Raw genomic sequence first — 101,936 nt, 5'->3', positions numbered from 1 at the left:
TATATTGTTAAAATTATTCTCATTCGGTGCTAGTCTGATACAGATGGAAAGAAAAACCTTTTATTTTGAAGTTAAGACACCATCAGGTCTGAGGTTCTTACAGGTAAATTGTCAAAGCAGCTGTTTTTGGTCGTTTCCGTTTTGGACAGAAACGACAATCCTGTCTTCCCACACAAGTCTCAACGTCAGCTCATCAGGAAAACCTTTCAATTACCACGCTTAAGATTTTTAATATCCTTTCCAAAAAATAAACAATTTTAATTTATAATTAAAGAGAAGATTAGAATAGAGTAGAAAGACAAATGATCATAGAGAAAATAAACACCAGAAAATAAATGAACGTCACGTCTTTTATTCCATCAATGTAGGAAAATAGATTCACATTAATGTTCTGGCTTCTCTCCTCCATCACTCTTTTCAATTTCACAACAGAAACAGGGCAAAATAAAGGTGCATTTCACTCAAAACTATCATCTCCAAGCCAAAACATATTTTCCTCCCTCTCAACCTCATTATGACATTAAAAGTAAAGTGCAAAAAAACCCAAAAAAACCCATAAAGCCAGCAGGTTAACAAAAGGAAAAAAATCAACATTTACAGGTGATAATAAAGAGAACCCAACAAACAGCAACAGGGAAACCATGCGAAGAGCTGGCCGTGTCTTTCACAAATAAAACAGAGCAGGGAAGATTTTTATAGCAACCGTAAGGAGGGAAACGACTGCACATCAACAATCTGTACAACTGTCTGAAACAGCAAAGACACACAGCAATACGCAGAACAAAAGACCGACAGCAAAATAAAACAATACAGGATTTTTCAAATTCATTTGGAGAGCGACAATTAAAAAAAAAAAAAAAAAAAGCTGCTCTGTGTCAAATCCCCACTCAAGGACTACATTACCCAGAATTCCAGAGGAAGAGCAGAGGCAGAATCTTTTTTAAAATGTTTTTTTTGCTAAAGTTTAGACTTCCTTGAGTGAGTTTTTAACAGCACATCAGAGTTCACCATCATTACATTAACTGCAGTTGATCATCTTCCAATTTATCATCAATTGTATTTATCCTCTCGACATTCTATGTTGTTTCCAACAGATATTAGGCAACGAAATCTTAATAAAGGCAGCTATTGTCAACTTTTAAAGTAAAAAAAGCTAATTTCATGTTTTTAATCACAGCCAATCCAGTCGTCTGAATATTATTTTGAGCAGGCTGGATGTTTATTTCATTTACTTTAAAAACTAAGTTTTTTAAATTAGCTAAATTAGTGACAATACTTTGGAGTTAAAAGTGACACCAGGCTGCACTGCAAAAAAAAGACAAACTTTTACCAAGTATTTTTGGTATAGTTTCTACTGCAAATATCTCAGTATACTTGAAGTAAGACAAAACAAACATAAACTTTTCTGCAACATATAGCAGCTTGTTTTAGGTCAATAATTCCTTAATATTGATGAAAAAGAACTAGTTCTATATATGGAAAAATATCTTGTTATAAGTGAAATAAGCTGCCAGTGGAACTAGAACTTTTTTATCAATATTGACTTAAAGAAGTTCCTATATCTTGTTGAAAAGTTGCATTTAAGTTAGTCTTATCTTATTTCATGTGTACAGATATTTGCAGTAGAAACCAGACCAAACATACTTGGTAAGGTTTTGTGTTTTTGCAGTGTGTAAACAGGAAGTGCCATCGGAGAGCGTTTGCGTGACTTGGTCTGATTCTCCAGCATCATCGCACCAATACCCGAATCCCGATTCATTATCTTTGCTAAACTGACCCGTTTCTGGATTTCCACAGTGAAAGTTTTCTTCTGCTTTGCACTTTCAAAGCTCGGTTCCCGATGCAAACTCCCAGCAAGGCCATGCCGGACCAGAGTTAGCCAAAACTAGGCATGCCCAACATTTGAGACCATTTCTACCAACACCTTCATCAATTCCACCTCCTGGTCTTTTTTAAATCTCAAACTGCAAATACTCGCTCTTCTTTTAAGCTTCAAACATTCAAAGTTCCTGTAATTCTACTTCCACTTGCTCAGAGAAAAGATCACGCTGGCGTCTGAACTGCCTGAATCCAAACTCGGTTTTCCTCTTTAAAATTCGAGGTATTTCTGATGACTTTCAAGCAAACCAGCTGACAAAACTCTGACCTTTCCATCAACGTGTTATCTGATAACTCATTGTTTCTCATTTCCCCTGAAGTAAAAACTCCAGATCAGAATGTAAACTAACATCAGAAACGTTTGTTTTACTGCATAGCTCTCCTTCCAAACATTCGCAAACAGCATTTGAAAATAAATCTTTTCAGATAAATCAGTGAGAGCGCTAAACAAAGCTAGATTAGAGTTATAACTATAAACAACCAGTTTGACCAGTTTGGCCCAGAATGGTCCTGCTGGGGGGAATCGGCTGCTGAATATCCTCAGGTCTGAACCTGAACTATTTAAAACATCTTATCCCCTAAAGCAACATTTCACTCAGAGATCAGCATCATCTCTAACTGGGCTTTGGTAACAATCTCACAACACCTTAAAAAACTTGTGTTGACAGAACAATAATCATTATTTAATCAAATTAAAACAAAGAAATACATTTGTTTAATCTAGTCCAAACTGTAGGTTACTGTTGCAGATCCAGACTTTTAAACATCTGGTAAGTCTTAATTTCCTCATCTACTTCATGGAAACTGCTAAAAAATAGCAAAATAAACCAGCACAAAGTCACTAAGATGTGCTACAGTTTGAGTTGCAATGTCCCATGTTTTATAAGAGGATCAGAACCATTATTAATGCAACTGAGAGGTACTTCAAAATATGATAATATGCAATTATATTTAGCATTATGCACATTTGGGGCATTTTATGGATATTTATCTCTGTATTTTAACAAAATTCTCAACTACAATGAAAAGAAATAGCAGAGAATCGCTAAGGACTACAGGATTATTAGTATTGGGACCATACTAATAATAAATTAAGAAAAAAAATATCCTTAAACCTACAAGTTGACTGGATGCTTTTGAACTAAATATCCTGAACTTTGCTGCATTAAACCTTTAAAATCTCAATTGTTGCACCCAAAGCCCACAAGTGAAATGTTGCTTTTACCCACTCAATACCCTTCAGTTATTTTAACCTTTATATAAAAACAGATTTTATTTTCCTTTTTTAATTATTATTACTATTAAACTCTAAACTGAGTAAAGTTTAAACCAGGGTTAATACGCTGGTGAAATAAAAATCTGAGCCGGCAGATGTCGGCCTCTAGCAGAGTGCAAGAATTAAGCAGAATACTACATCACTCATAAATACTTGACAGAGTATTTTCTCAGTACAATAAACTCATAATATACACACAGAGCCCGTCTTTAAACTCTCAGCAGTGCAACGTATGTTTCAGTTCAACAATGAATCATGTTGGCACTTCACCAAACTCAGGCGAAAGACTAACATTAATATTCGTGCTTCTTTTAAATGATAAGTTTAGGGCAGTGAGCGTATAATCAAGCAGTTTTCTTGTGCCGCAACACAACAAGGTTGATTTTTTTTTTCATATAACAGTCTTGATATTTTCAGTGTCCCTCCAACAGAAAAAAGCACTATGTGTGAGGACAGAGGGAAACACATTTTACACAAGTCCACAAACTGGCTTTTTTCTTTCTTTGTTTTTTTTTTTTACAAATTTGTGGTCACATCGTGGAAAAACAGGCAGGACAGACAAAGTAATGGAGCCCTATGGCATTGTAGCACCAACGAAGAAGAAAAAGACGCCTGCCAGTGGAGCGACAGAACGTTTGGTAGAGGTGAAGAGTGTCAGCAATGTGACGTTCCCATGGCAACTCCCTCCAAAAATGAGAAGGTGAAAGAAGAAATGTTCTGTTTTGCATATCAACTGTGAGAAAAATACCGAGATCTGGGAAAACGTCTGAGAGATCTGAGATGTTTTCGTTGAAAATGTTCATCTCAAGGTTAAAAGAACAGAAAAAATGTTTCAGAAGGAGTAAGTTTTAACCCGAGAAAACTTGTAAATTTTGAGATTAATTTCACATATTTACAAGAAAAAAACGTGGATATTCACTGATGTTAAAGAAACATAAGTAAATTTTCCACGATTAAAACCAGAACCATGTCGGTATCAGATAAAGAGATAAAATCTACAATTCACTCTGAAAAAAATCCTCATGTGCTTCTACGCTTACAAACTCAATTGTAATTATTTTGTCGCAAATATCCGACTTTTTAACCTCAGTAGACTTCTTTTTTACTTTTCCAAGTTTTAATATTGTACAATTTTGACTTTAGTGAAAACTGTACTTTTTTTTTTGCAAAAAAGAATATAAACGCAACTGACAAATTTCTGCGTTTTTTGATGGAAATTTACTCCTTCAGCAACATTTTTCCCTCTATTCTTTATCCAACAGTCCTGAGTTACTTGGTTTATATATTGAGATATTTGAACTTAAGCTTAGCAAAAGTCATGTCAAAATAAGGCAGTAAAACTATTTTCTTCGACAGCCATCAAAGAAAGTAAGAAAATGGTGTCACATTGCTGACTGCGATGTAGCTGCAACAGGTGGCTGGAATTGGAGCAAAGGTCACAATGGCAACATACAACAGCGAAGCAATCCGTAGGTTAAACGTGTAATCTAAAACTTCACCACAGAAACCAGCAACAGCGCAAATATCACCCAGTAATTAATACATTTTACTGCATCTCAATGTGTTGGTGCTATGTGGCAGATTACATTGTGCTTTGCTCTACTAGTGCCTGAGCTGAAGCTTTTATTTTTAGCATTTATAATTTTCTTTAGCTCACAGCCTGCATTGCGTGATTTATTCTCCCAATTTAATATTTTTTTGTTATTTTAATAAGTTCTGTTCAGTGTCAGTAGCCCCTTTCAGATCATACATTTCAACCTGTGATCGCAGTATTTTCTTTTGAATTTTTGCCTTCATTTGAATCATTCGGACCAAGAAACAGGAAGACAGAAAGAAAATTTCTACACCGTCAGTTTTTATTGGAGTTTAAAGTAGTGAAGCATCAGGCTGGGGGAAAATTCGAATTTATCGATTAATAAAATTTGTAATTGTTGAAGATTTAAATTTTTGGAAAAGTCTGGATTTTTATTGGAAATCTTTTTTAAAATGTGGAAAAATGGGTTTCCAATGTGTTTTGGCCATCTTGTTTGCCAAGTGCATTTCACAGCTTCTGTTTATTTGGATTTTCAATTTTTATTTTTAAATTTCTTTCTATAATTATGACAATAAAGTCATAACAATGAAAGAATACAGTTGTAATATTAGGACAAAAATAAACAAAAAAATTAAATGAGGAATGTTGAGCATCTTGTGAAGTTATACTTTGGTATCAGTTTTTAAAGATAAGGACATATGTGGTGCTTTAGCTAATCAGCAACAAATTATCATTGACTGCAAAAAATAAAATAGGACCTTGAAACTATTTTAAACAAAAAAAACACACAGACTGATCGGATCATCGACTATAAGCTATTTTCTCATAATTTAAAGACATTCTCCTGGTAAAAATGCATCTTTATTCTGCTAATATCATAATAAGATTCTTGTAATTTAACAAAATTTATGATGGCCTGGTCTTAACAAACTTAGTTTTAGTTAAAACTAAAACTAAGTTTGGCTTTTCAAACATAAAGCCAATGTTTGAAAACATTTTCTGTTAGCAATTTTTTTACTGTATGGTATGGAAAAATCTGAAATTTTATTTTTAAGCCATATCTTCCAGCCAAGCACCACAAAATTTTTGCAAATGTGTAAATTTGCTTAAGTCAAAATATCTAAATGTTATAATTCCATGTAATAATTACAACATATTATTCCAAGAGTTGGGAGTAATTGTTGCTTCTTCTAAAACAAATAAAAGTAGTTGGATGAGTTAAATGCGTCTGTTGTAAATTATTGTACAAATACAGTCATATCAGGGTGATGTAACTTACATGATGAACTCATGTGATATAAATGACCCTTAAAAAGCAAAAGCAGATTTAATTGGAACGTTTCTAACCACAGTATGGTCTGAAAGGGGCTAATGTTTAATTAAAGAAAACTGCAATATTTGGGTCAATTCTGAATGTTTTAATGAAACATCAACATTTATTCAGTTTTAAGTTAAGCAAACAGCTGAAGCCTTTTAGCTGACAGTCAAATAAAAGTGTAATTTTTTGGTTCTCGATTTACAGGAAACCTTTTCTGTTTCTGCAGCTTTCCTCACATTTTCAAACTCAACCTCTTATGTTCCAGATTTTTCTTTTTTACGAATAAATCTTTTGAAATCTACAAGAGCGATTCCAACTCTCCGGCTACGTTTTCTGGAATAATTCTGACTTTGTTAAGTTTATGTATAAAACTGTTGTTTTTCTATATAAAACGACTAAATTTACTTGATATATTATTCTGAGTAATGAGTAAATTTAAGCTTTTAGTTTTTCAAACACACAATCAGAGACATGTACAAAGCTCACTCAGATAAAAACACAAATCTGCTAAAACAAAGGAACTCTTTAGAAGAGCAGAGCAGAACCAAGCTTTCATTCACATTTACCAAATTGTTAAATATTATTAGAACTTCAACAACTTCCTCAGGAATAAATTGTATGAACTAACGGTGAATCAAAGCTTGGTTCTGGTTCATTTAGCACAGAGAACCTTTAGAAGGATCTAACCCGTATGTACCACCTGACGCCCGTTTCACAAACATGGCACCTTCCGTTCTTCCTCTTTTACACTGCAAAAAAATTTAATCTTACCAAGTGATACCATGCAAATATCTTAGTACACGTGAAATAAGACAAAAGTAACTTGTAAGTAACTGTTCAACAAGATAAGTCAATAATTCCTTAATATTGATGAAAAATACAAAGTAGATCAAATTATTTTACTTGTAACAAGGAACAAAATCCTTGATTTTAGTTTAAGTCTGCCAGGCAAACCAACATTTTTTCATTAAGATAAAGGAATTACTGACTCAATCAAGTTCCTGTATCTTGTTGAAAAGTTACCCGTTACTTGATTGTGTCTCATTTCAAATGTACCAAGAGATTTACACCAAAATTACGTGGTAAGATTTTGTTTTTTTGCAGTGTTATTTCTTTAGTACAATTATCGTTCAGTTTTTTTCTTTTTTTTAAAGTTAAGTACAGACAAACAAACTGCAACACAGAAATTTTTGGGAGGATTAAAAATACAGCAAATAAGGCAAGGAAGGAAGAAGGAACAAGAAGTGGTTCAGATGTACACTGTAAAAACACAGAATAAAAAGAAAAAAGTATCTTTGGTCTAGTAAATATCTTAGTGCACTTGACATAAGACAAAATTAATTTACAAGTAACTTTTCAGGAAAATATTGCTGCTTATTTTAAGTCAATAATTATTTAATATTGATGAAAAACAACTAGTAATAGTGGCAGTTATAACATTTCATTTCATTTATTAGTTTATTTAACAGGGACAAATGTCGAAGGGGAAAAAGGTCTTGCTATGCTAGTGGAACTAGAACTGGTTGCTAGGTGACAGGCTGGGCTTGGCTGGCGTTGCTAGGTAACGGTACATTGCCAGCTGCGAAACAAGTGAAGAAATCTGCCAGTGGAACAAGTACTTTTTTTCTAAAGGTTTTATTGACTCTAGTGGCCTTTATTTGATAGTTAATTGACAGGAAAGTGGGTAATGAGAGAAGGGGGAAGACATGTGGCAAAGGTTGCCAGGCCGGGAATTGAACCTGCGACAACGGTGTCAAGGATTAAGGCCTCTTTATGTGGGTTGTGCTTAACCCCTGCGCCACCACAGCACATCCCGAACAAGCACTTTTTAAAAAAAATGAAAATTAAGGAATTATTGACTTAAAACAAGCTCCTATATCTTGCTGAAAACTTACTTGTAAGTTAGTTTTGTCTTGTTTCAAGTTTAAGATATCTGCTTGAGAAACTAGACCAAAAATCCTTGGTAAGATTTTGTGGTTTTGCAGTGTAAACCACATGTCGCTCACAAACAAACATGCAGTAAAAGTGTAGACTTCCTGGCTTCATTTATCCTACTGGATTGGCTTTCGTGCTCCAGCCAATCTGGGATTTCCACCAATCAGGACAAGGATGGAAGGAGGAGGGGGCGGGAGCCTTGAGGTAAAATCTGAGTGAATACAGAAGTAGGTGGTTGATGAAAGCTAATGTCCTCCTTTCAGGGGGGAGGGGCTGTTGTCTACTTCCTCCTCCTCAATCTTTACCACCATGGTGGAGGAGATTGAGAGGGAGGAGGCAGGAGCAGCAGAGGAGGTGGAGGCAGGTGGCGGGTTAACGTGAACCTCCACCGGCGTCAGCGTGATCTCCACCTCGCCTTGCTCCTCATGCAGCGTGGGCGCGGGCAGCGGCGGGAACGGAGCCATGCCGAACCCGCCGCCGCCACCGCTGTTGTTGTTCGGCCTCGGCGCCTTCTGGATCACCTCCACCATGGGGGTCCGCTCCCAGCTGGGGTTCCCAGGACTGTGGAAGAGCAGCACAGGCCTCACCTGGCTGTCCGGGTCGGCGGCGCCGCCCGGCTGGCACTGCACCACCACGCCACGGGGGTCCACCAGCCGGTGGGCCGGGTCGGACATGGCGGGCAGCTGACCCAGAACCAGCCCCGGCGGCTCCTGGATCACCAGCTCCACCACCGTCTGCGCGGCGGACGACAAGGAGGATGTCGCCTTCTGGATGACGCCGCCGGTCAGTGGCGTGATGATCGGCGGCTGAGGCGGCGGCGGCTGAGGAGATGGGGATGGAACCGCGTCTTCCGGTCTGGGTTTCCTCGGCCGGCCACGTTTCCGTTTAACCGGAGAAGTGCTGAGAGAGGAAGCGGCTGAGACACCGATGGACGACACTTCCCCCTCCTGGGGTCGCTTGGCGGCGGCGCCCCGAGCTTTCTGGACCACCGAGGTCGGCGCCGCCACGGTGTGCTGCTGGGCAGACAGAGAAGGGGGTGGAGCTACCTTCTCTGCCTCAAAGGACAAACAGCTCTGAGGAAGAATCATCACCGGCAGCGTCCTGCCCTGCTGCTGGGGCAGCGTCGTCATGGTGATGACCTTCACCCCACCGCTGTTGGCAGGAGCTGTGATGGCGGCGGTGCCTCCATGTGCAGACGGCACGCCGACGGCGGCGTCCACCGGCACCGGTGGGGGCACAGCGGAGCGGACGGAGAAGCTCTTGTCGGGAACGGTGCTGCGAGGAAGGATTCTGGGTAACTGCTTCATGAACGCATCCACCTGCAGCGCCAACGGAGACGCGTCAAACCACGCCGCCATGTTGATTCATCAAACACTGAAAAACATTTAATCCTGCCTGTAGACTGACCTACGTTGCTTTGAGAAAGTAATCACACCCTTTTAACCTTTTCCACACCTTGTTAACTTCAACCACAAACTTCACAGTTTATGTAATTTTTATAAAGAAAATGTTTTTACTTATTTGCTAAAATCATGATGACAGTTTTATATCGTCTAGCATTTCTCCAAATGTTAACTGCAGAAATAAACCACTCAGTCAGAAACAAGCCATCAGAGACAGGAGGAGGGTCTTAGCGCTGTCAATCACTCTGATGTTCACACACTCTCCTTTACCATCTGCTGTGCTACAGCTGGTTCATAGCCTGCCTCGAATGCTAAGGCTAGTTAGCATGCCCACCGGATTTCCTGTAACATGTTCACGAGGTTGATTGGCAGCGCTAACACCTGCCTCCCGGACCTCATTAGCTGTTTTTTTGGGAGTGATGCATTTCTTCAGACAGTAAAAATTGCTCTAGGAGGAAGTGGAAAAGTTGATAATCTCATAGATTTTCTGTCTCATATTAAACAATTACAACATGGTGACAATTTTAACATATATGTAAAAATAACATATTTTTAAAACTTACATACTGCAGCTTTAATGTGGCGCTATCTGTTTCCACTAAAGCGAGGCAATATGACCGAAAAATGAAATTTTAAATTCTTTTCTTACTATTTCTGATTTTAATTTGTTTTTTTCCTCGCTTTTAAATTAAAAATAACAGGAAATATTTTTAAAAGTGGATTTTTTCCCCAATAATCCCTTCTGTATATTTTAGCACATATTAGGGCCAGACTGTAGGATCTTTACTTGTTTATGTGCCTCATTATCTACATCTCAGCTACATTTAGAAAATTAAATTGTCGGGTCGTTAACTCACTGCTGGTTGCAGAGAGGCAGAAGAGGTAGAGGAGGAGTGAGGAGGAGGAGGAGGAGGAAGAGGAGGCGGGGCGTCTGCTGAGGAAGGCTTGGGGACGGCTGATGTGGATTTGTCCCCAGAAGACATCTTGGGTGAGGACGAGCACATGTCTCCCTGTTCCTTCTGTAAACAGACAGGAAGCAGCGGTGAGCGGCAGCAGGCGCAGCTCAACGAGGAGAGTGATCGGTCGGAAACAAACCTTCTGGTCTGCGGCTCCGTCTCCGTCAGCTGGAGACATCACAGGAGTTTTCTTTATGACTTTATGGGTTTTAGCTGGACCGCCTGAGGAGCAGAAGAAAGACGACAAATAACCACAGAAGAAGAGTTTTTACGATCACTGCAGTGTTCACATTAAAATATGTTTAAATCCTTATAATTGGAAATAAAACACTTCTGCGGAATAAATCAAGGGTTAACCTCATTGCCTGTTGTGTCGAAACTTTTGGACAACATGAAAGAACTAATTTTTTAACAAATAAATTTGTTCTGCCTTTGTTATTGTAACTGATCAATAAACGAACAAAAGACAGCTGTCCACACCACAAACACTAATTCCAGCTTCTGGAGGGAATACGTAGTTCTGTGAACTTTGTAACCGACGGCCATCTTGGCAGGCGGTTGCTATGGAGTTGCTATGACAACTATAAGCAAGCCACAAGCTTAGAACTAGCAAAGAAGTTTGCAATGAGTTCGATTGATACATTATCTTTGATGGTCTGTTGATATTTATAGAAAATGCTGTAAAAAATATTTATTTCCACGAGAGTTTAACGATGGCACTGTACAAAATGTAATGTTTAATGATTTTATATTTTCAGTTTTTACGATTTAAAGCACTTTGAACTGCCTTGTTGCTCAAATGTGCTGTAAAAATAAACCTGATTAACAGATTAAAGTTTATAGAATAGAATATAATAGAATAGACTTTATTGATCACCAAGGGGAAATTGCTTATAAATTGACAAGCTACTCCATACAAGGGGATAAATATTAATAATACAAATAATTAATAAAAAAAATCTATTTAAAAATGTGAATATATAGACATACATATAACTATAAACATGCATTGTAATTTAAAAATGACGGAATAAAAAAAAAAATATCAAGCAAATAACATATGTTATATATTTATACCTAATGTCTGACACTGAATTTATTCTTATTTGGGCCACAATCTTGGCCAATTAAGCTGATTTTTGATTTTAGAAAAGCAAATAGTTTCCAAGCCAATGACTATAGAAAAAAGACCTAAAAAAATATCACGGCTTGTTTTGGAGTAATTCTTTGGTGGATTTTTTGTGGAATTATTTCATCAAAAAAAAAAAAAAAAAAGGTGCTAAAACATTTATTATCCGTTTATTAAAATATATTAGTTAGGTGTTTTTTTTAAAGTTACTTTCTGCCAAAGCTATTAAGAGAAACAGATTACAAACCACTGGCCTAAAAGAATTTTTGTCTGGTGTCAAAATTCGTTTGATGATCTGAAACATGGGAGAGAATGACTGGGGGAAAAAGTCTGACCTACACAAGTTTGTCCAGATTACCAAAAACAAAACCCAGTTTGTAATGGCGTAACTGGTCAGACCTGCGAGCGCAGCGGACGTGACGAGCTTGGCCTGGTTGCAGCGAGGGTTGACAATGTGCTCCTGGATCAGGTAGCGAGCGATCTCTACCACCGTGTCGAAGGATCGCTTCAGGATCTTCTGGGCCCAATCACAGATCAGCTCGCAGGCCGCCTCCGTCACTTCCTGTTTGTAGGTCTGGACCAGCTCGGTCAGCTCCGACTGGAGACCAGGAGCAACACAGAGAGCAGGAAATCAGTTAAACTGGGATTATTTATACATTGACCAGTTATTCATTACTTTAAAATAAAAACACTGATCGTTTTCCAAAATGGTGGACAAATTAAGTCCTAAAAAGGTAATTTGACAACAATAAACATCAACTGTAACAATTATCTATTTACTTTTGTCCGAAGTTCCTGAACCTAAAACCTCAAAACATGAGATTGAACTTTTTAAAATTTGTGTTTTAACATTTAAACAATTATTTTATAGATAGATACATACATTTAATGTGTCAATAGTCACAAAATCTTCACGACTCCAAGAAGAAACATTTTTAGAACTACAGCTAAAACTGTTTCTGCTCAAAAGTGACTTTTTGCCATTTAGCCAGCTAAATAAAAAACAAAGCTTAAAAAAAGTATATGTAACAACATTAAATAAACCCACTAAGTAACCATTCTTATTATCTTTCTACATAAAATTTACTTTAGGCTTAAAACAATTAATTGGTTTAATCAGCTTCATATATTATTATTTATACCAACCTTTTAATCGACAGAATAATCGATTACTAAAATAATCGTTAATTGTAGTTCTAGATCATTTTTGTATCATTTTTGACCAGTTATTGAGATCCAGCTCTAGTTTACATAATAACGTGGTGGAGTAGGATTGGTAGTACTGGTTTACAGATGTACTACTGGTTTATAGTTAGTGTGTGAGTACCGGGTCATTCTTCAAGTCCAGGTTGGGCAGCAGAGGCATGTTCAGAACCGTCTTCCTCCTGATGCCACTATAACAGTACGTATCAGCCACACAGGTTAAGGAATTCAACCAGCAACTGCAGCCATCTGATTCACTCTAACAATCTAATGTATGCTGCAGTGATACATATTAGATAACATTAAGCTCTAAGCAGCTGGTAATTGGTCAAATTCAGGAGTAACCCCTTAACTGGCGGTACCAAAATCACCCAAAATGGCCGAAAAGGCATATCCAAATTAAATCAGCTGTTGTTCTTGAACAATTTGAAGTAAATGCAAAAGCTTGGTCTCTTTATGAAGATGACAAGCTAAATTTTCTATTTTTGCAGTCAAAAATACTTTAACTGTAAGTAGTTTGTAGCTATTACGTTTGTAACACAAAAGAAATAGAAAAATTTTGATTCACCCAGATTTTTCATTTTAATTTCTTGTAAATGCACATTGAGTGTTGAATGTATGGACTGGAAAACACAATAAATCTGTAGAATAAAGTATTTCGCTTGTGGATTTCAAGACGGATCAAGATGGCACAAAACGAAACGTCATTTTGGACATGTTTATTTTTGAGGATGTACAGGTGTTGTCCATGTCCATGTCCATGTGTGCCATTTGGCGTCTCCAAATGGCACACATGGACAACACCTGATATACAAACTTCAAATGACTGTAACTCCTCAGTGCGTCAACAAACAGTCATCAATGAGGCTCTAATGAAAGAAAATGACCAGAGGAATCCTCAGATAGACACATTATTACTGATAGCGGAAATTACTTTCACATTCTACAGGCACTGCGCCATTACCTAGCAACCCCAGCCAAGCCCAGGTCGTTACCTAGCAACCCAAACTGAGTTCCAGCACATTTAGTCAGCTGGTTTTACGGCTGTACAATGGCTGCTGCAATAGACAAATGTTTTGAGGTTGACTCACCATCCAGAAGCCACTTGCTGCATTCTTGATGGTTATACAGGAGGCTCTACTTCTGCTTTTCTAAGGTGTACAGTTGTATAATTGAGCATCTGTTTGCAGCCATTTTCTCGTGACAGTGTAAATGTTGAGTTGGGCAGTGTGGCCAGCAGCAGCTTATTTGGATTTAAAGTGACAAGAGGCCCTAAAACAGCTCATTCTGAAAGGAACCAGACTACAATCTCATCATCTAAAAATGATTTTATGCAAAAAATGTAATGAACATATTTTGTATATTTTGTATTTGTCCAAGGAAGCATAATATGTCACGTTTAAAACTCCTGTGCTACATCTTACCATAATATAACCAGCATGGTGGGTTTAAACTGTAGCAGATGAAAATATCATCAATAATCTGGACGGTCTGGGCTCAAATTCAACCTTAAACATTACATCATTCAGACATTTTGCAGCTGCACTCGTAAACAGCTGCAGGGAAATTTTGACTTTTATAACAAGCATAAATTCATGAGATTTGGCAAAGCATCGTCCCATTATTCAGTTTATTCAGAAACTTTCCACAAATTAAATGTGTGCTAGACATAGAGAAAGAGGAGTGATACACTACCGCTGTATCAGAACCTGATACACTGATTTATTGCTAAACGTGAACTATTATCCTTCCTTGAACAGGATAGTACAGATCTATGGTCTGCACAAAACATGTTCATTGCATTGTTTGCACAAAATCATTCTTAGATAATGAGATTTTCGTCTGATTAGTTCTGCCTATTTTGAGCTCCTTTCAGAATGAGCTGTATTAGGGCCTCTGTCACTTTAAATCCAAATAAGCTGCTGCTTTTCATCCCCCAAACTCAATGTTTACACTGGCATGTGAAAATGGCTGCAGAATGCGTAATTATACAACCGTACATCTTTGAAAAGCAAAAGTACAGCCTCCTGTACAGCCATTGTACAGCGCATTTTTGTCCCTCCTTAAGTACCCCTGAATCAAATAATTTGGTTGTTACATTTTGAAATCTTTAATTAAATCAAAGTAAGTGGAAAATCTTCAAAAATACCAGATTAAAACCTAAAGAATGAGTCAGGCTACTTCACGCAGCGGTTTAAAGGATATTTGGACTGTCCTCTGCCGCCGAGTCGCCTCGCCTTGATGTTGGGGAAAATGTCTCTGATGATCTTCCCAAAGTTGGCAGCGCTCAGGGGTCGATGCTGCAAGTTCTCACAGTACCTCCTGCAGCACACAGATTACATCATCAGAACATCAAAGGTTGCGATTCCATTACAAAATATGCGCAAATTTTTGTCAATATTCTGCAAATGTCAAAAACACAATTTTTCTACTGTGGTTTTCATTAAACAATAAATAAAGTTAAAATCACATGTTAATAAGTCATTCAAAATCACAGCAGTGATGGACATAAACAGTAACATAAAATATTCATAACTCAGCCATCAGAGGAGGCTTCTTCGTCTTATACTTGGGAGCAGTGCAATATGCGGCATTATGGGTAACTTGTAAATGCCGATTTTACAGAAGTGCTAATAATTCAACACTTTTGAATGATACAAAAGTTTTTATGAACTGTTTAATGCTTTGAGGTGCACATTGTCCAAAAAAAACCCAAAAACATAATTGTCCTACTACTTCCTGTAATCTTCTTTGTCATCTCTGTCAGTAGTATTATCACATGAGTCTTGTGATTCGAAACGTGTTTCCATTGCAGTTGTATGAAATAAATATATTCAGATATGGAGCAGTTGGTACGAGTACTGTAATACTTGTTTTCGTGTTCGTTTCATATCTTTATTTTATCAGCGGACTGTTACTAGGTAGATTTCATAAGATAAATTCATCTCTTTTGTAACTGGGCAGACCAGGACACATTGTCCAATCAGAAAATTGTCTAACAAAAAATTTTTTCCACTCAGTCAATGAGATGGTGCCTAATTTGAGTATCCAAGGGGATTTTTGACAGCGGACCAATCGCAATAGACTTTGCCTTTGTAGTCAGGCAGACATAGTACATTCGTCCAATCATAAAAAGTCTGAAAGAGGATTTTTGCTGTAGTGATTGAGGTACTTTTTTTGTCTTTTTAAAGAAAATATCTGAATGCGAGTCACCGTTAATAGTTTATTTAATTACCTATTATTTTTAATTATTTTTAAATCATAAAATGACACACGTGTTTGGTAGGGCTTTCTTCGCTTGCTAGCCAATGCTAACCACACTATGCAGCTAATTGAATAGCTTACCGCGTTAGTCGCTTTAATATCCGTATCTTTTGGCACAAACGCATGTTTATATCCTCTGTAGATTCCGGATGTTTGCTAAAAGTGTTTTTGATCAACCCAGCTATTAAATGTCTTTGCTTTTTACCAGAAACTGCGATGGATGCGAGTGTTACCTGAATTTCTTTTTTAACTCTATGGTTAATGGAAACGCAGCTACTCTGTGTTTGTTGTTGTTGTAATGAGGGTGTGTCTGTCTGTGTGTGTTTCCCCACCTGTACGTCTCGTAGACATCCTGTTTGGGCAGACAGGTGTCTGAATGCTCCTCCAGGTGACTCCGGATCCAGTTACAGGTGTGCAGCTGGTCAGCTGTGTTGAATGAACTCGGGTCGCCACCACTGGGTGTCACACACACATCAGGTATACATCTACCACCCATTAATAATGATAAGAATCAGAAGAAAACTGGACTAACAACGGCTTGAACCATCGGTGATCAAAGTGTGGCGCCTGGGCCATTTGTGGCCATTGGAATGATGTTTTGCGGCCATAACTATAATTCAAAACTAGTACAAAGTTGGCCTGCAAGCAAAGGCAGAAAATGGAAATACCTATTTTATTTAATTAACAATGTGTTTTTTTTACTATTCATATTAGTTTCATAGTAAAAAAGAACCATAAATGTGCACTTTTATTTAAGCTTTACTTAGAAACAGACTCTGACACAACTGTTAATGAAACTTGGCGAAATACTTTCTAGCAACCAACCCAAAAATGGTTATAATAATAATAATACATCTAATTTTTATAGCACTTTTTAGATCACTCAAAAATGCTTCAATTATGTAAATTTTATGATTAGTTAAACCTGTAAAACTAATTTTCAGACTTTTTTCATTAATTATTGTTCATTTATTGTTGAGCAGAATTTTTAAAAATGCTGAACCTTTATTTTATTTTCATTTTATTCACTATGAAATATTTAAATTATTTTCATTTTTAGTGAATATTTTGTCATTTTTTTCTACTTTCGACTTTATCACTTTGGCCCAATTTGAAGCATTTTGTAGAAAGTTGCCACAATTCAAAATATCTTCAACTGTTACTGGGAAGACTGATATTTTTTTACCTAATTGGCTATACTTTACATATCAAACACTATTTTTGCTGCTTTTATAATCAATACTTGAGCACATTTTCCATCCCAACATCTCTGACATTTCAAATATGTAAACAAATAGAAATGTTTATTGAAAGCTTGTGTGTTTTAAACCCTATTTGGTTATTTGAGCATTTGTGAGCTGTAAGTAAAAAAAGCTTCAAAATCCACTTTATAAATTGCACAACAGCCACCCATAATAGACCAAAACTACATAGTTGTATCTTAAATTATTTATTCCAATTAGTTGGAATAACAAAAGCTGCATACGTTCTTTTTCCATCTTTTAATGCAGATCCTGTCACACTGGGCAAAAGCCATATTGCCCATATCAAGAATCACAATAACGTATTAGAGATAAAGAAGTGAAAATATAATTAAAATGTCTGACAGCAGGTACAGCCTGTCTCAGGTATCATGCATCTATTTTACTTAACACAACATTTAAGCAATCAGCCTAAATCTGCCATAAACTTAAACTTAAAATGTTCATAAACGATTCTCACGTTTTGTCTCCGGAGCTGGGCCCCGAGGGCAGCTGGAGGTACAGGAACAGCTTGTCATTGTCTGAGAAGCGCTGAACATCTTGCTGTTAAACAAAACAAACCTGCATTACGTTTTGCAGATGCAACATTTAAATTTAAGATTAAAAATGTTGGGGTTTTTTTTTACCAAGATTTGATCCACTTTGGTCTGAACGTTCTTTCTGCAAGAAAAAAAACAAATCCAGCCATTAAAATTTCTGTTACACAGAAAGAAGTTTATGTGAAAACATACTAAATATACATCAGTAATCATTTTCACCAACTAATATTAGTTTTTTCAGATATGTTTATATTTTTTGACTTGATTTAACCTAAAAGGAGCTGTTTGCTTCTTAATAATAATATATTAATTTCCAATCCACCCAGCTGCTAAAAAAAGAAAAGCTCAAATTATTATTAATATTTCTAATTATAAAACAAAACATTTGAGATTAAATATTCTAGTTCAAATTCTGAAATCAATTTGGCCATTTCTAAATATTTTCTGCAAAACAAGCCTAAAACTCACATTAAAAGTTACATTTCTCATACTTTCAGTTTAAACTACTCAATTTTTTTTAGTTCTCTTATTGACAAGAATAATAAAAGTAACATAAAAACACTTTAAAAAGTATCAGATCATTTCGAGGAAGGTCTAATATGACTTACGAGATGTTGCTGCTCAGCTTTTGCAGCAAAATGCTGGGCTCTGTGTCGCCCTCCCCCGGCTCCAGGCCGCACTTGTCCCTGTGGGAGGCGTCGGCCCGCTGGTGCTGCTGGTCCTCTGACATCTGGACCGACTAACCTGTGCTGAGAACCAACATCTGAAAGCACAAAAACCTGCCACATTAAAACAACAATATCTGGAAACTGACTGGAAACATACAACGCAGTAACAGAGCTGCGTTGTAGATACAAAAAAGACAATGAAAACCTCAGAAACTTTCTAGAAAAAACTAGTTGAAAATTTGCTACAAAACACTCAGAAATTTTTTTAAATTAATGTCAGAAAGTTTCTAGTAAAAACATTGAAATTCTGAGTGTGAAGAATCAAATTTTCGACTTTTGGAGTTTCAAAAGTCGAAGATTTTTTAAGTTTTTCTTGTTTTTTCTAGAAAATGTATATTTTTTGTATGAAATTTAAAAATAGATTTTTAGGTCAAAAAATATTTCAGACATTTTTATTTGCATTGTCTTTGTGTAAGTGTTTTTGTGCCAGTTACTTTTCATTTCATATTGTTTTGTTGACTGACAATTTGCAGTATCTGCTGTGAAATGTTCAAGATGTGTTGTTCAATATATAGTTCAGTTCACTAATTGATTTATCAATTGGTTGATAAATAAATGGAAGTGACAGCAGGAGTTTGCACAACCTAAAAAGTGTTTTAAAAAAATCACTATTGTGAATATTAAAATGTCTTTGAACTCCAACACTAAACCACCAAAAGGTGCAGCACAAAGAAACATTTATATAGTAAATTTTAAAAAATTCTTATAAATTAGAAAATGTTATTTCATTTTTTTATTATAAGAATATATTTTTAAAGAAAAAAAAAGTTTAGGTTTTCACGGACTTCCAGCTTAAAATACAAACATGTCTATTGCAAAATAGCAGATTGGAGGCCTAAAAAATAAACACAACTCAGGCTGTGACACCACAACACCTAAATATTTCTCTATATTGTGTGTACTACAGGTAAATCTGGGCCGAACTTTTTTTGTAATTGTTTTTGTCAAACAACGACTGCAGAATTGAGCTTCAGGATTCAGTGACAGAAGAAAATCGGTTTAAATAGCCACTTATTTCTGATCCAACACAGTTGTCATCCTTAACAATTAAGCCGCTCGCTTTGCTTTAGCATCGCTTCGTGCTGTCATTAAACCCAGAATCCAAACCGGTTCCGCTCTGACCGGCTGTAATAATAAAAAAAGGCCAGCTGGCTGCCGGGTAAAGAACATGCAGGCTGACAGGGTATTAGTGAACTAAACTATCACAACAGGAGCGGAAGGAACATAAACAGCAGAAGCAAACGCAGCCCGTCCTCGGCCGCGGCCCCTCCTTACAGCCCACCGGGTTTTAGTGGAAATGCCGGAGCTCCCATGTCAGCTCTGACTGCCGTGTTTACAGCGGGCGCAGCGCCGGTGGTCATGTGCCTGCCATTTACTACAAAACACACACAGACGCAAGTGTACATGCTACTGCGGAGCTAACTGGCTAGCGGGTAACACTCACATCCATCGCAGATGCTGGCAAAAGCAAAGACATTTAATAGCTGGGTTGATCGAGGACACGTTTAACGAACATCCGGAATCTACAGAGGATATAAACATACGTTTTATCCAAAAGACACGGATATTAAAGCGACTAACGCGGTTAACTGCTCAGTTAGCTACATAGTGTCGTTAGCATTAGCTAGCAAGCGAAGAAAGCCCTACCAAACACGTTTATGAGCGTCATTTAGAATTTTAAAATACTTCAAGGTAATAGGTAATTAAATATACTATTAATGTATGGCTTACTGGGTGACTCACATTGCAGTATTTATTTTAAAAAAGAAAAAGAAAGTACCTGAAGCAAGATACAGCAAAAATCCCCTTTCAGATTTTTTTGTGATTGGACGACTGTACTATGTCTGCCTGACTACAAAGGCAACGTCTATTGCGATTGGTCCGCTGTCAAAAATCCCCTTGGATACCCAAATTAGGCACCATCTCATTGGCTGAGCGGAAAAATTTTTTCGTTAGACAATTTTCTGATTGAACAACGTGTCCTGGTCTGCCCAGTTACAAAAGAGATGAATTTATCTTATGAAATCTACCTAGTAACAGTCCCCTGATAAGACAAAGATATGATTATCGTTCCTTTTCTACCTTAAGCGTTATTTATTAAACAATTAAATAGTTTACGGACAATATTCCAGTTTTGTCTTTAAACATAAAGTGATGTTACACAAATCAAACAGATGTACCAATATCGGTTTTCCAGAATAAAAAAAATTTAGCTTTCTTTGTCTGACGTTCCAATTTCAATCGCAATAAATTCAAATTTATTTAAATAAACAATAAGTAGGAAAAAACATGCTGCTGTTTATTTTGATCTTTTTCCACTTATGTATTAGCTTTTAATCAAACAAGAAGTAAAAGATCACCTCTATTTATGAGAAATAAAATATCTCACTTAAGTTTATCAAGTGAAAATGGTAGGAGTTTAGTTTTAGGAATTTTAAACATGTTTTGATATTTACTTGCATTTAAAATGCCAATCAAGGAAGCATTTCCTGACTCATTGCTGAATCTGATGTAAATCAATTTGAAAAAGTTTATCATGTATTCAACTCTTGCAATGGTTGATTTAATGAATGCTGAAATCTTTACATAAAGAAACCATTCATGTTTACATAAAGCAAATAACTAGATTAAAAGTAGAGTTAGATTCAATGTAAAATATATATATAGTCAACTGTTACAAAATGTGTTTATTTTACCTTTAAAAAAGTTGACTTCCTTATTTAATAAGTTTCACGTCTTTTTAGAGGAAGTGGTGGTAAATAAAATAAAATGAGATTTGCAATAGTTTTTTTATTTATTGTATTTATTCTTCCATTTTACAAAAGTGAACATAAACAGAAAGAAACTAAGCTGGGATAGATAGGTTGCATGGTGGGAGGTTATTTCTGATGTAGCAGGGAAACGGCTCCAACTCGTCTTCATTCAAACCCGCTGAAGAGAAAGCAGACAAAAACAAGTTACTGCAGGAGTAAAATTTCACCCTGCGAAGATCATGAAGTTATCCTGAAAAGGTCTAACAACAGGGATTTATGTCTACAAAGAGACCTGGACGTACCTGACCAAATGAGCGATGTCCCAGTTGGTTTCTGATGACAGAGGGCCGATGATTTCCACGCCCTCCTCGGTCACGATGGCAATCTCATGCTGGAATAAAAACATTAAAACATTAAATCCCCACATTCAGTACAAGCAAAATCCATTAAAGCAGTGTTTTTTTTTATAATGGAAGGCCGCCAGGGGGCGCTGTAGGAACCCCAGAAAGATGGAGAGAACATGAGAAAAAACATGTAATAGCAAAACGATAATAATAAATTCAATCACAATTTTTTTTCTGTTTTTCAATCTGTTTTTTTAAAAAAATAAGATATACCTTAAAATTATTTATTTAAACATTGTTTCTGGTGTTTAGTTTCTGACATCAAGCTGCTTATTTCCTCAAGCAAGAAAAAAACAAAAGGAACTGCTGCAAAAAACAAAATTTTAACCAATTAATATAAAATATTACATTAGAAAAATTTAATATCTGGTAACAAAGTCGTAATAGATTATCTGACAATACATTTTTTCCTCCACAGGATTCTTAGCCATCTAACATCAAATGGTATTTTTTAAAATAATCTTCTAATTTTATCTGGACTCATTTGTAGATTAATATATAACATATTTCCATCTGCATGCTTCTTATTTTATTTATTTATTTAACTTATTTATTTATATTCAGTTATATTTAAATTATTTACATCACAGTTATTTATATGCATTATAAACTTAGAAATCATTTATGGTTATATTTGTAATATTAATATAGTAGCTTGTCAACTAAAAAGTGATTTCCACTTTGGGGTCAATGAAGTATATTCTATGCTAAGTGAATGTAGTAATTATGGAGTAGTGAATAAGAACCTTCTAAAAGTTTATGTTTCTTTCCATATTCTGTGGCTTTGTACAGGAGGTGTGCGGGCGGAGCTTTTGGGAGATCCTGGTTAAAGTTTAGCTCAGTTGGTGTTTGTCTTCGGCTCTGGGTCCGATTGGAAACGTGAGCTGAACTCACCCTGTTGTAGGAGCGAGCGTCTCTGTAGTAAAGCACTTTGAGGCAGCGCTCCACCAGATCCCGGGCTTCCTGCTTGCTGATGTCCGCCTTGTTCTCCACCACCTCCCTCATCAGAGGCTGGAAGCACAACAAATAAAATTTTTATTTAAAAACAAACACTTTCAATCCACAGAGACCTGACTCACATCACATAGCCTGGGAATCCTGGATTCCTCATAAGATTACAACTTTGTTCTCGTCATTGAAGAAAGAAAAACGTAGCCTGGCCCTAATGCTCCATCATAGAGTCGACCTATCAAAATAAAAAGAAGCCTGGCCTTGCTGACATCACTTGTTACCATGGAAACAGAAGGAATGCACTGGTGAAAAAAGAAAGCTAAATTTGATTCATCGCCTTGTCCTACAGTTATGGTTGAATGAATTCATGATGATCCCATATGAACCCAAATCTTTTTTTTAACATTTAAATCATAAAAAGTTGTTTTCCCTTTTCACATGGGGACTCACCTGAGCCAGGTACGCTCCAAACCCGGTGGCGACTGTTGGAGCCTCGTAAGCAACGCCCAGCTTGTCCACATAACCCAGAAAACTGGAGAAGACGAAACATTTAGGAAGTTAATAAAGTTTTACAAAGCAGCGGGAGCAAGAAAGAGCAGCAGCTGGTTCATATTTAGTCACTATAATCAGTATTACAAGGCCTGTCACAATATCAATAAATCAATTAATCACATGATAAATTAAAACAAACAATAATTTTATTTTTCTATCAAAAACTGGATGATAAAACTCTTCAGTCTGTGTTTTAGTCTCCATTATCCCTTATATTCAAGGATAATCCATAATTAAATTCATTTATTGGTTCTGTTGTTTTGTTTATTTATTTTGGATATTTAAAATGTCTCCCAGTTGAAGTGTTAAATGTTCATTACAATTCAAAGTTTATTGATCTTTGAGAATCTGTTCTCAACCATTACATTACGTTAAAATGGTCTCAAAACAACGATATTATCGCTTATCAAAACAACTCTATTTAATTAAATTTTTATTTAATTTAGTAAAATTAAACACAATTATAATTTATTTATAAAATTAAAAAAATAAAATGTTATAAATGTAATAATTTTATTAAATAAAGATATTATTATTGTAATAAAATTATTATTACTAATTTTATTTCATTTCCCTTTGGGATTAATAAAGTATTTTTAAATTTTGAACTCCTTTGATAATTTAACATCCAGTGTTTAGTATTAGTAAACCTTCTGCATACATAGAAAACATGATCACAGAGTGAAAATAAAGAATATTTATTTCTATTAAAGTACAGTGAAAAATGACCTTGAGGACGTTTTGTGGCGCGCTCACCTTTCCCCGTTGTAGAAACCTCCGATGACCACGGTGTTCCACAGAGGATTCATTTTGCTCCGGCGGTTGTACATCACTCTGGTCAGCCAGGAGTGGATGGCCTTCGGACTGTAGCTGTGGCCGTCTCCGAGCAGCTCCTCATCGATGCTAACAGCAGAAACAACATTTACGTCCAGAACGATCCAGAGTCAGCGCGCAAGTTCAGTTATTACAGGTTCAGTTATTAGTGATCTCTAGTCAGCTGGAAACTAGCTCAGACCTGAACCTTCAGAGCCACATAAAGACGGTTACACAGTCGGCCTTCTATCATCTGAAGAACGTTTGCAGGATTAGATTAGAGGACTAATGTGTCAGTAAGATCCAGAGCGGTGTTTCTCAAGCTTTTTCAGACTTAAATAATTTAACAAAACATTCACAAACCACCTAGCTTGAAATTGCGCCGCTATAACACGACATCTTAATATATACACCCTGAAATTAAAATATTAGTCTCTTAACTCATTTATTGTTGTTTTCTTTGGCCATCCTAATGAGAAATGTGTTGCTGTTTAGTAAATGTGAATGACCATGACAAAAACATGAACATATTGGGATGTTTTGAGTTATTTACAGATTCTTAAAGTTTGGTTTCTAAGCGGGTTGTGTTTTTAATCGTTAATGAGGAACTTACACCATCTGTTCAATGACCTGCTTCAGGTACTGATAGTCAGCGTAGTCCCCTGATGCTCCCAGGATGGTGTTGTTGTTCACCTATTAAAAAAACAAACAATTAAAAAACATTATAGACAGCTTTAAGTTATATAAATGTCTGTTTTCTTGTTCTTGTTGACAGCGGTCGTCACCTTCATGAGGCGGGAAATGTTCCTGAACCGAGCCAGAGAGCCATAAGAACCCAACATGTCCGCCGCGATGATGACGCCGCCTGTGAACTTCACACCGAGCACCGATGTTCCAGTTACCATCGGGTTGCTGAGAAAAGAAAGAAGAAATATCCAATAATAGACATGACTGTAAAAGTCTATAGAATCTGCATATCATTGCCTGGTGAAAATATTCCTAATGAGTAACGTAGCTGGAGCACCCAAAGATCAGGTTCTGTGCAGTAAAACTAAAAATGTATAAAAATTTTCCAAAACTATTAAACGTCTACTTACTTTTTTGTTACCATATAAATTACAGCAACATATGTTTCTGTGTTTGCCTTCTCAAACCCCCAGTTGGGTGGTTTCATGCTAATAAAAACATAATTACTTATTTGAATTTTAATCACAGAATATGTCAGTAATAGGCAAGCCTGTCACAATAAGCAATTAAAACGAGATCATTTCATTTTTAAGCAAAATGTTGTTTACATGTACATCATAACCAATTTTATTTATGGTTTCCGTTCAAAGTGGTTTTTATTTCCGTTTCATTAATTGGTTTTGGTTGTCATGTTTTACTTTGGATATTTAAAATATCTTCCGGTTCCAGTGTTTAGTGCCCTTTACTAAATGTAATTTTATTAGTCTTTAAGAGGGTGAACTTGCATTATTATGCCATTATAAATATATCACTTGAAAATGGTCTCAAAATAACAATATTATCATTTATTGTAATAATTACTGGGATGATTTATCATTCAGCAAAATTTCTAATTGTGACAGGCATAGTAATAGCCACCTATAATTACTTTATTTCCATAATAGTAAAATAGTACTACTTCTCTTGGAAATCAGGATAAAAATAAAATAATAAACATAAGCTTTTTGCTTTTTATTATTCTAATAATTACTTTAAAGTAATTATCTTACTTTTTATATCTGGGAACAACAACAATCTGCTGTCTAAGCTAGCTTAGCTAACAGGTTACGATTTATCAAACGCCTAAAAACAGATTTAAATAGATTACCTAATGCTTGATCATCTTTATTATTTAATTAATATAATAACTCCAAGTGTCTGTTTGCTTTAATAAAGTCGTAAACCTTAATGTTGTGGTAAACTGTTAAATGTTTTAGCCTTGGTTAGCAGCAGCCGTTTCTCCATGATGATACAGCACAGCAGCGGAGATCAAACCGAAACCAGAACCGGTGTTCGGCTTCTACGAACATTACGAGACGAGGTTTTGGTTCCGAGCCAGACATCTACTCACAGTGTGTGTCTAACCGGGCCGCATGATGTTCCGGACCCGGTGCTGCTGGTGCCAGGGAAAGAATAAAACTGCCCGGGCTTTGGTCCGTTCTCCCAGAAGTTTAGCTTTAGACCGCTGGGCTCCATGTTGAATCTGACGGAAGTGACGAAACAGTCGTTCAACGTCACTTCCACCCCAACTTTATTTACAATAAAATAGCATTTTGTCATGATTTTGAAGGAGAAAATAAAGTTTTACATTTACACAGGGGTGGGTAGAGTAACCAAAAATTGTACACAAGTAAAACTGGCACAACTTCAACATATTTTTACTCAAGTAAATTTAAAAAGTAGAAAGAAATTACTCAATTCAAACTGAATTTAATTCAAAATGCCTGAATTTTTTTTCTATCGTTTTTTCTAGATTTCTGGGGTTAACCTCAAAATGTCTGAGTTTTTGCTAGGAAATTCCTGATTTTTGGAGCTCAGAAATTTCCTAGTTTTTCTAGAGAATTTCTGAGATTTATCCTAAAATTTCTGAGATTTTTCTAAGATTTTTATTTTTATTTTTGAAGCTCAGAAACTTTCAAGATAATCTCACAATTTTTGAGTATTTTCCTGTAAATACTAGACTCCTGGAGATCAAAAACTGTCCTTGCTTTTCTGATAAAATTTCTGAGACTAAGCTCAATATCTCAGTATATTTTTTTTGCACATTTTAGTCTTTATTAGACACATTTTAAAGCTAAAAATGTTCCGTTTCTCTTAGAAAATTTCTGAGATTATTCTCAAAGATGTTTTCAAGAAAACTTTCGAGTTTTTATACTCAGAAATTATTTTTATATTTTTTTTCTTTAGAAAATTTCTGCGATGAATGTAAAACTTTTGGTGTAATTTCTTGCAACATTTCGACTTTTGGAGCTCAGAAATATCCTTGTTTTTTCAAGGATTGAATGATTTTTCTTTTTGTTGTTATGCCACCTTTGTTTGTTTGTGGTAGGAAATTCGGACTCAGGTTCCAGATTAAGAAATCAAATCCAAAAATAAAAATAAATAAACAAATAATAAGGAAAATTATTAGACACTACAACATTTCTGAGATTGCTTAAATCTCAGAAATTTCTTCTAGAAATTTTTTTGTCTTAAAATTCAGAGATTTTGTTGTTTTTTCTAGAAAATCTTTCTGCATGTGAAGACAGAAAACCTTTCAGGATCTTTTAAGTCTGTTGGAAGTTTATTACAGCTTTACTGCTTTTACTTTTTGTTTCCTAAAAAGTAAATGCCCTTTAAACTTTTCAGTCCGTCGCAACGCTATGAGACACAAACTGTCAGACCGCAATAATACGAGCTGTGTCTCATTTTCCCTGCGGACTCGTTCAGCAGGCAGCAACATGAACGCCGCCATCTCCACCCCGCCACGCCCGCTCACAGTCACGGTTGGCACAGCAACGGGGTGGGACCCTGATTGCTGCAACACACCTCCGTTTTCTTTATATATCTGAAAGTACAGACAGAGAGGGGAAGCACAGCTCAGGTGTCAGAGTCCGCTCATAAACGGATCAGCTGAGTCACCAGGTGTGGAGCTGGTTCCCATTGAGATCCTCCATTTGTCCCGAACCGTCTCACCTTTCCTCACCTGTCCCCCCCTCACCTGCCGGGGCCGACAGAGCTGCTGTAAGTCTGCCCACTTCTACTCTGTAGTAAACTTTTATTTTAAATCTTTTCTGTGGCGTTGGACTTTTACATTTCAGCTCAATCCGTTTCTGTAGTCAGCCTTCTACCAGAGAGGTAAATATAAATGAGAGCAGGAAGGGTTTGGGTTGGGTTTGTTGTTTTCCTGGTTCGGATCCAGTGAGCAGAAATCTTAGAGCAGCAGCATTTGTCCAGCCTTGTGTCAACAGTTCAGTTCGTTCTAGCTGTTTCTCATTTCAGCGTTCAAGAGCGTCAGAACGACCCATTAAATGATCAGAAAATATGGTTTATTTCTACAACATGGTCTCCAAAGTGTTTGTCATGGGAGCCATAAAATGTCAAGTTGAAAGAACCACAGGGAGCACAAACCTTTTAATGTTTTTGTTTTAAAAATAATGGCAAAAATTATTTAATGATTTCATTTTTACCTGTTCAGCAGTAAACTAAACACAACATTTTAATGACAATGAAAGTAATCAGATTTTTTTGACAATGTGTTAGCACTAGAAAAAAGGGAGAAAATTTCTGCCAAAAAGTCCCAGAAATTTTCTAAGAAAAAAACAAAAAAGGAAATGTCAGAGTTTGAAAAGTTTTCTAGAAAAACCTTAGAAATTTCTGATTTTTTTTTCTTGAAAATTATTTAGATTAATCTTAAAGTTTCTGACTTTTTAACTCCCATTTTTTAAACTTTTGGACCACAGAAATTTCCATGTTTTTCTCCAGAAAATTTTAAAGATTAATTTCAAAATATCTCTAAATCAGGGGTCTCAAACTCCAGGCCTCGAGGGCTGCAGGCCTACAGTTTTTAGATATGCCACAGGTACAAAACGCTGGAATGAAATGACTTAATTGCCTCCTCCTTGTGTAGATCAGTTCTCCCAGCCTTGCTAATGACCTAATTATTCTGTTCAGGTGTGGAGCAGCAGAGGCACATCTAAAAGTTGCAGGACTGCGGCCCTCGAGGACTGGAGTTTGAGACCCCTGCTCTAAGTCATATATATATGACCTAATTATAAAATAAATAAAATAAAAACATGTGCACAGAAATATGTAAATCCAGAAATAAATGTTTAGATTTGAGACAAAACATTAAAACGTGCAAGAAAATTTTATTTTTATAGCTGATTTTAGTTATATTTTGTACAATCTGTCCAACTTAGTAAAGAATAAATAAAATAAAGGATTAAAAACGCAGGAGGAATATGAAATGCACGTGTAAAGTGACTTTATTTGCACCTGTGAGTGTAACTGTAGGAACTGGTTTACATGTGTGTTTACTGAAAACAGGTCTGGGAGGGAAGGTGACGCGGCGGAAAGCTGTTATTTTTAAGTTCCTGCTTCTGCCAGCCAAATCCGGCAGCATCAGTTCTGTCTGAATCCAAAACACAAACTACTGCATTTATTTTCTCCTCCATGAACAGAAGCAACATGGAGTCCACAGGAGAAGAACACGAAGAAGAAACGTCCAGGTCAGGGGTCAACCTCAGTATTTTTGATTTATTTAACTGGGACATGAGAAATTGTATAAAATACTTGAATTTTCACTTTCGAGGTAACTACTTTATCCACTGGGTCTTTCTGCAGGATCATTTTGGGAGATGAAAACTCTGAAACCAGCCACCAAGACGCTGCAGATGAAAACATTTCTACTACAACAACCACAACAGGTCCGTCAGCCATTCACTTCACTTTAAATTATGATTTAATCACAATATTTCACTGCAAAAACACAAAATCTCAACAAGTATCTTTGGTCTAGTTTCTAGTGTGAATATTTTAGTGTATTTGAAAGTAACGTTTCAGCAGAAATGTCCTCCATGACCACCAGGAAATGCTGTCCACACAGCAGCACTGAGCTCTACTAGAGCCAGGTTTATTTTTATTTTTGTCAAAACATGTATCCCAATATCTGATGTCTAATATAATCTGATACCTAATATCTTCAAGAACTTTCATTCAAAAAGTGAAGTTTATCTGAAAATTAAAATTCAGTTGTAATTTAAATGCAAGTTTCATATTGGATTACCCAAATAAAATGTTTTTAAAATTTGCTGATGATTTTTGCACTTTTTAAAAGAAGAAAATGTTGTGCACTGCGAAATCACAAAATCTTACCAAGACAAAATTAACTCGCAAATAACTTTTTGGCAAAATATAGGACCTTATTTCAAGTAAAAAATTCTTTAATGCTGATGGAAAAAGTACTAGTTCCACAATCTATGGGCTCTGCACCGTTACCCAGCAACGCCAGCCAAGCCAAGCCCGTAACCTAGCAACCAGTTCTAGTTCCACTGATTAACGGAACATTTTTTTCATGTTATAAGGGACTTAAAACAAGCTTGTATATCTTGCGGAAAAGTTACTTGTAAGTTAGTTTTGTCTTAGTTGAAGCGTACTGAGATATTTGCACTAGAAACTAGACCAAAAATACTTTGTAGAATTTTGTGTATTTACAGTGTTGTTTAGCTTTTGATTGATGTTTGCTCTGTTTGTAGTTCGAAAGACGCCATTAAGCAAATCTCAAAAGAATCAACCTTTTTGTCTATCTGAAATTAAAATCCAACTTTTTTGAAAATGTCTCCCAACAGAAGATGAGGAAACAAGAGGAAGAGTTGTCATGGCAACGCCAGATGGGGACTCAGTAGGTAAGAGGAACAGGCATAAGTCTCACTATCATCAACCTTTTGAAGACAGGAGGACCATCTATAAAGCAATCTGTAGGTTTTTTAGATGTCCTTTATTTTAAGGTGAGGAGGAAGGAAGAGTAGAAACACCTGCTGTAGATGAAGAGGGTGAGAAATGCTGCAAGATACCTTAAAATCCCAACCTCAGAAATGTGGCTTTTCTCATTAGTTTTATTATTATTTTTATCTTCAGGAGGGATCCAGCAGATGTCTGAAAGCCAGGCAGGTGAGCTTACCTGCTTTTTTTCTTCTCCCTTCTCCGTTTTTTGTCTTACTTCCTGTGTTTCTTTTGTTCTTCGCCAGCTGAGCAATCTGAGGAATCAGAGCAGAAACCGTTAACACCCAGCAGAGCGAGACCAGGTACAGCTTTCTGTCATCATACAGCTAGTATATATGTCTCAAAGTTGTTGTTTTTATTTAAGTTTTATTGACTTCTGATGCATTTACATTTTCAGTAGAGTTCTTCTGCATCACAGGGCCAAATCCGGCCATAGCTTCTTCGCCCCTCTAGACTCAATGCGGCACATAAATAGAACCTTCAAGATAACATTTGTTTGCTTAAATATTATTAGATCAATCAAATCAAAGCAGTTTTCATCTGTATAATGCCAAATTATACCAGTTACTCCAATTTTTCCAACAGATTCCTGCACTTTCCATGCTAATTTATAATTGTGAGTTTTTCATTTAAAGAAAATGTAGAAATGCCAAAATATGAGTTTGAAAAATAAACACCCAAATCTTTTCACTATGGCAGGCTAAAAATAGCACATTATTACTGTGTAACCTTACAAAATGCACGCCATACAAGTGAAATAATCTGTCAGTGGAACTAGCACTGGGCTGCTAGGCGACCGGCTGAGCTTGGCTGGGGTTGCTAGGTAACAGCACAGTGCCAGTGGAACTAGTACTTTTTAAAATCAATATGAAGGAATTAATGACTTAAACAAGCTCCTGTATCTTGCTGAAAAGTTACTTATCAGTTTGGTTTTTCTCATTTCAAGTGTTGCTAAGATATTTGCACTAAAAACTTGATCAAAAACACTTGGTAAGATGTTTTATTTTTTTCCTTTAACTTTTCTTTAATATCAGAGTAGAAAATATTTGGTGTGATTACTTTGTAAGATTTTGTGTTTATGCAGTGAAGGGCAGTTCAGCGTTGGATATAACAGAAAAACCTAAAAGTACATATTTATTCCTGATTTTGTTATTGTACGTAAACATCCTGACTGTCCATCATTTCTGTCCTCAGCTCCGCCCAGCAGTCTGAATCTGTCTGGGGATCGACAAATGAAGAAGAAAGTGCTGGCAGCTCCAACTCTGAGTCTGTCATTAGGTGACAGTTTTATCATATTTGTATTGTTGTTTTTATTAATTTATGTCTTTCTGTGTCAGCCTGTTTGATGTTTTTAAATGATGACATTTCTCCTCCAGGCGGCAGCGAGTCGATAACGTCCGATGACCTACAGTCCACCTTTCTCTCCCCGTCCCCTGAGGATGCAGAGGACACGACGCTGGATTTTGATTTGGACGCCTTGGAGACGCCGTCCGATAGCGAATCCCTGCACTTCCCCCTCTATGACCTGGATCTGGAAGGTAACCGTAGGGAACAAATCGTGAACTTCACATGAGCAAATTCACATTTTCTTCTTCTTCTGCAGATGACATGCGGCGACTTGGTGTGGCCTCCCATCGCCTCAGAGCATCTGGGTCCAGACCCAGGTCCGGTTCTGGAGCTGGTTCTCTACCAGGGCCTGATCAGTTTGGACTGGGAGTCTTGGAAAGGGAGGATGTGGTGGACAGCGAAGGCACCAGGTGGCGCTGCTTCACAACAGGTGACCCTCCTCAGGAGTCAAGGGTCAACATGAGCGTCCTGGAGCCGTATCTCAGAGTTCTGTCACACGGAGGTTCGACCTACTTCCTGCACACCAAACTGACCCTCACACTGCAAAAACTCAAATGTTTTTTGGTTTAGTTTCTAGTATGAAATATCTTAATACACAGCAAATAAGACAAAACTAACTTACAAGTAATGCTTTAGCGTAGCAAGAACCTGTTGCTAACTTCTTAACACTGATGAAAAATTACTAGTACAACCGGCAGATTATTTCACTTATAACATGGGAAAAGTGTCTTGTGGAACAAGAACTTGGTTGCTAGGTGACGGGCTGGGCTTGGCTGGCGTTGCCAGGTAACGGTGCAGGGAACGAGTACTTTCTTTAGAATCAATATTAAGGAATTATCTATTTCAAAAAGCTCTTTTTTAAAAACTAAATTTTAGAAATATTTAACACTTTGAATGGAGTAGCTTGTTAACACATTGTGGATTAACGAAGTATTTTCCATTCTGTTCTAACAATAATAATAATAAAACAATAGATTTTATTTATAATGCCCTTTATATTTTGAGATCTCAATGGGCTTTAAAAGTCTAAGAAATTAAAAACAAACAATGACAATGGAAATAAAGAATTAAATAATGAATTAATGAGATTAAAGTAAACATCTACAAAAATGAACATACATTTTTGCTAAAAATGTTGCTATATCTTGCTGAAAAGTTACTAAAGTTAGTTTAGTCTTGTTTGATGTGTACTAAGATATTTGCACTAGAAACTAGACCAAAAATAGTTGGTAATAGTTGGTAAGGTTCTGTGTTTTTGCAGTGATAGCTGTTAACCTAACCAGTGGCTGCCATTTGTCAGGTTACTATGGAGACGGTGAGGATGACATCATCGTGTTTTCCTCCTGTTACCTCCCGGAGAACAGTCTGGAGAACTACCAGTATGTGATGGACAACCTCTTCAGGTGAGACGCTGAAACCGATCAGATTACTGATTGATTATTGGATTCTCATTAGTTTCTGTTTCCGCCTGTCAGGTTTGTCATTGGGACTCTGGAGCTGATGGTGGCAGAAAACTATGTGATAGTTTATCTTTGTGCTGGAGGGCAGAAGGAAAAACTCCCAGGAATCGGCTGGCTTAAGGAGTGTTACACCACCATAGACCGCAGGTAACAGCAACACATCGAAACGGGAGAGACTCTGACTCTGCACTGCAAAAATACAAACTCTTACCAAGTATGTTTGTCTAGTTTCTAGTGCAAATATCTTGGTATACTTGAAATAAGACAAACTAACTTATAAGTAACTTTACAACAAGTTATGAGCTTCATTAAGTGAATAATCCCTTAATACTCATGGAAAAGTACTTGGAAATTGGCAGATTATTTGAATATAACATGGGAAAAATTAATTGTTATGAATTAATCTGCCGGTGGAACTAGTACTTTTTAAAATAAATAAAATAACAATCAATATTAAGGAATAATTTACATAATATAATAATATACATAATGTAATATAATTTGTAAGTTAGTTTTGTCTTATTTCAAGTGTGCACTAAGATATTTGCACTGGAAACTGGACAAAAAATACTTTAAAATAAGATTTTGTGTTTTTTTCTGTGTGAGGTTTTCAATATGTCCTTCTGGGTTTATTTTTTTATTTTTGCACCAATAAATAATTAATGAGAAATAATCAGAACATCCTACTACTTATTAAGATATGGGAGAAAAATATGCTCTTTGGTCTCATTAAAATGTGTGTTAATTATAGCCCTTATGAACAATTTAAAGACATAATATTGATTTAAGTATGAGAACAAATAGAAATATTTCAAGTATTTCATAAGTTTATGATCAACTCATGAGAAGGATTGTATTGTTGGATTGTATTATATTTTTCTCTATATTATTTCTGTTGAAGTTTTTATAAGTCCATTGAATTTTTGCTTCTTCTTGCAATGTTATCATTATTATTTGTCTCTTAATATTTTTGATCTGTCTTTTAATTGTGCAAACTAAACTAGAGTAAACACTGAAAATAATCTAATATTTTAAGAGTTACACATAATCCACCTCTTTGTCTCGAGGTTTCATTTAAACTGTTGTGTTAATTCAGTAACGTACCAGTAGAGGGAGTACTTTCTCCACAGTAAAAAATTAAAAGCTAATTTAACTCAACTAAACAGATTCAACAAAAACACAAAGAATAAATTACAAAACTCAATTGCATATTACATTAACTGATTTATATTTTAATTAATGTCATAGATTTTGGTTTATTACATCTTATATGTTTGTTTTTCAGGTGATATACAATATGAGTAAATTATATTAGTTACAGTATTTACATCTTAAGAGTTTGTTTGTGACACCATCCACTGCAAAAACACAGAATCGTACCAAGTATTTTTGATTTAGTTTCAGTATTATTGACTTGCTTTAAGTCAATATCTTAATATTTATGAAAAAGTAAAATCTTCCAGTGGAACAAGATGAGAAACATGCAAGTTAAAATATGGGATTTCACTTAAAACATAGGAAAAATATCTTATTATAAATTGGATAATCTGCCATCTGAAGTACTTTTTCATTGATATTGAGGAATGATGTATATATTTATACAAAACAAACTACTAACATTATTTTTGTCTTATTTCAAGTGTACTAATATATTTGCAGTAAGACCTTAACCAAAAATATTTGGTAAGACTTTGTGTTTTTACAGTGTAGGCTTCACATCAGATGAATTTATCTGTTTGGAGATCAATCAACTCCAAAATCTGTTATTCATTTGTAGGTTAAGGAAGAACCTGAAGGGTTTCTACGTGGTCCATCCCACCTGGTACATCAAAATCGTCGTCACCATCATCAAACCCTTCATCAGGTTTGCTGCCTCTTCTTCTTCTTCTTCACTTTTTCCAACAGCAAAAAATGTCAGAAAAACAAAAATCCTTTATCTGTTTCTGTTTAGCTCCAAGTTCAGCAGAAAGCTTCAGTTCGTCAACACGCTTCAGGAGCTTTCTCTCTTCATCCCCACTGAGCATGTGCAGATCCCAGACTGCGTCCGACAGTGAGTCAAGCACAACAACACAAAGGATTATTTACCTAGCAGTTTAACTCCTAACTAAAAAGACTAACAAGATAAATCAATAATATATATCATGACAGACATGTGATCAAATCTATTAGACAACATGTCTGATAGAATATTCAATAAGTAGAAGATTATATCAGAATATTCAATCCAGAACTGCACAACTGACTCGCTCATTCTTTGGTTGCCTAGCAACTCATTCATTCTCTGGTTGCCTAGCAACAACTTGTAGGGTTACCTGCGCAGTAGCAATTTAAGGTTTTCCTCATAACGCATAAAAATAAAAAGCAACGTTGTTAAGTGAAAACTGTATAAAATAGGAAAGGTCACGTCACCAGTTGGCAGAATTTCAGATATTTAAGACAATATTTATCGATATCAACTGATGTGAAAAGCTTTTATCGTGATGTGTTTTTCAGCCATATTGGAAAATGGCTGAAAAACAAGAAGATGCAATTTTCTCATAATTTCTCTGTTTTTCCTGCAGGTACGACCAGAACCAGTCCAGTTGAAGCTCGGCCTGAACAGATCAAAACATTTCTCTCTGTATTTATTGTTCATCACCCTGCAGACTTCCAGTTTCAGGATGAGGATGACAAAAATCTTACAGTTTTTATCTTGTAAACAGTGTTGATGGAAGCTACGGAACTATACATTTCAAATAATTTCCTATTTTTATTATTTTAAAAAGAGAAGAACATCATCATGCAAATTAACTATGAACACAAGCTGCCTGATTTTACAAATTTATAGAATTTTTTAGTCTTGTTTTTTGTCTGAGATTTTCTTAAGGCTCCTGGTTTTTAGGAGCAAAAGTGCTGACATGAAGCACAATAGATTTTTAAAATACAGTGATTAAACTGCTGTAAAAATTAGGAACTATTTTTTAAAATCTTGTGAATCACCATTTTAATAAAAATTAAAGTAAATGAGAACTAAATATTTTTAGATTTTTTACATTTTCAGTCATTTTCTCCATAACCAGGTGAAGTTTTTGTTTCCACACATTCAGTGTTATGAACACAGTTTTATTCATCAAACCCAACTGGACATGTGGGTGCTTATTTTTCTGATCAATAAGATTTTATAGAAACGCTTGTTAAATTTGATGTTTGTCTTTATGTTTCTGGAAACGGTGAACTTTATGCTTTTGAGACATTTGTTCCAATGATATTACAGAAATAGCATCATAATTCAGTACGTCCTTCTGCAATCTGTGGAGGGAAATAACACAGACTTCATGAGAATTGTGTGGCAATATTTGAAAAAACAGCTGAGTTTACAGATGCAGATTCTACTGTGAAACAAATCAGCATGTTGAACGATCAAACATATTTCTTTGTGGGTAAAAAAGGCAGCAGGAAGACCTACATATTTTTCCTTTATTCTTATTTTATTTACCCTAATGTTTGTACTCTACATCTGTACGCTGTGAGATTCAAATTCTTTTGCCTATGCTCATAATCTTGGCCATTAAAACTGATTCTGAAAGGTCTATAGATGTTTCCAACAATGGCTATTTCATGGAAATTTTGTTCCAATTAAATTCTCCAACCTTTAAATTCACTCATCAAAAGCGTGATATTAATTCTGTGTTTTTTGTTGTTTTTTTATTAATGTAAACCATTTTGTTTACAGAGAGCCTCAGATATTTGCATAAAATCCCACAAATCATGTAATCTTAAAAATACAATCCCACACGGTGAAATGTGGTGGTGGCAGAATGATACTGTGGGAATGTGGGTCAGAGCTGATGCACTGCAAAAACACAAAGTATTTTTTTGTCTAGTTTCGAGTGGAAATATTTTAGTACACTTGAAATAAGGCAAAACTAACTTACAGTTAACTTTTAACTTACTTGTTTTAAGTGAACAATTTCTTAACATTGATGAAAAAGTGCTAGTTCCATTAGCAAGTGGCCCTGCGCTGTTACCTAGCAACGCCAGTCTAGCCCAGCCCATCGCCTAGCAACCAAGTTCCAGTTCCACTGATTAATTCACTTATAACGAGACATTTTCCCCCATGTTATAAGTGAAATAATCTGCCAGTGGAACAAGTTTAAAATCAATTTTAAGGAAATATTTCCTTAAAACAAGCTCATATATCTTGCTGAAAAGTAACTTGTAAGTTAATTTTGTCTTATTTTAAGTGTGTAAAGATATTTGCACTAGAAACTGGACCAAAAAAATACTTGGTAAGATTTTCTGTTGGGTAATTTTTAGCACAATGGTCCATTTGTACATTCTAAACGTGTGAATTTGTGTTGAACAAAATCAAAATGTGTAAAAATCTAACACTGTAAGGGTCCTGGTTCTTCTCTGATCCAGATCGTTATGAAAACATCGGCATGATGTGAACACTGTCACTTTGACCAAGAAAATAGACGTTGATAAAGAACTAGAAAGCGTATAACTGTGAGTGGAAGCTTTAAATATTCTGAACCACTTTCTGAAGTTCCCCTGCTAGTTAAGCTACGATGTAAATCAGAAAATCCTCGTGAAAACCGAAGGTTACGTCAGAGCTGGAGTGAGGTTACAGTAATGTCAGGATGTGTCTGCGCGGCCCGTTTGTCAGGATATGGAGCTGGACAGGAAGGAGGTGAGCTAGCTGCTGAGGAAACTCCATAAACAGGAACACAGAGCGGATCATGTGCTGGTCCCAGTTCGCTTCATGCTTTCAGGACCAGTTCAAACACATGAAGAAACCGAACGTCACATTTTCTGGTTCTGTTCCTCTTTCCCCAGGGTTCTGTTTTCCTACATGCATGTAAAACCCATAACAGGAACCTGAAGATGGGGAAGAAACTAAAGCACACTGGGAGCACTGGGATGGCTCTTTTATGTGATGGTTTACTTCTAAAGTTGATTAAAAACATAAAATATTACCAAGTATTTTTTGTGTGTGGATTATTTAGTCATTAGCCTAGGTGGATAGAATAACAAAAAATATACTGAAGTAAGATAACTCTACTTCAACAAAGTTTTACTCAAGTAAAAAGTAACCGTCCAAGAAATTACTCAAGTGAAGTAAAACAGTATTTGGTAAAAAATTGAAATGTTTACTCAACTACTGAGTAATTGATCAAGTTATCAATACTTTAATATTTAAAAATTACATAATCAGATGGAACAAAATAAGTTAAGTGGAAATCTTTGGGTTTTAAGGACCAAAATGTCAATAATTCAAATAAGTAACAAAAAATAACAAAATCAAGCAAATAAATTTTTTCCAGGTCAGTTTCTTTCTATATAAAATTTATAAAACTTTAACAAAAACTGCAGGTGTATGCCTTTGCACTGCAAAAACACAAATTCTTACCAAGTATTTTTGGTTTAGTTTCTTGTAGAAATTTCTTATTACATTTAAAATAAGATAAAATTAACTTACTAGTTACTATTCAGCAAGAAATTTCAGCTTATTTAAGTCAATAATGTCTTAATATTGATGAAAAAGTTCTTCTCATTCACTTATATCAAGATATTTCTCCCATGTTATAATGAAATAATCTGCTAATGAAAGTAATTTTTTTTCTGTGAATATTAAGGAATTATTGATTTAAAACAAGCTCCTATATTTTGCTGAAAGAGTATCTATAAATTAACTTTGTCTCATTTCAAATGTACTAAGATATTAGCACGAGAAACTGGACCAAAAATACTTAGTAAGATTTTGTGTTTTTGCAGTGTATCTGGTGGAGTTTTGGTTAAAAGAGTAGATATACTTCATAATAAAACTACTAAAATATAAACTAAAAAGTACAGAGTAATAAAAATACTCCTAATACTCTTTTTTTTTTTTTTTTTTTTTTTTTTTTTTAAATGTTACACAAGTAAATGTAATTGAGTAAATGTAACTAGTTACTACCCAAACCTGGTCAATAGCAGTTATAATTTTTTGGTCTTATATAATGATTATTTTCAATTAAATATATTATTGTTTGTGGTTGTAATGTGACAAAATATGGAAAAGTTAATATTTGCAAGCCACTGTAAACCAAAAGGGCAAAACATTTAAAACTAAAACAAACAAACAAACAAGAAACATTAAATAAATAAAAGCTCTCCTCAAGAAAAAGAGTTTTGGCATCAAGAAACAAGAATAACTGACTACAGTAACCTTTATTTTTATTATGTTTTGTTAATCCGTCCTAACTGGACAGTTTCTCAGTATTTTATATATTTTTAACTTGTTGATGTGACACCTGAATTTCACCCCTGTTGGACAATTATCGATATTTCTGTTGCGACATGTCGAACCAACTGTCTGTTTTGGGCTAAATTTACCCAGAATGCTCAGTTTCTGCAGTTTAAATCAACTCAGCCATGTTCTCTGTCAGCGGATCAATGTTAGGAAATGACACCCATAAACATTTTTTTTTTTTTTCCCCCACATCTGGCGAATTGAAAAACTGAAGCCCAACATAAATCAGGAGCAAAAACGCTTTCAGCTCGGAGTTTCTCAGCGTACAAAATGTTTACGTTCTTTCCAGCCAAAGGAGTAATTTCCTAAACAACGGTTTTCATTTTGCAGTAAACTGTGGAGCTGCAGTAAAAACCCTGGACGTTTTTCACCGCGCATGTGTTTCCCCACACGCCCGGCTCCAAACGCCAGCCAGCAGCGACCACATCTTTCATTTTTGCCCTGCCGCCCTCCCTCCCGAACCCCGGTGCCGGACTCTGGTTGCCGTGGAAACGCGGAGTTTAAACCGTCATTATTTCAGGCCTGTGGTCTCCAGCGCAGCTGCTTGTAATAAAACGTGATCCTGAAGTGTGATGCCATGTTTGAACTGGGTCAAAACATGTTGTACAAAGTACTGACTGCACTACACAGAGCTAAAAAAAAAAAAAAAGAGTATCAAAAGTTTTGTTTTAAAAAGTAGTTGAAACTATAGCTGTAGTTTTAGTTTAGCTCCACCAAGGAGCCAAACCAATGGCTTTAAATTCAGTGAAAAACATACTGTTTTGCATGCTCAGCTTTTAAACCAGTGTTTATTTTACTTTGGAAACAGCACAACTTTACAGAAAACTCACTTTTTATACATTTTGGCTCATATATCATTTTTCTAACCAAGCAAGACTGATGAAAGGTCTTAATTGTAACATTAGCCACAGGCAAATACTATATAACATAATGTTTATGTTTAATAAATGAATGAAAACATGTTTATGTTATACTTAACATAAACATGTAAACATAAACATTTGTTCAACATACATCCCGTCTCATTAATTCAGATTTTAGTTGTGTGTGTGTTTTTTTTAATTACTTTCCTCAACAGGAAGGTTGCTGGATGGTTTCTTCGGTCTTTGTTTTGTAAGAAATGTTTCCATTTTATGTTAGCTGTGCTAGCTTGAGGAGCAAAGTAGCTTAATAAATTTGACTAGCAGCCAACCAAAAAGATGAGCATGGCAAAAAAAATATTTCAAGAAGATTTTAATTTATATATTTTTCAAATAATGCTTGAAAAACTAATCAGAAAAACTTTGTAATTAAAAATGTATGGTAAAAAATTTTACTAGATTCAATATCACCCTCATAAAATATTGAGCTAAATCTCTTTTTTGGAATTTGGTGACAATATTTTGTTTTAGCATTTTTTTCTCATCTTCCCTCCAACTTTCTGAGTCCCTGTTAGCGCCTTGTGATGACCCTCCATGGGACCGCGGCCCCCACTTTGAAAAACATTGCTGTAGGCTATGGTTCTGCTGTTGTTAAAATATGCTAGGATACAATATTTATGGCTATAAAGTTGTTATGATCAACTGTTTATTTAGAAGCAGGTTTTCCAAAACTCCAGTGCCATGAATAAGTTGCAGTGATTTACTGTCAATTAGGGAAGTCTCAGCTTTCAAATGTTTTATTTAGTCAAATCTAAAGAATTTAAAACTGGCACAATGTTGTATTTTTTTTTTCTGGCAGATCATCTCTGTTACTGCCCACACTCGTCAAAATATTGTGGTGTTAAAATAAAGCACTTTCACCACAGAGATGCAGAGAGACGGAGGAGAAAACAGCAGATTTATTCAGCCGCCATGAGACATTTATTACATAAGGAGATAAAGTCACTCTGTGGGTCCGTTCCTGCCATGGAGGAGCAAGTTACATAACAAAAACAAAACTGAAAATACAAAAAAAAAAAAAATACCATCAGTCACACACAAATCCCCTGTTCAAAATACAATAATCTATAAAATCACTGCATATGAAGGCATGTAAAGTAATCAAGGGGAAAATTTTATGTATTTTGTTGATATACTCAACTGGCAACAGAGATCTTATCTGATAATAATAATAATAAAAAATCATAATATATTCCAACAATTTTGCCTTAAAGCTGATTTTTTAAATAACAATACAGCCTTCTTTTTTATGTTTGTTGAGCACAGATAAAGTCTCAAGGTTCAATTTGTTCCTCAAATCTACCAAAACCAAATTAGCAGTCTGTCATCGGAACAACTTTTAATATCTGTTTTGTTAGAGCTTGACATTGTGACTGTAAAACAGATCGTAATATAAGAGTTTCATATTGGTCAATATCGATAATTATTGATCAGATTTTTGTATTAAATATCTGAAATACAGTCAAACTGGTGTCGTGACCGTTCCTCTTCTATCCACAGTTTCACTCCACGTCGTTGTTTCATTTAATTTTTAAGCAGTTATGAGGCACAGTGGGGGAACCTTAAACTGCTACTGTGTCAGTTACTCAGCAGGTTGTTGCTAAGCAACCAAAGAATGGGTGAGTTGCTAGGTAACCAAAGAGCGAGAGAGTCAGTTTATTCCACCAACTTAGCTTGACTGGCTGTTAGAGGTTGAGCTGCTGAAGTCTTTCCTCTGCCTCTGCCTGAATATTGTACTAGATTATTGATTACATATATTGTTATTGATTTATTGTCCAGCCCTACATTGTGTGCTTAGTAGCTAAAATTTGATGGACACCTCAAAGCCGAGCCTTCAGATGAAACCAGTTAAGTTTTTTTGATTGTTTAAAAACACATTTAACACACAAAGGCTGACAGAAATCAGCTCTTTTGGTTGGGGGAGGAGCTCAAATCATTCATAAAATTATTAATTTTAGTTGATTATCTGATTGTTTTCTAAGCATGTAAACAGATTTTTAATTTCTGGTTTGGACTGATTCTGAATTTTGTGATCAATAGTTATATATCAATGACATGTGACCTTCTGACAATATCAATAGTATTTTAGAAAACAACAAAAAGCACAGGGATGGTTTCACAATAATGACGGAAGAGTTAAGCATCAAATTTCAGCTTTAAGGTGAGTCCGAAGGGGAAAGTGCTTTCCAGTGTTGTTGGAGTGTACAGTAAGGGTAGATGGGAACCAAACAGGAAGAGGAAGAGGAAGGGAGAAACTGTGGTCGAGATAAACAAAAGGAACTACACTTCAGCAGCCTGAGAACAGGTTAAAGTTTCCACAAACCAGAGGGAGGGGAAACGGAGACGGGGACCAAAGGTCGGCATAAATGTGAAAACTTTTCATCCGTTTGTTCTCCAGGCTGAAGGAGTCTGGGAAGAGCCTTCAAGCTCACATGTGGCGTCCAAATGGGCCGTTCCTAAACGCTCTGCTATACGCAGCCAAAAGTATTCCAACTATTTATTGCATTAGTTCAGGCATCTGAGCTGAGGACTCTTTAAATACTTCCGTAAAGCCTTAAAAATTTTAACGGGAGGCTTCTAGGTTTGTTTCAAACATGGGTTTTGGGTGAAAACTTGGATTAAGAGTCTTTGTGAGCCATAAAAGGAACATAAGAGGCTATTTCTAAACTCACAGAGAGAGGAATCAGATTTTCCCTTCAGCAGAAATTCACCACCGTTTGTGTCTACAGCTGGGAGGAAGTGAACGGTTGCTATGACTACAGCCGAGACCAGTGGTTTCCATGGAAACCAGGGATTTTCCCCCAGGTAAGTTATCGATACGTTCATTACTTTGGAGTACTACTGCATTTATTTTTGCTTTGGTTTCTGATTTAACATTAGAATGTTAATTTAAGGATTTAGAAAACTTGTAGAAAAGTTAAATAGCAATATTGAAAACTAGCTAGCAACTGCTAATTATTTGCGCTAAAGGGTCCCACATGTCTCAAATCAAAAGATATGTCGCAAACCACAACGCTTGACAAAAAAACAAAAAACATATTAGGAGACTGATGCTTTTCCAACTACCTGCTGCAGCTGGTTGTGCTACAGTACTTACTATTAATATTGAGAAGGTTTAATGCAAATAGGAATGATAAGCTAGCATTTGGTATTGTTAGCAGTAGAAATTTATCCAAAGCTGTTCAGTAATTTTACTTAGTGGAATCAGATATATAATAAAGAGTAGTGGCCCGAACATCGAGCCCTGAGATATTCCATAACTAACAATGAAGTGTGAGGAAACCTTGTCATTAATATGAACAAATTCAAACCTGTCAGATAGATATGAGCACACCAGGCTAGAACCGTTCTCTTGATCTTCAAAATATGTAAGTCCGTAAATGATATTATTAGGGATTGTATCAAAGAATACTTTTACTTACTGACAAAAGTACGGTTTCTGTGCCACCATGAGCTCTTAGCTTTAATATGTCAGCTGAACTGGTTTCTATTGTGGAAACAGGAATAATAAATGTAGATTCAGTTTCAGCTGTTTTTATTTTTGTCCATCTATATTGCAGTGACATATTGAACAAAACCCTTTTTTACAGGTTTAGCTCAACACTTTTATAGCAGTGGCTAACAAGGCTTTTAAACTACAACTTTTACAATTTCCTGTAATAGCTAGCTGTATTGTACTGTCATGCTAATGCTAGCTCATATGCAAACAGAAATGCTAATGGAAGATTTGGTTGTAGATGTGTTAAGTCTTTCCATTTCCATGTTCCTCCAAAACAGTCTGACACCTAATAATTCTTGTATTATTGAAAAACCTTTACAGCAGGGATACATTCAGTTTTAAACCACTTTTCATCTTCTTGTAGCAGTTAGCTTTCCTTCAATCCCAATGCTAAAGAGTTGATTTCAGCTATGACTTCTTGTTTTTCAATTTGTGTCTGATTTTTATAACACTTGATCTATTTTGGTAAACATTTTAACAATTCAAATTAAAGCAGTAGTAAACCGGAGCTTTAAACCACCTAGCTATATGACATTGCTAATGCTAGCTTCAATGATAATTACTGTTTTTCAATTGAATGTTATTTTGTAAGGAAAATAAAATTAAACTTCACTCCTATGGGAATGATAAAAGTCTCGCAAGAATTTATAGTTTTGTCTTTTTTGAGTGGTATAATTACATGTTTGGACCAGAAATTAAAAATCACCCAATGTTTAATTTATAATGTCAGCCTGGATTTTCACTCCTGTTAAATATGTGAAGGTTTAATACTTTGAAAATATAAGAACTTTAGTGACATGACATTCAGTAAACATATACATATTTTTTTATTCTTCTTCTCTGTGTCTTTATGGTGTTTTAATGAACTGTTGACACGTTTGGACCTTGATGTAGGTACAAAATATAAAAGTATAAAATATTTACATAAATGTTTTTCAATTATTAAAAAATACTTGTTTGAAAGGGACTGTACAGTTTTATTTGGCACTGCACAAGATTTTAATCTTACAAAGTGCTGTAATTAATCTATCTGATTAACCAAAACGCATAAAACCTGAACAAATTTAATATATTTCCTTTAAAAAAAAATCATCTGAAGTAAATATTGTAGCTCAAAGTGTCTCAAAATAGTTTCAGTTTCACAACATCTCAAAGTGTTTAAAATTTGCTCAAGACAGGAAATACAGAAATTTTGACACGTAAAAACTTAAAAGCCTAAAATCTAAAACAAAAATGTAAATAAGCAAAATAAGATAATAAGGATGGGGTGAGATACCAAAGAAACGAGCAATATAAATTCAACAAATATCACACATTAAACCCCCCAAAACAGCATAAAATTACAAATAACAGATTTTCTTTTAAGTCAAGCACTCACAACAAAAAACAGTCAAACTCTACATCCGCTACCAGGTGCAGCATGAAATGTCTTAAAATACTAGAAATATCTTAAACAGTGATGGCCAATAAACATTTTTCTCGTCCCAAGCCAACACTGGAATGGGTCGAACATTTCTTTTTTAGAGTAAAATAATATTAAAAGAGAACTTGCAGACATGTGGGTTGTTTATACTAAACTGGGAACACTATGACACACACATTCACATGTCTGCGCTTCTTTTCTACCTTTTTATAGGCCACTGCTGACATCATGCAGTCCCATGACCTCAAATGTGTTTCTCTAAAAACAGAGGCTTACCATAAATGTCCACAAATAAAATGACTGAAGTTCCCCACAATGTTCAGATATTAAAAACACACACACACGTACATCCCCCCCTAAACACACACACACTGCAGTCCAGTGTAGCAAAAAAAAAAGGGACTTTCCTGTCTCCTTAAAACAAGAGTCTGTCGTCACTGAGCACCCAGATGGTGATGACCAACCTGAAGGATTCTGGGAAATGAAGTCCAATGATGTCACCAGACGTTTAACATTGGAGAACAGTAGACAGAACACCAGGTGCTGAATAATACACTGCAAAAACACAAAATCTTACGAAGTGTTGTTGCTCTACTGATGTCTTAGTACATTTGAAATGCAACAAACTAACTTATAATTAACTTTTCAGGATGATGTGGGAGCTTATTTTATGTCAATACTTTCTTAATATTGATGGAAAAGTACTAGATCCACCATCAACAGGCCCTGAGCTGTTACCTAGCAACGCCACTCAGCCAAGCCCGTCGCCTAGCAACCAAGTTCTAGTTCCACTGATTATTTCACTTCTAACATTACTTTTTCCCCCTAGGTAAAAATGAAATAATCTGCCAACGAAACCAATTTTAAAGAGTTAAAGAAAAGTTACTTGAAAGTTAGTGTTGTCTTATTTTAACTGTACTAAGATATTTGAACTAGAAACTACTTTGGTCGTTTTTGTGTTTTTGCAGTGTAAGAGTTCAGCAGAATAAAATATCTTGAAAATTTAGAAACACCAGCAGTTAAATGCTGTTCTTATATTCCTGATTTGATTTTTTTGATCATACAATAACAGCTAAGTCTAATTTAATGCTGATGAGAGACCTGGTGTCAAATCTACCCCCCAAAAATAACATTTGTATAATTCATGTTTGGCTACAAACTTTCAGACCTGACCAGGGTGAAAGAAAGAAACAAAACACATTATTATGATTATTACATTTGCTCAATAAATTTAAAATGTAGGTCAGCAGGGTTCCACTGTTGATCAGTGACACTTCAGCAGGGCAGCAGGATGGGATGAAGCCGTTAGCTGGATGATGGAGGACAGGCTCAGAGGTTCAGAGTGCGGAGGAGGTCAGTCAGCTGGTTTGAGTCAACTTAATACAATCCTGAAAAAAAAGAGACCCAGAGATTTAAAATTAAATCATTTAATGTGTAGTCAGCATACAGGTAAGCAGTTATTTGCTCCATCAGAGTCATAATCTAAGAGAAAGTTGATCCTCAATCTGTGTAAGAGCTGATAAATCAAAAGGAGGAATAAACACCTACATGAATTAAACATTTTTAAACAATGAAAATGTATATCATTTAATAAATATCAAGGCATTTTGAGGTTTGATATTTTCCACACACAAAACAGGGCAGTTCTTGTGTGTAAATCAAAATGAAAAACAAGAACATGTTCCATTGGCTTCCTACGTGATTATTATCCAAACAGTCAGAGGAGGCTTTACTATTGTGGTTTTCAAACACAAAAAATAAACCAAAGTTGACATCAATAGCAATATTAAATTTTTTTCCCCACATGACTTACATTTTATGCACAAAATAAACAACTTTCCAACCCCATGTAGCATGTAGCAGTTCTGCAGCGCCAGCTAGCACTACAACGCTAATATTATCACTGCAAAACTGTTAGCTTGAACATAAGCAGGAATGATGAGTAAAATTAGGTTTTTGCTGTGTTATTTATTTTTCTATTTTTGTCATATTTTATAGCAACAAAATAATCAGTTCTGTAGCTGCTAGTAGCTGCTAGCTTTGATGCTAATATTAGCTTGTATGTAAACCGGAATGATAAATAATGACTCGGATTTTAGTTGTGTTGTTGTTTCACTTCTATCCTGCTCTAACCCAGTGCAACAGATTCTGTGTAGATGTTTTAACTAAATGACAATCGGAGCTATACCTTTTACCTTTTTATACTTCCTGTTGTGGCTGGCAGTGCTAACGCTAGCTTATGCTTAATAATAAGCTGTAATTTGGCTTCAGTTCTGCAAAAGAGTCACACATGACATACAAATTTTATCTGAATGTGTAAAATATTTTGAGTTTTCAGTGTTTTTATAGAAACTCTTTCCTGAGTCAAGCTGTTTTGTCCCACAGCTACAAAAAAGGTCACTGAAGCCTCCAGTTCCCAATACTTTGCTTATTATTTAATTTTGGGGATCTAAATAAGATCTAGTGGTTAAAAATGAGGAAAGTTTTGCCAAAAAGTCATACGACTGTGATCAGACTGAGCGTCATCCAAGGTCAGAATTACTGAACAAATAATGAATCATAAGGTTTTGGAGTCACAATGCTTTCAACAGTTTTGCAGGTTGTAACACAGACTGAGTTACCCAACATTAATCTTTCCTGTTTTTTTCTGCTCAGAGTGAGAGTTGTGTCCTTACCGGCTATAACAGGCTGTTCCTGCAGTTCATGTTGGGGCCTTTAGACCTCATCTGCTCCTGAACAGACCCTGACTGTTAAAAAAACAAACAAAGAGAAAAACATTCAGTCACACCCGACAGGAGGCACACGGCACATTAAACAATCCTCACAGGAATGAGTAAAGATTGAAAAAATGAATAAATAAAACTAATTATTTTAGAAAACAAGTTAGATAATGCATGTTAGTATATAATAAAAATGTATAAATTGGTAAGATAAAATATATTAACTCCTTAAAAGCAAATTGCACACTTAATGGACCAAACAAACTTATTCAACTTGCATACTTTTTGTCAAAAGAACACATGCATATGATATTTAGAAGTTAATTTTAGACATAAACAAATAAACAAACACATTTAATTTATTAAAAATAATTATTCATCATGAATATTTTACATATAACAAGAATGCAGCAAGTAGTTTCTGGATGGAAAGCCAACAATAAAACTCTTGTCTTTTCCAGCAGCCATTGTACAGCACTGATCAAAAGTGTTGGGAGTTCCGCGTGGGTTGCTAGGCAACGGTGAACTGCACTGCAAAAACACTAAATCTTACCAAGGAATTTTGCTCTAGTCTCTAGTGTAAATAGTTTAGAAAACTTGAAGTAAGACAAACTAACTTAAAAGTACCTTTTTAGCAAGATATAGAGGCTCGTTTCACGTAAACAATTCCTTATAAATCAATGAAAAAGTTACAGTTCAATTGGTAGATAACTTAACTTATAACAAGACATTTTTCTCATGTTAAAGTTAATTTATCTGCCAATAGAACTAGAACTTTTTCATCAATATTAAGGAATTATTTACTAAAAACAAGCCTCTATATCTTGCTGAAAAGTTTGTCTTATTTCAAATGTAATAAAATATTTGCACTAGGAACTAGAGCCAAATTTACTTGGTAGGATTTTGTGTTTTTGCAGTGTGCAAGTCAATTCTGATTTAACATTTAAGAGATTTTTGAAACGGCTCATTTTCCCAACACCAAAAAAACATTAATTTATGCCAAAAAACGGCTGATAGGTTTTTTTTAAGGGCTTGGTCGTTTTTAGAAGCAGTGGAGACCAAAATGGAAGTATAAAAAAGTGAATTTTGCTAACAAAAACCCCCTTTAAGTAAGCTCCAGGTGGAAAAACTCAGTCATTAGTTTGATGTATTCTTGCATTCACACCAAACGACACTGGAGCAGGATTTCTAGGCTGGTCCAGAACGACCTCACTGACTGCCAGAGTGGAGGCAGATTTCCACATCCCAGATGTAAGAGAAAAGCCAAAATAGAAGCAGGAAGGATGCAGTGCCACAAGACACTTCCTGACACCCATACACACAGAGAGCGCCTCTGTCCTCATGCTGGACTGAAGCCTGGCCATCTCTGTTTGCTGGGAAGCTGCACAGATTTACTTTTACTTTCTGTCCTGAGTTACAGTCAGGTAAACCGGAAAGGTCAGGCTTCAGGTGGAGACTAAGGCTGTGCCATCTCACCGGCTGCAGGCCGTCTCCCATCTCCCCGGAGCCGATGTGCGTTAGGTGGATGAAGTTTGTCGGCGCGCCGATCATGCTACGGTCGATCTTCCTCCTGTTCTTCTTCTACACAGACACAGAGATTTTTCACTTTAGATAAATAGACATTCTGTCCTGAACAGTGGATCTGAAGGAGAAAGGAAATTTCAGAAAGAAATTATGGTTGAATGTAATAGGCTTTTAACTGAAAACAACAGGTTAAAAGGAAACAGACAACGTGGACCGATGGTGCACCTGTTGCTCTGCACTGCAAAAACACAAAATCTAACAAAGTAGTTTTGGCCTAGTTTCTAGCGCAAACATCGTAGTACATTTGAAACAAGACTAAACTGACTTACAAATAAATTATTCCTTAATATTCATTAATAAAAAAGTACTAGTTCCCTAGCAACCAAATTGTAGTTCCACTGGCAGATTATTTCACTTATAACATGGGAAAATGTCTTGTTATAAGTGAAATAATCTCCCAGTGGAACTACAATTTGGTTGCTAGGTGACGGGCTATGCATGGCTGGCGTTGCTAGGTAACGGCACAGTGCCAGTTGATTGTCAGTGTAACTATTATTTTTATTTTTTATCAATATTAAGAAATGTTTGTCTTAAAACAAGCTCATATCTTGCTGAAAAGTGATTCATAAGTTATTTTATCTCAAGTGTACGAACATATTTCCACTAGAAACAAGACAAAACATACCTGGTAAAATTTTACATTTTTGCAGTGCATGTATCTTTACAGGTCTTAATGGACATAGCAGTTTTATTCTATGTGCCTTTTTGTCATCGCTCCATTTCATTTTGTGTCTTTTCTTTTTATATGTAATTTTTAATGCCTATGATATTTTTGTTTTCTCTGCATTTATTTATATTTTTAACCAGGTAAACCCCGTTGAGATCTAGATCTCATTTTCAAGAATGACCTCACTCTTCTCTAAGATTTTGTGTTTTTGCAGTGCAACATAAAATGTTTCATTATGGAAGTCAAACAAAATTAAACTAAAATTATTTTGTATTTTAGAACAAATGAAAAAAAGAATATTGGTAGAATTTTTTTTTTGGTAAAGATACTTTTAAGAGCCTGTTATATATTTTTATATAAAGAGTTTGCATACGTATTTAGAGAAAAGCTCTTGTTTGTTGTTGCATTCATAATCAAAAAGATTTCCTTATTGGTTTTTAAGAGCCACACGTGGCTCTGGAGCAACAGCTGCACTGCAAAAACACAAAATCTTACCAGGTATTTTAGTCCAGTTTGAAGTGCAATTATCTTAATACACTTGAAATAAAAACAACAAAAGAACCAACTAACTTATAAAGAAGTTTTCAGTAATCTAGGAGATTGTTTTAAGTCAAGGATTTCTTAATATTGATATAAATACATATTTCAAGTGTAGTGAGATACTTGTACTAGAAATATGACCAAAAATACTTGGTAAGATTTTTTGCAGTGTGGCAGACCACTGCCCTAATGAGACGATTCTGGTGTTGAAATACTTTCAGATCTTTCTTATGCGTCTCTTTTGTTCCTCTGATGGTCTGTCTCTGATGTGTCTCCACATGTCCACATACTCTCAGTCTCAAATCACCACAATGAATCATGTAGGAACAACAAAACGTGACGCAACAGACGGAGAAAAAGGAAAAACCCAGAGGAACCGCGAGGCCTCCACGATAAAACAGGAACTCCCCACACTTCACAGCAGCAACTACAACAGATTTTACCTTCAGAAACTACATCCAACACCTGGAATTAGGTTTTAATTTGAGGTTCCTTCAGAGTTCAGCTCCTTTTGGTGCATTCAGGGACACTCGGAGCTCTGGGAATCAGCCAATGAAACCCCTCATTAAAACCTTGTTCGCCTCCCGAAGTCCAGTAAACCCCGCTGTGTGGAAACACATCCAAGCCGCAATCAAAACCATTTAGAAGTAATTTAAGAGGCTTATGCTCGGGATTATCCAGGGCCTTTATGTAACACAGCAGAACTAAAAGTGATGGGTGAACACAAGCGAGACGACAAGCCCTGAAGATCACACAAAGCCTGTAGTGTAGGAGAGGAGCTGCAGTTTCTGGGATAATTTCAGACAATATATGTTTAAAAAATAATATGTAGATACACTGATCATAAACTGGTTTATCAGTGCTTAAGAGATTCAACCCACAAATAAAACAATGTGAAGAAAATGCAAAAAACAGCTGAGAAAAAAGAAAAATGCATAAGAAAGATCAAGGCTGAAGGGGCTTGGATATAATGTTATAACTGCTGCTTTTATAGTATTTTATCATTTACTTTAATCATGATATTAAGGGGCAGTATTATGTTTTTCCAGCCACATAGGACCATTTTGTAGCACAATCAAGTAACTAGGTTACCCCTCAGTAGTTATAAAACTAATTTGACTTAAAAGAAATTTGACTTTGTAATTTAATGCAATGAAATTGGGCCTCTGTCTCTTTAAAAACTCCTGCTCCTTCCGAAACTCAACCTTCAGGAAGTCGTTCCTCTGTTAACCCTTTAACAAAGTTTTTACCAGCGTTACACTGAGAACAAGCTCGTTCAATGAGCTCAGCATTCCCACCGGGTGTTTGCTAATTTGCTCTGGCTAGTCTGAAGGAGCAGAGTGGGGGAGGACAGCTCTGGGAGGCGGAAGCTTGTTGGCTGCGAGGAGGAGCTGCGACTCGAAGGCGGAGCTAGGTCCACCCCCGGGTTTTTGCACAGCTGAATGGTTTCCATGGAGACTAAAGGGTTTCGCAGAAATGCATCAAAGAAGCGATGCTGCGTGTATGTTTTTGATGAGGGAATAACATTATGACATGATGTAAAGCTCTTACATAATGCTGCCCCTTTAATTTCGCTAGTGGTTCCAAATGTTTGAAGAAAACGCAGCTACAGGGGAAATTTCTGTGAGATGGAGACTCGGACCACACACTGCAGCGGCTTCAACCAGCTGGGAGTGACTCACCGCTCAGCCTACACGCGTCCTCCTCCACAGCTACAGCTGCCGCCATGGCAACAGTAATTAAAAAAAAGCAACCGGGAAGCGCTGATGGACAAACTGGAAGGAATTTGACTCTTAATTTCATCAGGACGTGTGAGTAGGGCTGAGGTGTTGCAACAACGAGGAGCTGCAACTTTTAGCTCAACAATTACACAAACTCTCCTGACTTTTGTGAAGCTCTCTGTTTTAGATTTACTTGTGGTCATTTAGCAAAACCATGGGATTGCTCACACAGCTGTGACTTTGCCAGATTTTAATGGCAGCAGTACGCTTTAAGATTCAACAAACTGAGGCCTAATCCAATCCTGGAGCAGTTTATGTTACGCAACACAGAGTCTCCCGCAATTAAAGTGGAGCGGCAGGGAAAACGTCTCTCCTGGCAACCTTTGTGTTGGGCTGATAAACAGCTGCTTCTTCTTCATCCCAAATATCATCATCATGTAATCTGAGTCACTAACATCAAAGGAACACGCTGGAATTTCAAAATAAAAGCAGGTCACAGACATATGGAGCTGATCCTATGTTATGTTTTAACTCCATCAGCTGTTCAACAAACAAACAGTGTTGACACAGGCCACTTTACTGCCTATAACAGCTTACAGTGCATCGCTATGATGCGCTCAGGTTCCCCATTACGAGTCAGTTACCAATTTTACAAACCACAGAAAGGTAAAAACAGTTAAAATCACTAAATATGGGGTGCAAATTGCAATAAACCCCACCAATAATATTACAAAGTGAAGCTAAATAACTTAGAAAGCAACGCAAAACAAAAAAGTACAGTGAAAATTAAAATAAATTCAGGAAAAAACAAAAATATATTATAGACTCTAAAAATGAAAATATAAAAGGAAAAGACACAAAACTGAAAAAAGACTCAAATGGACAAAAATGGTTGTTTAAGAATAAGAAAAATATATACACTGCAAAAACAAAAAATCCTACCAAGTAATTTGTGTCTACCTTCTAGTGCAAACATATTAGTACTTGAAATAAGACAAAAACTAACTTACAAGTAACCTTTTAGCAACGTATATGTTGCTAAAAGGCAATGTTTTTTTAAGTAAATAATTCCTTAATATTGATTAAATAAAAAACTGGTTACGCTGACAGTCAACTGGCACTGTGCCGTAACCTAGCAACCCCAGCTAAGCTTAGCCCGTCACCTAGCAACCAGTTCTAGTTCCACTGGCAGATTATTTCACTTATAACAAGACATTTTCCCATGTTATAAATGAGATAATCTGTACTTCGTCATCAAGATTAAGGAATTATTCACTCTCTAAAAAGTCACTTGTACGTTTGTTTTGTCTTTTTTCCAAGTGTATTAAGATATTTGCATTAAAAACTAGAGAGAAAATAGTTGAAAATGTAATTAGAGGCAATTAAAAATGATTGAAATGATAAACACAGACAATCATATTTTTTCTCATGTCTGATAATCCATTAATTTCTTTTACATAATTTTCTGGAACAGCTGCAGTTTTACCGTCCAGATCCTGAAAGAGAAACTGCTTTTTTTTTTGAGTGAAGTCCCTGCTGTGTGTCTCAGTGCGTTTGTTAAAGGTGTATTGTTGTAGCGGTACAATGGAACAAACAGAAAACTCTAAAAATACAGGCGGAGGAAGGAGGGAGGAGGTCCCTGGAGAAAACCAGTGCAGAGCAGAACTTCCTCCCAGCACCGCCAGCGTACGCTGTGTCTGTACGCTCAATGTGAAGGTACATGTGGTGGGGTTTCACGCCCATAGTGCCAGGGGCCTATGCTAACTCTGTTAGCTCCTTAAAATGTTAAACATTACAGTTCAGGCGAGACATTCACATACACACGCCATGGGGATAGCTGTTATAAAATCATGTTTAATTTTCCTTTGGGATTAATAAAGTATTTCTGAATTTGAATTGGGTTTGGAATGATTTAGGTTGTTTTCACACCTGATAGTCCAGTAGACTGGGTTCGATTGGGAGTCAAAGTTACAACATTTGTTACATTTTCATTTGGTACGGTTCACTTTCACACCAGACTCTGTCAAACGAACCAAATACTTTTGAAAACGTGTTCCCCTCCTCGCCTGTGGTGGCGCTGCAACAAGAAACACCGACATGAAAACCGAAGAAGACGACACTGAGCGCAACTTGCTTTTTCCCAAAGTGGAAAATAATTTTGCAGTTGTAGGAATTTTCTTTTGTCTTTGGTAAAAGATTACGATCCGTTTCTTCCACTAGCGCCAGACTAGCGTGTTTGTTTTGATTGTATTTACCCAGAAATCCTTGCGCTATAGTCCGCTTCCTGTTTTTTGAGCGGTCTCCGCTTTCCATTCACATTGGAATCACACCAGAGTTCACTTTAATTGAACCAAGACCTTGATTTTTAGGCGGACCAGGGTTAGCTTGTTTGGTCCACATCAGAGTTTGATTACACATTCACACCTCTTCAAACGAACCGGACTTTCTTGGGTTCGATTACAGCGGACTAAACAGGGCTGGTGTGGATGCACCCTTAGCCAAAAAGTAATTTTACAAAATGAAACCTGCACAAAATACATCTTTAGTCAATTCTAAACTAAAATTGGGTAGACACATTTTCATTTATTGTGGATTTCTGTGTCAGGCTGCACTTTGGTGCATTTGGTATCACTGTTGCAGCAAGAAGGTCCTGAGTTTGAATCTTCTGCAAAGAGTTTGTTCTCAATGTGAATGCATGAGTTCTCTCCTGGTATTCCAACTTCTTCCCACAGTCCCAGGTTAATAAGTTACTCTAACATGCACTTATACTGCAAAAACCCAAACTCTTCCTAGGTATTTCTTGTCTAGTTTGTAGATCAGATATTTTAGTACTTAGTATAATAAGGCAAAACTAACTTACAAGAAGTTTTTCAGCAAGATGTAGGCTTGTTTTAAGTCGATAATTTCTCAATATTGTTTTTTTTAAAAGTTCTGATTCCACTTGCAGATTCTTTCACTTATAACATTTACAACATACACTAACTATTTACTAATATGTAACTATAATTTACCCAACAAGTGAAAGAATCTGCCAAAGGAACTAGAATTTGGTTGCTAGGAGACGGGCTGAGCTTGACTGGGGTTGCTAGGTAACGGCGTAATCCCTGTTTATTGTGAAATAAGTGAAATAATCTGCCCGTGGAACTAGTACTTTTTATAAACATTGAATAATTATTGACTTAAAACAAGCTCCTATATTTGAAGAAAAGTTACTTGTAAGTTAGGTATGTCTTTCAAGAGTACTAAGATATTTGGACTAGAAACTAGACAAAAAATACTTAAATGAATTTAGTTGTTCAATCAAACAATTATTAACCCAATTTTAATGTGACATTGATGCCAATAAAGAATGAAATTTGAATGAATGGAACCGTACATCCACGTTTTCTTCTCGTCACTCTTAGCAACACCTGAATCGTAATCAGGTTTATAAACATCAGAAGCTAAATGTTTAGCTAATGTTTAGCTACGCAGTGACTGCAGAATAAACTGTTCTGTTAGTACGACTGTACGCTGTTTTGGCATGAAGTTTAAAAAGGGGAACTGAGAATCTGGTTCTGTTTTTGTTTTCTCACTGATGAAGGCATCATGAGGACACATCTGTTGGATATTTTGGAGCAAATCCAGTCGCCATGCTTTAGATTTGAACTTTGTTTAGGTGAATCAACAGTCAGTGCTCAGGTAAAGGTAACATAAAAGTTTCTCCCTTCTCATTTAGTTCACAAATATTTATTCATACACAGGCTGGAAATGCACATTTAAGACTTATCATATCATAAACAAACCTTATATTATGTGATTGGAGAAATTAGAATTATAAGCTAACTATTTACTAATGTGGCTATAATTTACCCAAATCATCTCTTTTCCTGAATGTTTTCTTTCTCTGGAACCTAACTCCAAATTATTTGCGGAAAATTCACCTATTGCAGTTTTTTAAATAAAATATTCTTAAAAATAACACACAATGTGCAAAGCTACTTGAGACAACATTGGTCGTTTCTTTTCCTGGGTGCTAACTGGTTGAACTACAACAGCAGAAATAACAACGTACATATTTAGCTTCTAGCGCTAACCAGGTTTCACCACGTGTGTTAATGGATATTAAGGTCTATTTTGTGTCTGAACTATTAAAATAGGTAGTTATAAGCGTTTTTGGGGGAATCTCAAGTATTGTTATATTAGCTTGATTAGCAACGTTAGCACTACTGACAGCAATCCCTGTGAGTATTCCCAGTAGAGTGAGCAAACTCTTTCCCTTTCTTTCAAGACTGCCAGAATTTCCTAATCCAGAATAATCTGATAGTCAGAAATAGACTCTTCAAAACGATAAAAAACAACAACTTTGTCTCAACAGATTCAGATTCCTGTAACTTCAGGCTGAAGGGACGCCGACATGACTCTGCTGACAGAAAGTTATTTACAATCTAGTTTCCCTTCACAGAACTAAAAATAGTCTTTTTCAAAATTTCCACATCCAAGAGTTTCAGATCTGAACCAGTTATGCATGAAATCAGCTCATTACAGGCACCAGACAATTTCTCAGTGCATCTTCACTGATAATTAGTAAAGTATCAATTTAATAAAGAATCCAACGTGTTATTGGTAATTTATTTTAGGTTAACCATTGAGTTGATCAAATATCTGGGGCTTTCACTGTATTTACATCATCAGACGTTCTTGAAAAAGTGTTTTCCTTTGCAGTTTCGCTATGAAAAACACTTTTTAAAGTTACACTGTAAAAAAAGAACAGCAGTAATTTGGTTTAATCAAAATGTGAATATTTATTTTTCAGTCATATTTTCCTTCATGCTATTTACACATTTACAAATGTAGGAGTCCCAAACAAAATATTTAATTCACAAGCAAACATTTGGGAATTATATATTCACAAATGTCTAATTTGTGAATATAAAAAATTGATAAAGTATTTATTTTCTAAAACTAAATATTCAGTTGCTAAGTGCATGTTTAAGTGGGAGCTAAATATTTAGTTTTTAAACTAAAGATTTAACTACAAGTTAAATATTTATTTTGCTAACTAAATATTTAGTTCGCAACTAAATATTTATTTGACACTAAGCAATTAATTTCTAAGCTAAACATTTAATTTTAAACCAAACATTTAGCTGTAAATACTAGATATTCACAAATTAAGTTTTTTTGAACTAATTATTTTCTAAATAAATATTTAGTTTTCAAACTAAATACTTCAAAATATTTATTTTTCAAAATAAATATTTATTTTGAAAAATAAGCTAAGACCTAAACATTTATTTGTGAACTAAATATTTAGCTTTCTAACTGAATATTTAATTTGAATCCTAAATATGTAGTTTGCTAAATTAAATATTTAGCTTTAGAACTAAAGCTAAATTTAGCTTTTAATAGCTAAATATTTAGCTATTAAAATTTTCAGTTTTAAACTAAATATTTAGCTTGCAAATTAAATGTTTAATTTGGAACTCCGACATTTATATATGAGCACCCACATATTTATCCTCTATGACAGATTACTTAAACCAAATTTATTCAGTTAATTTTTTACAGTGTAACTTTAAAATGGGCTCCCATGTGGATCAGAACCAGAGGTGTTGGTTTCTCACCGGAGGAGGCTTGGCTACAACGCAGCAGCCCATCTTGTGCCAGAAGTCGCTCATGCCGACGGTCTGCCTGTCCAGCGGCTGGCCGTTGCTCTCTGCTGCCGCCCTGCAGGCCCGAGTAGGAACTGCAGTCTGTGGATAATCCTGGGGCATCCAGACAAAAAGCCACACAAATGTAGACAGTCAGAGGGTAAAACCCTGAAAACCCCCCACCGTAGATTAAATAATAAAAATAAAAATCTACAGGTGGACTCCAGGTGGTTCAGGTTGGAAAAAAAGAAAATCAGGATATCCACAAATTTCCTCTGGTGAAAAATCCTCAGGGGCAGAAAATTTTAATTCAAATTTACTCCTCAGAAGATTCAAACGTTGGAATCCAAACGTCCTGCGAAGACAGAAGAAAAAAACAACATTACAAACTTTTTCTTTTTCCAGATTCAGAACATTAAATAATTTTGTCTCATTAGTTGAATCCTCTGACTGAAATTTGCTCCTTTCCTTTATCACATCATTCGCCTTTCAGTGCCTCAGCGACCAGGAATTATTTTCATGCCTCTGCGGTTGTCCACCTCAAAGACTCAAACGGCCTCAAGTTTCTAAACTACCACCATCAATCTGCAATCTTTAAATTGCTCCACATTAGATTGCTTTATCTGCCAGTGAGCCAACGCGCTAACGGCTTGATTTAGCTTTCTAAAACAACTAGACCTTCATCTGACCTTCAGTTATTTTCTCTAAAAGAAAACGCCTCAAATTGAAGCCACAATGCAGAGCAGAGCTGCAGATTCATGAAGCTACCAAATAAGGCTGGGTGAAACTCTAACGGTGTATGTGATTACATTTCTTAGATGCTTAAATGGCACTTATGGTCCAAAAATCACCACGTTTCCAGGAGAAATCCTCAAACATGAGCAAAGTCTTCTGAAAACGTTGAGGCCGTCCGTCACTGGGCTGCATGGGAACCAAACCCGGGGAGACGTCAACACGGCAGCAACATTAAGCGTGACTAAACATTAGGTGTGGTCCAAACACGGAGCAGCAGGAAGTAACACAAGCAGACATGCACACCAGGAGCTGCAGGGAGGCGCCGGCGACTCAGAGCAGAAAACTGCTCAGGCTGAGGATCACTAATCTAACAAACATTCAGGAACTAGCAGCCTGAAATCACCCCAAAATAATACATCACCTTTATTAAAATATTAAACTCTTTTCTTTTTTCTTTGAACAGATTCTGAAACTGTGGATGTTAAACTTTACAACATGGAAATAAAAAAAAAGAAGTCGTTCCTTAACTACCAAGTGTTGTGTGCATTAATAACATTTATGGCTATTTGTAACTTAGAAGCACAACAATAGAAAAATAGACATGAGGTGTTTTGGCAACCATTAAATATAAATATAAATATAATCCATTCATTTCTATGTACGGTACTTATCTATTTAATTTGAATCATTTTAAATTTAATAAAAGTCATAATAGCTATTTTTAGGTGTGATTAGCAGCTCACACCTAAAGATAGCACCTCTAAGGACCAGTTTATGCAGCTTATCTGCAACAAAAAAATTATATTAGGGTTTATTTGCTCTTTAAATAAAATAAGCAAGAATATTCTACTGTAACCAACAGGAAAATTGTTTGCAGTACCTGCTGTTCAACCCAAGAGGGCAGCACCGACCCGGTTTGAGGCTAAGCATTTAAAAAATAAACACATTTACAAAACATGTCTCAATTTGCACATTAGAATAAAGATAGTCCCCTTAAAATCAATTTATACAACGTTTCTGCAACAAAAACGTTGACTTGGGGTATAGTTACTTTTTAAATGAAATAAAATATTGGACTGTAACTAATGGGAAAGTTTGGTTGCAGTACCTGCTGTTCAGCCCAAAGAGGGCAGCCGGTTTGAGGCTAAGCATAGCAAATTTTACAAAAAAATGTTTACAATTTGCACAGTAAAATAAAGATACTAGCCGTAAGGACCAATTTGTACAGCTTATCTGCAAGAAGTTGCTCTTTAAACATAGTAATTTGCCACTTTTATTGCTTAGAAAATAAATAAATACAGTGAAATGTTAAAAAAAAACATTTGCAGACCAAAGATCAGCTTTCAGGAGGCACAAAATGTACAACTACAGGCATCAAATGTAAAAATGATTCATGAACCGGAGCAGGAAACCTGTTCCTTCAGGGCAGAGTTTGTTTATGGGATCGAGTGTTTCATGCCGGTTGAAATTAGTGGGACACGTTGCTGGTGGCAGATTAATTAATTATCTTCACCTGATGTTGTGACTTTTATCTGTGGGTTAATTAAGGAGGATAAATCAGTTTTTTTCCTGCTTGTTTCTGTATTTCAACCAGATGAACCTCGGCCGGATGGCGGGCGGCGTTCGCTGCATCCCAATCAAAAGCTCTAACTGCGTCTAACTGAGTCGGCTCTGCCTGTTAGAAAAATATCTGGAGTCCCTCCAACACATTTCAGCAGATGATAAGGGAGGAATGTGGAGGCCAGAAACATGTAGCTTCATGCTTGACATCCACAAAGATCAGCAGAGAGGAATTCAGCCTGAGGGGTCCGCTTCGCCAAGGAGAGGACTTCCTGTGTGGGAATCAAACAGCTCATCAAACTGTGGACTGGAAAGTCTGAAGGTCTCCACCAAATCCTGGGGAATTTTTAAATTGTTTTCCATTTTGACGACTCGGTTCCCTTCATCAGCTGCTTTCATCTGGACTCAGACAAACACTCAGATCCTGTGTTGTCTGAGCGAGCCATCACTCGAAAAACATTCCACACGTCTGAGCTTAATCTTATATAAATTACTCAAACCGTCATTTCGACACATCAGGGCAGAAAATGCCTGTGTGTGACGGTTTTACCTCCGGTTGAAACGCTGCTGCTGCTGTCCGTTTGTAAACATTTTCGCCCTCAGGGTAACAAACGTGTTCACCTCTGGATTACAACCAGAGTGTAAATTGAAACAGACAAAGTTTGGTGGACAAAAAGAATAAAAGCTGCATTTTGTTTTCTAAAATTTAATCTAAATTTACAAAAACGTTAATTTCTACAGTTTTTCTGTGACCTGCACTGCAAAAACACAAAGTTCAACCAAGTACTTTTTGTCTAGTTTTTAGTTACAGTTTCTCGGTGTACTTGAAATAACACAAAACTAACTTATGAGTAACTTTTCTGCAACATGTAGTAGCTTGTTTTAAGTAAATAATTCCTTAATGTTGACAAAAACGCTCTAGTTCCAGTGCCAAGGGGAACTAAGCCGTTACCTAGCAACCCCAGCCAAGCCCAGGCTGTCACCTAGCAACCAGTTTTATTTCGCTTTTAACATGGGAAAATGTCTTATTTTGCTTTAAAGTATTTTTTCATGAATTTTAATAAATTATTTACTAAAAACAAGCTCCTAAATCTCACCGAAATGTTACTAATAAGGTAGTTTTGTCTCATTTCAAGTGCATTAAAATGAGATTTTGTATTTTTCCAGTGAGACAGCAACAAAATTCTGCTGCATGTTAAATATTAGTATAAACAAAAGACGACAGTGACAGGACTGGAGAAAAAGGAAGCAAAGAGGCTCAATCGGGTGTCAGAATTTGAAGTGATGCAAGTGTTCAGGAATTTGCATTTCGGCGTCTGCAGTGGATAGACGGACAGACGAATGGCCGTTCATGAGTACAAGCAGCACAATGGTGCAAACTCAGTCTAAACTTCCTGTCCTGCTGTCTGTTTGTGCGCCGCTATAATAAATTTTGTCCCATTACATCACTGGGAGGAGGTAAAACTGCTCCTCCCCTCCCATTGTGTTGTTTGCAGGTGGCAGGATCCACAGTCTGTGCAGAAAACTTGATTCATTCTCATTTATTTACTTAGCTTTGCTACCGATCTACAGTTCTCCAGCCTTCCTGAAGGTCTTTGACTCCTAAACCAAATGATTTCAGCCGCGTCTTAATAAAAGTGACCATAAGAACAATTTTAAAATTGTTTTTTAAGGTAACTGTGAATGTGTTGCAGTAATTATTGTCCCACAAGCACAAATAGTGTTGCTGAAGAACATTCCCATTTGAAATACGCTTCTTTGGGACACAAAGAAGTGTGTTTTATATAATTAAACTGCATAAAGTACCTGGATTTAATCATAATCATCTTATCACTTCAAATCCCAATAAGCTGCTGTTGGCCACGCCCCAAAACTCTGCGTTTACACCTGAAAATGGCTGCAAACAGATGCACAATTATATATCTGTACATCTTTGAAAAGCAGAAGTGGAGCCTCCTGCACAACCAACAAGAAGGCAGGAAGTTGCTTTCTGGATGGTAAGTCAACAACAAAACACTTGTCTTTTCCAGCAGCCATTGTACGGCGCATGCTGAACAAAAGTGCTGGAGCTTCGATTGGGTTGCTAGGTAACAGGCTGCACTGGGCTGGTATTGCTAGCTAACGGCGCAGAGCAGTTGAATGTGACTTAATCAGGAGATTTTTCAAACACCAAAAAACATTAAATTATTGCCAAAAAACAGCAAGGTGGTTTTTGAAAGCGCTCAGGTTGTTTTTAGAAGCGGTAGAAACACAAATGGTAATAAAAATAAAAATAAACCGAACTTATCTTCTCAAAAGGTCAGACATGAAACATTATGCTGCCTTCAGAAAGCCTGCTACTACTGATGCTGTTTGAAATATTTATTCAACAAATACAGAAAACATAGGATTCATGCTTAAAATACATGATTATTTACTTTTATTGTGTCTATATTCCAGTTTTTGTAACATATTTATCTGCCAGACAGTCCAAAAATATCCAAGCAACCAAAACAACAATAAAAACAAAAAGCCACGGTTGCCACCGGCCTGCTGATGTGAGAGCAGCTGAGCGACGATCAGCTGGAGGGGAGAATCAGCTGAAGCGCCACAAAACGACAACAACAGCCCGTCTGTTGGAGACGAGCGGCTGCAGGTCACACGATCACACTTCAAGCAGACGGGAGGGAGGCGGAGAAACGTTTATTTACACACGACGGCCGAGATGTCTGACCTCTGAGTTTCACAACGACCCCGGCGAACTTGATGACTAGCGTCAGAAAAGCCTGCAGACAGGAAACCTGACAACTGAAACCTGGCCGTCTTCCTCTTCTCTGTGGGAATTAGGCACATCTGCACTGAAAAACTCTAATGAATAAGTTATAGTCTAAGAAATCAATGTTAATGCTAAAACCCAAAGCAAATACATTTCCTGTTTAATAGCAACTTTCTTGAGTTTCATTATCGATTTTAACAAATCTTTAATGTCAAATTATGAACATGACAGTGAAAAAATTTGAGGAATTGCTGCCAAAATAAATGCCAGTTGATGTTTTGTAAGCCGTGAAAATGCCTTTGTGTAAAACATGAAATATTTAAATAACACAGAGACTGTGTTATTTAAACACATTATTATTTAACACAGTGTTATTTAAGCTGTTATTCTGCTCCACTTCCTCCTTTATAGACCTGGTCACACTTCCTGCTTCAGTTTATCTGTGATCATAAGCAGGCAGTGATGAGACAAAAACAAAACAACAACAAGGCCATCAGCTGAATAAAAAAGAAATGGGATCAGATTAAAGAAGAAGAAGAAAAAAGGAAACCAGGAAAACTAGGTCTTGGATTTTACAAAATCTCCATATCGTTGCTTTTTAAGAAACTATAAATCCTCTCAGGAATTCAAGAAGATTTACTATTTTAGTTTTATAATGTACAAACTAAATAAACTTAAAGAATTAACCAGAAAAAATTCAGTCTTTTTATTAACTCCTGTTGTTGTTTTTTGTTCTTTATTACATCTTTTTTTCGGCATTTCTGGCATCCCGTACAGAAAAGCTGGTTGCCAGGGGAAGATTTTTATTGAGATAAGACAATATCTCAAATAAAGTATTAATTATGATCTGAATTTTATTAATTCATGTCAACCTGAAGGGTTTTCACTGATTCAGGACCTTCACCTGGAAAATATTATAGATTTTGTGGTAGTTATTTAGACTTTTACTGAAGTACAAGTTCTAAAAAACAACAAATAAATGTCATAGAAAGCAACTCTGCACCTTGACTATAGTTATTATTATTTACATATTTCCCATTACGTTATATTTAGGAGAACAATCATTTTTGATGTTACGCCTTTTTGTTTTACATTTTTGAGTAAAAACTATAAAATCCTGGTGCTTTTACTCAAAGCTCTGGCAGCGTTAGACTCTTTTACTGGCACCACTTGAAAGGCAACGACACGTTCTCTGTCATTTTCATACTTTTACATCAGTTTTTAACATTTTTTTCTAAGTAGAGACACTATTTAGGGAATGTATTTTAATTCATTGAGGGGTTTTTTGAATCCTCAACATTCAGTTTTACCCCATCATCACATTAAACATGAGGCTGAGCAGTAAATGACTCCCTGATCAGTCATCTAAAAGCAGCAAAGGTTTCCGTGTTGGCCACACTTCCAGGCAGAAATGACGTCTTATTCTCAGATTTTCATTGATTCTGACCCAACGAAACCTAAAGTCTCCCCTTAAAAATGCATCATTTGTTTTTATGTGTTAATATGTGCCGCAAAACCTGGAAGGACAGACTGCATCACCAAAACCACTTCTCTTCTGTGATTAGTCAGAGCCCTAATCTGATGAAATCAGAGGGACCTAATGGACTACAAAGTTCAAACACACAAGGCGAAGTAATGGATTACTCATCAGGATTTCTGTAGTTTTCCAGGACGTGGCCACGAGAATCATTAAGAAATGCTTTCAAAAGTTATTCCTGGTTGCTGTGAGCCAAGATGAGGCAGTTAATGTACAACACAGTGGAAGAGAAATCCAATAAAGGCGACATGTTGTGCTAAGTTCACATTTATCGAGTCTTTTACTTCCATTTGGGTTTCAGCTGCTTCCCAAAACAACCCAAACCCACCCGGGCATTTAACGCTTTTGGCGTCTGGAAAATTACCCGTTTCTAAAATCTACAGGACGTAGAATCACAAACCAGGAGGCACTGCGCCCGTTACCTAGCAACCCCGAGCGAAGCCCAGCTCGTTGCCTAGCAACCACAGAAGGCTCCAGAACAGCTCATTCTGAAAGGAACTCAAACTAGTCAACTGACCAGATTGAAATCTAATTATTTACGGATGATTTTGAACAAAAGAATTTAATGAGCATGTTTTGTACCTAACCTAACAGGTCACATTAACCTCCTGGGGAGCAGCTGGGTTAGCTAAACTACTCCAACACTTCAAATATTTCTTAGTTAATCTTTAGTTTGTTCTTGTGTTTTCATCCGTCACTCCCACAAAGCTTTCACTGAAACAAAACCACACAGAGCCTAAAGCTTCTTTCACTTTTGGTTATGGAGTCCTGGTACTTTTCCTCACCGTATTACTTTCTCCTACTACTCTCCATTATCTGCAGCTTTGCTTTGGTCAATTTTACACTCTTTCTTCATATAATCTTTTTTACATATTTCTCCAGAAATGTCAGTATCTGACAGAAGAAAATGTAATTATCCTTTTTCCTTACAAATCTTGATTTTTTTTTATTTAATATCTAAATAGAAATAAAACTGTGTTAAAAGTTGTGTGATTTTTCCCCCCTTCGTTGTTCCGAATGGGTTTAATTTAACTGGACTGAGAGCAAAAACGGCTCTTTGACTTGTAAAGATTCCTGGTAAATTTACAGCGGTATGGAAAGAAAGTTTTCCTTCTTGGAAGCATCATATAAGCAATCACACAGTGAAAAATTTGGCTCTGTGTTTCTGTTTATTGCAAAACGAAACCATTTTTTCCAAGCTGTAAAACAATTAAGAGTGAATAATGATAATGCTGGAGCATATTTGGGACTTTGTCAAAGCGAAAGCCTTTATTAATGTTCCTATTAAAACTATTTACTTATTGTTCCATTTAATACTGATCAGCGACGTGTTATGAAACTATTAGTCATTATAAGTGTTTACAAAAGTGATTTTTAATGAGTCAAAGTCCTGAACTCCTTATCAGGTCGCCAGTGAACTCCTTGGACTTTCTGTTCACGGAGGTGAGCGAGAGCTGTAAAATAAAACCTTTTCATGTTAGCGCAGAGTAAATACCAGCCAACAGGACGCCTCTCTCTGCTTTCCCTTTTTAAAAAACGCATTTTTACGACAGGAAAGCGTTGACCCCTGAATATGAAGACGGAGCGTTTAAGGTGGCAGAAAGCGGAGCGGCTACAGCTGGAGACGAGCTTCACAATGACGCCTTTTCATCCAGACGTTTAAAGGCAGAAAACTTTCCGACCGGTTAACGGTCGACCCTCCTGTTCTGACACAACGAGCAGCTTTCACTTCTCTCCCTCGGGAAGCAGAAAGTTAACACACCTTAAAGTGACGCCAGCCTTCAGGTTCACACTGAACAATGACGCTTTCAGCCGATTCAAAACGCTCAATCGATTATTCCAACGATCAGGCCGGTAAGAAATGGGAACCTCTTGCGCATTTTTCATTTAACCACTTAAATCTTCTTTCATACAGTATTAGAAAAAAGACTAAAAGATGAAAATAAACAAACAATTAATTTTTAAAATAAGAAAACATGGCAACACTTTACTTGATGGGTTGTGAATGAAACTGACATGAAATCATAAAAATTACATAACGCCTGTGATAAACATGAAGGAGTCCTTGTGAATATTTATGACTGTTGTCATAAAGTGTCATTCAGTAAATCATGACAATAACCGATTAATCGCGATTGATACGATTAATTGTTTCAGCTCTAGTCTGAAATAAAACATAAGAACAAATTAGATGTAAGTTTTTATTGTAGATATAAAACAGTCCTATAGATCTATGCAGATTTTCGCTAAATTTCCCAATTTAAATCATTTAAATCATTGATCATTGATTATTGATCCAAATACGACAACAGAGCAATAATCCGCTATTAAACATCAAGACTCCACTTTTAAATGTTTCATAGTTTCTTACAAATCAGGGATTAAATTTCCTGTAAAACACAAAAAAGCATTACAGACTCTCTGAACCAAAACACTCTGGGTTTTGGTTCTGGGTTCTGGGTTTTGGGTTTTGGTTCTGGGTTTTGGTTCTGGGTTCTGGGTTTTGGTTCTGGGTTGGTGAGAGGTTCAGTAAAACCTCCTGCAGTGATTTAACTGGATGCAGGTTGTTGAAGGGATGATCTCAGCGAAGCGTTTGACTTCATGACACACACATCCGCTGCTGGTTCTGAGACATTTGTCAGAACCTGAAATCCAGCCAAGCTGACGTTTAATGTCAGTGAACCGGGCCGACTGTGGGAACCAGATAACAAAAGAAAACCTAGAAATAAACATTTGAGACTGAACCTTACCAAGAATGTCTTAGTAATCACATAATTACTCCGGGGTTTTATGCAAAACCCACTTTTTGGTCCTTAAAGTTGGGAATCAGGCAACTATTTGGGAGACACTTCAGTGAAGACGTCAGTCCTCAAGTCTCCATGTTTTAGATGCAGCGTTGACGCAACACATGTTGCCCAACGACGTTTATCCTGACTGCACTTCATTTGCACCATAACATTTGTGAGATCGGCAAAAGTTTTCCACTTCGTACAGAGGAGATTTCTTGGCCTCCACCATCAGTTTCAGCCTTGAAGGGGATCAATTATGAAAAATTCACATTTTGCAGAATTTTATTCTTCAATTTGAAACTCAACTGCTTCTAGAAACAACCCAAGCTCTTGAAAAACAATCACTAAGATATTTACTGGCAATAAGTTACAGTTTTTTGGTGTCTGGAAAATGAGCCGTTTCAAAAACCACCTGAATGTTAAGTCACATTTGATGGGTGCTGTGCCGTTACCTAGCAACCCAGCCGAGGCCAGCCCCGTTACCTAGTAACCAAAGCAGAACAGCATGTTTGCTCAGCTTCTGTTGATGTACAATGGCTGCTGGAAAAATCAACTTTTGTTGTTGACTTCTGGAAACCATTTGCTGCATTTTTGTTGGTTGTGCAGAAGGCTCTACTTCTGCTTTTCAGAGACATATAAATGAGAATCTGTTTGCAGCCATTTTCATGTGTGACTGTAAACACTGAGTTGGGGGCGTGGCTAGCAGCAGCTAATGTGGATTTAAAGTGACAGGACGCCAAAACAGCTCATTCAGAAACGAGTTCAGAGCTTAGCAGAATGAAATCTCATCATCTAAGAACGATCATTGCAGAAAATGTAAAGAACCTGTTTTGTTCAAGCGGTGTACAAACCTTTTGCCATGTTGGCCAAAATCGTCAGCTTAGAAATAATTTCGGAACAAAAGAATATAATTTTTAAAAATGTAAAATCACCAAAATGTTGTGATTATTTTAAATCTAGGAACTATTTTAATTAAGCAAATACAGTAAACCAATTTTTTGTAGGAACTGGATCAGAGAGAAAAAACTGCAAATAGGATTTGATGGTGAAAGAAATCCAGTTTGCTTTTAATTTTTGGGCTCAATTGAAATAAACTAAAAATATATTTTGAGCGATAAAAAACGGATCTAGGTCAGTTTTTATTTGAAAACACTTCCTGCACTTATCTGAGCTTTAATACAGCATTAAGAAGCAGATTTAGGTCCACCAAATGTAAACTTTAGAGTAGATTTTAATGAGTAGATGTGGTCGTAGTTACCATGACAACAAAAGGAAACCAGAAAGCTTGGAAAATATGATCACTTTATGTGGCATATAACATTTCTCTACGTAAATTTTTGTTTAAAAGTCACAGTTTTTTCCAAATTTATTCAATTTATTCTTGAGGGGGGCCGCACAAAATCATCTGAGAGACCACAAACGGCCCCCGAACTTCACTTTGAACACCTTCACCCTGAAGAAAATGTAATTTTTATGTCATTATGCAAACAACTGACCTCTTCAGTCACTGATCGCTGAACTTTTCCAGGCCGAAATAACTAAAAACATTTTTACTTAGAAAGTAAAAATTTATCTGGAGAAAATCAGATCTCGTTATCTTCAAAACAGATTTTCAGGCCGTTCTCTGCTTCCACTTTGAAACTAAAATCCAGCATTAACAAGACAGGAACGAATTTATGAAGCCAATTCAGAACAATTTTGAAACAAAGTCTAAAAACACGATCAGCAAAAAGTCCATAAACAGCAGGAACAATGCAGAAACCAGTTTCCTTGAAACCAAACTGTACTTAACTTTAATCTCCAGTCGTTCCCTTAAAAGAAAAACATCTTCTCACCAGTCAGAAACCAGTCCCCCCACTGCAGCAAACAGGACTAACTGGGTTATCTGTGAGGAGGTCAAACCCATAACTGGGTCACAGCTACGGCTCAATGTAGCGTTTAGCTTAAAATGCTGTATTTGCATTTGGCACAACAACAACAACAACAACAACAACAACAACAAAACGGACTAAAAGCTCAAAGCTGCAGCAGAATTGATGAGAAATATCTGCTGGCTCAGAGGTTTTCTTCTTTTAATTTTCCAGAAATGTTTGCCTGGAGAAACGTGAATCCCAGTGGAAAGTCAGGGCTTTCCAAAAATGACTAAACATGTTGCTAACGTAACCGCTGTAACGCTGTGAATACATCCCGCAGACACTGGGAACACTGGGAACAGAGCGCCGCAGTGTTTCCCTCCTTCCAGCTCACCGCACGCCTCTAAACTCTCTGCAGATCTGTAATTTGGCTCCAGATCTATAGATCTACACCCAGAAACTAGAAGCCATCCGTCACAGCCCAACAGTTATTTTTGGCTCATCCTGAGCAGAGGGGTCGTCTGCGACCTCCGACCTCTGACTTTTACCTCCACCTTCTCGCTCTAATCGTCTGATTGTTTCCGCTCTTTTTGTTTTTTGTCCAAGAAAAGAAAAGTTGTTTTGGCAGGAGAGTTTTTAGCTGCAGATTCATTTAAATGTTTAGATTTTACAGAACTAAGCGATCAGGTTCCTCATTACCTGATTTGTTATGGTTCTTTACTCCAACTACACTGCAAAAAACACAAAATATTACCAAGTTTTTTGGTCTAGATTAGTCGAAATATCTTAGTACTTTTGGAATAAGACAAAACTAACTTACAAGTAACTTTTAAGCAAGAAATAGAAACTTGTTTTAAGTCAATAATTGGTTAATATTCATGAAAAATACTTTATTATTTACCAAAAAATAAGAAATTATTCACATAATAACCTTTCAGTGGAACATTTAATTTTTAAATCAATATTAATGAATTATTTTATACAAAAATCTTCTACATCTTGCTGAAAAGTTACTTGTAAGTTACTTTTGTCTTATTTTAAGTTTATTAAGATATTTGCACTAAACTTGACTGGATATACTTGGTAAGATTTTGTGTTTTTGCAGTGCACAACTCAGACAGACATTTCTCTACACTGCAAAAACATAAAGTCTTACCAAGTAATTTTGTTGGTTTTGTTTCTGGTGGAAATATCTTAGTACATTAGAAATAAGACAAACTATCAAGTAACTTTTCAGCAACAAATAGGAACTTTTTAATGTAAATATTTCTTGACTATTGACTAAAAAGTGGTAGTTTTTTTCCACGTTAATCTTGAAATAATGAGGCTCTTTGAGCTCATCTAAAACACCATATTATCCCACCGGTCACAACCGATCATAAAACACACTTTTTCCTATATTTTCCCACAATTTTTAAAATTATTTCCCCTTGTTCAGTTCAAAGGGCAATCAATGATATCTGATTTTAATGTTTTCATGTCTGGGAAAAATTTGGGTTTGAACGAGTTAAGGACTTATTAACTCAGAACAAACTCCTATGTCTTGCTTAAAAGTTAATTCTACGGTAGTTTTGCCTTATTTCAAGTGAACTAAGATATTTCCACTTGAAACAGGACTAAAATGAGCTGGTAACATGTTGTGTTTTCGCAGTGCACAGAGGAGAAATGAATAAAATGGATTATGTGCGATAATTTCACCTCGTCCAGACAGGAAATCCAGCCCAGAGAGCGGAGGGTAATGAAGCCCAGGGGAGTTTTCCTCCCATGAGTTCTGCTGTATCCTGTGACCCGTTAGATTCTCTGACCCGATTAGAAACTTCACTCTGCTCTCTTGTACCTTCAGCACAACCTGAACCCTCATTCAGGAGGTAAACAAGCTTTCAGGCTGGTGATCTAAACTGAACCAGAAAAGCGCCTGAAAAGCAGTAATTACTAACATGCTTCCTGCCCAAAGCCAATGGGAGCAAAGAGGCATCTGAAAATATTTAAAAACCTCTAATCGAGTCTCAATCCACATGTCAGCGTCATTTAAACTGCCTGGAGCGACTCGTGTGTACAGTAGATTAATAATTCACAGATCAATCTGTCCTTCTGGGAGGTGGTTGACCTGCGAACTTCAGCTAACATCTGGAGATTTTATGCATTTTACTCAGTTTACATGTTTCTCCAGTGAATTACAATGAAATAATAGTTCGTGTTGCTTGTTTTTAATGAAAAAGAGGCAGCGGACTCACCGGAGAGGAGCAGGCAGGGAGGCAGTGAGCGGCTGAAGGAGTGAGATCATGAACCAGCTGCAGCTTTCTGACAGACTCTCTGCCTTTCTCTCTCTGTGTGTGTGTGAGGTGTGGCTCCAACCAGGAAATCCGCCCTCTTTTTTCACTAAAGACCTTCATTTTTCTCTTTTCTCCTCCCTTTTGCTGCTTCTGAACGGCCGGACAGCGCCTCCTCCTGGCGCCAGACAGTCATCTGAGTACAGCAAGCAAGAAAAGACACTTTATCTCTTTTTGGGGCTTAATAGGGAAATTGTAGATAAAAAAAGGAAAGGTAAATTTCTGAGACTGAACTCAGAAATTTTAAGGACATTTCTGTGTCTAAACAGTGGAAAATTTACCAAAAACAAATCTGAAATTTTGCAATTAATTTCAAAATTTTCTGAAAAAAAAACGGACATTTTGAGATTCAGCTCAAAAATTTTAGAAAATACAATAAAGTTTGAAAATTTGCTGGGGAGGGGTGGGGGGTGAATTTTCTTGAAAAATTTGACATTTCTGAGTTTGAAAAGTTCAACATTTGCTAGAAAAATCTGAGAAATTTTCCAGAGAAAAAAGCAAGAAAATTTATGAATTTGAAAATTTGTTAGAAAAGCCACAGTAATATTGAGATTAATCTATGAGATTTTCCAGACAATTTTCAGAAATTTCTGAAAATTGTGAAACGTGGAAAAATTGCTAGAAAATTTTAAGAAATTTTGAGATTAATATGAGAATTTAAAAAAAATAAAAACAATGTCATTTCTGAGTTTGAAAAGTGAAACATTTTCTAGAAAATATAATAACATTTCTGAATCTAAAAGTTGGGAAATTTGATAGAAAACCTCAATAATATTGAAATTAATCTTAGAAATTTTCTAGACAAAAAAGGTATTTTATGAGTTTCAAAAGCCGAAAATTTTAATTTTTTCTGATAATAGAATAGAATAGCTGTTTGTTTGTTTATTTGTTTGTTTGTTTGTTTGTTTGTTTAACCAGCTGCGCCGCCATCCAGCTCTTCTTGAGCCACATAAATAATTAAACTAATAAAATAGTTAATATTAGATGTTTAACCTCGTTATGTGACCACATGGTGCACACATGTAAATGGGTTCGTGTGGGTACCAGTGCGCGTTCATTACCAACCCAGATGAAATGTAGCCCAGAGTACCGGAAATATTACCTCCTTTCAAAATAAAACACACTTTCTTAATATGTAGACGGAAGTAATTGTGCATAGATATATTTTTCATGGAATAATTGCACTTAATTTACACTAAAAGTACATTTAATTTTTACAGAGATCTATTTTTCTTGCTATGTGGATGGAAACTAAAAGCAAACATCAACAACACCTAAAAACTGCAGCCGTCATCTTTTTTTTCATTTTTCAAAGCTCTTCTTTACATTAAAATTTATATATTAAAACAGATTTTTATTTGTCAAAAATAATAAAATGTCACTTTTCAAAAGGCTGGGCAATATTTGCGGCTCTAAATCCGTTTTATTTAGATGGACTGACGGGGGAGGGGGGACCGTCTTCCTCTCTTATTTTGAAGTGCTCAACCGGAAATGCTTTTGTATAAAACCCCGAACTTGATGCTGAGCTCGTTGAAGCTGCGGCAGAACCTCGGCGGCACCACCTGACCCACCGGCTGCAAGAAGAAACCAGCGGGACAAAAGGAAAGGGAAGCATCCTGGTACAAACAGGTAGAAAAATATTTAAGAATTTTATTTAATATTTATCCCTGCTTCTTTTTAATATTCGCCGCATCTGAGGTTAATCTAAAATAAAATGACTCTTCTAAAATAAGGAGCAATACACTGTAGTTAGTCTAGTTTTGATTTATTTAGTGAAACCTGTTTTGATTTGTGTTTTATGGATTGAGTCGTGATTTCTGCGCCGGCCAACGCCTCAATCTGCCGCTGATCCGCCACCCAAAACCAATAATCAATATGTCCAACAGCCGATACAGGCGGCAGGTTTTAACCCTCGTCTTTGTTTATTTGTCGCCGTGCGGCCTGGAGGTTTTTTGTTGGTGCTGATATGAATGAGCTGACGCATGCAGGACGCGTTTCCAGGAATAAAACCAGCCTGAAATAAAACCCGCAGCAATCTGAGCGGCATTTCCGTCTGCGGTGACCCAGTTTTTCATGTCGCTGTCAGGAATAATCCGCATCTGTTTGAGGGAATAGAGGAGGACTGATGCAGAACCACACCCGGCTAACAATAATCACCTCGATCATCTTCTAATTTAGCTCCAATGGGAGCGTCCATTTTGGTCTTATATGGTCTCTGCGGTGCTGCGGCTTCACAAATGCAGTTTATTTCAAATACGGCATTGTTGTCTTTTTATTACTAATAAATGTATCAATGAAAGAAAAACACCCCTGGGTTGTGTAGTATTGGTTTTTATGCCACGATTTTACAAAATAAAAAGCATAAGAAGTTACTAGTCCTGATTTGTGAGCTCCTTAGTTGATGACGTCACAAGAGGTAAACCTGTAGGAAAGTTTTTGACCAGATTCTGAAGCATTTTTGTTTTACATTTGAGTTACTAGGGATTCAGCTGTTTGGCCCGGTTACAGCTGCAATATGTAACTTTTATAAAATGTGTTGTTTTTTTACATATAAACTATCACCATGTCAATGTTGTGAGATAAATAGTCTGTGAAAAGATCAATCAGTCTTAGTACAATGGAAATAAGACAAACGCAACATTAAAGTAACTTTTCAGCAGGAAACCTGAGGTTTATTTTATTTAGGCCATTTCCTTAATATGGACGAAAAAGCTTTAGATCCACTGGCAAGTTATTCCACCATTTCACAATCAAGCGCTGTGCCGTTACCTAGCAACCCCAGCCACGTCCAGCCCGTCACCTAGCAACCAGTTCTAGTTCCACAGCAGATTATTTCACTTGTAACAATATCAGTGAAACTATTACTTTTTAAAATCAATATTAAGGCATTATTGACTTAAAGTAACTCATATTTTACTTGTAAGTTAATTTTGTCTTATTTCAATGGAACTAAGATTTTTGTTTTAGAAACTAGACCAAAACACTGCAAAAAATACAAGTTTGTATTTTGCTGTGTTCAGCTAAAAATGCACAATAATTTTGCTGTGTATTCTTTTCTTTTTAACAAATTAACATGTATTTTAAGTACAAGGATCAAAAAGGGGATTGAAAGTTGTACAGTTTCTTAATTCGTTGGTCAAGATGTCAATTTTAGTTTATTCAGCAACAAAAATGACCCTTAACTTGTATATGTGTGAGTAAAATATTACTATGGCCAATAAAAGAAAAACAATTTGTTTTGTACAGAATATTTTCTATTTAAGATATACATTTGTTATTGAGAATTGCACACAAAGAAAAACAAAACGTCTTCATCTGCATCAGCTCCGTTTGCTGCTGTAAAACATTCCTACACTGAAGAGGTTCTGAAAGTACTTCAACATATTTCTACTGAAATAAAAGTACAAAGTAGTGGCCCAGGAAATTACTCAAGTAGGAGTAAAAAAGTATTTGGTAAAAAAATCTACTCAAGTACTGAGTAACTGATCAAATTATTAATCATTTAATATTAAGAAATTATGTCATTAAATGGACCAAAATATCTAGTTAAGTGGAAATTTTGGCGTTTTAAAGACGAAAATGACAATTTATATAAGTAGCAAAAAAATAAACAAAATCAGACTAAATAACATTTTTCTAAATCAGTTTCTTTCAATAAAAAACTTATAAAACTTTAACAAAAACTGCAGATGTGTGTCTGGTGAATCTTTGGTTAAAACATGTTTTGTTTTTTCAATCAGTGGGTAGAAAAATCCAGAAATTTTACTCTAGTAAGAGCAAAAAGTGATAAAAATATTCCTAAACGTATATTTTTACAAAAAAGTTACTCAGGTCAGTGTAACTGAGTAAATCTAACCAGGTTCTATCCAACTCTGCTAATCTGCGTCCAGGGCCCACACAGAACTGCTACATGCGCCACACTTGGCCCCTGGGCCTCACTTTGGACACCGCGGTATGTCTGTTCATGTTTATTTTAAAAGTTTTTGTTTCCAGACTTCGACAGGATGGAGAAATCCAGCAGCCAGTACGACTCGTTCCTCTTCTGGAGGCAGCCGATCCCGACCCTCGACCTGTCTGAGTTGGAGGATCTGGGATTCACCGCCGGCGATCCGATCAGCAGCAGCAAGGCGAAGGGCAAGACGTCCCAGCTGCGCGGACTGGACGACGAGGCGAGCTGATTAGTTTACAAACTGTTTGAGTTCACTGGGTCATCCTGTCCCAGAACCTGCAGCATCTTTACGCTTGTTCTCCCTGCAGGACAAGGAGCTGTCTGAGTTTTCCTCCTTTAATTACTGGAGAGCTCCCATCGCTGATGTGGACGCTCTGCTGGCTGACCTGAACCTGCTGCCCTGAACCCGCCAGAACCTGATCAGCCCGACTTCATCCAGAACCGTCAATAATCTGAGACTAGACCTCCTAATTCTGCAACCAGACTATAGTTCACCTGATTATTTATTTACATCTCAGTTTGTTCAAGTTTAATTATTTGGATTTCACAAACTGTAACACTTAGAAATGCCTCATATATTTAATCTAAGATAAATTAATTTTAATCTATCTGCACATGTTGGCTGCAGGATCAAATGACTTCCTGTCCCATTTAGTCTGATTCATCTGGTATGAAATAAGACTTTATTTAACCTCCTGCAGTTTGATTTTTGTTTTATGTGTTAACATTTGTGCCTTTTTTTTGTTTGTTTTCTTAGGATCTGCTGTACCAACAGCAAATTATTTATGTTTTTATTTATGCATGTATTTATTTATTTTTGTCACTTGCTGTTGTTGAGCAAGACTGAAACTTCACAACAGACCTGACACCAGAAATAAAATGCTTCTTTTTTTTAAAAAAAAGGAGAGTCCAGTCTGATTTATTTAAATAAAATGTATCAAGATTTCCTCCCCCCAAAAAATTAAAATCTGAGTAAAACATTAAAATAATAAACTTATTTTGTATATCTGGAGTAAGTTTAGACTAAAGCACCATAAAAACTGAATCAAAACAAAATCTAGACAGTCACACAGTATTATTTTTAATAAGTTGTATTTTATTGCATTAAACAAGTATTGAAAGTAATAAAAAAAACTTAATATTTGGAACAGAAACATTTGTTTACTTTTACATGACATGGAAGGAGCGGGAAGTACAAACGTATTGTATAAATTTATAAACTACTAATCACATTTTTCCCAAAATTCAAATAAATTATCAGCAGAAAATTACAAATTGAAATAAAGAAAGTGTTTTCACACCTTAAAGAAAAATACAGTTGTATATAATTTCTCCTGGTTCCACTATACGTGGATTATTGAAGCAGACAGCAGGAAGACACGCAGATACAATCAGTAAATAATCTTAACACAGAAGTAGATCTCTTTTTTTGTTTGCTTTGGATAAGGTTAAAAGTATAGTTTTTAAATAAAAATACACAAAAAACGTAATATATTTGCCTTTCAAGTTTAAAAAACGATAACATTCACTTTGTAAAGAGTCTAAACTAAGTAGCTTCCACGTTTAAAAATGTTTATTTTGGGGAGTTAAGCTATATTTTAATTAAATTCAGCTCTGCGGTAAATTCAACTCTGACATTTTTAAAATAGCGTCTTAGAAGGGACAGATTTTCTGTTCTGGGATCAGGATGTTTTCCGACTTCGCGTGAGTTTGAGCGTTACACATGCTGCAGTAAACTGATCTCTGGTCTGTTCTGGTTCGCGCTGGCTAAGCCCCGCCCACAGGGAAGTTAAACGTATTATGGCTTCTACCTCCGGTGTCGCGCCGCCGCCATATTTGTATCAGACAAAACACAATAATCAAGAGTTTTTGAACGGCTCTTCGGCGGGTAAATCCCTGCCAGATTATCACACACCCCTGTTGAAATACGGTTACAGGGTTTACCGGGTAGCAAAAGAGGTAAAACCAGCCGAAATGAAACTTTTTAACCATTTGAACGCTTATGAGCTTAACGGCTAACAGTTATCTGGTAAACAGCAGAATGAAAAAAGTACGCATTTCCTGCCACGATTTTCAAAATAAAATAGGGGCAGTGATAAACTGGTACTTTGGTGAAATACTTTTTTACTTTAGCGTACTTTGACTCAAAAAATATGTACACCTTAAGGCTATAATTTTCAAATTAAAGCCTTATAAATTACATTTTAAATTTAATTTATAAAGGCATTAATTTCTTTATATATATATATATATATATATATATAGAGAGAGGAAGAATATTTACTTTAAAAGTGGCTAAATATTTTCCAAAAATACGTATCTTGTAAAATGCAAAAAGTCAGTGGGCAGTTCTGTTCAGTCTTATGAAATAAAACTTTATTTAACCTCCTGCAGTTTGATTTTTGTTTTGTGTTAACATTTGTGCCTTTTTTTGTTTTCTTAGGATCTACTGTACCAACAGCAAATTATTTATGTTTTTATTCATGCATGTATTTATTTACTTTTGTCACTTGCTGTTGTTGAGCAAGACTGAAACTAATTGTCAAAATTATTACTTTTGACAAAAAGTGTCTAGTCAGTGTTGTCTCGTGCCATATTTTATACGTTGTTTAGTCTGATGCAATTAAAACTCTGAATGTAACATAACTTTTAATATTTCTGTACAAAATAAAATCTACAAAGAATTGTTCAAATATTTCAGTGGCATATATGGCACACATTGTGATCTAATATAGTGTGCAGCTCTGAATTTAACAGGGGTCTCAAACTCCAGGCCTCGAGGGCCGCAGTGCTGCAGTCTTTAGATGTGCCACAGGTACAAAACGCTGGAATGAAGTGTCTTAATTACCTCCTCCTTGTGTAGATCAGTTCTCCAGAGCCTTAATGACCTAATTATTCTGTTCATGTGGTGCAGCAGAGGCACATCTGAAAGTTGCAGGACTGCGGCCCTCGAGGACTGGAGTTTGAGACCCCTGAATGATCCATCTTTGATAAATTTTAAAGCTGAGATGACAAAGTATTTCTGGAATTATTTTAATTTATATTAAATATTTTGACAAGAGTTCAAATATATGACAATTGTAAAATCTAAAGGAATCGCATAAATTGGAGGACGAGATAAAAGCTGCATTTTCGTAACATTTAATTTTCTTAAATTGAAACGCCGAGAACTAGTCTTATTTTGAAGGCTCAACATCAACTTCCGGCTGGGTAACTGCTACCGATTGCTAACTTTCAGCGGTAAACAAGCTCTGAGGACTACCACAAGCTACAGTGGTCCCAAATGCTTGCTTTTAGCGAATTTTGAAACAGATTCTTCGGATATCTGGCCCATGCTACGTCTCGGAGAACCATAAAATCGCACAAATCCTCTTCACGCGGCGGGGTTTGCGCTTCTTAGCCGGCTAGCTTGCTAACATTAGCATAGAGGAGTAGCCTGGTTGGACCCGAACAAACCTGAACGCGGTAAGTAGCCGCTCTGCCGTCCTACGCCAGGAAAAGACTCATAGTTTCCGAGCTTTCTCATATTTAAAGATTACAGAAATAACCACAAAAGGTGGAACAATCTCATCATACACTCCGGTAAGCGCTTTGGCGGTGCACGCTTGCAGAATGCAACTTAACCGGATGTGGAAGTAGTTTTTTCTCCGTGTGTAAAATAGGAAATTTCTGTGTGACTTCCCCCGGAAAACCAACAACTTAATATCAAACAGTTTCCTGTCGGTGCTTCTGTTTATTTCTCGGTAGCATCGACGGATATGTTTATATGTAGAATGCCGTAGAAAGCAGCTTAGATGGGGGGACAGGGGGTACGTGGCACATGGCGGTCTATTTTCTGGCCGTGAAGGCGCGTAAAATGGCTCCTCGGCCGCGGAGACAGAAGTCTCGTCCCGCTCCGCTGTTTCGCAATAACAAACACTGTTTGTTCGCAAGAGTTCCATTATCGGACGGGACTTTTAACAGTTACAAAAATATAAAATTATCATTATGAACTCGCAGAAGGTTCTCAAACTAATAACTCGTTTTACAAAATAGACCCACTTTGATTCTTAAGAGGTTGTTTCTCTATAGTTTTAGCAAAAAGGAAGGTAAAGGGCTAAACGCTTGAATGCGAGTAATTCCATAATCGGACACACATGAATATGTATGCGTGGTCCTGTTTATAAGACCACAATTTGCTTTTGTAAATTTGTTCTTGAACCGGAAAAGTTGTCCAATTTTTAAAAAACTAAATTATTGAAACTGCACAAGTGTTTATTTTGCTGTAAATGCAGTTTGTTACTGAAAGGCGGGGTTTTGTCCGGTAATGGGCACATATTTTGCATTAGAACCCCGTTACAGTGAATGGAGGGGGAAGCTAACACACCCTTCTTTTTTAAAAGCACATTTTTAACTTTTTTTGGAGAGTTTTAGTGAAGTAAAATGAGATTAATTATGTTCTGGTGTTTAATAAACTGTTAAAAGTCCACCTTAGGCTTAGTTAAATATTCACAGTGAACATAAGAAAGGCATCATTAAAGTTTTTTAATGATAGATTTTATAAGCTTTCACCAGCATTAAAAGAATATTTTCAGACACAAATAAATCAGTTTCTGTGGATAACGTGTGAAACTAATTCCCAAAACATTTGAGAACCATTAAAACCATTGTAACCATTTAAAAAAACTGTTTTGGTTTTACATTTTTTGGACAAAGCAACAGTTTTTACTTTGATCTATTTTTAAACTGCTGTTAATTCATTTTCCTGTCTTAAAAACTCAATAAGTATCTTTCAATAGATGTAATAGTTTGGAGTTATTTTTAGTTTTTATTCCTGTAGCCATCACTGCCGGTGTCTCATTTTCATGTTTTTAGCCACAACATGAACTGAAAATACAGCCATATTCAATAAATTACGTTATTATTGAAAAGTACACCACAGACTGATGTTTAATGACAGCTAATGAAAACACAACAATTAAGATTAGATGTGACATCAGACCAATAAACTTTGTTACAGAAATTGTTCAAAAGGCACTTTTAATCTGACAAATGACCCTCATCAGAATTCATTTTGTAATTTACAGAATATGGCTCATGCTACTAATCTAAAATCTGTGTATTTTGGATGATAATAAGCATTGGAAAGTGTTTTTTTATGAACTGCTGCTCTGATGTGTGTTAGATGTCGCTGGTGGATCTGGGGAAGCGGCTGCTGGAAGCGGCTCGGAAAGGAAACGATGACGAGGTCCGAAACCTGATGGCCAACGGAGCGCCGTTCACCACCGACTGGGTGAGACGCCCAGAAAACCTCTGCAATAATCTGTTTTACCTCTAAATTATGCAATAACTTGAAAAAAGTAAAGCTTTTTTCTCATCTTGTCATTTCCAACCACAGACTTTAATGTATTTTATTCAGAGCTTCAACTAACAATTATTTTAGTAATCAATTATTTGGACAATTAATCAGATAAAAAAAACCATTTGGCACATTTTTCATTTAACTTCTAATAATTTTTAATACAATATTAGAAATACATTAAAATGCAAACAGACAAATAACTCAGTTCCTTTTTTTCAATAAAAAAATAAACACTTTATTGCATAAAATGCAATAACATAGCAGTGAACGTTTAATCATTTGTGAAATTATTGACTAATTTTTGGATTAACAAATTGATAATCGAGTGACAAGACACCTTTTGTCACTCAATTATCAATTATAGCAGATTTTCTTAGCTATTAATTTATTATTAAATCAGTTAACAATTGTTTCAGTAATTGATTAATCACAATTAATTCTTTCAGCCCTAATTATATAGGAATTTTATGTCATACACCAGAAAACAAATTTTTTTAAATGTATTTTTTAATATTTTCTGCAGAAATTGTGACAAAATACTATAGAATGATCTGAATATTAAGAATGTAATACAGAGTTCAAGTGGTTCATGACAAAAACGTATTAAATTCATTCAGTTCTGTTATAATAATATTTATTTTAATGGCTTTTGTCTCTTTTTGTGCTTTTGACCAGTTGAAGCAGCCAGTTTATCCACTGCAGTGATGTCGCAGTTGTTTAATCTGCATGTGACTTCTTTCTCTTCTTCTTCTTTTTCTGTGTTTTCCACAGCTGGGGACGTCGCCCCTCCACCTGGCCGCCCAGCACGGCCACTACTCCACCGCCGACGTCCTGCTGAGAGCTGGCGTCAGCAGAGACGCCCGGACCAAAGTGGACAGGACCCCGCTGCATATGGCAGCCGCTGAGGGACACACAGTCATCGTAGAGCTGCTGATCAGGGTGGGACTTCAGGGCTGACTGGTTACAGTTTGTTTCAGTCGGCCATCTTTTCTTTACCTTTATGACATCACCAGGGAGCGTGATAGATTCAAAGAGCAGAAAATAGTTGGACTGAATTGTGTTTTTGGACTCTTAGAGTACATTTAATGTATGTATATAGACAGAACAGTGGATGGAGAGGATAATGCGAAATATTAAAAATAATAAACAATAAAAATAACTAGTTTATAAACAATAAAAACAGCTTGTAAAAAAATAAAGACTGTTTACGAACAATAAAAAAAACTAATTTATAAACAATAAAATAACTTGTTGGTTTATATACAACAGAAACAATTAGTTTATAAACAAAGAGAACTGGTTTATAAAGAGTAAAAATAACTACTTTATAAGCAATAGATGAACCAATTTATAAACAATAAATCAACTAGTTTTTAAATAATAAAACAGCTAGTTTATAAACAGAAAAGCAATTAAAAACAAACTGTTTATAAACAATTAGGAAACTTTCTTAAAACGAAATTAAGCTAAAATAAAAGAGTCGCAATTAAAACCACTAAAACTTTAAAAGTAGAAAATATGAAGTGGGGGACAAGAGGAACAATAAAATCTTAAAAAATATATAATTATGAAGTAGTTAAAAAAAGCGAAAGTTTTTACTGATTACATGAATGTTTGTGTGAAACGACTATAAACCTTTTTGCTCTAAATGCAGACGACCAGATAAATTCATGTGAATTAATTTTTTTAATCGTTTTTGGTAAATCTGCTTTCAGAGCGGTGCGGACATCAACGCCAAAGACATGCTGAAGATGACGGCTCTCCATTGGGCGGCGCAGCATGGACACCACGGCGTGTGCGACACCCTCATCAAACACGGCGCCGACGTCCACGCGCGCAGCAAATTCGAAAAGACGCCATTCGACATCGCAGCCGACATCCAGAACACGGAGCTGATGCTGATGCTGCAGGTGAGAGGAGCTGCAACATCCAGTCGGCTTCTCCTTTTTCTGCCGAATTAAGTTGTTTTTAATTATTACTGCAGCTGCAAATCATCTTAAACATTTACTCTTTCTACAGGACGCCACATCAAAGTGCCAATTTAATATCCACACCAACAGAATAATTATAAAACTATAGTTTAATCCACTGTAGGAGTTAATTAGCTGGCATGTTCGCACTTAGTCAGGTGTTTGCTGGTGTTTGCTTACAGGAGAGCATGCAGAACCAGGTTAACATGAACCAGGTGAGCATGAATGTGGAGACGACCAGCACCACCAACCAGCCACAGTTTATAATCCAGGGAATACCCGCCATCCAGGGGGTGAACCTGGCGGAGCTGCTGAACAAGGCTAACGCAGGTGAGAACAGAAACTAAAATGAGCCTCATGTTGGTACAACGGCGTTTAAATACTCTCTGACCTGGAGAGCATGAGGAACTGAAGCGTTTAGAGTCTAAGGACTCAAGTTTGTTATTGTAACATGAAAACATGTGAAAAGGTTTACATCAGGGGTGCTCAAAGTGCGGCCTGGGGGCCGTTTCTGGCCCATGGGCTGATTTTGTGCAGCCCCCCTCAACTGCAGTTCAGAAAAATACAAATCTGAACCCGTCCAGCACAGATGGTTGATCTGATGGAGATGGAGACTTTTTATTAATTTTATAAAATTATTAACAACATAATTTTCTTACAATACCAAATGTAAAGTACGACACAAAGTATTCGTCTTTGTATTACCGAGCTCTTATAATTAATAGAACTATAAACTTTTACTGAACTCAAATCCGCTTTTGTTTAATTTATTAAACCTGGCTAAATATAGCAAACGTTTGAAAGAAAGTGAAACAAATCCTGTTTTTAATAAATTTATTTAATCAAGTTCAAAAGAAACTGAAAACTACATTTTTAATGCAGAAATTTGCAAAATCCTTGTTAGATCTATGCCTCATATATAGCAACATATTATTTTATATTTCGTCTAGATTTATGTTTATTTTATTATTTATCTATTATTACTAGTAATACTTGTATTTTGTGTTTTTCAGTATTTTTTTCTATGTACTCATTGCACAATTGTGCAATGACAATAACTCTAGTAAAATCTATTTTGTGCAGGGAAAAAATCAGGCTACTTTATTTGCTTGATGTTAGTTTTTATAAATATTTTCTTAACCTGTGAGTACTTTTGATTTAAAGTTTAAGATGTATAAATATTTCTTTCAGCTGGCTGTAAAGTCAGTGTCTCCAGTTGAAGCGATCTCTCTCTCTGAAATGTTTTTGCTCTGCAGGAGAGTCAGAGGAGGCGATGGCAGCCAGTGCTCTGGACTCCAACATCCAGCATGCCACAGTGGTGAATGAGAGCGGTCAGCGGGTCATCACGATCGTAACGGACCAACATGGCAACCTTCAGACCACAGGGGGGATGTCCCAGCCCTTCTTCGTCACAATGCAGCACGGACAGCAGAGTAAGTCCCAGACTGAGGGCTGGAGGCTGCAGGACGGTTTATGCGCCAATAATTATTAGTTTGTTTTTTTTCTGTCAGTGCTCGCAGTGCCGGCCAACACGGTGACAGAGGAGGTGGTAACAGAGGAGCCGCAGCCTCCGCCCTCCAGGAAGAGGAAGCTGGAGGTGACCAACAACCACAACGACACAGGAGAGACTGTGAGTAGTTCCTGTTCACGTAGCTGAATTGCATTTAAAAAAGGGTTATTACAAAGCAAAATACATTTACACTCACATCTGTCTGTTTGAGGTGATTTAATTCAATTCAATAGTCAAAATGTCCCTCCAGATTTTTTATTATAAAGCAGGGAATTCTGGGTAAATACAACCAAAACTAATGCAAGCGTCTAGCGCTAGCAGCAGAAATGGCTCCTGGTCTTTTGCCAAAGACAAAAGAGAAATCCTACAATTGCTAAAATCTGACACCACTCCATTTTTATCTACATTTCATGAAGAAGAAAGTTGAGTTCTTGTCTTCTTCGGAGGTTCTTATGTTGTTTCCTTCAGTAGTTCTTGGTACAGTGCCCCCACAGGAGAGGAGGGGAACAGCTTTTTTAAATTAATTTGGATCGTTTGATACAGTGTGAAAGAGAAACACAGCAGCTGAAAATGTAACAAATGTTGTGATTTTGGTCCCCAATCAAACCGAGTCTACCGAACTATCAGGTGTGAAAACTTCCTTAATCTAATAAACAAGATTCATCTGGATGTGTGTTGCATAAATTATGTTCAATAAATAATTCAAATGTATTGAACATGAATGTATTTCTGTTATGAATAAAATAATTTTGGAGATATTAAAGGCTAAATCAAACTTGCCCAAGTACAGTACCATGTGGAACACCAAAACTGACTGACTGCTGAATGTGGATAAATTAAAAAAGAAACAGAAAATAAACTTTGGATGATCTGATACTGATGGGATTTTCTGTATATGTTTCAAAACTACCAACTTACATCTGGATTTAAAAAGTTCTGTTCACTGTTGCCTTGTCCCACTGAACCGGTTCGGTTCACTATTTTGTCTGTTTTCATTGTAAAGGTTTCTTCTTCTTCGTTCTTCAGGAGCTGCTGCAGAGACAGCTGCAGGAAGCTAACAGGAAGGCTCAGGAGTACCGGCAGCAGCTCCTCCGTAAGGAGCAGGAAGCCGAGGAGTACCGCATGAAGCTGGAGGCCATGGCTCAGAGTCAGGCCAACACCAGCAACGGCAACGCCGCGGCCGGCGCCAACGCCGCCAGCCCGGAGGAGGTGGTGGGGGGGGAGGATGAGGAGGAGGGCGCCGCCGGCGTAGTGGAGGAGGAAGGAGAGATGGTGGTGCTGCAGGAAGGGGGAATCATCATGGAAGGGGAGGAAGGTCAGGTGACGCTGGTAGAGACGGGCGGCGAGGCGACGCAGGTCAGCTCCTAACGCAGGAGGAGACGCATCGTAACAGGAAGCGGCTGATTGGACTCATTTAACTGAGACAGAGGGAAGGAGCTGACTCACCACAGGAAGTACAGAGCATCCGAGTCAAGATGGATTCCTTACTGAGAGACGGACCGACCAGGAAAGTTCAGCTCTGCTTCATTTCAAACCCCAGATGCTAACAGATCAGCTGACCGTCGCTTCGATGCGATCCAACAGAAAGGGAAAAGATGCATGAGCTGACATGGACCTTCATGTCGTGTTTGCTTTACGTTGTCATCCGTCTGCGAAGTTCAATGTGAGGAAATGTGGGAATGCTTCGGCACGGAGACAAACGTTTCTGTTCCCGATAGAACTACAATCTGCTTCCCTGTTCGAAATGTGACACAAAGGAAACTTAGACCTTCAGTTTGGCCTAATTCAAGATGGAACATCGGAGAATCGGAGCCACGCTAGGAAATAAAAAAATATAAAATCACGAGATTAAAGTCATAACATTATGTGAATAAAGCTGAAATAATACAATAATAGTCATATTATAAGATTAAACTCATATGATGAGAATAAAGTCAAAATTATATAAAAATTGAAATAATAAGGAATAAAGACAAAATAATATGAGAATAAAGTCGTACAAGAATAGATTTTACATTACATAAAGTTGAAATAAAAGTTTAAAGTCATAATATTACCATTTTATTGTGGTAATATTCTGACTTTATTCTCATGATTTAGAATTTATCCTCGTTTTATTTTGATTTACTTGTAATAATATGAATTGTTCTCATATAGGACTTTATTCTTGTATTATTTTGACTTAATTCTTGTTGTATAACTTCATTCTTGGACCATTATGACTTTGATCTTGTAATTTTATGACTATATCCTTTTCTTTCAACTTTATACTTGTGTTATTTTGACTTTATTCTCCTTATATTATGACTTTATATTCGTAATTGAAATTTCTATTAATGTTTTTTTTTTCTCAGCCTGGCCCTAATACTCTGTAAGTATCTCCTCTTTTTAAAGGCCAGTAACTATCCCATCAGATCCATTTGTTTTATTTTTTAAACATATATTATGTTCTGTTTTGTCGTTTACTTTAGTGGATCCCAAAGTTAGCTGACCTCATGTGACCATAACTGAACGATTATCGAGACACTGCAGTGATTCCTTCTAATGTGAGCTTCGTTTTTAGTGTTTAGAGGGGATTTCATCATATTAAACATGGAATTCAGATATAAACATGAAATTCAGATACGTCATCACCGCAAAAACACTAAATCTTACCAAGTAGTACCAGGCAGTTTTAGTTTTGGTTTAGGTTGGTTTTTTTGTAAATCGCTTAGTACGCTTGAAACAAAACAAAACAAACTCTTAAAAAAGATTTAGGAACTTGTTTAATATTGATGAAAAATACAAGTTTCACTGGCAGATTATTTTACTTTTAACATGGGAAAAATATCCTTTTGTAAGTGAAATAATCTGCCAGTGGAACTAAAACCGGTTGCTAAGTAACGGGCTGGGTTTGACTAAGGTTGCTAGGTAACGGCTTTAGTACGCCTTGCCAGTGGAACTTGAACTTTTTCATCAATAAAAAGGAATTATTGACTTAAAACAAGCCACTATGTGTTGCTGAAAAGTTACTTATAACTTAGTTTTGTCTTATTTCAAGTGTTCCAAGATATTTGCACCAAAAGCTAGACCAAAAATACTTGGTAAGATTTTATGTTTTTGCTGTGATTGGATCCATTATATTGCAATATTGAATCATTTAATGCCAAACTAACTTAGCAGTTACACAGATATTTTATTACATGTTTATCCTAAAAGAAAACCCGCTCGTATACAGTCATCCAAAACCAGTTAAAATATTTAATTATACCTCGAGTTATTCAGTTTTCTGCTGTGCAGTAGACCAACAAACTGCCAAAAGGCGAGCCCTAAATTGTGTATGTTAAAGGTGAACCCAGATCATCTGTTACAGGCAGGAAAGAAGGTTTTTCCTTCGAGAAGCTGAAAAATACTTGATGTCTTCCCTTTGTCCTAGCATTCTCCATCTTATCTTTCATCTTTATCCAATTCTGCAGTGTTGTCTGCGGTTCTGGTTTGGAACCAACTCTGTGACAAACAGCACAGTGTTTCTGAAGGCCTGATGCATTCATTTTGAGGCTTCAGGAGGATCTGGATGTTGGCTGTAAGCTTGATTACACTGCAAAAACACAAAATCATACCAAGTAAGTTTGGTCTAGTTTCTAGTGGAAATATCCGAGTACACTTTAAATAAGGCAAATCTCATGTTTGAGCAAAGTATATCTAATTCCTTTAATATTGATTAATAAAAGTGCTAGTTCGATTGGCAGATTATTTCATTTATATTAAGATACTTTTCTTATAATGAAATAATCCTCTTGTGGAATTGGTACTTTTTCATCTATATTAACTAATTGTATCTTGCTGAAAAGTTATTTGTAATTTAGTTTTGTCTTATTTCAAGTCTACTGGAATATATACAATAAAAACTAGATAACAGATACTTATGATACTTACAATTTTGTGTTTTTGCAGTAGGATTTGCGGTTTGTGTTGCAACTTGTTGTTTTGTTGTGATTTTTATCAAAATGGTTAACATTAGAGATGCACTGGTCAGACTCTTCCTGGCCATCAGATTTTGACCAATTTATTTATTTTTAAAACATAAAAGTGAAAATGTGTAATTTAATTATTGCTAAACTACAAATGACATGTTTGTGGTTAATCATTTTTCAACCAAAAAAGTTCTATGTTTTGACTTAAAGAATAGATCAGATCTGCTGATCAGAGCTTATTGGGGAAATATTGGCCGATTCCAACTCGATCGGTGCATCTCTGCGAAATCTGTATAAGGGCATCGACTTTCTCATCTCAGTTAAATCTACAGATCGTTACCGCCACAAACTGAAGCAGAACAACCTGTTTACAACTTTACGGTTTGTAAAAAAAACAAGTTGTGGAACAATCCTACAGTAAAATGAAGTACTACTAACCTCATTTAGGACTGTTTTGACTTTTTCTTGCAAAAAAAATATTAATTTTCAATGAATTAGTTAGTAAAAACTCAATAAATTAAATTTATGTGCAGCTACAGGAACCTTTCGAGCATGAAGGAGTTTACAGTTAGGTTGGAGATGAATCCCCTGAAGCCAAACACATGCTGGTCCAGTTCCTGTTGCTGAACTTCACTGCACTCGGATCGATCACATGTGTCCTCTCAGCTGCCTGCCACCCCCCACTTCTCCTTCAACCTGAGACTAGCTGTTGTTTGTGTTATAGTTATTTTTATAAGCTTTGCAAAACCAACCCTTTTCTATGTACATACAAAGTTGTATTTTTTTAACTTTACCTACTGGCTTCTCTGTGACATTGAGGATGATGATGAGGATGATGATGATGGCTGCCTGCAATTAAATATATTTCTTTTTGTTTTCGAAGAACGCCTTTGTTTTGTCTTTGAGATTTCAAAGCGATGATAACCATACATAGTTTGCTTCATTTATTTATGAGCTCTCTATAGTTTTTGGACCACAGCGTAGCTCTGTAGTTTAGCGTTGGTCATTTTTTTGTTAAAAAAAATTGTATTTGTAAATAAGTTTGCTTTTTTTTTCAAACTAATGTTCATTTTATTATGTTCTTTTTTAATAAATTTTGTGACATTTAAAGCAACACAATATATGGCAAGATAATTTATTGGAAAAAAAATTCCTAATATAGATTGCATATATATTGAAATTTAATGTTGGTGGAGTTCCCCAGATTTTTATTTAATTAATGTTTATTATTTTTGAAATAGAAACAGGCCCACAGCATCACAGATCCTCTACCATACCTAACAGTCCTTTTCAACATATTTACCCATTATTTTAACCCACTGCCACTTTAATTTTTATGCCAATAATCCGATTATTGTGGTATTTGAGAAAAGTCCCATATCAAAATCTGTGTTTATGTTTGTGATGATGGGACAGAAAAGGCTTTTTTCTACCATTAATCCCAAACAATCATTTGGTAAGTAAAGGTTTTCTAATAAACTGATCCTGAGGAGTTACAATAGCATGCTTATAAGTTTTATTTATTTTTTTAAAACTTGCTTACCACCATTGTCTCTGTGAGTGGTGGTAAGATAAAAATAGGTCCTCATCCAGCCTAGTGGCCAGTTGTCATGTCACATTTATAATACAGGGGAAAAGAAAGTCATGGATTACTAGGAGTTGCTCTTAGAAGTATCTATGAACTGATCAATTTTAAAAAAGGTATGTGTTAGAGGAAAAACCTCCATATACATTAGTTATAATGGGATTGTTAGGGGCACCAACTATTGAGCTAGTCAGTAATGTGATAAAATATTTTCTTTTAAAAATATACATTTTGGATATTCCTACATTTGTTGTGATAGTATATTAATAAAATATATATTTAAAAAAAACACATGCAGCAAAAATGTTGGTAAAAATGACATTAATATAATTTTAATCGATTGATTAGATCAACAACCCTGACAAATTTAAAAATGTCACCCGCATCCAATACTACGACTCCTCCGCCTTTTAAGCCATCCAGAGAGAGGATTATTATACCGATGATCGTGATTGGCGTCTCTATCGACCAATCAGAAGCGAGGACAACAGGGACGGCCAACCCCGTTCTTTCGGTGGGCGAGGCTGTAGTGGAGGGGGCAGGGCGCAAGTTATCATGGAGGATCAGTAGGCAACTTGCGGCCAGCAGAGAAGGGCAGCTACCCGTCTGATCCCCGGGACTTTTCTCAACTGCTCAGTGCTCGGTTCTAAACAACCACACGTCACAGTTAAACATGGATATGAAGAAGAGGATTACTTTAGAGCTGCGGAACCGAAGCCCAGCAGAGGTAAGCGACTTAGACTGTAATAAGGTGGTAATTGTTGTCCGTGATGCGCGTCCGGAGCCCGGACCTTGCTTCTCGCCTTTCAGCACTTACTTACTCCCTTTATTGAGTTCGAGCGGGCTAATCGCATGCTAAACTATATTTATCGCCGCGCTGACAGTATGAGTTAGAGCCCAGCTCGTTATAGTTGTTTGAGGCATATGTGGAGCATCTTACGGGGTTCCTCGGTCGTACCGCCCCCCTGCTCTCCGACAAAATTCCGTCTCTCACTCCGGCTCAACGGTCGATACACGCAGCTAATTCCTTCAACTTGTTCGGCTTTAACTTTTTTCGTCGTATCTGCTCCTCGGGGAAACTCCTCTTTAAAATGATAATATTATTTGTGTTCAATCGGTTTTTCCTGGAGTACGGTGTGGGTAAACAACAACTCATCTGATGTCCGTTACAGACTCGCTCGTCCTTTCTGAGCGGACATTTTTAAGTCGCCGCCGCTTTAAACTTCGACGACATTGTCTTACAGCAGACTTTCTTTCAACAGGTCTGGTCACGCCACGCAATGTGCACTTTAATTCACAGTCAAATTGTTGTGTTTTCGTGTGTTTTAAAAAAAAAAAAAAATGCGGTGGTTTTGGTCCGACCCAGCTCGCTGGCGCGCAAAGGTCGGTCACAGGCTGCGCGGCGGAGCGGTAACGCGTTACCGACCTGCCGCTACAGAAAGCGGATTAGCTTTCGTGTCGAGCGGAAATTTCGACGACGACGGCGAAAATGTCGAGTCGGTGACCTACAGAAACTGGTTAAAACAAGGCGGCGTTACACCGCGGTAACGTGGCCACCAGGTAACCGGGAGGTTCGGCGACGGAGTAAGGACGACGTAACGGAACAAGATGGCGTTACACCTGAGCCGTTAAGAGTACAAGAAATTAGATTACTGTGTGCTCTCGAGGAGCTACGTGAAAGCTGTGAGCGCAGATATTGGTGTGCCCGGTTGTGTCGACTGTTCCCATAAACCGGGTCTTTAAAGCTGCATGCGTGTGTGTGTGTGTGTGACTGTGCGTGTGTGTGACTGTGTATTATATAACCAGCAGCTCAGGTTAAATAATACTCCCAAGTTAATTTACTTGAACAGATGAAACGCTGCGGTCATGTTTTATAAATTGGGGGAAGCCGGCAGATGGTTAATGCAGAGAAACCTCCACCTCCTCCTCCTCTTCCTGCAGCACTGCATGCAGATTACAGTGGGTTAAACCCTGCACACTCACAGCGCAGATGATGATGGAGCTGCAGGCTGATGCTCCGCTCAGGCTCTTACGTTATATAAGGCTTGGAAGACCAAAGGACTCTGGGAAATAAAACCAGCTACTAGTCAGAGTAAAACCAGTAGTCTGACCAATACAACAGGAACTACATTGGCCCATTTATTTTGTTATTTATTTACGGTATACACAGGTTTAGTTAAAGCTGCAGTATGTAACTTTCATAAAAATGTTTCTTTCTATTTGTTAAGACTACCATGTTATGAGAGTATAATATGAGACAGATAATCAGTGAACAGATTGATCTCCTTCACATCATCTGAAGAAATGCACCTCTCCCAACCAAAAACAACCAATCAGAGCCAGGAGGAGGGTCTTAGCGCTGTCAATCAATCTCATGTACTGCTAAGTGTGCTAAAGGGGGAGAAACAACTTACCATTACAGGAAAAGTGTTAATCCGCTGTCATTGGTGGCCATGCTAACTGGTCTGAGCATTCACTACATAGGAGGAGCAGCAACACAGAGTGATTGACAGCGCTAAGACCCTCCTTTGATTGATTTGATTGGTTGTTTCTAGGTGACACTGGGACAAGGGTAGATTTTTCACAGATTATCGCTCTTATCATGATATAGTGACAGTTTCGACAAATATGTAAAAAATATATTTTTATAAAAGTTACATACTGCAGCTTTAATAGAGACCCAGATATTTAAACTCGTCCAATATATGAATTATAATTAAATATGTACTAATATAGTAAAACATAAGTAATAATATTATTAATAATTATATAACAAATATAAATGCAAAATATATAATTTTTAGTTGTAAATACAGAAGAAATAAATTCATTTATAAATAGAAATAAAACTTATTTATTTGTATAAATGTAAGGCCTGTGCCTTTTGTTATTGTTTTGTTTGTTTTCTGATCAATTCATTTTTCATTAATTAATTATTGTTTAATTTTGTCATGAATAAAAATGAACCGATTTAGTGTAGTAGTTTATAAATTAATGTGAATTAATGATCATTATTTATGTTGTTTTCTATGAGAATTTTCGCTCAATCTAAAACAAATTGTATTAAAACATTCTGATCCATTTGCAGTCATGAAAAAGTGGGATATTTCAGTTTCTGCTGTGTTTGGTGAACATAGGAATAATGATTTCTAATCGATGGGTTTGTCTTTGCTGTTTCAGATTGTGGAGCTGGTTGTGGACAACAGTCGGTCTGCTGATGGCGAGGTCGAAGGTCTGACGGACGAGTTCACAGAGCTGGAGTTTCTCAGCGTGGTCAACGTGGGTCTGAGCTCACTGGCGAAGCTGCCTTCACTGCCCAAACTACGGAAGGTAAGCCCACCTCACCTGTCACCTGAACCACAAACATTTACATTCTGATGTTGAGATCTAAGTTTAAACTTCAGAGATTTAAATTCATATGTTTTTTCAGAGAATCAATATGCTAATAAAAATGCAGAATTAATTGAAATAGTTCAGAAATGTCTAATGGCGGCGGAGGTGGAATGAAGCGTTTTGTGTTTGTTTTTGTATTGAATAATACATGTAGTTCACCTGTTAGTCCACCAGGTGTCGCCATTGTGCTTGTCTCAGACCCAAAACTACACAATGAACTTTCAGTCCACAGCAATAAGTACTGTAGTTTCTCCTTCACCTGTTTCACTGGTAATATGAATACAAACATAATTTGAGCAAAGATTAATACTTTTTATGGTTTTTCTTTAGTTTCAGCTATTTATCCAAGAAGGATTTGAAGGATTATGTGGCTGTTTTCAATCTTATTCTTCCATTGTTTGGTTTTCCTCTTAGATGAAGTCATCCGGACCGGTCTGTTGTTGTAATATTTTAGCTAAAAATTGCTCTTATCTGTGATTTTCAGCTCTATAAAACTCTGTTTCTGACTGTAGGCTCAAGCAGGAATGTCTACATGAAGTTACTTTTGTTCTCCTGAATATTAAGCCAGTCATTTTCCTCTCAGTTGGAGCTGAGTGACAACAACTTATCGGGGTCTCTGGAGACTCTAGCACAGAAATGTCCCAACCTGACCTACCTCAACCTGAGCGGGAACAAGATTAAAGAGCTGAGCACGTTGGAGGCGCTGGTCAGTTACCTCGTTTAGTTTGGTTCGTTTTAGTTTATTATTATTATTAGGAGAGTCTTACTTTGTGACGTTTCCTTCAGCAAAACCTGAAGAGCCTGCAGAGTCTGGACCTGTTTAACTGTGAGATCACCTCTCTGGAGGACTACAGGGAGAGCGTGTTCGAGCTGCTGCCTCAGGTGACTTACCTGGACGGCTTCGACCAGGAGGACAATGAGGCGCCAGACTCTGAGGCCGACGACGAAGGTGAGAGGATGACCTCTGCCTGAGCCCGGTTTGATGGACCAAAACGACTCAGAACCACGGAAGAGGGCCAGGGCCACCAGAGCAGAAAAGAGATGTTAAAAAACTCTTACTTTAATCTCAGAACTCTGACCTTTTTCACAGAATTCTTACATTTTTCCCTGAATTTTGTCTTTTTCTCACAATTTTGACATTTTTACAGAATCCTGATTTTTAATCTCAGAATTTTAACTTTTTCTCAGAATTTTGACTTTTTTCTCAGAATTCAGATTATAATTTTAGAATTGTTACTTTTTTGTCAGTATTTCGACTTTAAACTCAGAATTTTGGCTTTTTTCACAGAATTTAGATTTTTCTCTAAACTTTGCCTTTTGGGGAAAAGGCAAAGTTCAGAATTTTGACTTTTATCTCAGAATTTTAACTTTTTTGGTAGTGATTTTGACTTTAGACTCCAAATTTGGCCTTTTTCTTAGAATTCTAACTTTAATCTCTTAAAACTCAAATCTACAAAACAAATTTGGGACCAGTTTTCAGAGTGGAAAAAGTGCCGGTTTGCAAATCCTATAACAAGGAAGAAACTATTATGTGATCATTTTTCATATTCAAACTACATAATTGAAGAATGTTTGATTACTTGTTTGAATTTAGACTAAGGTTAACAGAATTAGAATGAGTTTAAAGTCAAAATCCTGATAAAAATGTCAGATTTTGTTTTTGTTTTATTGTCCCTAATCCTCTAACTCAGCGGTCCTGGCCTTCTGCTTCGTGGGAATGTTTCTGTCTGCATGTGATCGAAAACGTTCGGTGTTGGTCTCTGCTTACAGACGAGGACGGCGAGGACCGGGCGGGGCCAACCGGCGACTACGGGGAGGAGGATGACGAAGAGGAGGATGAGGATGGCTCAGAGGGAAGAGAGGTGGGGCTGAGCTTTCAGGTGAACCAGGCCAATCAGGTGGGCAACTCGCCTCTGAAACCTCAGGATTCATAGCAGCCACCTCCCTTCATCCCTCCCATCCCATCATGCAGCAGAGAACAGAGTCCTGCATCAGAGCTGCTGCTGGTTCTGTTAGACCTGGTCCAGTTAGACGGACTCACCTCAGGCATAGTGTTGTTGTGGACCAAGTTCAGCACCAGAACAACCACCACTGACGGTCCACACTGTAAAAACACAAAATTATTTTTGATTTAGTTTCTAGTTCAAATATCTTATTACGCTTTAAATAAATTAAAACTAAATTACAAAGAACTTTTCAGCAAAATATATGAGCTTGTTTTAAGTCAATAATAAGTTCTAGTTCATCTGGAAGATTATTTCACTTATAATATGAGAAAAATGTCTTGGCTCGCTCTGAGCGATAAATCCATTTGATCAATTGATCGAAGATTTAATGTTTGGAAAATAGCAATTTTTTTTCACCAATCGACTCCTTCGGTTCCGTAGTTCAGAGTGATGTCAGCTCGCCCAGGGCAGCGGCCATTTTGTTTTAAAGTTTCTATTTAACTTTGAGTCCAGGTGAACTCTGCAATAAACTATAATGACTTTATTGTGGAAATAAAGTCATAATATTGCAAGAATACCGTTTCAGGGCAATAGAGTTGAAATAATGGGAGAATTAATTGTTAATGTTATCAGAATAAAGTCAACATTTTAGGAGAATGAAGAAATAATTTTATGAGAACTCCAACACAAAAATTAAAAAGATTAATTATAATGAGGAATGTTGAGAGTTGTGTGAAGTTACACTTTGGAGTAATTTTTACAAATAAGGAAATACTTCACTTTTTAATACATCATAATCAAATTATTATCAGTAGCAGGACTTTAAAACAATTGACAAACCACCTGGGCTGATCTGGTCATGTTTGACCAAAATGACTCTATCTGAGCTTTTCTCAGTGAAACAACTTTATTCTGGTAAAACTGAATCTTTATTCTGCTAATACAACAAAAACTTTATTCTGGCCCTAATTCTTTGCTGTTCAAGTCACAGAAGGGATGACTGAAACAAAATCCACTTTTTTAAAGTATTTTCTGCCATTTGTGATTTCTTTCTAGAAAAGAAAATGAGAAAAAAGTTGATTAAAATCAGATCTGGGATGAAAAAATCTGAGATATTATTTTTAAGCTACATCGCTTTAATCTACTTTTATCAATCTACCAGTGGGACTAGTATTTTTTAAATCAATTATAAGGAATTATTGACTTCAAACAAGCTCCTATTTTTTGCTGAAAAGTTACTTGTAAGTCAGTTTTGTCTTATTTGAAGTGTATTAATATTTGCACCAGAATAAAGACCATAAGTACTTGGTAGTATTTTGTGTTTTTGCAGTGCGTTTTGAAGTTGTTTTTTAACTCGGGAAGCTTCACCTCCAGAGTTGGTCTGATGGTTGTTGACTCGGTCTCCATGTTGTCCTGACAAATAGACAAAGAGCCTCATTAGTGTCGTCCAACCAGAAACATCTAACGGTTTTCACGTTTTCAACGTCACTTTAAAGTTTTTAAATTTCTCTCCATCTCTTTTTGTGTCTGCTCTTCGTTTCAGGAAGATTACGAGGATGAGGATGACTATGCAGAGGAGGAAGGTGAGGATCCTGCAGCTGGTTCAAGTTGAAACTTTTATTATTTTTACTAGAATTGTAAGTGATGGAGACGAAGTGGAAGGAAAGTGATCAATTGTTCTCAGTTTTCCTTTTCAAAAACTGAAACTTCTTCATTCATCTTCATGAAAAAGCTCAAACTGAGTCAGACTAAATGGAGAGTTTTCAAGGTTTTTCCAAAACCTAAACTAGGGCTGCAACTAATAGTTATTTTAGTTATTAGTTAATCAGGTATTCTGGCAATTAAGCAATCAATCAGATAAAAAAATTGGCTCATTCTGCATCTTTTTCATTTAAATCTTTCTAAAAGAAATACATTAAGACAGGCAATTAAACAAATAATTCAATTCCTTTTTAAATAATAAATAAACATTTTATTGGCTAAAATGGAATAGCATAGCATTCCTTTAGTGAATTTGAACCAGGTGAATATAAAAAAATGCCATCTGAGGAGTTCTGGGTAGAACATTAACAGGCAGATGGTTGTTTTTTTTATCTTAAATGTAAAATGTATATATTGTTTGTTCATTTTTGACATAATTACTGCTCTGAAAATGTTGTTCTTTAAGTAAATGGCTTCCTTCGAATCTGTATACTTCAGTTAATTATTAATCAATTATTAAATTAGTTTATGATTATTTCAGTAATCGATTAATCATGATTAATTTAATTAATCATGATTAATTTACTTAATCATGATTAATTTAATTAATCATGATTAATTTGATTAATCGTTTCAGTCCTGATGTGGGGTACACCACGGCTCTTTTTGGGCCCCCTTTTTTTTTGCTATTTTACCTATGAAAGTTTTTTTTATTAATTTAAATGCAAAATGTAAATATTTTTTCTCAATTTTGGCTTAATTGTTCTGGCTTTAACTGTATTGTTCTTTCAGAAAATGACCTCAATTGAGTTTGTATGCTCCAGTTAACGATTAATTGATTACTAAATTAGTGGATGATTATTTCAGTAGTCGACTAATCATGATTAAACCAATTAATCGTTTCAGCCCTATTCACACTGTGACGAAACATGATCAAATCTTAGTTGTGTGAATACTTTTTAAAGGCCCTATATGTCCTGTCTCTGCAGAGGAGCAGCAGGACATCAACTAAATAAGTTGATGAATATTTCAATAATTGATTAATCACGATTAATCGTTTCAGCCCTAGTTGTAATGTGACACAACATGATGAAATCTTTATGGTGTGAATACTTTTTAAGGCTCTGTGTGTCCTGACTCTGCAGAGGAGCAGCAGGGCGCTCAGGGACAGAAGAGGAAGAGAGACGTAGACGATGAAGGCGAGGACGACGACGATGACGAGGACAACTAGTCGTCCATCCGGCCGTCGTCTGCGTGTCGTCCCACCCCTTCTGGACCTAACCTCCACCAAGCAGCAGTCGCGGCGCCGCGACCCGAGATAGTTGGTTTCAGTTTGTTAGAGTCACTTGTTTTTTTAGATGAAATTATATTTAAAGAGGAAGAGATTTGATGTGAACTTTACCTGTTGGTTCCAGCTGAAGACTCCACACGTTTCCCTTTAACAAAAAAAAAAGAAAAGAAAGCCTGCTTCAGGGTCAAACCCAGTGTTCGTCCACAACCAGAACCCCCTGATCCAAAGGCGCCGCTGGGCAGCTGACGTTCTGCTTTCTTTCCTCAGGCTGCTGCAGCTCCTGCCAATGTCAATCTCCAAGCACAGAAACCCGCTAAACACGCCTCTCGCAAATCTTCAGGGAAAACCTTTTAAACCGAGAGCCGATCGTTCCCAAATTCAGATAATATGAGAGATTCCTGTCCACATCCGTAACTCCAGGTTGTTTTATTACAGAGCTGCTCAAAAAATTTAAAAAAACCCTCTGAAAACAGAAAACCAGCTTGAATCCTTCAGGAAATGTATTTCTACTAAAATAATCTTACATAGCAAAGACACTAAATCTTTCCAAGTACTTTTGGTCGAGTTTCTAGTTCAAATGTCTTAGTACACTAAAAATAAGAAATAACTAATTTACAAGCAACTTCTCAGCAAAATATAGGAGCTTGTTCAAGTCATTAATTCCTTAATATTGATTTTTAAAAAGTACTAATTCCACTGGCACTGTGCGTTACCTAGCAACCCCAGCCAAGCCCAGCCCATCGCCTAGCAACCCAGTTCTAGTTCCTGGCAAATTATTTCACTTAAAACAGGACATTTAATTCAGTTCAATTAAAATATATTTTATGGATCCCAAAGGGAAATTAAATGTTTTTTATTTTAATGTTTTAATTTTTTCCATATTTCAAGTGAAATAATCTGCCAACTGAACTTTTTCACCGATATTAAGGAAATATTTACTTAAAACAAGCTCATATTTCTTGCTGAAAAGTTACGTGTAAGTTAGTTTTATTATATTTCAAGTGCACTAGAAGCTAGGCCAAATATACGGGAACTAAACGCTGCTTTCTATTGGAATAATTTAGTATTTTAATAAAAATCCACTATATTTATTCATATCTCTGTCTGATTGGAAACTATGAATTACTGGTTTATTTTCAAACCTCTAAATCATGAGTGTCCAAACTTTTTGTCACATCAAAATTAAGTGCAGGCCAAATATCATTTTAAAAAACTATAATCACCAAAAATGTGATTTTTTTTTTTAACGTACTCAACAATAAAGTAATCACTATCTAATTTAATTAAACAAATAAAGTAATCTGAATTTTTTTATAGGAACAGGATAGCAGCTTAAATTGTTTTTGTATGTTTTCCTTGTCATTTTTAAAACTTATTAATTTATTTGGTAGGGACAATGCACAGTAATTAACATTTTTTGTAAACTTTGCCAGAATTATCCTTCATCCATCGGCCCTCTAAAAACAAACAAAGGTCATACAAAACAATGTTAAAATAACTAAACAACACACATTTTGTCAATAAATACAATCAGTAAATACAAGACAATTACAACACAATTATTATTTAAAAATTATAAGAAATAATTCAAATGAAATTAATTTAAGTAAATTAATAAAAAGCATCCATTAGCTAATTATTTTATGCTTTACTGAAGAAAACAAAAAATATTTCATCTGTTCTTAGCGATAAAAACAGGATGTAGGTCAGTCTTCGTTTGAAAACACTTGCTGTTAAGTGAAATTTAGAGTACAAGTGAATGAGTAGATGTGGTTCTGGTTACCATGACAACATGTTTTTAAGTAGATTTTAATTCAAAAGCCATAGGATTGTCCTAATTTATTTAATTAATTCTTTAATTGTGGTCAGGGTTGGGCCGCAAACAATCTATTCCAGGGGCCGCAAACGGCCCCCGGGCCCCACTTTGAACTCCCTTACTCTAGATTATGTCTAAATCTTTGCAATTTTCCTGTTTCAAATGATCCAGCAGCAACAAAACTCACAGAAAATCTTTTAAAAACAAACTTACCAGCTGAGTGGTGCTGCAGCTGGATCCCCGTCAGAACCTCGGAGCCCTTCAGGGAAGCCATGTTTGTCAGGGCAGAACCACGTAGATCCAGCCATGTCCGCTCCTCTCCTGGTAGTGATAGGAAGACCTGCCGCTCCTCAGGTCCACACAAGCAGACCCTGTCGTTTCGGTGTGTGTTTGACTCGTTGTACGTCGTTTTTTGTGATAGAGTGGAAGGAAATCTTAGATTTGTGGGTTTTCTTTGATTTGAGTGTTTTATTGTTTTCTTAATGTGTTTTTTTTCTTCTTCTTGGTTTATGTTGTTTTGAATCAGCAGCTGTTAATATTTTTAAAGCGAGCGGCTTGTTTGTTTTTTTAACTGTCAGATCACCATGATGTCACAGCTCAGGCTCCGCCCACTTCCGGTTCTCATGCTCAGATTTTAATATCCTTGACTCCTTTCCTCGCCTCCTCAGGCTCTCTTTGTTGTAATCAGAAGGGGGCGCTGTGGAGCAACAAAGTGTCAAACCAACATAATTATCATTACAAGTCTGAAAAAAAAATGATTTCCAGATTTTATTTTCTGTTAAATCTTTTAAATGTTCCTTCCTTGTGTCATTCACTTTCTCTCTCCTTGTTTTACTCCTCTGTTTTCTGTCTTTCTTGGTTCCTGCTTCTCTTTCTTCCTTATTTCCTTCACTGTTTTCTTCCATGTCTTCTTGTGTTTTTCCTTTCTTTTCACCTCCTCTCTTGCTTCCTTCCCATATCCAACCGATCCTTCCTTATTCCCTTCCCTTCATCCTTTTTCCTCCCATATATCCTTTCTTCTTTACATCTTACATTTATTTTGCCCTTCCTTCCTTCTTTTCTCGTTTCCTTTCTTGCTTTTTTAAAGTTTATTTTCTTTGTTTAGATGCTTTTCTCTTTCTGTTCTTTAGTCTTTTTCCTTGTTCCTACTTTTCCTTGCTCACTTATTTCCTTCTTTCTCTCTGTCCTTATTTTGTCTCTACACTGTAAAAACACAAAATCTCACCAAGTATTTTTAGTATAGTTGATATAAACAAAACTAACTTTTCAGCTAAATTTATGAGCTTGTTTAAAGTCAATAATTTCTTAATATTGATTTAAAACAATACTAGTTCCACTGGAAGATTATTTCACTAAAAATGTGTTGTTATAAGTTAAATAATCTGCCAGTGGATCTATTTGTTTTTAAATTAACATTAAGCTATTAATAACTTTTAAAAGTTTATATTTCTTGCTGAAAAGTTACATATAGTTTTTTTCTTATTTCAACTGTACTAATATATCTGCATTAGAAGCACTAAGGTTTTCTGTTTTTGCAGTGTAGTTTGTTCCTGCAGATTTTGAATTTAATCCTGACCTTGGTTATAAACATTTGCAGTAAACACAACGTGATTTATTGATTCTTTAAAAACTCAAGCTTAGCTAATTTAGGGAGAAGTGATGGAAGTGCAGGAAGCCTGAATTAACAAAGGGAGACATCTTTGTTTTTCTAGAGCTGTCATTTTAAACCAACTTAGGCTCAACCTGC

The 101,936-nt window shown here is 36.3% G+C and overlaps 7 protein-coding genes across 15 annotated transcripts; 4 read left to right on the top strand and 3 right to left on the bottom strand.

Annotated features, from left to right (window-relative positions):
- Window positions 1–7,932: 7,932 nt before the first annotated feature.
- rfx5 (regulatory factor X5) lies at window positions 7,933–20,344 on the bottom strand. 4 transcript variants are annotated; one of them, XM_005805507.3, is made up of 11 exons: window positions 20,206–20,344; window positions 18,306–18,460; window positions 17,785–17,818; window positions 17,619–17,701; window positions 16,229–16,351; window positions 14,838–14,954; window positions 12,757–12,835; window positions 11,829–12,027; window positions 10,440–10,522; window positions 10,202–10,363; window positions 7,933–9,260 (listed from the first exon to the last, which is right to left on the bottom strand). In XM_005805507.3, the coding sequence occupies exons 2-11, from the start codon at window positions 18,425–18,427 to the stop codon at window positions 8,187–8,189; spliced, it is 2,076 nt and encodes a 691-aa protein (XP_005805564.2). In that variant the 5' UTR covers window positions 18,428–18,460; window positions 20,206–20,344; the 3' UTR covers window positions 7,933–8,186. The 4 variants fall into 4 exon arrangements, with proteins under 4 accessions (XP_005805564.2, XP_023200306.1, XP_023200307.1 ...); XM_023344538.1 differs by lacking the exon at window positions 20,206–20,344 and adding an exon at window positions 20,169–20,205; XM_023344539.1 differs by lacking the exon at window positions 20,206–20,344 and adding an exon at window positions 19,870–20,130.
- Window positions 20,345–21,200: 856 nt separating this feature from the next.
- Window positions 21,201–26,115, bottom strand: psmb4 (proteasome subunit beta 4). Its single transcript, XM_005805477.2, has 8 exons — window positions 25,976–26,115; window positions 24,684–24,810; window positions 24,512–24,591; window positions 23,842–23,988; window positions 22,984–23,065; window positions 22,477–22,593; window positions 21,481–21,569; window positions 21,201–21,356 (listed from the first exon to the last, which is right to left on the bottom strand). The coding sequence occupies exons 1-8, from the start codon at window positions 26,098–26,100 to the stop codon at window positions 21,344–21,346; spliced, it is 780 nt and encodes a 259-aa protein (XP_005805534.1). The 5' UTR covers window positions 26,101–26,115; the 3' UTR covers window positions 21,201–21,343.
- Window positions 26,116–27,455: 1,340 nt separating this feature from the next.
- Window positions 27,456–36,834, top strand: bnipl (BCL2 interacting protein like). 2 transcript variants are annotated; one of them, XM_023344442.1, is made up of 15 exons: window positions 27,456–27,627; window positions 29,067–29,114; window positions 29,230–29,312; window positions 30,234–30,290; window positions 30,393–30,437; window positions 30,523–30,555; window positions 30,633–30,689; window positions 31,582–31,665; window positions 31,764–31,925; window positions 31,991–32,164; window positions 33,035–33,137; window positions 33,210–33,341; window positions 34,972–35,058; window positions 35,146–35,244; window positions 35,756–36,834. In XM_023344442.1, the coding sequence occupies exons 2-15, from the start codon at window positions 29,074–29,076 to the stop codon at window positions 35,778–35,780; spliced, it is 1,182 nt and encodes a 393-aa protein (XP_023200210.1). In that variant the 5' UTR covers window positions 27,456–27,627; window positions 29,067–29,073; the 3' UTR covers window positions 35,781–36,834. The 2 variants fall into 2 exon arrangements, with proteins under 2 accessions (XP_023200210.1, XP_023200209.1); XM_023344441.1 differs by having other exon boundaries at window positions 27,457–27,627; window positions 31,991–32,236.
- A 4,436-nt stretch (window positions 36,835–41,270) lies between these two features.
- Window positions 41,271–71,736, bottom strand: cdc42se1 (CDC42 small effector 1). Its single transcript, XM_005805478.2, has 5 exons — window positions 71,639–71,736; window positions 58,149–58,530; window positions 49,507–49,611; window positions 47,986–48,057; window positions 41,271–46,698 (listed from the first exon to the last, which is right to left on the bottom strand). The coding sequence occupies exons 2-4, from the start codon at window positions 58,296–58,298 to the stop codon at window positions 47,989–47,991; spliced, it is 324 nt and encodes a 107-aa protein (XP_005805535.1). The 5' UTR covers window positions 58,299–58,530; window positions 71,639–71,736; the 3' UTR covers window positions 41,271–46,698; window positions 47,986–47,988.
- A 1,506-nt stretch (window positions 71,737–73,242) lies between these two features.
- Window positions 73,243–76,585, top strand: mllt11 (MLLT11, transcription factor 7 cofactor). Of its 2 annotated transcripts, none has more exons than XM_005805480.2 (3): window positions 73,243–73,363; window positions 75,715–75,903; window positions 75,992–76,585. In XM_005805480.2, exons 2-3 carry the CDS (start codon window positions 75,739–75,741, stop codon window positions 76,085–76,087), a joined length of 261 nt encoding a protein of 86 aa, XP_005805537.1. In that variant the 5' UTR covers window positions 73,243–73,363; window positions 75,715–75,738; the 3' UTR covers window positions 76,088–76,585. The 2 variants fall into 2 exon arrangements, with proteins under 2 accessions (XP_005805537.1, XP_005805536.1); XM_005805479.2 differs by having other exon boundaries at window positions 73,247–73,363; window positions 75,728–75,903.
- Window positions 76,586–78,596: 2,011 nt separating this feature from the next.
- On the top strand, window positions 78,597–86,347 carry gabpb2 (GA binding protein transcription factor beta subunit 2). The gene is made up of 8 exons (XM_005805509.2): window positions 78,597–79,148; window positions 80,848–80,955; window positions 81,796–81,963; window positions 82,740–82,934; window positions 83,177–83,324; window positions 84,251–84,427; window positions 84,506–84,624; window positions 85,531–86,347. Exons 2-8 carry the CDS (start codon window positions 80,848–80,850, stop codon window positions 85,870–85,872), a joined length of 1,257 nt encoding a protein of 418 aa, XP_005805566.1. The 5' UTR covers window positions 78,597–79,148; the 3' UTR covers window positions 85,873–86,347.
- A 4,226-nt stretch (window positions 86,348–90,573) lies between these two features.
- anp32e (acidic nuclear phosphoprotein 32 family member E) lies at window positions 90,574–99,014 on the top strand. Of its 4 annotated transcripts, none has more exons than XM_023345430.1 (7): window positions 90,574–90,769; window positions 93,223–93,372; window positions 94,019–94,141; window positions 94,222–94,384; window positions 95,206–95,297; window positions 96,925–96,964; window positions 98,072–98,109. In XM_023345430.1, the coding sequence occupies exons 1-7, from the start codon at window positions 90,716–90,718 to the stop codon at window positions 98,092–98,094; spliced, it is 645 nt and encodes a 214-aa protein (XP_023201198.1). In that variant the 5' UTR covers window positions 90,574–90,715; the 3' UTR covers window positions 98,095–98,109. The 4 variants fall into 4 exon arrangements, with proteins under 4 accessions (XP_023201198.1, XP_023201197.1, XP_014326684.1 ...); XM_023345429.1 differs by having other exon boundaries at window positions 95,206–95,333; XM_014471198.2 differs by lacking the exon at window positions 98,072–98,109 and adding an exon at window positions 98,228–99,014 and having other exon boundaries at window positions 90,575–90,769; window positions 95,206–95,333.
- Window positions 99,015–101,936: the final 2,922 nt, after the last annotated feature.

Source organism: Xiphophorus maculatus, chromosome 13 (assembly GCF_002775205.1).
Source record: "Xiphophorus maculatus strain JP 163 A chromosome 13, X_maculatus-5.0-male, whole genome shotgun sequence".
In the NCBI taxonomy this organism is placed as follows: Eukaryota; Metazoa; Chordata; class Actinopteri; order Cyprinodontiformes; family Poeciliidae; genus Xiphophorus; species Xiphophorus maculatus.
This window is presented reverse-complemented; position numbering and strand designations above follow the sequence as displayed.

Excerpts from the sequence above, each read along its gene's own strand:
- rfx5 (XM_005805507.3), bottom strand. The coding sequence starts at position 18,427 with ATGTCAGAGGACCAGCAGCACCAGCGGGCCGACGCCTCCCACAGGGAC. Across the intron at positions 14,955-16,228 it reads GATGTCTACGAGACGTACAG|GAGGTACTGTGAGAACTTGC; the intron begins GTGGGGAAACAC and ends TGTGTGCTGCAG. Across the intron at positions 9,261-10,201 it reads CTGCCTCTCTGCAACCAGCA|GTGGATGCGTTCATGAAGCA; the intron begins GTGAGTTAACGA and ends TTGGCGCTGCAG.
- psmb4 (XM_005805477.2), bottom strand. The coding sequence starts at position 26,100 with ATGGAGCCCAGCGGTCTAAAGCTAAACTTCTGGGAGAACGGACCAAAG. Across the intron at positions 24,811-25,975 it reads GGCCCGGTTAGACACACACT|CAACCCGATGGTAACTGGAA; the intron begins GTGAGTAGATGT and ends TTCTTTTCTCAG. Across the intron at positions 23,989-24,511 it reads CAGGTCATTGAACAGATGGT|CATCGATGAGGAGCTGCTCG; the intron begins GTAAGTTCCTCA and ends TTCTGCTGTTAG.
- bnipl (XM_023344441.1), top strand. The coding sequence starts at position 29,074 with ATGGAGTCCACAGGAGAAGAACACGAAGAAGAAACGTCCAG. Across the intron at positions 29,313-30,233 it reads TACTACAACAACCACAACAG|AAGATGAGGAAACAAGAGGA; the intron begins GTCCGTCAGCCA and ends GTCTCCCAACAG. Across the intron at positions 31,666-31,763 it reads AACTCTGAGTCTGTCATTAG|GCGGCAGCGAGTCGATAACG; the intron begins GTGACAGTTTTA and ends TTTCTCCTCCAG.
- cdc42se1 (XM_005805478.2), bottom strand. The coding sequence starts at position 58,298 with ATGCCCCAGGATTATCCACAGACTGCAGTTCCTACTCGGGCCTGCAGG. Across the intron at positions 49,612-58,148 it reads TTGTAGCCAAGCCTCCTCCG|AAGAAGAACAGGAGGAAGAT; the intron begins GTGAGAAACCAA and ends GTGTCTGTGTAG. Across the intron at positions 48,058-49,506 it reads TGGGAGACGGCCTGCAGCCG|TCAGGGTCTGTTCAGGAGCA; the intron begins GTGAGATGGCAC and ends TTTTTTTAACAG.
- mllt11 (XM_005805480.2), top strand. The coding sequence starts at position 75,739 with ATGGAGAAATCCAGCAGCCAGTACGACTCGTTCCTCTTCTGGAGGCAG. Across the intron at positions 75,904-75,991 it reads TGCGCGGACTGGACGACGAG|GACAAGGAGCTGTCTGAGTT; the intron begins GCGAGCTGATTA and ends TTCTCCCTGCAG.
- gabpb2 (XM_005805509.2), top strand. The coding sequence starts at position 80,848 with ATGTCGCTGGTGGATCTGGGGAAGCGGCTGCTGGAAGCGGCTCGGAAA. Across the intron at positions 80,956-81,795 it reads CGCCGTTCACCACCGACTGG|CTGGGGACGTCGCCCCTCCA; the intron begins GTGAGACGCCCA and ends TGTTTTCCACAG. Across the intron at positions 84,428-84,505 it reads AATGCAGCACGGACAGCAGA|TGCTCGCAGTGCCGGCCAAC; the intron begins GTAAGTCCCAGA and ends TTTTTCTGTCAG.
- anp32e (XM_014471198.2), top strand. The coding sequence starts at position 90,716 with ATGGATATGAAGAAGAGGATTACTTTAGAGCTGCGGAACCGAAGCCCA. Across the intron at positions 94,142-94,221 it reads TGAGCACGTTGGAGGCGCTG|CAAAACCTGAAGAGCCTGCA; the intron begins GTCAGTTACCTC and ends CGTTTCCTTCAG. Across the intron at positions 94,385-95,205 it reads CTCTGAGGCCGACGACGAAG|ACGAGGACGGCGAGGACCGG; the intron begins GTGAGAGGATGA and ends CTCTGCTTACAG.